Source organism: Taurulus bubalis (assembly GCF_910589615.1).
Source record: "Taurulus bubalis genome assembly, chromosome: 10".
NCBI classification, from domain to species: Eukaryota; Metazoa; Chordata; class Actinopteri; order Perciformes; family Cottidae; genus Taurulus; species Taurulus bubalis.
The window spans coordinates 19,732,877-19,850,186 of record NC_136598.1 but is presented as its reverse complement, the minus strand read 5'-3'; the positions used below and the strand labels follow the sequence as shown (position 1 = coordinate 19,850,186).

Here is a 117,310-nt window from a genome sequence, read left to right as displayed (position 1 = left end):
AGTCAAACTAGAAGACTCTATGCTATTGAATCTGTAAGGTTGTACATAAACGCTGCAGTGCGTTGCGCTAAATACCAACGTTGCATGCGATCATGCTCAGAATGACAATGCTAACATGCGGGTGTTAAGCAGAAGCTCCAGGAGGCCAACTCTTTCCTTCGTAAAGTACCCTGCAACGTAAATGCTCTACTCTGGACACACTGCAGGGCTACACTTTTGGTTGTTCCGCGTTGTCGAAATGCCAATATACAGTAAAAGATAGTTTTAAGACAATAGACAATAGCTGGCAGATACTTGCTCATAGTCAGCCATTTCGCTGGCAGCTTGTGCACACTGACAATTGTGTTTAGTTTTAACAGGTGTCTGACATTTAATAATTATATTGCACTTATGCAATCCTTGCATTTTGTGTTTGTCCAGTTTTAAAATAAACTTCTATATAGGTGTGCTCAGCGCTGGAATAATTGCCCCGTTTCCTTATGAAAACACCTATAGGTGCATGTATAAGCACATAAATCAACACACTTAAGGGTCCCGGTTTGGGGGGGTTGAAAATATGGTCACCCTCTCCTGAGGGGGACCTGGGTTAGGAATGTCTGTACCGGATCTAATTCCACTGTAAACCATCAATGTCAACCTGATGATGGCACTAGCGGAGAAGTCAGGGGATCAACAAAGTCAGAGGGATTCATGCCCTCGGACAGATGTAGGTCAGCTCTACGTGTAGGGGGGGAGGCACAGAGACAGAAAAAAGTACAAACAGTGGTAACCTGAACCGATGGGAAAGGCAATGTTATGGCTACATGTAGCTAACAGGGTTACAGCTGTAGGACAAAGTGAGACCAAAGACAATGTGCTTGTCTATCACACAAGTTAAGAGTAATACCACTGTCTGCATTTTTTTTTAATATATCAAATATTGGATTCTATATATTTAACCAAAAGCAAACACATTTGATATCAAAGAACTGACGATGCTTCCACCGGTGGGAAGACACACACCACACATGTGGATCCACATAACAATCAAATCAGACATCACACATAATAATTGGTTTGTCTGGCTCAGGCAGTTCAGAGCTTAACGGAATGGAAAGACACGTCACGAGGAGTTTTGTTTCGAAACAAGGTTTTGAACTGAGCCAAGCTGACTTTTTTCAGAATGAAACGGATCACTTTTGTCGACATAAGGGAGTTATAGTGCTCCAAAAAAAGCACTGCCACATGCTGGGACTTTTCAGGTGGAAAGTTGTAATGAAGAAAAACTTGAGCTCAAATGTTATCAGTCAGGTGCTCACTTGCACTTCATCCAATCTCACAGCTCAAACACAAGATGACAAAACACACAAGTGTTTCATTTCTAACATTTGGAAAGAGTTTGTTGTAAAATGATGGAGATTGCTGCATGTCTCAAACCCTTTCACTGAATTGTCAGTCGAAATTAAATCAATACGACTGAACTAGCAGAGTTTCTAAATCCACAAGGAAACCACAAATGTACTTCAATGTTTTCTTAAAAGTGTGTTGAGCAACAGTTGAGCTGACACTGCTCCTTGTAAAACATGGAGTGAATTTCTCTGGTTGTCTCTTGCCAAAAATAACTCAGTCCATGCAGAATCCAGATATATGAAATATGACCATTGTAATAACTCTTCGGGGGCTCGCTTCATAAGCCAATTACTTGAGCAGAAAATAGGGTCGAAATGTTTTCTTCAAACAAGGTACTCTCATTTGTTGGAGGAAACATGTCAGATTTCTAAATAACTCCACTTGAGCAGTCGTCTGCTGACTTTGAGGAAACAAAAGTTGTTTGTAAAATTACAGTATGAATATGAAATGCAATAAAAACAAAACACATTGTACAAATGATTTGGGTCAACTGTGTACATCCATATTCCACAAGTCAACATGTAAATTAAAAGAATAGTTCCACATTTTGAGAGATACATTTGTCCGTACAGTAAATATGAAGCTAGCAAGCTGATTAGCTTAGCTTAGCATGGACCCTAGAAACGGAGAAGACTTTAGCCTGGCTCTGTCTATAAAAAAGTTGTGATTTTACAGGGAGTTTTGCGGGACTATTTCTTGGATGGGAGCAGCAACTTCCTTAAGATTTTACACCACCATGAAGTTGCCAGCTAACAACGTGAGAATCCAGGAAGTCGCTGCTCTTGGCCAAGAAATAATCCTGCACATAGCCCCCTTAAAACAAATACAAAAGTTTTACTTTACAGATTAAAGAAGCAAAATTTGTTGTTGAGTAGTACGCTTTAAAGGTAATTAGATTCAGAGGGATTTTGTTCCCTTTGAACAGAGCCACGCTAGCTGTTTGCCCCTGTGTCCAGCCTTTATGCTAAGCTAAGCTAACTGTTGTCTGGCTGTAGATTCATATTTAGTGTACAGACATGAGAGACATGAGAGTTAGACCAAGTCGTCTAACTCTTGGAAAGACAGTGAACTTGAAGTGAAGTTGAACTATTCCTTTAGGCTACGTCATACTCTCTCTCCTTCATACAGACACACACACACACACACACACACACACACACACACACACACACACACACACACACACACACACACACACACACACACAGATGAAGACATTAATCCAGTATTTAGTGCCCTTTCCAACTGCTGTCCATTAGGCTCATTCCTGCTTTCAAGAACAACTCTTCAGTTTCATTATTGCTTCAAGTCCTAATAAGGTCTTTGCTTCTATGAAGTCTTTATTGCTAAATACTACTCTGGCCTCAAATACATCTCAATCATCACGCATCATTAAACTCACAAATCCCAGGTTTCCACAGATGCTGATTTAGTTTGGTTGCTGAAGCTCGCAGTAGTGTTTGGTCTCAAGCCGAGGAAGTTGAAATGTCCTTACTGTGTGATCCAGTCAGGTTAAGATCATGTGCAACTTCAAACTTTAACATTTATGAACTGTAACATTAATTTATGATGGTCCACAGCTGTAAATGCGTCAGTGAGTCCATGTCTAACAGTGAGGGACAGTAACACCCTCCATTCTGGTTGGATACACATCATTGCTGGTTAATATAACATTTTATTTCTTTAAAAGTACTGCATAAAAAGTTTGTTTGATTGTTTTTTGAATATTGGAGGATACCACCAATCACAGATACAAAGTTATGGTCTTGGCAGTGTATGTTTTTGTCTACAGCAAAACACAATATTACTGTGTAGGTATGTCTGTGTGTGTATTAATTTGTATTATCAACAGTCATGTATTGTATGTGTCCTCATCAGTAAACGGTGTTGCTGTTGCTCTCACAGGTAGGTGGTAGCCTCTCTGTTCTCCCTCTCTTTGGCCTGAGCCACGGCCACGTTGATGCACTGCAGCCACTCCTCAGCATGCTTCTCATCCTGAGCTTTCAGCACATACGTCTTACTGTCTGTGAAGATCTCAAAGGCCCGGGGCAGGCCTCGGTCACGGCGCTTCCTGGCTACCACCTATGAAGAAAAAAGAAGCAGACGACAAACTCACACTGAAACATCTGTCTTCTGGGAGGGTCGTCGCTGTCATTCTTTTTAGATGGATGTGATTTGGCTTTATATAGCCTCCTTCTTTCTGACTTTACAGTAATTCATGTATTTGTTGTATAGCTACATTAGTATTTGGGGATGTGATCTTCCTTCATACATCATATAAACTCTGATTGGGAAGGATGTAGATTGGGATCCAGCCACACAGTACATTATACCATAATCAGATGACATCAAACTAATGTAACCTCCTTTCAAAATCAAAAGTATAAAAAAAAGACAACCTTTAGACCACTTAAACTGCTAATAATGCAAAAAAGATGTGATCAGTAGTGAAGATCAAAAGATTTTGGGAGCAGGTTTTTTAGGGATGATCACAATATAACTCCTCACCTTGACACTTTGCACTTTGCTCAGCTCAATAGGGATGTCATCCAGCTCATCTTTCTGCAGGGTAGGCAAAACATGAGAGTCGTTAAAAAGTCTTAATTTTCCGACAGCTGTACATCCTGTAGATTAATGCAGGTTTAAGAAAAGAGATCTCCATCATAAAGAAAATAGTTTTGTGCATTTGAGATTGGTGAAGGATGTCTTCAAATCTTTTCTTTTAATAGAAATAGCACCACCATTCTATAAAATCCTGGGCTAGGACCTGGCCCTAAAGTTTGATTTTACGAACTACCAATTACCAACATAATTGTCTGGCACTTGGAAATATTTCAAATAGAGATATCAATGGCATGTTTGGTTGGTGAGTGGCAAAATAAAAATAAAAACAACAGTAGAAGGTGACAGATATGTACATGCACAGATAGATACATATTATACTCCACAAATAGAATGCTCCTACATTCCCTAATGTGACCAGTGAGAGATTGACCGTCGCCATTGTTAAAATACTTTCAGCATCACAACTGAGCAGCGGCCATGTCACTCATGCTCAGGCCCGTTGTGTTGCCTGACTTCCATCAACGCACTGACTGGGCCACAACACGCTAGAGTAGATTTTCTCCCCATGGTCAGGAGCCCATGCGCCCATCTAGCTGAGGTCAACAAATGAACACGAACCACGACGCAAACCCTCAGTGAAGCAATATCGGTCTGGCTCGACTGGTAATGAATGACCACAAAACCAGAGCTAGCTGCTCTAGGCAACCACCCACATCCTTTCTGTGGGGTGTGTGTGTGTGTGTGTGTGTGTGTGTGTGCGTGTTTGTACTGGTTTACCTCCCGGCTGGCTGTGCTGAGGGTCTGATGATTCCCACAGCAGATTTGTGTCGGTGGACTCATGCAGTTATTTAAATGAACATTTCATACTGTTTTGCCATATGGGGGAAAGTCCATTATATTGTCTCATAATGCTTAAACTAATCGCACCTCACTAATGCATTCTTGCTAGTATTTTGTGCCTTTGTGTGTAACTTATTTATTCTTTCATATTTCTCGACAGCTTGCATTTCATGAGACAATGATGCTTAAATTAAGCCAAAGACTTGAACATCCTTTGGATACTCAAGGTGTCCAGGGAGATGAGTGTATTTTATCTATATTGTTACACAATCATATGGTATCAATATTCATATGTGTCCTTTGTGTTGAGATGTTAGTTAGTGTTTTTTTCTTTTTCTTAATCCTTAAATGTGGAGTAAACAATACATTTTATCGCTCTTAATCTCACTCCCTTTTTGGTTAAATGTCTTTCACAACAGAATAAAGACTCAAACCCTCTCTAACGTGGCTGCTGCAAAGAGAGAGGAGTGCAATACCATCTGGAAAGGAGCACAACGACTATTGTTAGGAGTTTAGGAAAAGAGAGCTCAAATCTACTTCTGCATTTCAGCCTCCAGAGAATATCCCACTGCTTCCAGATATTCCTCTTTGATATCGTGCCTCCCTCTACTTTCTGGGAGCTGATTGTATAAACATGTCTCAAGATCCAAAAGGACACCCAATCTCCTGTCGGCTGTGAGAATTATTTCAATTATAAGTAATTGTTTCACTCCTGTAGATCACCGCCGTAAACATGGACATAATCACGAATACGCAGAAGTGTCGTAAAATTTCCCAAAAAATCTGATTTTCTCATGATCCGAGCTGACTGAAAAATGTTTTCTTCTGTCAGCTGGATAAAATCAAACTTGACCTTATTTTCCAGCAAACCTTGTCAGACGCCTGACCTTCACAACGTTTTGACCGTGTTGCTTTTGCTTAATGTTCTGATTAAACACGTTTTTTTTCTTCGCACAAAAATTCTCAGATCTGTGACCTCAGCCTTTGTTCGACCTTCCAGTAAGTCACCAGCAATCAAATGGAAGTTGGAGGAAACAATGTGTTGGTACAACCCGTAGGGACATCTATTTATCTTTGCTTCAATGAAACTGTGGGAGGCAGTACCTCCTGCTGTGTGTTTGCTACTTGTGCGTAATGATATTTGCTTTGAGTCATAGTGCGTGAGAGTGACTCTGGTTGTTGCAGAATCAAGCTGTTGGCCATGGGAGTCCCCCAAGAGTCCTCACCAGGGCCACGGTTTGTTACAGTCGGATTCCCCAGATGCTCCTGAGGGATAATGAGCTCATCTCGAGACGAGATTTCCACTGTTTCATACGGAGTTTCATCATGATTCAAATGACACGGAACTAGGAAACATTAATAACGATCTTCTAAATGAGAGGCCAGGGACAGTGTACATGTGTGAGGAGGCTTGATTTTCATTGATTACGTACTGATTTGCCTCTCCGGAAGAGGAGCTGGTTTCCTGCCAGGGTGAAGTAACGGGTTTTCCAGCGCTTGATGAACTTCCAGCGGACCTGCTTCTCCTTTAGCTTCCCCTCGATCAGAGGCTGGCCCTCCTGGTTCACAACTAGAGGGCCCCACAAACACAGACAGAGAGGGAGAAAGAAACAAAAGGGAGAAATTAAAGAAAAAGATGAACGACAAGACATAAATAAAATATAGTGCTTTTTAAAATGTTTTTTGTCCATTTACTTGACATTATATCTGACCATCAATGGATTGATCTGAAAGGTTTGCCCATATGATGCATTCATGAGCTGGTGGGAGGGTCCGACATCTGAGATTTACTGTGGTTATGAGCTACTTGAAAATATAGCTTGAAAGGTGAAATCAAATATGTGGAATGTTTTGCAACCAAACAATAACCAGCACATGTTTATAGCGTAGGGCAGGCCAGCCAAGAGCAGCTCACGGGACAATTTCATAACCCCCTACATGGTTAGAATGTATTATTACATCTGGCTCACACATTTATATTTTTCCCTATTTGGATTTCCCCCCAGTCTTTTAAGTTTACAGTAATACTTTACTTTTTAAGCAAGACTGTAACACCAGAGCATGAAAGGCCTTCTATTTCATACAAAATGTATGTTTTTGAACCAGAAAGAAAAGTTGATCTGGACATAAAATACATGTAACTGTCTAAATGTACAGTAACAAAAAAGCAGAGGTATGGAATATTTAGGCCAAAAAGACCCTGAACACGTAACAACCATTGTAAATGCAGATCTTTATCTCAAGAAAGTGTTAGCATTTAAAGCACAGCAGAGCCACCCTGCTGATCTGAGACTTACACCATTAGGTCTGTTCTGTTCTCAATTTCCTTCATTTATATTTCATCCTGTTTTTTAAGTTCATAGTTGTAATGTTGTATAACCCTGAAGCACTTTAAAATGTAATTGATGAAATTCTAGGATACAAACAAACTTGAACCTATCCACTGCCAGTCAACATTAATGAGTTGTTCAGTTCAGTTAAGTTTCAGGAAATGCATTTTGTCTTACTCGTGTGTGTGTGTGTGTGTGTGTGTGTGTGTGTGTGTGTGTGTGTGTGTGTATCTATAGTTGCATGCATCTATTTTGTTGATCAAAGCGATCACAGACCAGACCACAGAGGATTTGGCTGGTTTGGGTTTGGTGCCAGTAAACCAGGACCTCAGATGGCGACCACAAAAACAGAGCAACTCTTTGTATCCATGACGATGAGTAAAGCAGTCAAGAGAGTACTGCAATCTGATCATAGTGTGTGTGTGTGTGTGTGTGTGTGTGTGTGTGTGTGTGCGTGTGTGTGTGGGCAGGCTGGAAAGAGGATTTACAGAGGTGGCTGTGGCCAAACATGACTTCAACTGTTTTACATAATTGTAGATCCAATATCTTTCAGCCTTTAGACAGAAGGAGCTTCATGAAGATATCATTTCAGGGTCTGCAAACCTTTTATGGGCCTCTAATTGTATGATTTGAGATTTATAGACGAAAATGAAAAAAACCTGCATTTTAATCAATATTTATAATAATAATGATGATGATAATCCTAAACTGCAGCCTTCAACATTACACAACACGACATAATAGAGAACTACATCCTTTGCAGGGCTGTAACAGAAACATTGATTCCTTCATCATCCTTAATATATATTTTGGGGCGGGGCCATTCAAAGAGTTCGGTTGAAACTTTAGTGCATCCAGCAGCAAAAGTGTATTAATAGTAATACAGAAATGCACCCGCCAAGTGTAAAGTAAATCGGAGGAACGGTACATTGGTACAGACGGGCGAAGGACACATCTTTAAATATCACTACCGGTCAGTGACATTTTCTATTTTTATTTGAGTGAACTAGCCCATTAGTTTTAGAGACAACAGCAGTGCATTCATATATTTTACAGTAATAATAGCAGTTAAATGTATGTCTGTGAGTATGACTGGATGAAGGGTAAGTGTTTTGTATTTGCTTTTCACATTTTACTGATGATTTACTCGAGTGCCAATCATATGAGTAAAACATTTACATTCCTTCCAAATTGCGTGCGTGCATGCGTGCGTGCGTGTGTGTGTGTGTGTGTGTGTGTGTCTCCTCTGCACATTGACTTCCTGTCAGACTGTTTCGACAGACACATCTCATATATACAGTTGGACACACTCCCATCATTAAGGTGTGCCGGCTTCTCTGCATCATCTAACACATATTTTTATAAGTCGTCTGGGGCATAAATCATTGGGCCTCGTCTCGTATCGCCGCTTTGATGCAGACACCTGGAAAGTGATCCCTGGATTTATTGTCAGCCTCCGACGAGTACTGTAACTCACACCACCTCGTTTGAGGACACAAAACACACACACACACACCAAGTCACAACAAATGTTGGTTTCTGCTGCATTTAGGCTTCTATTTAGATCCGTCCACATGTGGTCACATGACCCAGAACACTTTGTTATTTGTGAATCTGAACCTGGCTTCTCTACCAGTGCTACGTTTTGAGCTTCATGGGCGAGAGTCCAGAGTCGGACCCAAACAGAAACAGCTGTCCTTCCAAACAAGCCCAATTACACTCATGTTTGTATGTGTCAAGCTGTTTGGCTTTTGTAATGTAGGAGTGCATTTGTGGATAAATGTGTGTGGTTTGGTGTTTGTAGTTGTTGGCTGCAGTACGACAACATGAGGGTGAACAGTGAGATGTGTGAGGCAAGAAAACTACGGGCTGAACCCTCAGTTCACTGACTCACCCGGTTAACGATCACCATTAGGAAAACATGTGGCTGTAAACAAGGTACCAGCCCTCCAACTGTGCTAACAGAGCTAACTGCTCAACTTTTCCCTTTTTGAGTGATGGAAGTCATAACAAAGAGAGAAACAGTGCTTCTTGTAACATGTGTATTATGGCTTTGCAAAAACATGCTTCAGAAGTGAAAAAACAACAGCTAAGGGAACGCCAACAGTCTTATTTGGATTGTTTTGACTGTAAAGAGAATATATACAGCACACACACACACACACACACACACACACACACACACACAAATTCCATTGTTTTTTGGTCGAGGGAACCAGTGCGATCATGTTAACCTTTATTCATGCTGAAATAAAAATCTAAAATGTTATGCCCTCAATGTCAATTTGTACCCTGGTATCACCAATGCTATTGAATATTGATATATTTTTGTAAATATTGGTCGAAGTTCCAGACCGGATCAGGCGAAACGTTAGGAACAAATGTTTTATTTCTCAGTTGGAGAGTTTTAGTGGATATAATGATTCATTGACGCCTCCAGTAACATTGTTCTCCCGCGATGCTGGACCAACTAAAAAAAATGTTATCCCCATTAGTCCCTTGGATACAAAATAATGGGAAAATATGAAGAAAAGAACAGAAGTTACCCTTTAAGTCATTACTAGATGGCCTACTGTAATTACGATTTAAATGAGAGAAGAGATGGAAAATGGAAGCTTTGACTGTCAAGCTTTATTGGCCAATATCCTGAAACTATTATCCCTTCTTGTCAATAACAAGGTATTAGCTAACATGTGTACTTATGGCCACAGCGCTGCCAGAGGATAACAACACAATATCTAACAGCCGCTTGAGAAATGCTGTCTAAAATCATTTGAACACAGTTTCAAAACTCCATCTGTAATGATGACACTCACTCATAAACTTTGGCACAGCGTGATGGACGTCTCTCCTTAGCCAAGGAATCTCCTGAATTTGCAACATAATTCCTGGAAGTGGGACTTTCTGTCCATCGTGTCTTCACTGATTGATGGTGAAATGATGGAAAGTCTTCCTTGGGGTTTTTTTCTTTCTTTTTTTGTGCGCAAATGGGATCAGTCTTCCAGACATGAGTGATTGTGTATTCAAACCCACATGTAGAGGCATGAGGGAGTGAGGCTATCTACCTTAAAGTGAGTGTATGTGTGTGAAGAAAGTGTTAAAAGTCCACTCAAGGCAACTACAATCATCCTTTCTCTCGTTTCCAGTTACCAGTTATCTCTGTGCTACTTTTGGTGATAACACAATAAGCACGTTGTATCCATCCACCTTAAAAAACAAGAACTAAATAATGCCAGAAAGAAACGGAAGTGAACGCGAGAGCGAACATGTTGTACCTGCGTATCTTTTTCTGGCATGTACACACATACAGTACATTCACAAACACACACACACACACACACACACACACACACACACACACACACACACACACACACACACACACACACACACACAACTGTGCTCGTTATCACTCACTTCAAAGGCATTCCAGTAGTTAAACTCAACAGAATATCGTAAAGCATCACGGAGCTGCAGTAACGACTTGCCTTCACAGCGGAGGACACTTCACCTTTCTCTAGTTTCTCTTTTACCATCAGAAACACGAGACCAGCTCCTTGCTTGTGTGTGTAGCATCTGTAGTAATTACACTGAGCCACTCGGGCGAAGCCAGCCGGCATTTCAAAGTAAAATGTCGTCGAGTGGCGAACATTATGCATACATGGCAAATAAGTGAAGTGGTACGTGCTGCATTTATGATGAAAATGCAAAAGTGGGTCACCTAAAAGTTGTTACATTTGTTTCAGTGAGATGAGTCATTGCTGTGAATTAGTGTAACTTGGCCTCATATGCTGGCTGTAGCTGGACAGCTTTCTGTTGGACTGCAAGTGTACGTTTCCAGTGGACATTTTTTTTGTTTTCTGGCTACGACTACATATTGTGAGCTTGTTTTATGGACATTTTCATTTTGGTAAAAGACCTGTTCATACGTTTCACATCTTCATATGCAATTTGAATTGAGGTTCATGCGCACACACAAAAATTGATGGCACGGCCCTGTGATAGGATCTATCTATTTGGTCTAAAGTGAAAACATCTTTCCTGAAGAATAAAGGTCAAAATGTTCTGTCAACATGTTTTGCATAAAATGTAACGTAGCCTCTTTTACTCAAAGTTATGTAGCTGACTGTCAACAGCTGACTAATGGTCACGTTGGTTCAGGGAAGCCACTGAGTTCATGTGACTGACACAAACCTGTCAGGCCTCAGGTCGTAAAGGTCACAGAGGGTTGTGCTTGTGATTACATGGATAACATACAAAATCATTTCATGGAATATCTACGAATTACAGTGTGTTATTTTTCATTGGTAAAGCTACAAAGCCTGTACTATGAGGGGGAAGCGAGAAAATAAACTGTGTTTTTCTTTTGTCACATGGGTGAACTAACCCTTTTATTGTACACCAGTCAGACATGCGGAGCAGTTGGCCCTCCAAGGCCACAAATGCTTTAGTAAACACATGTATCCATGCACACACGCTTCCAATTACAGCATCCCAAAGGGAAAAGACTATTATTCCTTTTCTCAATCCTGTAATGTAGAGAGACTGGCATGGATCTAGAAGGTAATCATCCGTTCCTTGCAGTCATTCAGCTGGCTCAGGGACTACAATGGTTTGTTCTCAGCAGCAGAGCTGGAAGAATGGCTTTCATTTGGCTTTTGTTCTGTTTGGATCGGGCAGTGACGTGTGTGTTTGTGTGTGTGTGTTTACTTCTGTGCATGTGTGTGTTTGTGTATTTAAAGAAATGGATGAAAAATGAAAATGAAAAGCTGTGAACACAACTTTATGACAGCTTCAATAATATAAATGAACCAAATGAACATTCATCACTCACTAAATCGTCTTATAACTTGAATGCAGAACCACTTCCAAGTGAATTAGTGTTATTCCAAGTGCTTAATGTGCTTTCAGATGACTTTTACTTTCTAACTGTTTTCTAAGCTGTAAGTTAGCGTCATATTGTTGTTTTTCCATGCACACCATTACTGTGGGGGAAAGGCTGTTGGTTGCTTTTTGGACTATTATCCCATTAGCATTGAATTGGCAGCGCAAAAGAACACTGAAGTGAGACAATGAGCTTTAATCATACTTAAACCATGTGTATTTCTGCTTACATTTTCACACTTTCTGTATATTTCACTGATCGACAGTTGGTGGCTGAAAACCTGCAAGAAAATGTAGCAATGCAGAAAATAAGTCTGACTGACAGCTCCCAAACATGGATGTAAACCATGCTGGATTCATTATATTTAAAAAGAAATTGTCTTTTCAAGTGTTTTTAGAGGAAGGAAATGCACACAATGTTTTTTTTCACTTAGAAACTGTAAATATAAAGTTGCTTTCTCACACACACACACACACACACACACACACACACACACACACACACACACACACACACACACACACACACACACACACACACACACACACACACACACTAAACTTTGACCTGCTATCCGCCTGTTTCCTTCCACTGAAACAACTTCCTGTCTCTGTCTTTATATTTCTGGCTGCCTTCCTACCTGCTGCTATCAAACAGTAGAGCCTGAACCCACCATGTGGCAGTCTGCCACAAAGGTTTAAGATTAAGATTAGTTAGATTTCTCAGAAGCCAGTCCCTCTCGTTCTTACATTATTTCTTCAGCACACAGCATTTGCCACAAATTGCACTTTTCTACCTCCTCTTATACAACTAATAACTGCTTCTATGAAAGACTGACAGAGAGATAGATTCAACACACATTTCATTAGAAGGCTAAACTGTCATTCATCAATTTATAGACTCTGTAAATTCACTGTTTCATCCCTCAATTACACACTTTATTTGTGCTTTCTTTGTTTCTCACAGTGTAAATAAGATAAGATGATCTATTATTAGTCCCACAGCGGAGACATATGCGTCTAACAGAAGCAAAGACAGTGCTATACATCACATTATGGATAAGTAAGTAAATAGTATAGATATAAATAGTAAACAGTAGGAAAATATATATAATATTAGACAGGCTGAATGGTTGAATTCACATCATTGCACATATGCAAACCAAAGAAAGAAAGTCTGAATAGTGAGTAGCCACTGTTGTGTGAGATAGGTGTAGAAAAGAGTTTGTTTTGTTTTTGTTTTGACTTTTAAATGTGCTCAATACACATTTGAAATATGTTGCTCACATTATATACAGCTGTACGTCTCGAGTGTGTAGAGTTGAACAGCAGACATACAGAAAACACAAACACAGCTATATGGAAGTCTGACTTCATCAGGACAAAGTGAAGGAGGTCGCCGGTCCAAAGTAAACTAATCAGCAGTGAGTCATGATGGCACTGACTGACTGATTACAGGGCTCCTTCAAATCAGACTGGCAGCTATTAAATAAGAGACATTTCTCTTAACTGTTCAGGGAAAAGAGCATTCCCCTTGATGGCATTTAGAGTGAAACCATCCTGTTGAGCTCAGCTCTGCGGTGGTTTTACCATCAGACCTGAGCTGGGTGCCCAGGAAAGCTTATGACATGATTGAAATGAGGAGAAAAAAACTTAAAACCCCACTTTGGTTGTTCGTTGCTCTGTTTAGAGAGGACAACAAGGAGCAGGAGCACTTTAGGAGAAACCCACGGGGGGTTTAGTGCGTCAAAGTGAGTAATGTGATGGTAATATATGAGAGAATACATGAGGCGCAGAAGGACAGTTTCTCCACATCAATTATTCCTGTCTATTTGTCTTTGTTTGGTTCCTCTCGACCTCACCCTCTTTATACTTTTTTTTTTTCCGGTTGTGAAGTCATTGATTTTATTTGCTTATTTCATTCTTCAACTCAATTCATCCTTATTAATTCCCTACATATTCATTGCCCTGTTAAATGCAATGTTTATGGAACAAAAGGTAATGTCCCAGTATCGGATAACTGATTCTCTCAGAGCACTTATTGGTCTCCAGGGGGCGTCAAATTTTGTGTGCTAGCCTATGAAAATCACCTATATTCCTAATCCCTGACTGTTTTCTGAACATTCTGATATAAATATCTTAAACTTAAAATGAGTTGCAATGATAATGTACTTTTTTTTACAAACTTCTCTGTTTGTATGAAGCCAACTTGGTTATGCGCATACAGTAAACTATGTGTACTCTGATCATGGTATAATGTGGCCTGTTTGTGTGTGTGTGTGTGTGTGTGTGTGTGTGTGTGTGTGTGTGTGTGTGTGTGTGTGTACCTGTAGCTTTCTCAGGATTGTTACACATGAAGCAGAGCCAACCCTCCTCTTCCTCACTGTAGCCAAACAGGTCAAAGAAACGCACCTCCTCCAGCTGAATCTGGAGACTGTCCAGGTCCTGAAGACAGACGGAAAGAAAAAAGAAAATCTATTAAATATCCTGGAACTATATTTTAATTAGTTGGTATCTATTTATTAATATTGACAAAATATGTTTTTGACAGAATACAATTGGACATGTCATAGTAGGAAAAGCACAAATGTAACTAATACAATTATTGATTTCCTAGTACTGTGCATGTTAGTTCACTATGACAGCTTACTGGGAAAATACTGCATCTGATCCATCCAATCATATCTTTGTTTATTTTATCCTGCATATTACATCTGCACCGTGCCCACACAGCCTACACAGTATAACTGAATTATCAGGACATTTGAACAGCTGGGTATTATTAAATTAAAGACTGCATCATCAATTTTCTTTTATGGTTTCTTGATATTTGATCCAGTGTCCTTCAGTGCTTTCTATGATATATGAGTGTACACACAGCTATTCCTCATATTCATCTTGAACAAAAAAAACGTACGTTCAAATGTAGTTTGTAACCAACATCCCCACTACAAGTGTGATGGATAGATGCTTTTGTACATTGTATGCATTGTTTCTATGAGCTAATACTGATGCATCATCCCTGATTCTGATCCCATGGAGCGGCTCAAAGTCACACCTTCCTCTCCCTTTTCTCCCTAGTTTCTAAAACACAAAATACTATAAAGACAGAGAAGAAATAAGAAAACTAAATGAGAATTTATAGGAGAGGTGTAACCAGCCCGCATCAATCTGTTGAAGCGTGTTAAAGCTGCTGTATATGAAGACACACACATATATTAAATCACAAGCATAATGCACACAGATGGTAAGTGGCCCTCAACGCATAGAGGTACTTAAAACCTTGACATTACAGTCATGGACTGTGCAACTGTACACCAGTGTGTGTGTGTGTGTGTGTGTGTGTGTGTGTGTGTGTGTGTGTGTGTGTGTGTGTGTGTGTGTGTGTTTCAGAATATAAAGTAATGGAAACCAATACAAATCCCTAAAGATCCCCTGCACATGGTAAGAGTTATACTTCACTTTGAATACACACAAACACACTCCAATGACAGTTAAACCCATGAGATAATATATATTTATCTTAGGCTGGCTTGGCAAAAAAACAGGAATATTCAAGGAGATGATGCATCACTCTTCATGTGTGTGCTCATACTATACCTGCGGATGTTTACCCACCGGGTTCCTTTGTGTAGGTGTCTTCATATTGTAATTACAGTTTAAACTCATCTCTCTGTACTGAACTCACAGTTTAAATACCCTGACCACCAACGGGGCAGAATACTCCGCTTCATCATGTCTCTGAACTCTCAAGTCCTTTCACATTTTTCTGATGATCCATTTAAGAACGAGTGTAGTATTTCTCACCACGGACAAGGAACTCGCCCAGAGGGAGCTGGATTTTAAGGAGGATAAGAAAAACAGGCAGCTGTAATGACCGAGCTACTAGTGTGCTTGACCTTTCGAACCGTGCCGCTTTCAGTCAGTCCTTGATGTTAAGGAGCGAGGATGTAAATGTGAAAGCTTTTTCTTAGGTGTGTATTCCCATTTGGACCCCTGAAAACCCAGGTTACACACACACACACACACACACACACACACACACACACACACACACACACACACACACACACACACACACACATCTGTACATCCCTACATCAGAGCCATACTTTGTGTTGTAATTGAGGTGAAAGGGCTTTGCCTGCAGTTTCATACAGACCAGGACCATGTGTGGCTGAGAGAGATCTGTGGCTTTATGCACACTTTATTATTCTGATATGATTTAGCGGACTGAGTGGTCTTCAGGTGACGCATGTATGCAAATGTGAGAAATCCTGATTTGGATTACTGAAGAGTCAGTGTGAGAGGCTGGAAGGTGGATGAGGAGGTGAAAGAAAGGACAAGTAGATAAAGAAGATAAAGAAAACTTCCACAAATGGTTTCAGAGGTGAGTACAGTACGAGTACAGTACTTGAGTACAATGTTTAGCTCCTACTAAAAAGGTGATTGGATGAACCATCTGATGAACGATCGCCTCCGTGTCATGTGATCTTGTGATATTGAGAGAATCCAGCTGCTGTACAACGTAATCTGGTGAGGAAAGTTTTCTGAGGAAAAAAAACTCCAATGATGCCATCAAGGTTATCTCTGTTTCATCTCAAGACTAAATTACAAAGCATATATCAATTATTATTAATTTGTCTTGTTTCTGACCACCTGATGAATTCCAGTCCAACATTCCCTCTTTTAGCTTAGTTCTACCAACTCCCGAGGGAAATATCGGACTCCTTAGAGCTAAATGCTCCACTTTGTTCACCAATTAGTGCCAACTGTGTCTTTGAGGCTGGCAGGAAGTACGCAGTGGGTTTTTGGAGCCTTTTCACAGAAAACATTGGACAACAAAGCTCTGTAAAGCCGAGAACAGCAGCAGATCCAGGTGATATATTTTTTTTGTCGCTTCATCACTAAGAACAACCACAATGTCACATTGTTTTCACATTTGATACATTGCTATTTGTTAGACATTAATCATAGCTATTTTAAGTACAGGATGTGGATACTTCCTCCAATCCAAAATACTCATTCAAGGAAATAATGCCACACAGATGAAAGCTGAAAGAACCTCCACTCGAGGCTGACAAACAGGAATTGCTCATTGCAATTACTTTGAATAAATTGAATAATTTAAGCCTGTACACAGTAATCTTCATTCCAATGAGAGTTGACTCACAGAAGAGACAATAAAAATAGTCTTGACTAAACCAATTTGTGCCTACACAAATGCCAAGGTAGTTCAAATAGCTCTAACATTGTTTACCGGTGACAAAGCAAAGCTGATCTGAATCATCCATTCTTTAAAGTTTAGAAAGCAGCAAAGGAAAGACAGAAGTGGAACGACGATGAGAGACAAGCCTGTGAGTCACAATGAGTAACAAAGCATGAGAAACACTAAATCAAGAAACACATGGCTTAGATCTACTGCATAGCAGAACCAGAAGCGAATCAATAACTTAAATGAGTAAAAGTATTTGTCCATAATACTCCATAATACACAGAGTAACTGATTTGCATGTGGTTTGAATGAGTCTTTGGGAGGAAGTCGCTGTGTTTAGAGCGACAAACATGCAGCTGGACAACAGACGGATGAGGACAAACACAAACACAATGTTGATCCATCAGGGCCAGAGAGGTGGATCCAATAAAGAGATGAAGAAACAATGGCTGAGTCTGAATATAATCTATCCTCATGTAACCCCCTCTAACCCTTCAGTACAACCCCTCTCTCCTTCTGCACGTCACTCTCCTCCCTTTCATTATTATCATTTGATCACAATGAAAGATTTTAACTGCACATGACTGATTACAGCTGCAGGCAGACACAGTGACGATGGAGAGCTCTACTGAATCTGCACAATTCTCTCACCGCTTTCGTTGTAGTCTCATCTACTGTTGTATTTCTTTAAGTATGTAGCCCTTTAAGCCCTAACCCCTAATCCTATGTATTGTTTGAGCTGTGTTTAGAGGTTGTACATGGGGATTACATATTATTGTAGCCCTGATTTTTATGTTTGATCTGATACCTAACATGTTTTTGGGGGGATTTATACCATGGTTTTCTTGATTTGTACCTTGTGACCTGATATAAAAGGGCTCAAAGAGTTAGGACTCCATCGGTTTAACACATCAAAGTCTGTTTACAGGTCTTGGGGAGGTCTACATAGCTGTATAAAGCCTTTTATGGCTCCAGAGGGGGCCTTTAAGTCTGATAAATTGAAGAATGGATCAAATGAGAGGAGACTTGAACTAATGAGACGAGACGAGACGGGACAGGTTTAGATGAAAGGAGAGGCCAGTGGAGAAGACGTGAGGACAGAGAAGCTTTTTGGCGGTTTCCTGAATAAACTTAACCAGAGAGAGTGAGAGTGAGGACAGTGGGAGGTGGAGGCAGGAAGAGGAGTAGAGAGGGGAGTGTGAGTCAGGAGAGAGGCGAGTGGATGAGAAGTGGGAGTGTCGGAAAGGGGAGTGGACGAAGCCAATAAACACGGCAAAGGCTTTATTTACGCATCTCTTGAACATTTCTAACGATGTCTGGTCATAAATGCACGATGTCCTGATATTACAAGCCAGTTCAAGCAGGCGCAGACACACAACTCTCACATGTAAACCACATCCTGTGAGTCTCTGATCAGTCTCCCCATCCTGTCTTTTTTTTTTTTGTCTTTCCTTCCCCAAATATCTTTATCTAATCTCAGGCTTTAGCTTTACTCTATCTTGGTATTCAGCCTTTCTCCTTCATCCTCATCCTCCACCAAACTTTATCTCCACCTAAAGTTGAATCAACAAACACTTTCACTCCGGGCTAAAGGCAGGAGGTGAAATAATACTCGTCAAATATCTCCCTGCTCAGGCTTCCACGTTGCTGCAGTCATATTTCGTGTCTTCCCTCTTTTCCTCTTTCTCTTGCCACATCCTCTCCACTATTCTTTTATTGTATCCTATGTCTTTACAATCTTTCCCTCTCAGACTTTTTCAGTCTCAATCTTCACATCTCCCTCCTTCATCAGTGTTTAACCACTCCACATTTAACATTTTTTGGTCCTTTCCTCTCCTTGACTCTCCTTTTGTTTTACTCGTAGCTCTCTTTCACCTTCATTCACCCTTTTATTCCTCTACCCTCTGAAAGGTTCGACACTTCTTTTTTCATGCTTTATCTTAATCATTCAGTGTCTGGATGTTTTTTGCCCATCATGTCCTTTTCCTTCATCCTTCATTCTCCACTTCGCTCTCTCGTACTGATCTATGTCTTGTGTGATTAACGCAATGATGGTGCCGCTCCCTAAATTAGTGGGTCATTTAAGTTTAATCCTCGAATAATCGTTATCTCTTGACCCAGGACCGACTCTTCAAGTCTTTTATACTGATTCCATTCTTTAAAGCATTATCTTTTTTATTGTTATTGCATCTTTCTCAACCTCTCTTCCTGAGTATCTCACATCCATCCTTTTCTGCTTATCCATGAAGCTCTTAATTCCCTTGAACCCTTTCATTTGTGCTCACAGCAGCTTTTTGTCATCTCCGTCATAAAACTACTAACATAAGTGGCCAGAGGCTGCACATAACTCCTCATTATATCTTTGCAGCCCCGTGAAGCCCTATAGTATCTTTTTAAACCTCCCTGTCAGATCAGACACAATCGATAACCTTTTCTGTCTCATATATGTAACAGCTTTCCTTCCTCTCGCATCTCTTCTCTCCTCGTCTTCCACTACATGTGTTTCTTATTGGCTGACAGTGAGTGAAGCTGTCGGACTAATAGAGTGGTAAGGAAAGCAAAGAGGAAATGCAAAGCATATGGATGGAGGGAAAGGTCGTGGCCTTCTTCTTCCGTCTCTGCTGTTATTTCTCATCTACTCTTTTTGGTGATTTTTCTTGTCGCTACCTGACAAATGAAAATCCATTTTAGAGAACACTGTGTACTTGGCAGGTTTGTTGGGTCGCTACCGGTTGGCCATCTTATTAATGGCAGCTCTATTCATCACAGCAAAGCAGCTCCACACTGCATCTCAGGTCTGCTGATGGCCCTCCTCTCTACCTCCTTCTGCTGACATGGATCGTGGTACATGCCAACTACTCATTATATGAATAATTTCTGTCATATTCATTGAAAGTGCTGTAACTCTGTTACGTTGTTCATCCTGTACACATGACATCTATTGCTTCTGTCCATCCGGGGAGAGGGATCCTCCTCTGTTGCTCTCCCGAAGGTTTCTTCCTTTTTTTCCTGTAAAAGGTTTATTTTTATTTTTTGGGGGAGTTTTTCCTGATCCGATATGAGGTCCTAGGATGTGTACAGATTGTAAAGCCCTCCGAGGCAAATTTGTATTTGTGATTTGGGGCTATACAAAATAAACTGAACTGAAAATTGGATTGTATCTGTTCGAAACACCTGGAGCACAGGTCTGCGACCTGAAAAGCATTCTGGTGAAAAAAAGGTTTTGGAGGCTCAGCTAGTTTTTTGTTATCTTTGGATAAAGCCAAGCAAGCTGTTTCCCCATGTGTCCCGTCCTATGCTAAGCTACGCTGACTGACTTTTCCCACCGACATTAACGTGGTATTGATCTTCTCATTTAACTCAAAAGAAAGCAAATGAGTCAACCTATTCCTTTCAGGTACGAGTGATCCAGTTGGGGCCAGTTAAGAACTGCACAAAGCATATTTTACTGGTGGCTAAGCACGTAAATCAGACGCTTTACTGGAGACTGATACAGGAGAAACCGTAAAAACAGAAGTTTACAACCACGTTTGAACCGCTGAGCGTCTCACAGCGTGAGTCGTCCTGCCCTGCAGTGATAGAATGCAACTAAGTGCATTTTAGTAAAATATTTGAGGTACTTATACTCAACATGGGTCTTTTCTTTTCTACTTCCACTTCTACTCATAGTTCAAAGGGAAATGTTGTACGTTTTACTTCCCTATAACTTTAGACAGCTTTAGTTACTTGTTTAACAAATTAACAACCAAACAGGTAATACAAACACAACTGAAAAGTCCTTTTTCATGGAATTTTTTTTTTTTTTTGATATTTAGAATTTATGCTTAATCATTTTGAGGTCTGGACTGTTTGTTGGACAAAGCAAACTTTATGATGATGTCACTTTGGCCTCTGGGACAGCATTTCTCACAATTTAATGATTTCTTTTCTTACCCATCAATTTAACCAATCAATCATTTGATCCATTAGCTGCAGTTCTATTCAAATTACTACAACAGTAACATCCTGATTAGTCAGGTCTACATTAATGCACGAGTAACAATAATCTGATGATATAATATAGAACAGTATGATAGTCACAGGGACTCTTTTTTTTCTGTCTTTTCATTGTAATACTTTACTACGTTTACCTGATTATACTTAAACATTTTTACTTTGGTAAAGGAGTATTTTTTGTTTGGAATTTGTACTTTTACTTAAGTAACGTATCTGAATACTAACTCCTCCACTGTTGCCCCGTGTATAGTGTATAGTGTGTGTGTGTGTGTGTGTGTGTGTGTGTGTGTGTGTGTGTGTTTATGAATAACTGGTACGTTCATGCTCCATGTGGTAACCATAGCTGGTCCATCTGATAGAAGCCACAACACAAGTTTAGTGAAAGACAAACCACAGCTGTATTTTCTTTATGAGTCTAATTATTTCCTAGCAACCACTTAGCGTGTCACATTATGAATGGGCAGGATGAGGAACACCACCCACTTACAAAAACAGACATTGAAATGAGCACACACACACACACACACACACACACACACACACACACACACACACACACACACACACACACACACATGATAAAGAAGGGGCGTGGGGGTGAGTAGAGGCCTTGTATACAGAACTGTCCATTTAGTGCATTCCATATTTAAACAAAGTGTATGTTGAACTTTGACACTTTCCTATGTTGGAGTTTAGTCTTTTTTGTTTCAGTACCGATGACTTCATTCCCTCTGCTCGAGACAGATAGGGGGAAACAGCATGCACACATACACAGACACACACAGACACACAGACACACAGACACACACACACACACACACACACACACACACACACACACACACACACGTACACACCTTCCTGTGTGGAGTGGTGTTCTGTGTCATAGCCATGGGGAAGCTGTGAGCTCCTTTTAGCTGCGTCTTCTCCCAAAGAGTGGCGAGCCTCTGGACACACTCATCCTTGGAGCACAGGGCGACACTGGACTTATTCTGGTCAAAAGAGAGAAAAGAAACCCGCAGGGAAACAAAGTAAAAATATAAAACAGAGATATGGTTAGGATCGAGATGGGGAAAAAATATTGGCAAAAATGAGAAAAAAGTTGAGAAAACAAAGCTACTCTTTTTTTTTGCCATTTTAGATTTGAACAGATGCAACCACACCCTTCATTCCCGGATAATCCTCAATATACATACAGTATATTCCCAAAATGACATGGGGACTTTCAGAATCAATCGTTAATTTAAAGTTTGTAATATTGATTTATTGCGACATGTTTTCCTACTGCAATGTAAACCAGAACCACTTTGTCTGAGCACCTGCAGATGGAGCAGCATGATGTGAATCCAAAGGTGAGGCTGTCGGCTGGTCAGGTTGAAGCAGGACTTGGCGTACAGACAGTAGTGGCCCTTCAGAGGACAGGAGAAGGACAGCTTGGCCACACATCCTCGATTTGAATCTAACACACACACAAAGACAAACAAAATGCATATTTAGCAGATGCTCAAGTTGTCCAGGCTGAACTAGTGTCAGTTAGCTCTCTTTCTTGGTGTGCTCCTCTCCGGCCCTTGAGCATATGGATGTATGTAACTTTGGGAACATATTTACAGAGTGACATCTGAAGATAAGATGAGATAACATAATCCTGTAATAGTCACACAATGGGGAAATTGCAGACGACTCTTCTTTTCTCTCCTCCCACGGACTCCCGTCTCTCAGCCGGCGACAAGAAGCCAGTGACGGTTTCACGTTTCTGTGCTTGATGTGGAAATCATCGAGATCAGAATGGTAATCAAAAGATGTTTAGTTTTTTTGTATTTTGGAGTGCCTCATTTTAGTATTTTATTTGTATTTTATGCAATGAAGACAGATAGTTGTTTCTGATTTAGCGAGTTAAGAGGGTCAGGAGTTCTTCTGTTTAGAGCAATAATTACACAACATTTTGTGAATAAGTTAAGAAACGTATTTAACAAAATGTTGTGTAATTCTGTGGTGGAAAACTTTGTGGTAGAAAGTTAAGAAGAGAGGATTGATACCGACAGCTGCAGCATAAAAGACAGCAAACAAAAGAAAAGCAGAGGTTGTCCGCAGGGTGATATTTACACGCTCCCAAAATTTGAATTGATGCCACGTTTTCATCTATAAGGGCTTTATAGGCGATTCATATGAACAAGAAGCAGGCTATAAAAACAGACAAAATCTCCCATACAATGGCATATAGTTGTTTTTTGTACGGATTAAACAAAATCTGTTTTTAAGTGCCGGTAGGCAGTTACCTATATTTAGAATAAGGTTAGCTATTTCCCCCTGTTTGCTTTCTTTTTGCTGAGCTAAGCCAACTGGCTGCTGGCTGTAGACTTACAGTATATCAGAGAGAAAACATGAGAGTGGCATCAATCTTCTCATCTAACTCTGAAAGAAAACAAATAAGAGCCTTTCACAAAGATGGTTAAAGGAATCAAACATCTTCTAGTTCTAGTCAGAAATTTGTAGAAACTCTAAAGCTTTGCTGGATAACTCATATACAGGTTTTAATAACAAAGTGAAACTACTGTGCTACAGGTTTGGAAAGAAGGGGTTCAAAGTAATATACAGCCAAACCCAATCTTCATTTTTCTATTCAGCACTCAAATTGTGCCTTAAAAATGCACAAAACAAAAATCATAGGAGACACCATGATAGAGAATTTAAAACTACATGTGTATGAACTACATGTATGTTTGTGCTGCCTCACTCTTTGGCACAGGTATGTTTCTAAGAGCGGTTGTTTGTACCTGATAGTCGATGACGCTGTATTTTTGTGTGTGTGTGTGTGTGTGTGTGTGTGTGTGTGTGTGTGTGTGTGTGTGCGTGTGTGTAGAAACCTCAACCCCTGAGATAGAGGGGTCGGCAGCTCATGAGTCAACCAGCAGCATGATGACATCATCCAGCTGAGACCACCTGTGACATCATTTCTATTAAGAGACTCAATACTAAGAGAGCAAATGCAAAGTGTATGTCTCTGTGTGTGTATGTGTTTCACATTTGTATATTGAAATTTGTTTTATCAGATTTAATCAGTTAACCAGAGGCCAAATGAGGAGTTTGTCATTTTTCAGTCCTGTTTCTTGTTTTACACGTGTGCATACATGTGTGTATGTGTGTCGATGAGTGTGTGTTCGAGTGTATGTGTGTGAGTGTGACTCTTGGCTGCCTCTGAGTTTAAATGACATTAAGGCCAAAGGCGGCGCAGTAACATCCCCACCTGTCAATCAAAATATCATCACCTCTCATGTCGTGTTTGAGTCTAGTGCTGTGTGTGTATGTGTGTGTGTGTGAGTTTGGCTGTTCTTAATATGTTCAAAAGACTGAAGCTGTGTCCCCATGGGTGGGGCTCACTGCTGCAGATGACTCAGACTGGGGAAGAGAGAAAGGACTTGACCGTCCTATTGCATACTCATGGAAGTATTTCTATGTTGTAAAGTGTGAACTAATGTATATTGTTGAATTTGTGCACACACACACACACACACACACACACACACACACACACACACACACACACACACTAACAGGGGCGTAAGGTTGGCCAGCACAATGTTTTTCATGTCTAAAATATGTTTTATCTCTTGTATCAAATGTTGGCGTCCCATTTAGCGAGGATGTATCATTACAGCATAAACAAAAGAAGGTGAACAGGCGTTGCAACAGTACAAGATGACATGGAAGTCTGAATTCAAGTGAAGCAAATCAAATTGAAAAATGGAAAATAAGCAGAAATCATAAGGCATGAATGAAAATATATCAAATATCAAATTGCTGAATATGAGAAGAATTAGAGGGGAAATGTGAAAATGGATTACAACGCTTAAGTAAGTAGATTAGATTAGTCTGGAGATGGAAGAAGTTTCTCATTTCATTGTTTTTTCACATGAACTGCTTGACCTCTGTTTCTAGTCACTATGCACTGCTAGAACTAAGGTATGAAAGCAGAGGCATACACACGCACACACACAAACACACACACACATGTACTTCATGCATACTACCCGTATGCATGACACTCATCTGTTTCTACTTAAACCTGATTACGTTGTATAGATGTAACAGAATCTGATAACCGTGCCCATTTCAAAATAATTCTCTGCATCTATACCTTGATTAATTTTTCCATTAACAAATTATCTCAGTGACATTTACCCTATAGAGTTCGGTTCATAGGTTTTATATAAGAGGACATTATTTCCTTCCAGATTATCAACAAGTACAAGTTGACTGGAGTCTGCAGCTGAATAAAAGGTCTGGCAACACTGTGCCACTCCTCTGAAAACAGTAAAACCATCAAGAAATGTATCACACTGACCTCTTTAAGAGGATACCATTTTAAATCTGCAAAGTGCAAAGATTAGATATCAACTAAATGTTCTCACACATTAGTTGTTTTGCATGTTTATAATGTAAAACTGTGCATGAGGTCAATGGGGAACAAAGACAATAAAGTAAACGTTATCAGTCAATGTCAAATCAAAGACCCGATCTAAAGCTGAATTTGGACAAATAGTCTAGGGGTGCTACTTTTTTTTAAAACATTTTTTTAAATATTTGCTTTGCTTCTCAGTAACTAAACTGCCACTGCCAAATTGTTGGAGTTCAGAGCAGAGATATATGCTACAGGATCCTCTTAATGCTGCATAGAAAAAGATACAATATAAGGTGTCCAGTCAGGACATGAATCACAGAAGAACAGTAATTCATTCTGGGGTAGAAGGAAAAGATGAATCACACTCATATGTCCTCTGGATGGGAGTAAAATTGCTGATGAGCACATGCAATATTAAAACAAAACTATTCCCCCTCCAGAAATAAATCCCTGTCCGATTGGGGCTCAATGTGTGTGTGTATTTGAGCTTAAGAATGATAGAGGAGAAGGAGAGGAGGAGAGAAGAGGAGGTGTATCATTAATCATCCCCAGCCTTATGAATCTAATCTCATTCAGGTTCAGCAAGTTACTCAAACCCTCCCTCTGCCTCTCTCTTTACAGGACTTTTCTTCTCCACCTACTAAATAAACCAATAACACTGTCATCACAGCACTTAACTCAAAGGAAGCATGCCGTTCATCATGTTCACATCACCTTCTATTGCACACTGCTCTGGGATGGGGATCTGCTGCACCATGTCCCGGCAGAACTCTCCGATGGTCTCCATATTGTCTCTCAAATGGATGAAGAGTCTGTCCGCCTCCTCGTGCTGCTCCTTCCCTCTGCTTTGACCTCCCTCAGCCTCTTGGACCGCTCCGTCCAGGGCGGCTGTGACGGGCACCGGGGCGTCGCCCTTCAGTTTCCTCTCGACAGGCGGTCCTTCCTGGTTCTGCAAAATCGGCAATGTGCTGGAGAAGGTGTTGTCCGGGCTCGGCTCCGAGCCCTCGCCGTCCTCCCCGGTGTCCGAGTTGATGGAGCGTGAGCGCGCGGCGTGGAGGGCCAGGCTCTTTGACCTACGAGGGACCAGACAATAGAAACAGTCAAAGTGGTGCAAAACCATGAGTCAGAAGGGATTCTGTTCTTTCTGCTGTCTGTTTTTGACAACATGCTGGAGAAAAAAGAGAAAACGTTCCAAATTAAAGGTGAATATCATCATTTCTTTTCAAATACTGCCTCATTATCTCAAGCCTCCCTGTTCTGTGCTCTCAGCACAACTTTTTATTACTTCAATAAACAGTATCTCTGTATCTTCGGATGGTGTGTCTTTCTTTAATAAACAGAAATAGAGTCTTCTTGGCTCAAGGAATCTCTTGTTAATACGACTGGAGATCATAAAGATCATAAACTGTTACTGTCCGGCCAGATCTAAGCAGATACTCAGCAGGGCCGTTTCACGTTGCGTGCAAACAGACCTGTTGAATCGCATTTCTCGTCTCTCCTCCCTGACGGCTTGGCTCAGGCTGTAGCGTCGTTGGGGTCCAGGAGAGTCCTCCTCCCCCTCCTCTCCCCTCATCTCCCCCATCTTCTCCTCAAAGGCCTGGATCTTCACCTGCAGCCGCTGCTCTGACCCCCGACTTCCCCCTGGAAGAGATGCACGAGGAGACGGCGGGCACGCCTCATCCGCCCTGTAAAAACACACACACACACACACACAAACAGGCCAAAGGGTTGGATTGCATGTGGAGGGCACGTGAGATGAAGCTGGACAGACACATTTGGCCTCACTCTTCCCTCCCTCCCTCCCTCCTTCACTCTCCTGGCTAGCCTTTCTGTAATTCTTCCTTTCTCACGATGACTGGCTCTATTTCTGTGTCTCTCCCTCATGTGTCCCCCTCTCTCCCTCTCTCTTTGGCTTTGTTTTTATTTGTCCCTTACCATGGTGCCTTTCTCAATCTCTTTTGCTCTTTAACCAAACTAATTATTCCCTCCATCTCTCACTCTTTCTTTCTTTCGGTCCCTATTGTTGCCCCACAAGTGGCCATTATAACTTCATTAAACAGTCCACTTGTTTGCTGAAAGAGGACATCCAACTGCCTCGTTGTTGTTTTTCCTCTGTCTTCCCTCCCCGGCTCTTTCACTAATAAACCATCCTGTCCCTCTCAATCCCTCGTCTTTCTTCCAGAAGACCCCAAACAAAGTCTTTGGGAAGCTCCCAATCCTCCACATGATGTTCTTGTTTCGGAAAGAGCTGTGCGTGTCACTCCCACACTGCAGCCAGATGAAACCCAATTTATGCACATTAACATGTACACACACACACACACACACACACACACACACACACACACACACACACACACACACACACAGTCCTCATATGTTGTGCGTGCATACTGCATAATAAAGCAGTTTTTAATCCTATAAAGTAAATTAAGCAATTATATGAAAGAAGTCATAGGAGGACAAGCTTTGAAATAAAGAATCACAAATAATATTATTATAATATTATATGTTGTTACAAAACCAGATTTGTTTACATTTTAGGAACACAAATGTATTGAATGTTTGGCCATGTGTATCCTCCAAGTTCCTGATTACTCTCTGTAAAGACAATTACCCTGTGGTTTAAATTAATTTATTAATACTGATTAAATTATCAGATTTGCTGGTGTCCCCCATAGTTTGTAATTTATCAACACCGTTCAAAGCCCCTAAGAGTAAATTGGCAACAACCAAAGTTTAGTTTTTCAAAATGTTCTTCATCAGATGAAGATTGATCAGATTAAAAAACAACAACACACAACTATTATAAGAGTGCATTCATGCATTGTTCCATGCCGATTGGTGAAGTGAAGTACATGACATCATCTTTAAACCAGTGACGAGACCACAAAAACCTCCCCCCGAAAAAAAACAAGTAAACACATCAGTCTGAATAAGATGACGAAGCAAATGGGTTGTCAGTTCCTTTCCATGATGGGTTCACTTTCGTTACACCAGTTGGATAAGAAGATGAATAGGTGACACACACACATATATATATATATATATATATATATATATATATATATATATATATATATCCACAGGTAAAAACAAATGCCGGTGCTCTAACCTGCAGAGCGAGGCCGTGCTCTCCTCCAGCCGTCTCCCCAGCAGCCGGGCTATAGCGGTGAAGGAGTTGCTCATCCTGTAGATGTCTTTGCCGCAGCCTCCCAGTAAAGACGGGTAGCGGTCGGTGAGAGCTCTGATCTCCAGCAGCAGTGTGTGGTGAAAGCTGTGCTCCATGCTGCCCAGACAGGACACCAGGTAGACCAGCATGCTGCGAGCATGAGTCTGGAGAAAGGAGGCCGACACAGAGAGAAAGATGTGAACATTTGAACATCTGTTGTTGTGATCCACATTGGTTTTATTGTACAAAAAAAATTAGGTTTAATGGTTATTTCTAAAGTTGTGGTTGTTTCTGAGTACAATTAAAATGACAGATAATGGCACCAGTGTTGCGTTAAGGGACGGCTTGAAAGTATTGTTTCACTACGTGTGTGTTGGGGAGTGCATTTCATCTAATACGACACACATTGGTTCTACACTTCCAAGAAGTTTGTGGGGGGTTTGGTGGAACTTCTTTTGTTTCTAAATCACAACAAACAATACTAAACACAAACATATGCTCTCTGCAAACTCTGCATTACTTTCCACTCGTAGCAACACGCGTTTTGTCATTCTCAGTGGACTCTTCTGTATCCAGAGCATACACAACCGGCTCACCTCTGACACACAATAACAAGGTTTAACCCTCTGTTATGCATATTTGATTCCAAGCAAGGTTCATATTTCTTTTGTATATGTATAACGTCCTAAGATATTCAACATCAACTTTCAGTTCATCACTTTTCGAACTGCCCTTTTTGGATCCAGACAACTTTTAAAGTACGCCTCGTAACAAGCAGAGAAGAATGCAGGTACTGCACAGTTTGGGTATGTTTCACAAGCACTCTCTGCAGGACGCTATATTTATACAGGCATGTCAAAACTACCAGAAAAGGTAGAACTTGACTTTATACTGTAACATACCGTAGCATACCATGGTAGGTATTTAGGAGTTCATGAGCCCGGAGTGCAGGCTGCCAGTATAAAGACTTTACTAGGATGTGAGCTACTTCTTTACACACTTCAAGCTTTTACTGTTGGGATGTTCTACTTGTTAAAGACTCACAATACTACTTCCAGACATTACAGCATAAGCAGAACTTGCATCATTTTCGACGTATAAGCGTAATGCTATTAAAAGCCTGGCAGGTCAAATGAAGCACTCCTTCATCATTAAACGACACAGGTCGTGTTTAATTGTCTGGAAAAAGCACTTGGCCTTAATTTGATGTCTTAAACACATCACTGGTTTAACTCATGACTACATTCTTCTGTCAAATCATGCAATGAGCACAATAACAGGAAGTAATACAAACTGTTTTTATACATTTCATTATAACTTTTAATGTTCACCAAAAAAATGATAGGAATCTGGAGAAATAAGTCATCTCTTTCTGCATCACGTGTGCCCAAACTGAAAGACACAACTTAGCTCCATCGTCTTCATCACCCCGTTATCATGATTCCAACAACACTGGGAGTCCGTCTCCTCTGGCGGTAGAACATGTGTTTGTGTGCAGGAGATATCCGTTTCAAACTTCATTTAAATATTGAATGAATCAGAGTTTACAAAAAAAAACAGAAAGGAAACCACTGTATCTGTCCAGCTACAAGCCAAATCCAAGCTCGGCTCACTAACTGGTTGTTTTTTTATTTCCCCCCTGTGTTTTCTCGGTCGCTTAGTTTCTCCTGATTGTCCATCAGCACACTGATCTCTCTGCTCCCTTTGGAGCTGCAGTCTGGCACACCAACAAGCCCCATGGAGATCCTCCTGTGTGCATGACTGTGTCCTTTGTTTCCCACAGCACATTAATCACTTGCGACAATGACTGTGTATATATCAAAGGAGGGATGATTTAACCTTTGAAATCCGAAAAATGTCTATCTGAGCAGAGTAACTGTGAAGAATTTCAGCAAAGTGCAAAAACATCAAATTTAAGTTACATTTAATAAGTTACACTTCCCTTTTGTTTTTGCGCTAAATGTTTTTCCACCATGAGTCATGATTGTGCTCAACACCGGTTGCGTTAAGCTTCTTAAATCACTCATAGGTGTCTTGCCAGTAGTTATCAAACTCTTTGGCTTGTAACTTGCAACCCCTTGTCAGGTTCTATATTTTTAGGAGTTTCTTTTTACCTTCTCAAATTGTTATTATAAATAGGTTATACAGGCCCTGAGGTAAAACATAGTCGTTCACATCTTGCGACGCCTTGGAGGTGTAGCAATATAAAGATAGTGCACAATGTTAACAATTAAGCAGTGCAGTCGTACAATCTTAATTTTGGCTCGTAAAATAATATTTTTTGGGAAAGTATGATATAGTATATAGAGTGTCTAGTAAAACAGCAACACTTGAATGACGCTGTCTTCTATAAACAGTTCACATTTTGTGGAGACAATACTTCATTGTTATGTTATCGAGGCTGTACTACTTTTGGACTGCATTATATCCAAAGATATTTCTGATGTTTTGTCAACCTAATCAACACTTAAAGGAGAAACATAACTAAACATTTTAAAAAAGAACCAATATAATGCAAAGCAACACCACAAACTATAACCTTAAGAACACAATTCTGAAACATTATGAACACCAAAACATATCTTGGCTTTGGAAAACTAGGATTCATAACAGAACTGTTGGGCTGGACAGCGTTAAAGCAATGTACGTTGATAAATACATAACACAATATAGACCAACTCTCTTCAGGAGGCAAGGCAAGCCTGAAAGAGTGGTGTGCAATCATGTTACAAGTAAATTCACCCCAGTGAAAAAGTGTGTGTGTGTGTGTGTGTGTGTGTGTGGCACAAACACAAACGCACAGGAGGTATTCTCCCCTGCCATCACCAGGAGGCCTCTGCTGAGGCATTTCCCAGAAAAACATGGGTTATTTTCCAAATGGTTCCAATGTGAAGAAAGACAGGACACTGAGGCCTGACCAACTGCGTGCGTGCATGTGTGTGTGTGCGTGCGTGCGTGCGTGCGTGCGTGCGTGTGTGTGTGTGTGTGTGTGTGAGTGTGTACTTGTGTCTGTGCTGAAGCTGGGTTGGCAGCTTTTTTCGACAAGAAGATTGAGGAGGAAAGGTTGCCCTGAAGTAATATAAAACTGCATTATGGTTTCCAGCTCCATAATCTGTGCTTGTGTGTGTGTGTGTGTGTGTGTGTGTGTGTGTGTGTGGGAGTCATGCCATATTTCCCCCTTTCATTAATTACCCCAAATTGTTGTTAAACTGCGTTCAATGGACCCAGAGGAAAAGAGAGAGGGGGAGGCTGTCCTGCTGTCACCTTCATCTCTGTGCACACACACACACACACACACACACACACACACACACACACACACACACACACACACACCTACAATATCCTTACACAGTGTGACATATATTACTTGCTACGTCTGCAAGATTCACGTTGATATAAGTATCTGAGTCACTCACTGTATAGTCGTACGTCAGGCGAGCCCCATATGTGAGAACAGCACTCCCTCCACTCATATAAACACATTTGTATTATTATCCAGCAGAGGTTTGCATCTTCCAAGGTATTTTGAGACGGGTGCTTACTGTCTGCCTGCGATGAGAACATCTTTGCCCGGGGTTCCTAGTATTTCCACAAACTGTGCTTATTCTTCAGAAACAAAAACTACAAACATTTCCTAATTCATGTTGTCTCTTATTGGCACCAACTTTCAACAAACATATTTTTGGGGTGAGCGAAATTGACTGTGCATTTACTGTGTTGCAATCTATCACTGTAGGGTTTTTCAAGCCTGGTCAACAGAAGCATCCAAGCTACTCTGAACCACTTTCAGATGGGAAGAAAATATCCTCTAAATAGAAGAATTAGAAGTGTTGATTCAAACCATCAGATGAAGAGGCTGCAGCCACATTACTGTACCATCCTCAAAGTCATGCCACTGTCTGGAAATGAAGCTGGGCTCTATTCTTTTTCTTCTCCTCAAAGGGTCAAGCAACTGCAAAGACATCCCTTAATGACGAGTGCACGTGTGTGTCTGAGACAGCTCAGCCGACATGCCCACCCCCTCTCCAGCCCATCACCCAGCAGAGATGGCGCTTTGCAGTTTTGCTCGGCTAATTAACCTTTAATCAGCCGCTCAAGTGTTTTTGCAGAGACCAATCACATGGTTTAATGGCTGAAACACCACTTTCTACGTCAAAACGAGTGCCATTAGAGACCAATAAGCAAATGTATGTGGGGCAGCCAAGTGTTTAACTCATGGGTTGGCCACAATGAGGCTCATGGGACAAAGCTCACCTACTCCAAACTTTTGTGAGTCTTTTGTGAGATTTTGTGAGTCTTCCAAAAGAGTACATTATTAGTAGCAGTATTTATAGTTTTAGTAGTAGTATTTTTTTTGAAAAACGAATACCAGCTACGTCAAATTGTTGCTACATGATATCAGAAGGCTCTGCCACACAAGTGCAGTTAAATTGAGGTCGTCACTTTTTGGGGAACACGCTTTCTTGCGGTTAATATTCCCTTAAATTCTGTCGTTCTTGCATCGTGAGGCTGACAGAGCTGCTCTTTAACTGTTCCTTCAAATTAGATATTTTTCTCTCCCCCTGGCAGGACAGCAGTTTGTTGTGTTTCTTGTTCTCTATTCAGCCGTGGGGGAGACGGAACTCTCCGGAGGAGCCGGCGTGTGCTTGTTTTGGAGAACACGGATGTGTGGGGTGTCAGACTGCAGTTCAAATCTCCGGATGTGCCCGCTCTGTCCGGCGGGTTGGTGGAGGCTTTACACTTGGCAGGACAACAGAGAACAAGTCATGTGAGAGTGCAGCCAGTTCCTCCCTACTCATTGGAATAATCACTACTGCCTGTTTCAGAGTGTGTGTGTGTGTGCGTGTGTGTGTGTGTGTGTGTGGGGGGAATACACACTGCTGGACAAACATGGGGTGTATTAATAGCATTATTCCCAAGCCATTTTGAAAGGAATTTGAGTATTTTTGTAGCGTGATCCTGTTTACCACAAACAGACACAAACAGTGAAAAACACTGACAATACAGACAAATGCTGCAGCAGCTATCAACACACAAAGTGAAGAGCAAGACTAACTTCAAGGACCTTCAGTTGCTTCTTATTTACTTCTTTGTCTCTCTTCATGTACCTTGATGTAATAATTTGTGAATCTTTCTTTCTAGAAATAGTTCTACATTTTTGTATTGCAGCGAGTTAAATGAGAAGATTGATACGACTATCATGTCTTTAAAGTAAATACCGTAAAAGTCGGGTTATACGCCGCTACTATCTCTGGTCAGTGTCCCGCTGTAGCAAGCTAAGAGCAGCGCAAGCTAGGAGCAGCGCTAGCTAGCGCTGCTACTAGCTCCCCGCTCCTGCTGCTAGCTCCCCGCTGCTGCTGCTACTGGCCGCTGCTGCTACTGTCCGAGTCCCCTCTGCCCAAGTCGGGTGTAGAGCCGGGGCTCGTCCCTACCTTTGGTGGTTGTCGGGGAGCTAGCGGAAGTTAGCGCGGAACTAGCATGAGTGCCAGCTGGCTACAGCGGGGTGCAAATGGGGACAATGACCGAAGGTAGTAGCGGCGTATAACCCGACTTTTACGGTATGTAGCTAACAGTTAGCCTGAGCCTGGCTCTGTCCAAAGGTCAGAAAATCCTTCTCCCAGCACCTCTAAAGCTCCCAGATGAACACACGGTATATCTTGTTTGTGTAATCTGTACAAAACTAAAAGTGTATAAAGAACATTATTATTATTCTTTCTTGGCCCGGATTAGTACATTCTTAGAGTCTCCCAGAGTCTTCTGAAAGATATGCATCCACCTTCTGTATCGTGCTACACACGAACATGACCTTGGGTAATTTGCGTGTGTTTTGACTGCGGTGTTTGTACCTCGCTGATGATGCCCACGGCACCATGGATCTTGGCCACGTGACCCAGGAAAGCGGGGCATTGTTGTCCCACAATCCTCAGCGTTGGCAGAAAGCTGACCAGTGAAGAAGGGCTGGCCTGTGACACGTCCACGAGCGCGCCCAGCAGGGCCTCGGTTAGGGATTGGTCTCCTAAGTAGCTGACGAGTGCGGGCACCTGAGGGCTCAACATCTATTCGGGTGAGGAGAAAGAAAGTGTTATTCATTGCTTTTGATTATAGCCGTAATCCTGTCACTGTTTGGGCACTATCACTCAACACCAAGCAGAAGTTCAATGTGCCTTTAACGAAGGCTTGAGGTGGGAGGAGTAACCTTGGAGCGTGATAAAAAGACTGGTGACTATTAATCCACATTATCTAGACTGGTCACACTGGAATGCACTAGACTGTACTGGAACAGGCGAACAATGCCCACCATTACCGGCCCTCCTGCTGCCAGTTTATGAGTCACTCGTTCTGAATAATCATGTTTGTATCATGCACTGTCTGTTCTCCAGGCAGAAGATGCTCCAGATACGTGGCTTCAAAGTTCCATATCGTTGTCACGGCTCATCGTTTCAATAATGCGTCACTTCCAGTATGTGGATATTAGGAGGCAGAAGATTTGGGAACTTTTGTAATGAATACAGCTACAGTCACAACAGAAATATTTTGTATTTTGATGGAGATTAGAATAACTCCAGATGGCTGGTTTAGTTTTGTGAGGAGTGAGATTATTCATGTTTTACCACCATGTCCTCTGTCAGGGAGTTCCAACAGAGAAATGTGCACTCCACATGCACTGCTCCATTTTCTCACTCCTAACTACGTTCCAGTGGCTTTTTCTATATTTCGACATGAGCTCATTACAGGATATTACGAAGTTAAAATAGTAAAAATTCGGATTAAGCTTGAGTTATTGGCAGAAATGTTACACAAAAGCCACACATGTACATCATTGTAAGCCAAACCCAAGGTAAATGTAAAATGAAGCCATGGCCACAGAGACTCAGTTCTGATTAAGTTTAATGGTGCTTTATTTTCAAATATCACCACAGTCTGATGTATTGTAACCACCTAATTATCAATTAAATATTAGTATCCAATACAGCTGGAATGGTACTTGTTTCAGGTATTACTCGGCCTCTTGAAACAGTTACTCCAAGGCTGACAAAAGGATTTTTGTAAAGATATGACGAAATATAATTCTTATTTCGATCAGTGACAGTGGAATAAGTAGGGTGATTCCCTTCGACCCATGCAGGAATAAAAAAAAAAAAGCGAATAGATTGACTTACCCACAGTGCATTGTGGTTAATTTCTAGTCAAACTACACAACAAACAACACAAATACTCACCAGTGGATGTTGCTCCGCAACAATTTGAATGAGTCTGATGAGGTGTTGTTGCTCTGGGGAGTCCAGCTGTGACATCATTGCAGTGAGGTTGCCTAGGTGACAGTGGATGGTATCTGGTTGTCTGGGGTAGACCGAGGGCAACACTCGTAACAGCATGTGGTTACCTGCCAGAGAGAGAGAGAGACAGAGTGGCTTTCAGTCATATAAATATACATTTGGTGACCACCATTTTGACGATAAAAAAGGTCAACATTTAAAAAAAATGTTTGACCAGTGTTACCAGTAGAAGTGGGAGACATAAATTCACTCCATTGTCTTACAAAATGCCCAAAATACAAGAAATTACATTTTCCCAAAAAGAAACCCCCAAAATCTACTCCATCAGACTACTTATCTGTAACCAGATATTGATGTTGCCACATTCCCAGATCTCAACAATTAACTTGGGCAATATAATTACAGTATATTACCACCAAGAAAACTGAAGGCCACAAATGTGAAACAGACCCAAGTTGCAAGATCCCAAATTATCCTTTCAGCTGTTCGTGGGGTACAGTAACATCATATTTGCCGCAAATGTAATTTTTCTCAGAAAACACGCAAGATCCCCCGTCATGACACAACATCTGTGTTCAGTAAATAAACCTTTCTGCATTTGCTGTCAATATTTCCTCAATGATGTTGATGCAGAAAAAGTCAATGCTGACGCACGACTGGCCATGAAGGCATTTTTAAATCAGCACGCAGCCCAAAACCCCCCCCAGCATTACCCAACAGCCTTTGACTCACGTATGAAACATCTTTAAATGATTCGCTGAACAAAGACTCTTGTTTTCAAGTGGAAGATTCGTTATTGGTGACATTTCAAGATTTCAAACAATGGCTTCTGTGACAGACGGATATTGTAAATTAAATATTTCACCACAGTGACATTTTGCAGTCTAATATAAAAGTTGTACAGAATAAAGGTTTATGTTAAAGATCCTGCAGGGTTTAAACCATGGACAAATGATAAGTGGTGTTCTTAATTGGGGATTTACTCTAATAATCTTTCAAATCTACAGGACACATTGGAAGTGAAGAAAGACGGTCCAACAAGGGTAGAATTATAGAACAATAGATTGCTGTTTAGTGAGAAGTAATGAATGGAGAGTGGTGATGTAGGAGACCCCGGGGAAGACCCAGGACGCGCTGGAGGGATTATATCTCCCAGTTTGCCTGGGAACGCCTCGGGATCCCCCAGAATGAGCTGGAAAATGTTGCGGGTGAGAGGGAAGCCTGGGTCGGCCTGCTGGTCCTGCTGCCACCGTGACCCGACCCCGGATAAGCGGATTAAAATGAATGAATGGATGGATGGATAATCAGATGTTCAATCAATAACAAGAACAAAGCAAAAACAAGAAGGGCTGTCCTGAACCCAAAAGGCAAAACTTCACCTGAATTTCAAGAAGGAACATAAACACTGCAACACTTGTAAACCCTGAACATTTCCAGGTTGAGATCCAAATTATGACATTTAATCATATAAGATTAACTTTAACTATTCATGTTGGACTGTTTACATGTGCTACAAAAAGAAACAAATGCAGAGTATGGTAGAATAAGTGGGTATATTGCTGGTATTAATAACATTTGACCCAAAAGGCAAAATTGCCATTAACAAACTACATGTTCCAAATTGACCTTATTCCATTCATTTTTTCTTTTCTTTTCAATCTTTATTGTATTACACATTTTGTACACCAAATAAATATTTCATTGGCAATGGACAATCCATCCAGTAGTTTAGACATTTAACTCAAAACCACAAACGCAAATCTAAAGTTGCCGCTTGAAGAAAAGTCAGGAGATCCCCAGTGATTGTACACAAATATCCCAGCAGTCCACCCAATAAATGCTGATATATTTTAATCTGGACTGAAATAGTGAACCCATCGACGTTGCGGTCCCAGGAGCCATACATTTCAATTCAAGTAGTAACTGCAGAATTACCTCTTCAATAACGTCTTGAAGCGAAATTACAGTATTTATGGTCATTAATCATAGTTTTATTCATCATGAACATCTGGCCCATAATATTTCAAACAGCCAGTAGCTCTGATGGTGAACCTTTGTCATATTTCATAAACGCTTAAACATAGCAACCTAAATAAATGGTTTCAAACAGGTGATTCACAGCTATAAATCTCTCTAACCACAGGTTTTGCCCTGTAACAGATGACTGGTACTGATCGACTGAGAGGACGGCTTGTTCTGTACTGTTCTGTGCAGAGACAGAGGAGGGAAGAAAAGCACATGTCAATGTTTAGAAGATGGTCCCTTTCGCTTCCTGTAATCATAGATTATACCTTATAAAACATCACACACACCCATCTCTGCACTTACGACACAAATCACCGTAAAAAGGGACAGGTACAGTACATGAAGCGAAGGGGAGTGCTGGAAACCATCATAAAGTTGTGGTCGCAGCATTTACTGGTCTGTTCAGAGGAATGTTAAAAGACAAGAGGAGACGAGAGTCTGCAAGTAAACACGGTGAGGAGGATTTATAGAGGGTACCTGTGAGAGCACACGCAAATACACAGACATGCGAGACATGAAGATGTTTTTTTGATTATTGATTAAATATACATAATGTCTCTTTTATTTTCCCTCTGTGCGTGTGTGGTTGTGTGTGTGTGTGTGTGTGTGTGCGTGTGTGTGTATGTCTGTGTGTGTGTGTGTGTGTTCAGTTTCTGACCTTCATACCTTCATTCCAGCATACACCCAACCCATCATCATGACTTACACATCTCAATAAAATATCCTGTAATGACCTTTGGTTCTGCGGCACACAAAGGCGACATTTTTGAAAGGGCGATAAAACATTTTGCAAGAGGAATGAGAATTATAGATGATCTGTCAGAACTATTGTGAACTTCATGTGCAGAGGCAGGAGAGGACACGGTGGCTTTCTTTTGCTGTGCTCTTTTCCAAATGTCACACTAGAATCCCAAGGTGAGTCACAAAAAGACATTTTCCAACTCTGGAGAGACACTTAACTTTGAATAAAAAATACATTAATACAGCTATTGGCTTCGTTTTTTTTTAGAGGAAACTAAAACTGAATCATGGGGAAAATGATTTTCAGTGTCTTTGCTGTGATATTTTTGCTCTGGGCTGTAAAAAGTAATTGCATCCCACAGCAACGATAAAACCATAAAGTGAAGGTATCATTAACAGTGCTGGGACCAGTGCATCTAAATCAAAAGAACTTTTTGAGATATGGATATATTTCATATTACTACATTTTACATGTTAAGCAACATTTTAACCCCCAGTGTCGGTTAGACCAAACCCCAAGTGGTTCAAGATACTTTTAAACTGAGATTAGGGAGAGAACACACATGACGGATGAGCAAAAACAAGGCGTTTCACAGTGCAGTAAAACCAAGGCCTATTTAAGTATAAAAATGGCTATATAAAGTCAAAAATAAATATTTTTCAAAAAGGCTAAGTTGTTAGTTGTTTTATCTGGCAGGGTACACATACTAAATAAGTCTCTGGTGTCATCTTAGTTCTGCGTGTTGGTATGGTAACATTAGCACTAAATGTTTAGTACATGACATCAGTTTTGCAGGGAATTTGGTGATAGATTAAAAATATTGGACAAATTACACTTATTGACAAGATGGTGGATGAAAAGTCAGGGATCACCAACGTGATTAGGATTCCTCATGTGGGAACCATGATTGTCCTCGATATACTTGAGATATTCCAGTCTGGACCAACTTTACCATGAAAGCCATGGCGCCGCGTTAGCGCCATGAAGCTAAAAACCCAACGATTCCCGTTTACTGTCATTGAAGAGTAAGACAAATAGAATACATTTTACTAGTAATTTTGCCATTTTTTTCTGGAAAAAATGCTCCAACAATTAATTTTCAAAATTGCCGCAGCCTAATTTTCTGTCTGTTGACTAATCAATTAATTAACTAATTAAGTTGCAGATATTTTTGACAAATATGGGAACATTGCATTAAAAACCGCATGATGCACAAAACTTGGCAAAAGACAATGAACTCCTATGCACTGGACATTATTGTACAGGACAAAAATGCAGAGATCAGCACAAATGATATCCAGAGGGATGTATTTGGATGACTTTACAGCTTACACATGTTTCCCAACACTCATTGTGTGTACCTTTGTCCCAAAAGTATATCGCACAGCTCGAATAACCTCTGGTGGAAGAGGGTGGGATAAACTATCAAATAAAAAAAGAGACAGAACTGAAACATCTCCCAGAAAATATATATATTCTCCGGGATTCTGTGCATTTTTGTTGCATGAGTAGATCCTCCCCCCCCACAAAGCACATTAAACTACTTTAAAGTATTCAGCACCACATGGAAGGATTCTTCTCACGTGTCCACAAGACTCAGAATGTTTCATGCATAAAAATATTTTATATGCATACCATTAAGTGAAAACCATAACAGCAGACCAGATGTGCAATTCAGCAGACCGGTGTAATTCACACTCACACAGACACACACACACATACACATACACACACACACACACACACACACACACACACACACACACACACACACACACACACACACACACACACACACACACACACACACACAAAAGAGTGGCTCTTGCAAAGTTTAAACTCAATGACCATCCTCCCCTCTCACCGAGATAACCTCACCCGTGCAGACTCTCACTGTTTGTGTGTGAAACAAAATGTCCTGTGCCTCCTGACTTGACATTTCGTGGTGATAAAATCCAATTAATTTCACTGGTGAATCATGCATAAAGGTTTAGAGTCCTGCAAGGTAACTTATACATCTGATCTTAACCATAAATCACGTCTATCCGTATCTAGCTTCCCATGACGCGGACGCAATGCTAAAAATATGAATGTGCATAATGCACATGCACACACGCTGAAGGGAATTCTTTACTGGTGTGTCAGAGAAACATGTATGATGCATTTCCAGCTTGATCCCACCTCAAGTAGGCGGATGGTAAAACATGGACAGATTTACTCCTCACTTATATTAAGCATATCATATCCCTCTACCTCTATACATGACAAGGCATCGTTTTATACCTTCAATCTAACATACTGGCAGCATTGACCGACTGTAGACTCTACGGTGCATTTGATTGATGAAGGTCGAGCAAAATAATGTTGAAACCAATGTATGTTTGCATGTTGGACAGTGTGGGAGTTTTGTTTCTGTCTCTTCCCTCTCACACACGCCTGTCTCGTGAGATGGATGTGCGTCTTCTGATATAATTACAGACACTACCACTCTGTTTTATTGCCCTTTTAAATTGTATTCAATTAAATCTTGCAGCTAAAAATTCCTTTAATCCCAATTCACTTCAGCATTTGTTCAGCATAAATGCAGTTTTAAGTGTAGTTCATCATTTCCCCACAATGTCTCTCAGTTTTTTGTCTCTGATTTTTTTTAAGTCATACAGTGTCAAATATAGCAGTGATTATACAAAGTTGTTACATACAGATATCTCACATTCTGTTGATAATATTCATTTTTATTTGTTTTAAAATAAAATTATGGCCACATCTTACACATTGCACCTTCAACGTCACCTTCGTCAGTGAATGGATTAAACAATTATTGTGTTCCACCAAGTGGTACTAGAGAACTAAATAAAGTAACTTTTGCCACTTCACACAACTCCCTCTCTGTCTGTGCATCTGTGTGAATGAAAAGGCTGTTCCATGCAGATAACAAGTGACCAAGTGTGTGTTTCATGTATTTGAGAAAGAGAAAACAGACACAATGAGAGAGAAACACAAGCAGACAGAGAGATGGAGGGAGGGGGAGCGAGATACGATCTCATCAGGAAGTCATTATTTCCATCCCCTTGAAAACACACACACACACACACACACACACAAGAATATTTACTGACACACACCGTATAAATTCACATACATATATACACAGAAATACGTACAAACCCACATGGTGAGGCTGACAAATAAATAAATAAACAAACAGAGCGAAGCAGGAGAACAATAAACCCATTTAGAAACCCCTAATGTCTGGGTTCTATTCACACACACACACACACACACACACACACACACACACACACACACACACACACACACACACACACACACACACACACACACACACATACACACACATACACACACACACCTCTGCATGGGGCAGAAATCAGGAAAGTTTGTGTTTTCTGTTTCCTCCCCCTTCCATTACTTCTTGCCCTCTCTCTCCTTCTCTGGGTGAGTTACAGGGGCTGCGGTTATATCTGATTACAACATACAGGCTACCTCCAACGACGCATTACTCACCGCCTCGCTTGCAGGTTTGAGTGCCGCTTTCACATTCTGTACTTGCGAGAAACAAATGTTTTCACAAGGATGGAGAAGTTTTTGAACGTTTACTACATTACTCACAGGATACTCACATGTGTTTGCACAATTTTGTGGAATACAAGCATTTAAGGCGAAACTTGTAATTAGGATTAGGATGGATCAAAAACAGCTCGGGTTTAGAGTTCAGGTTTGTAGAAGGATTAGTTTTGGGGTTGAGGTATTATTACAAGTTGGATCGTATTTTTGTCGGCAAGGTTTTTGTCTTTTTTTGGTTTCAATAATGTACTCAAAGTAAATGTTGAGATCTGGGGCCCTTTTCAAAAAGCAGTCATGTCAGCGTCAAGTTAAACAAAATCACTAGACTTTAAGGCCAAATATGTTGTTTTTTTTTATCAGAAACTCATATTCGCTAAACTGATGTGGATGAGAGACCGAAGTCAAATGATGAAATCGTTCAACTTTGACTGACTATGTTTCCAGTTGTGCGCCAACCAAAAGTTTTGCTGTGTAGTCAGGGATAACTAACATTTTGGATGCACAGTTTGGGTTTATCGGAGAGATCAATGGTCTTGATAGTCTGGCTAAGATGTTGCTGGCCTTAATACAACCTATTTGATCGCCTCAGCGCTTGTGTTTCTTGCCCTGTCAGACTTTGCTGAAGCGATGTCATCATGTTACCAACTTTTATTGTGATGAGTTGAGCCAAATGTATCTATTTAATTAAGAGTAAGTACGCAGGGCTGAGGGTTCAAATATGCAGGATAAGTTTATAGATAAATGCAGTAAATCAACAGAAAGTAGTGAACTGTAATATAAATGTGTGAATGTGTGTGTGTGTGTGTGTGTGTGTGTAGCGCACGTAGCCCCTCTTTGGTTGAAGTACTCTACACTGCCAGGCTTCCTGCCAAAGGATTGCTCAGCATTTAACGAGAGAGAGAGAGAGAGAGAGAGAGAGAGAGAGAGAGAGAGAGAGAGAGAGAGAGAGAGGGAGGTGGGGAGTCATTAGGGAGGAGGGACACATATTGTATGAGAGAGTGAGGGGTTGAAAAAGAGAGCGGTGGACCTGCAGCTCTGTATAAAGTGAGACAGACCGGGAGAAGCAGCAGAGATAAACAACAAAAACAAACACGGACCTAATCGCACACACACAGGCACAGACACACACAGACAAGCCGGTCGGCCGAGGAGCGGACCTGAAACTTAGCAGACACACTCTTCAAACACTCTCACTCTCCCTCACACACACTCAGTCGGCAGCAGCAGCATGTTCGGGTGGAGGCTCCCCCAGGCAGTGTGTGCGCTGTCGGCGTGCGTGTGTCTGATTCTGGCATACGAGGATGATATTGAGGTCAACTACGCTGACACCTACTACAATGAAATCACAGATGGAGAGACACCAGAACGTAAGTGTTAAACTGTGTGTGCATTGGGGCTGATTTATCTGATTACGATTCTCAGATGGACATGTTGCAATTTAATTTAATCCTGGGAGCGTGTAATTGATTTCTTGCAGGATTAATGCATGGGGTTGTGTGGAGGGTGAGCTCAGGACTTTATGATTCGTCATCTCGTTATGTTCAGTGTCAATACTGAGACGAGTTAGAAATATGCTTTACGAACCAAACTTTAAAACTAACAACAACAAAAAAGTGCTGGACTTTGGTTAGCGTTTTGATTTAAAAAATGTAGCAATAGAGGGGAAAAAAGGAACTGGGGTCCAGTTGCACAATAGCCACTCCACAGGTTGCAGAAGAAGACAGAACAATACAGTTAAGGCGGTTTGTTGTTTTGGATTGGTGGGTTTATCATTTATGTCCGGAGGCAGCTTAACATACGGAGATAGAGGAAAAGACAGGGAGAAGAGGTCACAGTACGTAGAGTACACAGACTGTCGGCAGGCACAGAGTTTGTATGAGACGAGCAGCGTCAAAGAAAGTGCTGAGCCAGAAAAAAACTGCTTTTTTTTCAACCAACACATATTACAGCATGAATGACTGGACAGCAATCGCAGAACCACAACAGCACTATGTATCTTCACGAAACTCTTCTCTCTCAGCTGTTCTCGATGAGAACGTGCGAGCGCATGCGTCTGTGTGCGTGCAATCAATTCCCTCGAAGTTTGAATTTGGCATTTGTTTGTCGTTTTTTTTTTTAAACTGGCAGGAAGTATTAATCGCAGAGCCAACAGCTAACAGGCAGGACACTTTTCTCTGGGCACAGCCTGCGATGTGATTGCAGCAAGAGAAAAGGTGGGAGCAGTAAGGTTGAAGAAACACAATGATTCCAAATAGGCTGGCTGGACTAAAGAGAAAAAAGTGAAATCACGTGAGTTTTGTCTGCAGGTGTGTGAGAAAGGGGAGAGGGGCAGAGAGAGAGAGGCCCGTAGGAAGACACAGATCAGTGCTTCTGACCTGCTTGTAGCTCTCAAACGCTGGAGGGGGTGGAATTTAAAATCAACAAAGGCTACGTGAGAGAGGTCATGACACAGCTCATTTCTAAATGAATGGCAGGCTAAGACATGTACAGGTCATAGTACTTCTACTCTATTATCAGTCATTTTACTTCTGTCTGTTTTCTACCCAATGCTGGATGTACAGGTAGGTGTGTGTGCACGTGTGTCGATTCATTCCTCCAATTGTGACTTCAAATCCTTTGAAAAATGTAATTTGGGAATAGTTTAACAAATGAAACTAAGCAGGCAGTAATGATAGTAAAATGCTAGAAGGCTAAAGGACACTACTCACAACTCATTTGCAGATCTATCCTCCTTAAACCTCTGACAGTACTTTTAGTTTAGTAAGTCAGTGTCAGCAGAGTGCATGGACCTTCCGTCTAACTCCCTTTGAACCTTGGGGAAGGACAGATAAAACACATCCTGCAGTCCTGTGATAAAACCCTCTAATAGGTCTGCAGGTAAACAGAGTTTGAGAAGCTCAAATGTTAATCAGAACAGTGTGTCTGACACATTCTCACTCCCCTGGCTTTGCTTTATCTCTCTCCTACTTTCAGCAGCTCTTTCCTTTTCATTGTAAACAAAACCTTCCTTTTCCTTCTTTTTTTTCTCCTCATTCACGCAGGGAGCCAGATGATCTTTCCGGAAAAGCAAAGTGGTTTATGAGTCAATTGTACGGTTTCTTTCTCGCGCTCTCTTATCGCTCCCCTAACGACCTCATTTCCTCTTTTGTCCCCATCTTTACTCTTCATTCTACCTGCTTTTCAGCTATCTATGTTTCTGTCTTTCTCCTTGCAATCAGTCCAATCTGAACACACGGAAAATAATACAAGCGTATAAACACTTTCGGAGGATATCATTTTCTCCAATGTTTATCGCAAATAAAGATCTAAAAGCTTCTCACTACTCCCACTCCTCATTACTTCAGAACTTGCCTGATATCATCACGTTTTTAAGTTTCCATCACTGTCAAAGTAATCCAATGATAGTTATCTGTGAATCCATTAGTGCATTGCAAACAGGAACTCCTTATTTGGCAGATTTGTAATGGTGCCCATTTACCAAAATGCAAACAAATACAAGCTACAAAGTTGGAAACTAGTTGTATCTCCCAAACCATTATGGAAATTGAAGTTTCAAAAATAACAATGTGGGCTCTTCTCTACATGCATGCTGTAGAAACCCCAACAACGTCATCTTCTGTTTAATCTTGAGCTTAACTTTCCTCTATCCAGCCACACCGAGTCAAGCACCCTGCAGTTCTGGAGACCTGTCCAAATGGGACAAAATCTTTTCAATGCTGGAAAACAGTCAGATGAGAGAGAACATGCTGATTCACTATGCAGATGACATCATCAAGGTGGAGATGGCCTCACTGCGTGGAGAACTGCTCAGGTTTGTTGAACAAAGGGATCGGAAGTACAGCAACTAGTGATTATTGTCATTATTGAAAAGGTTAAAATATTTTTCATTGGTCCCTTTGGTAAGGTTTGGAGCCCAGTATGGTACCTCCTGCGAGGTTGCATTGGAGTCAGCAGGAAGGAAGATGGTCTCGCATATGGACGGCCGCATCAGAGAAACCATGGAGCGACTCAAACCCAGAGATCAGACTTCTGCTGCTGCTGGTGGGAATTCTGTCTGGAATTCTAACCACCTGGAGGCGACGCTGCAGCAGCTCCTCTCCGCAGCGCGAACGCAAGCTTCCCGACTCGCCAAGCTGGAGACCAGCTGCTTCAGCAGCCCAGGAGCGGGGATGGGGTTGAATGCAAAGCCACGATCCCAGCTTCCAGACGCTGGGGGGGCGGGGCTCGGGGAGCAAGAGGTCACATCGCAAGCCGTGGCTTTGGACGGGCTGCTGGCTGCAGTGCAAGAGATGAGCGGGCAACTGGGGGAGGTGCTGAGGTCATCGAGGCAAAGATTAATACCCGCAGGTGAGATATCCATCTTAACGTCAGCCATCTCTCTGTCTGTCATTACCTGTTGCTTTCTTTGTATTTGTCTTCACCTTTCACAACAACGCCAGCAAAACAACCTTCCACCTTCAAATGTATTTCTCCGCGTTGACACTTTCAGGTCACACGTCAGGTAAAAGAATGAGAACCATTTGCTTGTGAACGCTCAACAACTAATCATGCAGCGTGTGGTTGTCCAAAGTAGCTATTCTGTATGTCTTCAGGCGTGTTGTCCTCCTCAAGTAGCAACCTATACTTTTCCCTTCACAATTAGTCTAAGTCGAAATGGACGAGTCAAACATCAAGAAGACGGGCCAGTGGATGGTCTGGGGTCAGTTGTCTAATGTTCACTTATTGCCTCTTTTTAATGTTTGTTTGACATTTATTGGAAAGACATTTTAGAGAGTCATCACAAAACAACAACAAAACTCAAACTCTCAGCTCAGGTGGAGTGGGACTTCATTCATCAAGCTAAACCTTTGCCTTAAGTTATTTTCTTTGATTTACATAATTATTTAAAGATACTTTTACATGTTTAGGGATCATAATGGAAGCCAATAAAAGCAGGAACGAATAAGAATAACGCAGAACACTTGCTGGACTGACTGTGAACACAAACTAAATCTTCTCAGATTCAAGACGGCTCCACATATGGTTTTCATTATGAGAGCTTCTACTCCGGTTTATCATCCTTGAAAGAACGCTGACTAATACCAATGTACTTCAGAGATTAAGCGACTAAGTGTGAGTAGGTATAGACCTGGACCACAAAGGCACCACTCGTGTCAGTAAGACAACTTAATTTCCAAGAATTAATCAAGTAGAAAGTGCAAAAAAAGGATGTGTTATATTACTCATCCATGCACACACACACCTTTACAGTCCAGAAATATAAATCTGGCCTACATAAAGACCAGAGGGGGATGTAATCATTAGCCGGTCGCCACACAAACCACACCAAAGCACCCTGGTAAAGCAGAACCAGATGGAAACACACACACACACACACACACACACACACACACACACACACACACACACACACACACACACACACACACACACACACACACACACAGCATGTTCACCATTATTTTCTGAGTGGCAGAAACCTGAGACAAATCAAACAATGATCTGATACCCAAGAGAGACGAAGAGAGAGAAAAGGAGAGAAAGAGACTAATGGAGGTGAAAAATGATGACGAGAACACAATAGAAAGAGTGAAGAAGTTAAATGTAAATAAAAGATGCAAAGTGGGACAAAAAACAGTAGCTTTCCAGAAGGATAAATTGCCCGGAAAGACCTTGCTCCACGCCAGACATCAAACACAATTTCTCTCTAATTTGTAAAACAGATTGTAAAAGTAGGTTTTACAATGCAGTGAGTTGAAAAGAGAGAGGAGCAGGGGAAATGATAAATGAAGCAGAACAGACCAATGAACCAGATAATCCAGAGAGAGAGACGTGTGCGCCTGTGTGTGTGTGTGTGTGTGTGTGTGTGTGTGTGTGTGTGTGTGTGTGTGTGTGTGTGTGTGTGTGTGTGTGTGTGTGTGTGTGTGTGTGTGTGTGTGCATGTGTTGGTGGGGCCAGACAAAAAACTTGCATGGTGTATGACCTCATCACCTAAACTTGAAGTGAACTTTGACTGACTTCCATATTTACTGTAATACCGCCACATATAAGTACCTTTATAAGCCTTTCAAATCCATTTTACACAGAGACATTTATCCATATCATTCAACATCCTATGCCACTAAAATCCCACAAGGTTCAATTGCGGGCCCATTTCTTAACTTTATTTACAGTATATGCTACCACCAGGAAGTATCATAATCAAAAATACTGAATATTGCTTCACAATCAACTTTACCTCTGTTTAAACAAACCCAATCTAAAATGGAAACAACAACCTCGAGGACATTAAATGTTGTCTGGCTTATACTTTCTCCGGTTGAATAACAATGATTTTAGAATCATATGAAATCCTGCAGATAAAACCCCACCTTATGAAATCAGACATGGCACATTATCTTTTTCTGCAAAGCCATATATTGACGTCTGATCCAGCACTGATGTTTATAGACAATGTCAATCAACTTTTTGTCCATTTTTACTTTGGTTCCCCTCAGAAGTTTAGAATTGTGCCATTTTCTCACAAACAGTAAGATTTGTTGTTGTTATGGAGTGCATGGCTTTTTTTCAGTTTTAGTTCATGCTTTATATTACATATTGTCCCTTTCTTTGTAAGGAGAGTTTGGATCAACTTGGCTGTCTTTAAGGTGCCATATACATACATTGCTTGATTGAAATACCTTAAACCATAGTAACACTAAACATGTCTTCTTGTTCAGGTTGTGAGATGGCGCTCCTCTTCCCGATGCGTTCCCGTCGAATCTACACCTCCATCATACCAGACGTCCCTCTCTCCATCTCCGCCTTCACCGTCTGCATGTGGGTGAAGCCGACCTCCGTGTCCAACAGAACCGTGCTGTTCTCCTACGGGAACCGTCGCAACCCATATGAAATCCAGCTGCTGCTGGGTCAAACCTCTGCGCTCTTCACCGTCGGAGGAGAGAAACACCTGGTGGAGGCCCGGGATGTGGTGAAACCAAGTGGCCCGTCGAAGTGGATCCACCTGTGCGGTGCTTGGTCATCCAAGCAGGGTCTGGCGTCTCTCTGGGCGGACGGGAAAAAGGTGGCCTCCACACCCGGAGTGGCGGAGGGACACGTCTTACCCGACGGAGGCTCGCTCCAGCTGGGGCAAGAAAGAAACGGATGCTGCCCTCTGTCCCCGAGCAGCGGGAGCGGGGTGACAGGGTTCGACGGAGGGTTCGATCCAAAGATGGCGTTCACGGGGAAGATGACAGGAGTGAACATGTGGGACAAGGTGCTGTCAGAGGAAGAGATTTCCCAGCTGGCTTTGCGGGACGGCCAGGGCTGCAATCCGACGGGGAACATGGTGGCGTGGGGAGTGACGGAGATGGTGCCACATGGAGGCGCTCAGTTCATCAACTGAAAGGTTCCTCGTGGTGGAGCTCTTCATCAACATCTTCATCATCATTGTAAATACCAGCAACATCGTAAAAAGCTTTCATGATGCAACTGAAGAGAGCAATTTGCAACCGTCAATTTACAATTTATCATCGTTGTCCCTGTAGTTAAAATATTTTAATTGTTATCTTACTTTTTTCTTCATCATCATCATCATCATCATCGACATCATCATCCTCATCGCTATTATCATGAACAATAATGCTGCAATGAACTTTACTGGACGTGTTCAAACGAGAGAAAGCAAATGTTGCGAGTGAGAGAGATTTATTTTTGTAACAAAATTGAACTGTGGTCATAACACACACACACACACACACACACACACACACACACACACACACAGATGTAAATTCAGCTTAGAAAACTTGTATTATAGCAGAAGAAGTGCTGCATTTACCAAATTAGACTATAAGAAAGAGTCTATTATTAAAGTGAACTGGTTCTGAGCCAGTAAACAGAGTAATCAGCAGACAGAGGACAATAAAAGGTCACAGACAGTTACAAGAGTGTACCGATGGTCTTTTATCTCTTTTTTTTATCTTGATTTGTGCAGTTATTCAATTATCCATTTTGAAACATGTTAAGCATTAATATAACACAATATTTTGTTTTCTACTTTTGTCTTGTAGGTACAATTATTAGATGTTCGAGATTGACTGTCATCTATCCCAGTTCCAATTGAAAGCAATTGAAATAGAGGCACCATCAATGTGTTGTCATGTGCAACATATAATGTATAAAACACCTGACCCGACTGAAAAACTGCGACCAACAACTGCAGAAACAGCTTAAGATTTTTTTTACCAACTTATTAATTCACTCTCATAATTTTCTTGAATTTGTTAAAGCTTTTAAAGCATTTTTAAGACCTTACATTTCCAAACGTGTACTCATTAAAGTGTTCACATTCATATGAGTTATATATAATTCCAGTTCCAGTTGTTTTTGTTTGCAATTACATTTTAGAGTTATAATGTATTTGTGTGTTCTTTTTTAAAACTATAATATTTGTAATGTGAAATTGACATTGTTTTTATGTAATTGTTAAAAGAAACTGAGAACAATGTTTACACACTAATCGTTCATGAACGGAGTTGTCTTGTATTATAATGTAAATTGCTTTTAAAGTTCTTGTGAAAAGGTGAAAATGAATGTATTTTGTACATAAATATATTTTGAATAGAATGGCTGGATGAATGGAGAGTGAGATATGAATAAACATTTCAAGTTATAATATATTCTCTTGCTGGATCAGCAGTGTCAGTGTTTTTCGGTCATCTAAAAATCTGATCAAGTCTGCTTATGGCTTATAGGCACAATACAGAAAGTTTGAGTGTGTGTGAGAATGAATGAAAGTCAAACAGAAAGTTGGCAGACGAGCCACAATGCAGGGCTCTGGCCTGCTCATTGGGAACAATCTGGGGTCCTGTAACTGGCTCTAAGACACCAAACCTACAGTTAGCAGACAACCAGTGTGTACTGTGTGTACACAGGCATCCACCCGGAGTCCATCTTTTCATGTGTGTCCTTTACTGATCAGAGGAGACCTTTGCTGTGTTCATAGAGTTAGGTTTTAGCTTTTTTTCAAGGCACTTCAGCTAAGGAAAAAGTAAAACTGCAAAAAATGCCATTAAACCTACACTGTTGAAATATGAATTGAATTTGAAGAAGACAATACATTTGCATGTGAATTATATGAGGGCGAAGATTTAAACTCTCCCCATAAAGCTCACAGTTAAGCTGAGTTTAACATTGTCTGTTGATCAAAAAAGCTTGCAAGTCAATCTAAGTGTATTCGTACAGCATCTTCTGTCTGTCTGTCTGTCTGTCCTTTTCTCGTCAACAGTTCATCCAATCGACTTCACACTCTGTTGGTGAATTGCTGAGGCGCCAAGGAAGTGCAATGTCGAAATACAAGCTCTTCCCATGTACGGGACATATTGATTAGTCGTGTGTTATGTGCACACTGTCTAGTGTATTGAGACCCCTGTTAACTGTTACACCGCCAGTGTTACGAAAGGCCTGCTGGGTAAAGCTTGATCTCCGTTGATGTTCGTGTGAGCTTGTGCACGCAAATGACTGGTATATTCTAGCATTGCTAGAGGAAGCAACTCTGTCAGATCCTAAACAACAGACCTGCCGAGACTTAAATGTAAAGACCTTTCATCGACTAAAACGTTTTAAATTGCCGTCGACTAAATAGCTGAAGGATAAAAATGACTAATTTGTAACAACAACTAATAAGCATTCTTATCAAGAATAAATCGGAAATAGCTGTTGAAATTAGCACTGACCCAAGGGGCTCATTGTAGAGTGTGAGGTTGTTTCAATGAGCGAGACTGAGAATCGGCCCATTCCGAACAGGCACGTTTTTTTTTAATTCAAACTGCTTTACACAATGAAAAGACATGCTTTCTTTTTTAAATGCTAAGCATAGCATTTAAAAAAGCAACATTCGAAACACAATGAGCTCTCCCTTGCTACGTAACCATCTTGTATTCAAAAATAATTGTTTTTGCAACACAAGCTTTTACATTTATAATAAAATAAATGAATTCATAAATGTAAGGTTTTGGGAGTGAAATTACTAGAATACATTTGTCCCCATAAATAATGCAACAAGAAAAAATGAAAACACTCAAAAGCGCCGTTCTCCAAAGTTTGAATGACACAGATAATAATATCCAGTATAAGCAAAACAAATTCAAGACACAGCCATGAAAACCCTTTCATACAATGTACATAATCTCCTGTCGATTACATTTTATCTTACGATGACACATGAAAATACATCTGCAACTGCAGACTATTAGCAAGCAAGTTGTTTTGCAGCTCACACATGCTCACAGTTTACTGAGGCCCATCCTGCTTACTTGCTCATTAGTGAAATATAACAGGTTTCTCCTGCAGCAAAACCTCTGGATAGTCTCCAACTGTTCCTGTAACTGTGACCTGCTATGAAATGGAAAGTCACCTTTCACACCGGCTCCCATCCAACCCACCCTCCCGAACTTACAAGACGGAGTACAGTAAGTACACATGTTTCGCAGCAGGGGAGCCTGGAAAGACGTATAACTCTGACAGATGACACATTCCAAACTTCAGTGTTACCTTAAGATCGGGTTTTACTTTGAGAAGGAAGGAACTTTTAGCTCTAAAATCCTTATGGGGCCAAAGCAATGCCATATGTTTCTGTGTGCAGGTTTTGTTGTGTGTGTGTGTGTGTGTGTGTGTGTGTGTGTGTGTGTGTGTGTGTGTGTGTGTGTGTGTGTGTGTGTGTGTGTGTGCGTGACATCTGATAATGGCCGAGTTTACTAAAGCAAGCTATAAAACCTTCACGCTATATCCTGCTTCTGGCTTCCTGTAACTTGTGAACACGCACACACATCCTCATAAAGTTTGCTTTCCATGGAACTCCAACATTTATATAAAAAAATACAACAAAGAACAAAATGTAGCCAACACATTGCCTTTTCACAGAACACAGACAAATGGGTGAAATGAGTAGAATAACCTGCGTGTGGCGACCTCAGGCTTTGGTAACAAACTAAAAGTGTAAACACACACACACACATGCACAGTCCATCTTGCTAGCTCGTGTGACCAACTCATCACACCCCCCCCATAATCAACGTTACCCGAACCCCATTACATCAGCTCACATCCTGAACAGAGGGGCTGCTGGGAAAAAGAGAGGTCATCTGTTTTTACTTCTGCAAGCTTTGTGCATGTGGGTGTGTGTGTGTGTGTGTGTGTGTGTGTGTGTGTGTGTGTGTGTGTGTGTGTGTGTGTGTGTGTGTGTGTGTGTGTGCACAGTTTGGCATGTGTATAGTATTGTGTTTATGTTGTGTTGTGTTTATGTTGCGCTTTGAGAGGAGAGGGGAGGAGAGAAGTAGAGGCGAGCTTCAAGAGGCTTCATGAGGTTGAAATGTTCAGCGTCTCAGCAGTGGGGGTAAAAATGTGAAACTGCCGAGTCTGCAATAAAAACTGCCCAAGGAAACGTAAATATGAACTTACTTTAATAAAGCCTTCAAGCAAGCCTTGTTCCCTTTCATCCTTTCTCTCATTGTGTGTGTGTGTGTGTGTGTGTGTGTGTGTGTGTGTGTGTGTGTGTGTGTGTTATTCCAGCTCTCATGGGACCCACCATCAGTTCCTCATCCCCTGTCAAGCCGGATCACAGCCACTGGAAGCTTTTTAGTGTCTATTTGCATGTAACTTTCTGTCCCTCCACTCTTTTTGTGTTTCTCTCTAAGCTCACAAAGAAAGGGCCAATGTTTCACTGATTGCTGGTGTAACACAAGTGTGATATTATGTGATGACTTTGGGGAGGTCATAAATCTATTGGAAAGAAATGCGCAGGTCAAAGTTCCATCACAAACATTATGACTGCATCTCCCCCGAGCGGCTGACCAACAGGAATTTGATGCGTGCGTGTGGATAACAAACTGTATTGATATGACACACTGACACGCGTGTGGGACTTTATTTGCATCTCTTTTCGATCAAATTATCGGAGTTTGACTTTGGCCCAACACCGAGCGCATAGCTCATTAGATTACTCAGATGGAGCATAAAAGTTGGAGAGGTGGAACAAACAATATCAGAAGCTACCACAGTTCAGTGCAATAAGTTTGTTAATTAATTCAATTTAACTTAACATATTCCCTTTGAAATTTTAATAATTTCTGAAAGAGTGTCCTGTGGAGTTTTACTGTAAATAAATAATTAAACTATGTTTATATTCAATGCTTCTCTCCAAACATAATTGTCTGTATACTTGAGATGTTTCTTTCCTCGTAAAAACCTTTCAATATTTTAAATTGTGTATTATTTACATTCATTTTTTAAAGCTTGTCGTCTTATTACTCTCCAACTTTGCTGGCGCATTGCACCGCTTCTTCGCCAACACTGCCTTCCAAAGTTGATCAGCATGTGCATCCTAATCTTCGTGCAGAAAACTAAACTGACGCAAAAAAACATTGTGTCATCGTGTCATGAAGTTGAAGACTTAACCATTGTTGGAGTACCTCAAATAGAGCCGATTATTTTTTTAAAGCTGCCAAAATTCCCCAAAAAAGAAATAGCTTTAGCTGATTTGATTTGGGTTTTTTCCCCGAAAGAAGCTGTGGTGTTTCTTTCTTCAGAGTAAACTGTATCTTAGTGCACTTCTGACTTCAACAGTAAGCCATGTTGACAGGCATAGGTTTCCAACACAGTGCCCGAATGAAAAACTAATCTTATTAGTCTCATCTAGCAACTCTAATCAGAAAAAGACCTGATTTCAGTTTCCCCATTGGCAGGGCACTGGGTATCTCTATTTTCAGCCACAGTTTTATGACTAAAGGTGTAAAGTGTCTTTCAACTATTTAACGCTCTAAGCCCAAACCCTGGCTCAACTTCACTTATAATAAACCAGACAGCAGAGACCTATAAGCTGTTTCATGTGCTGAGCTGCTGGCAGAACATGTGCTCGGTGGGAGCATCACTGTGGTGCTGCATGAGGTGATAAGCACCATGCAATAGTGTGTGTGTGTGTGTGTGTGTGTGTGTGTGTGTGTGTGTGTGTGTGTGTGTGTGTGTGTGTGTGTGTGTGTGTGTGGTGATAGCTCAGCATGTTGCCAAAAGCAAGAAAAGCACATCCGTACATGTAAATGTACACAGAATCATGTTCACATAATGAGACCTAAATTATTTCTCGACCAAGAAAACTGTTCTCTATTAACTGAACCGCTGCATGGCAACCCCCTCGTATTAATGGAGCATGTGTGTGTGTGTGTGTGTGTGTGTGTGTGTGTGTACAACCCTGAGTTGTAAACACATCTCCATCAGGCAGTGCTAACTATGGTTCTTTAGACACCTATACCACACTAATGAGCTTGAAAATAACCTGTTAAGAAGGCAGAAAAAATGGAATCCCTTTCTTTAACCACTGACCAGAGGTCAGTTCAGTTTCCCTCTCTGCCTTCACCGTTAAGAGGGGAAGTGGAATAAAGTACTGATTAGATCAATGCCTGAGGACAAGTCCACCTGAAGAGGATATGTGCCTCAGCTAGATTCATATTATTTGGTCATGGGAAAAAAACATTTAATTTTCTACAGTTGTTTGGAATTTAATTCTTTGTGGGGCAAATCAAGCAATGAACCTTTTGAATTAAACAGTAAAGTAAAACTAAGTTGAACAAGAATATCAACGTATCACACAGACCAAAAGAAGAAAATGCACAACACAAAACATCGGTTGTCCTTTTCTCCATACAATAAACTACGTCTTACGTATGAATTTCCACGCTGCATTAAAGGGCCATCAGGGAAAAGATGATTTTCAGCAGCTGTAATTTACCATCACTATTATCCCCGGGGAGTTGGGAATCATTGTAAAAGCGCTCACTACAGCTCATGATAGGATAAGACTGTGGTTTGCTACTACGTTGACTGCAGATTACAACAGTAATTCAGTTTTCCACTCCAGTAAACCAGCTAATCCCATTGTTGCAGCCCTCCCAGAAGAGCATAGGAGCACCACTTCTACAAGCCCAACCCATACGTCAACCATCAACAGCTAAATAAACACAACAACGCCTATAATAAAACACTTTATAGTGTTAATTCTTAAGCAGCGCTCTTGTACAAAGCTCTTTTTGTGACTCTTCCTCTCTTTATAGTCCCTACAAAAGGCACACACCCTAACTCCCCAACACACACACACACACACACACACACACACACACACACACACACACACACACACACACACACACACACACACACACACACACACACACACACACACACACATTCTCCTGTAAGAACGTCTGTATCTATCTGAACCCGAAACTAAAGAAAAGGAGAAGAACTGCAATGCATTGCATGGAATTTGAAAGGGTAAAACTCACTCACTTTACCCCTTTGTTAACAGCAACATCTAAAATATGCATGTTAGTTTATGTGAGTGAGTACTGCATCATCTTCTGCGTATACAAACATGTGTGTGCGCGTCCTACCTCCCAGCACACTGAGTGCGATGGCCTCCGTGTGCTCAGCCAGCAGATCAGCCTTGGCGATAGCAGCCAGGGAGAGATAACTGGACATGTTCCTGCTCAGCTCCCTGTTCCCGCTCTGCAGGAACCGCACCGCCACCGGGACGGCCAGCACCATGACCGAGGGACAGCTGTAGTTCTGAGGGGGAAACAGAAGAGAGGAGGTTGAGAGGGATGGCAATCATCATACATGCATTCAAGGGAAAGGAAGGACAAATATTTTTATATAAACAATAACTGTTGTTCTAGCTCTCTCTAGTCTGGGTTTACATATTGGCAATACTGAGAAGCAGGGCTGGGCGGTATGGCAAAAAATTCATATCACGGTATTTTGTAAGATTCTGGCAGCTTCACGGTATATATATTTTTTTAACGAGTAAACACATTGATTCCATTAACAGCACAGGCAGCAACATTTCTTTTTTATAGTTTAATACTGGGAGCGCAGTGGAGCTACTTACCTGTCAGGTTAACTTGCTTCAGTCATTGTTCACACTTGTTATAAAATTACAGCGCCGAATTGCATGCTGGGTAGAGTTCGCGCACAAAAAAACAGGAAGAGACCGACCGGAAGACACGGTACACAAACAGCTGTTCGCCGCCCAGCTTCCCAGCATGCAATTTGGCCGTGTCATTTTGAACCATGAGTGAAGCAAGTTACCCTGACAGCTAAGTAGCTCCACTGCGCTCCCAGTATTAAACTGTACAAAAATAAATGTTGCTTTTCTTGTGGATATGCATATATATGAAAAATCCATACCGTATGGAAATCTGAAACCTACTGAGAAGGAATGTCCTGCATTAACATTTTTGTTTTTTTTACATCTACACTAGTCCAGAAGCACAGCTGCCTGATCTGTGGAGGCACCGAGCGTGTCAAGTCAAAAACATGAAACAGTGTGACTTGAAAACACCCTCACCCCTGCGAGTTATGCATCAAATAGATTTTTCAGACAAAAAGCGGAAGCTACGAGCATCACCTTCCTCAAGCAGTGCAATAAGTGTCAGAAAGATTCAAAACAGGTTTTAAGACACGTGAAAAATCGCTCACATTCACCATGTGATTCAAGTGTGTAGCAGAGGGAGAGAACATGTGTTGTGTTTGAGGATGCCAACACGTGCAGAGGTTTGTGAAGGAGGGAGAATGAAGAAAAGAGATTTGAAATGCACTGGCACCCTCAACAGGACAGACTGATAGCAAGTCTGTGTGTTTGTGAGTGAGTTTGTGCGTCTGTGACAAGGACACATTAAGATGGAAAAGAGAACCACCCCCTCTTTAACTGCGCAGGTCTGATAGTGAAAGTAGACATGTTTTAGATTTACATTTCTGAGACCCTCAGCAGTAATTACATAAATAAATATGATTCATGCAAGGTTAACTGCACCCCGTGGACATCAAGACACTTCTTTCAAACTCAACCTTCCTCATCTACGCCTACTTCAGAATACCCAGAATGCCTTTCAACCTGATGTTCACACTTGTTTTTGCAAGAGGGAACATTTGTCGACTTTCCCTCTCTTTGTCACATCTCTATTCAGCCACTAGATGGCAGTGTAGACAAAGTATCACCGACCACGTTATTCAGTCAGGGTGATCCATCAAACAATCTATCAACCTACATTCAATTGCATTCATTTAATACAAACATACATTATATTTTTATCCAGGCTCCTTGTGTATGGATTTATTGATCTGTCCCGTCTCTCTCTTTAATCATATCAGGGAGAGTCACTTTAATACCAATATAAAACATTTTTAAAAACCGCTGTAGATGCATTCATAAGCCGGAAATCTGCAGGCATATACGTGTGTGTGTGTGTGTGTGTGTATGTGTGTGTGTGTGTGTGTGTGTGTGTGTGTGTGTGTTGCGCACAAGCAGTGAGCTAATGACAATCTTTCTTCCTGCACTTTTTGCTCCTCTCTGTGGGAGTCTCAGAGGAAGGTTGAGAAGAATGTTAGTGCATCGGTAGATTCAAAATGACAGGAAGACAAAAAGAGTAGAAGAGATCATAGAAGAGATAAAGATAGTCAGAGGGTAAGAGAAGGTAAGAATGAAAGAAAGAAAGAAAGAAAGAAAGCGGGAGGGAGAAGGGGAAAATAGGTAGAATGAAATCAAGAGGAAAAAAGACTGAGAACGAAAGAGAGTGAAGAGAGAGAAGTGCTTTCCTGTTTAGAGTTCAGACATCAGAGCCTGGAGTTGCTGTCAGAGCTGTCAGAACTTTTAGTCTCACCGCTGCGTGTGTGTGTGTGTGTGTGTGTGTGTGTGTGTGTGTGTGTGTGTGTGTGTGTGTGTGTGTGTATGTGCCTTTCCCTCAAGAAACGGTCTCATTAAGATGGAATTAAGCACATTCCCGAATGGGGGAGTGAGAGTCCCTTTGCTTTTAAGCCTTTCAGCTGCAGAGGTCTGATGGGGGAAGTAGGCAACATTTAGATTTTACATTTTAAAATACCCTCAGCAGTGATTACATAGTTTTAAAAAAACACCTTTGAATATGTTGCAAGATGGATGGATGTTCTAATTCCACTTGTAGAGCCACCTTACCTCAACCTTCCTCATCTACTTTTACTTCCAAATACCCAACATGCCGTTCAGCCTGATGTCTGCTGTCTACAGTGGATAGTTGTAGCTTATGATTCACCTGTTAGCTGCAGCATTAAGTTAAAAAAAATGTCACCCGACAATAAAATTAAGTATATTTGAGTGTTGGTTCTCGAGCTGGGAGGATGAATAATGGGACAGACAAGAACACAAATTATGTTTTGCAGCTTAAATTTGGTTTATTTCGACATCATTTCCCCAATCTTTTTTTTCTATCGGAGATTTAGGGCAGCAAGAAGATTGGCATATATAATATTGTAATAGATTATACGTGAAAGTATATAAAATAGTAAAGATCTTCTCCACCTCAACCTCCACTACAATAGAAACATGTATTACACACATTAATGCATCAGTAATAATAGTCCAACAATACCATAAATAACAGCCAGTAATACTCAAAAGGGCTGTTTATCTGTATTATTACCATTAGTAGTATTATCATTATTATATTATGAGTACATTTTGCAAATAAACCTTTTCAAAGAAGGGCTTTTACTTGAAATATAGTTTATTTACATACTGCAATATTGCAATGTTTAATTAAGGAAAAGATCTGAATACTCTATCCAGGTGATGTCCGTCTCATCGTCTTCTAGATTTGACTGTTTTCAGGATCATCAGTCAGACAGACAGACATTTGTGTCCATTTGTTAACCTTTAACAAAGGTCAACAATGGAGTTATCTGTGCCCGATTAGCTAGCTTGCTCTGCAAGATGTCCACGGACACATATCGGTGGTCATGTTTATGTTGGTGCACAGTAAGCCCTCCTGTCCTGAGGTGGGTATAAACCCTAAATCTGCTTCTATGTGCCACTGTTTTTTTTTTTTTATACGGACCAAACCCTGTCTGGCAAATCCAGTGCTGAAGTATCACATTATACAGAGTCATTGTTCAAAGTGTCAACAGATATGTGCAGAGGTATGTACTACTGAATGTGGCGTTTGCGCGTCAAACAAAAAAGAAATGTGTGTGTGTGCGCGTGCCTGTGTGTGTACCTGCAGGATACAGCTGGTGATGTCCGAGGCGATCTTGGTATGCGGCGTGTCCTCTGTGTTTTCACCTTGCGGGGTGAGGTTGTGTTCGAGACACGACTCCCACAGCCCCACCAGCGCCGTGCTGTGCCGCTCGATGGAGCCCGTCTCCCTGATGGCCGTGGTGATGCGCGTTATGCAAATCTCCACCACCGCCTGGTCGTTGTCATTGGTCAAGTAGTCCTGTCAGCCGGCAGACGGTGAGAGGATACATAACATTAGCGATACAGTGATAAATGAAGGCAAAAAGATGAATTATGGATAAGCACATGAGTAATTTCTCAAACTGACAGCTGCCCTTGTAGTATGTGTGATTGGTTCTGCTCACTGACCTGTGAGCAGGAGATGGCCTTGATCTGGTTCAGAGCCTGAGACAGACAGGCTTCGATCTCTGTGTCCTCCAGAGAAAACAGGTCCCCTGCTCTGGACAGATCCCTCTGGCCCAGCACCTGGCTGAACAGCTGGTGCATCCTGGTCCTGGTTTCAGACCAGTATGGGACTGGTGCTGCCCAGTTTAAGAAGCCTTAATTGCGAATGTATATATATACATCCCCGACATAATGATCAAGGAAAAGCCAACTTTTGAATGAAGTTTTCCTCCTGGTTTTCGGGGGATCATTTAGAGAGAACACAAAGTCCTTTGCATTGTGATCCCTAAAGAGTAGAAACTTCTAATGATTAATTGTGTGAATTTGGGTTAAAATCCTCGTCAATACGATCCAGGACCAGGTAGGTTGGACGAGAGTGGATGTTTTCCTGGGTCTGCCTGAGGTCTGTTACCATGGAGACAAGGCATATTCTGAAGAGGGTTTTCTACAGCAGAGCCCTGAAGGAGAGAAGGAAGGAAGCGAGAGGGAGAGAAGAATACATTAGCTAAATGCTGTGATAGTAATCTTGTATGCAAATATGAATAATCTGGCGAGCAAAAAATTGAGCCGCTGAGAATGAGAACATTTGATTTGAGCTGGTAAGAGAAGCTGTCGAGGTTTCAGATGGGATTTTTTTCCAGTGACTATAGGAAAACTTTGACAACCAAGAAACAGTCAAACGGAAGAGGATGCAAGTCGATATTAAAAGAAAAGTAGTACTGAACCTCCCAAGAAGGTTGCCGCGCCGCTCTTCTATCAGCTTCACTAAGCAGGCAAACTGGACACGGTGGGAAACAACTAGCCTGGCTCTGTCCGAAGGTATCGGTCACTGAAAAGTCACCGCTCTCAGCCAAGAAATAGTCCGGCACACAATCCCATGTAAATCCACATCATGCACATTTCGTTTTTTTTGCACACATTCAACAAATGAGATATAATGCGTTAATTAGTGAGCCTCAGGTGAATGTTGTTTCCAGTCTTCAGGCTAAGCTCAGCTGACATGCTGCTGGCAGGAGCTTCATACTAGACAGATAATCATGTATACAAAGGAACTATTGCTGGTTTCTCGCTTTCAAGCAGACTTCATGTGAAAATGATGTTCAACAACAACGTTTCAAGTCTCTTAACAGTATCTGCTCAAGCCCTCCTCCTACTGTCCTCCTTCCTTATCCGTGCCTCCTTCAGCTTCCTCTCCTTGTCCTTTTTCTGCAGGTGCACCAAGTGTAAGCTAACGTGAATGATCTCTTTTGATCGGGATGAGATTTTGGCATCGGAAGCGCTTTGTTTTTTTTCGTTTATAGTCTGAGTAGTATGGACCAATCACGTTGAAGCAGGCTTTGCTTGAATTCAGGTCCACAGTCCGCGTGGAGACCAAAGAGTGAGAACGCATTGGGCAAAATGAAATCTCAGAATCCACTGGCTGTCGTCTTTTTAAAATTAGTGACTCAACTCTCGCATCGGAAGCTGCTAATCGGACTGTAAACAAGGAGCAGCGCACGGCAAAGGAAATCCAGGAGCTAAATTATTCTCTGGCTCCACCAGAACCAACGACCCTTGACCCCAGAGGATCACGTGCTGTCAGACCGATAGCCGATGGGTTCAGAGATCGATGTGTGAAGGATGTGAATGAGATGATCTCATGGTAATGTGTGATATATCAGCTACAGAATCATACATACTTACCATCGTGTGAACACACAGACACACACAGACACACACACACAGACACACATGCATGCATGCACTCTGGGAATGTGTGACTACAGTTTCCACTTCACAGAGGTGTTTGCTTAAACTATGCAGCCTCGGTGGCATTTCGGGTGACTGTCTGCGTGTCCAGTGCACATTCCACTGTGCTGGGCTCAAATAAAAGTATGTCGCATAAAAGGCTAAACCAGTATTTGCATAAAACATCTTAAAAAGGTTTAACATATTAAAATCTATCATTTGATTTGTTATTTTGCTAATATGTCGTTCAGTATTAATTTCAGTCCTAGTTATTAAGTCATAATGACAGAAATCGTCCAGTGAGAATAAAGAGTCGTCTGCCTTAAAGTCTTATGAATGGAGGCAGAGTTGTGGGAATTCAAAAGCACTACGTTAACCATTATTACTCTTCATGGGAGCCTCAATTACACATTAAACACTATGAGGGGCAAGCAGAGGGGCGGAGGAAAGATGTACACACACACACACACACACACACACACACACACACACACACACAATCTATGCACGCTTGTTTCAAAAAGTGTGTTTCAATCAACGCAAATCATATATGTCCACCTATATAACAAAAAAAATGCACACACACACATTTTTGCAAGTAGGAAACACACACATTATTCAAAGCAGCCTGTTTGTCTGCTGCCTCCTTTGTAGAGGATGAGCAGCTAAGCATATGTATCTGTGTCATTGTCTTGCTGCACTCGCTTTTCTCCACAATCAGACGGCATCGCACCGTTTCTCTGAAAGTCACATTGGAGCGAGCCCAAGCTCCAACCAAAAGGAAGGCACAAAGCAGAGCAGTCGGGAGACCTCTGTCTCTCCTGCCAAGTCGGCTATTGCCAGGATACCACATCATTGGTCCGAGCCAGGCCGCTGGGGCCAAAACAACAAAAATGACCATAAACAACAGAGCGAAGCGATATATCCGTCACACACACAGGCAGACACACACACACACTTCAGAGAGGAATTCAGTATGAAATTCAGAAAGAAAACAGAGGCAGGGGAGATAGATAGATGATCTGAGAGAGACAACAGAAAAAGAAGAAAAAGAAGACAAGAGCAGAGGCACCAGGAGAGAAGGAGGAATGAGAGTCGGACACAATCAGAGTGAAAGAGAACAGCAGCAGAGCAACAGAGGAGCTGACAGAGAACCAGAGAGAGAACGAGCCAGAGGTGGATAATGTTTCTGTGTCCTGAATTCCCTGTGCAGACAACTTGCATACTGAGCTTCCATTATTCTACCTGAATGCCTCACAATAACTCTCATATACACCCACAAACACACACACACACACACACACACACACACACACACACACACACACACACACACACACACACACACACACACACACACACACACACAGTACACATGCATCCTCTCTCTCCTGTTGTGTATATTTACTTATCCTTTCCTGCTCTCACTATGTCGCAGCCTGTCTGAGGGACTGAGCGCCAGTGTGACTGTGACTGTTTCTTTGCATGTGTGTGTGGTGTGTGAGTGTGTGCGTGTGTAAAAGCAAAGGAAAAAAATGAGGAATTTCAGTCCTTAAACAATCAGCTAGTTACTATTAATCACCCGGCTACAGCTCAGTAAGCTCAGGAATGCTGCCTTTAAACACACGTACACAGTAAAAGAGTTGCAGTAGCTAGTTCCCACCTGTATTTTCTGATACATTCTTGACTTCAAATACTTTACAATTAACCAAACAGCACATTTGAGGTGCGTGGTTTTACTTTTTTCGTTATGTCGTACTTCTACAAACACAAAAATAGTTCCAATGAAATCCAAGTGAACGTGAAGCTCAGGCACCCACATGTTGCGGTAGAGCTGTGTACAGGCCACTGGGTGAGGGGTGATGGGGGGGTGACAGGGCGAGGGGCTATGTGAGGACAATGTGACTGAAGCGCCTCTCTCTCTCGCTCTCTCTCTCTCTCTCTCTCTCTCTCTCTCTGATAGAGTGAGAGAGAAAACACTGGCTCTTTTGTATGACCTGTAAGACAGACCTCCCTCCCCCATCTCTCCCGTCTCTCCCTCTCTCTGCTCAGTGGGCCCTATCCCTCTGTGTGCACCTGCTCGGCCTGCAAGACATCTCTCTCTCACACACACACACACACACACACACACACACACACACACACACACACACACACACTCGCACAAATACTTTAGAAAGGAGCTGAGTGAAAAGGAGAGACTGAAGAAAAAAAGCCCAGCATTCCACTGTTTTCTCTACATTACTGCTTCATATCTGTCTGACTATCTTTCTTTCAGTTTTTATTTATGCACAACATTTTTAAGAAGGGGTTTACAGTAGAAGCTGCCTGAACACTGTTGGAAAGCCGTTTTTTTAAACATTTGAAATTCCTCATCTCACACCATTGAGACAGAGATAAAGATGCCCAGCTGGCCTTCATTCTGCAGCCAGGATCCATTTGACAAAACATCCCCTGGACTTTCACCGATAATGTTTGCTCTTATTGGAGCTACAGGGTTTGATAACGTAAGCATTTACTCTCAAGATATCATATCAACTTTGTCATAGCGAATCAAGTGTTTGCTTTGTTCATTTCTGCCAATATGCAAACAGGAAGCATGTGTTTTAAAAGTGCACCAAAATAAGCTTTCTTTGTGTGAATGCATGAACTAAATGCAGAAGTATGTTAGCTCAAATTGCAGAGCTACAAGTCAAACATGTACGGCCCTTGTTGCTGGGTGTTGGGGAAAGCTGGAGGGTATCCTGAGAAATGAGGCCTGCTAAGTGAATTTAAAAGGTTTGCGCCAGCATGTGTAGTAAATATAGCATTTGCTCCTCCATTAAAAGGGTGCATATACATAAAAAGTGCTCACAAAATAGCCTCAGTGAGACCTAAATATGTACAAGCTCATTAAATCTGATGATTATTTTCACCATTGATTACTCCGCCTGCTATTTCCTCAATGAATCGATGACTCGTTGAGGCTCAAGCATGTCAGAAAATTGTGAAAATTAGCCTTTATAAATTCCTCAGACTCAGAGTTACGTTTAGTTTTGTTCAACCAAAAGTCCAAACCACAAAGCTTGAAGCCGACTGGAATAATCGTTAATCGGCTCTACTCCGATGAACCTTCTGGTGTTTGAGTGCATCAGAATCATTCCAGGACTCTTTAATAAACGATCAGGTCCCAAAATGAATGTCTGCGTGACAACAACTGAAAAGTTTTTATCTCATCAAACAGGCAAACTATGCCACAGTGTGTCTCCGGTCATATCTTCCTGTCACACCCTGAGCAGAAATCCACTGTCCATACTAAAAGGTATGATTAAAGGCTCGTTTCATTGCTAGTTATTCCCTATAACGGGGCCAATCAGTTATGTAACTGATGCCATGAATTTCATGAATAAGTAAGAGGACGAAGTCACTATGAAGAGATTCCCCAAGGACTTCTCTGGAAATAGGTCCGCCGCAGAGAACTCTTCTTGAAACATAGACCGCCGAAGTTTGGCATCGGAGCATAATGTATGAGTGTATTGTATTATATGTGCATGTGTGTGTGTGTGTGTGTGAGACAAAAGGGAAAGTTCTCAATTATGTATGCCCTGCAGTTATGCAGCTGCGGAGCAACGATTGGGAATTACAGTATGACAGGAGCCGGAGAAAATAGCTACTGTAAAGACACACTGAAGCCACTGAGACATAAAGCAAGGCAGAATTGGAAATGTGGAGAGAAAACAGAGACTGAGAATGAGGGTCACTGTGGACACGATAAGAGAAAGCAGAACGAGACCACAGGAACACTTAGTGTGTCACTTATGGATGCCACACTGCCTGCATGCAGATGTGTTATGAATACCAAAGAGTAAGGTAAGAACGGTTCAATGTATCCTTCGTGGCCTTTTATCCTGTTGATGGACTAATCAATGGATCATTACTGAGCACTTCTACTGAAACGCTACAGTATCAGGCATAAACTATAAAGGGTTTCTTTATAAACCCACAGATGAAGAAGAAATCCCACATGGTGGATTCCAAGGTGAAATTAATTTGAGTCCCAGACAGGGAAAAAATAGAACAAAAAGAAGATCCCGTAGACTGATTTGAACTGGTTTCCCTATGCGTATGTGTGTGTGTGTGTGTGTGTGTGTGTGTGTGTGTGTGTGTGTGTGTGTGTGAGAGAGTCTCTGTCGGCATAACTGTGTCAAATAGCATTGAATCCAACCAAAAGTGTGATGGCGGGGGATCCTCTTTGCTCTCAAGTTTGGCTCTGCTGCGCTGTGAGACTCTCGACCGCTGAGAGGATTTCCATCGCAGAAAGGAGAAGTGCTGGTTGGAGAAGTGCATTACCGCCACACTCGGCCAACTAACATACTCACACATGTTCTAAAGCATGCATTATTCATTCGTCCCCCCCTCTGCCTTCAGCAGCCCAAAGTCAGAGGGCTGAACGGAAGCATGTTCTGGTTTCAGCATATACGGGTCTGACCCAGGAGTGCAGGCTTAAAGGAATACATTCAGTGCATCAATCATTAGGACCTCATTATGTGAGCTGCGTTCAAATATCCTCAATACATGTTTAATATGCTTCCAAGTTTAGAAATCTTTTCACAACTTGCCTTCTCCACATTATTTAGATTTCCCGCCTCGTGTGTGAGTATATTAAAGAGGCGATGGAGCCTATTATGTATTAGAGTGCAGATCCTGGAAAACATGTATACATCAAGTTGTTCCCCTACAAATTACATATACACATACATAACCTAATTTGACCTGTCGCTGAAATTCACCTAAATGCCGTAAGAATAATAACTGGGAGATGACGCCACATAAACCCAGTTCAGCCATCCAAGAATTAGAAGAGCGGGTGTGTCATCATTCCAATATAAAAATGGAGTTTTTTGTGAAACCAAGTCAAACGGTGAATGAAATTAAAGACTAGCAGACTAGCAGTCAGACTACATGAATGCATGTGTTCTAAATGACACAATAAAATGCAATGACATTGTATTTGGTCTTTGTGGTCTGGAGAGAAGCAAGTGAGCGACTATGGGCTCGGGTGTGTGTCCATGCGTCTGCCTTGCCTTGGGATAAACTGGCTGCCACCACGTGACGGATTTGGCAGGAAAAGGAATAATGAATGAAAACATGAATGAATGGATTGCAAGCTGCTGTTTGAATGGCGTGTCCAACAGTTTTCTATATAAAGTAAATTCCTTTCGGCCAAAAGAGAATTTCAATATCCGTTCAAATAATGAATGAAAATAATCAGGACAGTCTCCTCCTTTCCTGGGATATCAAGATATGTTGGCCTCAGAAGTCTGTGACCTTGAGGAGTCCCTCCTCTCTCTGTAGCCACACAGAGAGAGACACCCACCCATACACACACACACACACACACACACACACACACACACACACACACACACACACACTCTGAGAGAAGGAATGGAAAGTCTAAATGTGAGTAATGCGACTGAACTTGCCTTTCAAGCTCCAAAAGCACATTCCTCTGTATTTACACTGAAACACAGAGAGAGAGAGAGAGAGAGAGAGAGAGAGAGAGAAGAGAGAGAGAGAGAGAGAGAGAGAGAATGGAAGCAAAACAGGTGTAAAATAACTAGCATACCTCAATGTTTCCAGGCAAACCTAAAACTTTGCACTATAAAGTGCCATATATGTACTCGTAATCTTACCCCTGTATCGTATATGAAGGCAATGTGTGTAGTCAGCATATGCAATAATTAACAAGTATATTGCATTCAGTACCTTTGGCGACAACCCACGAAAACACCTCTCCGATCCACCTGCGTGCTCGCCCTGTGTATTCCTATTCAGATTTCACTAGTAAAATGCATTTGATGCACGACGAGGAGAGACCGTGGCACATCGCCGCTTCGACGCACGATTCCACCTCATCCAGTCAACTTTCGCGACATCAGGGAATGTGGGTGGCATTCATGCCTTAAGCCAGGCAACGCGGTTTTGTCTCTATAAACAGAATGCTATGCAAGAAGAATTTAAAAAAAGAAAGAAGAAACCTGATTCAATTCCTAAGACCTACAGAGTCGGATAGCTTACCTGCTCCGTGCAGGACGAGGACGCGCGGACACTGGATGGCTGAGCGTCGTTCGGTAAGTCCAAACCTCGGTCCGAAGCGGGACATATCAACACAAATTACCCCTGCACAGCTTCAAGTTCTCCCACAGAGCGAGCCTTTTATTCATCCTCGTCTCATCGTCCACAATTGGAAAGCGCGCCATCGTGCGGCCGACGAGCGCGCGTGGCCCAACAGGTGGATGGAGGTGGCGACAGGTTGAGGTGCTGCCTTCAAGTGCCCTCTGGAAATATAGAAAGTAGCTGATAGATTTTCCTACGCTGGTTACACACCGATGAGGCTATCAATTAACAGGCGTTCCGGTAATTTTAGGTCATGGCTTTAAGTTGTAGGGTTTTATTAAATATACTGTATTACTATATTCAAAGTCAGCACCGATTGACGGTTTCTTCCATCTGCAGGTGACTTAAATACACATGATTTTGATTTACACGTTTTTAGTTTCGGTAACTCCCCTATTCCGGCAATTATGTATCAACTGTAATTCAATTCAACTTTTTGTTACAGGCTAGACTTTGCATTTGTTTTTGCAAATATATACTCTAAATTACGATGTCTCTGAGTTAACAAGGAGCTGTTTAAAGCAGCATGGTTCCACAGTGAGGATAGAGAGAGAGAGAGAGAGAGAGAGAGAGAGAGAGAGAGAGAGAGAGAGAGAGAGAGAGAGAGGGGGGGGGGGGGGGGGGGGGGGGGGCTAAATGAGGCCTAATGACTTCATGGCTGCATTCCAAATCAAAGTTATCCCTAATCTCTTTTCCCAGCTCAGACATACTGTTTAATGTTTGCTTGAGTGCCAAAATGAGACTACTGGCAGGGACGATATATCTATGGGGTGCAGAGGAAAAGGTAAAGGCCATATTACATTTGTCAGCTTAAAGCCCAGACACAAGTCCATTCGTATCATTAGTGGTGGTAGTTATAGTTGCAGTAGTAGAGGTAGCAGCAGTACGATTGTTTAAATCAATTATTCCAATAGGCTAATACATACATATATAATGAAGCCTAGTACAAGTTTATTTAGCTATTACATTAACAATATATTTATATTTACTCTCTTAATATTGCACTAATGAAAGGTCTATGTGATTAGTAGGTGGTGGCAGAGCCGTATGAAGAGATAATTGAGACGGCTCTGGGTGGAGGTATTTCCCCATGGCATCCTCCATCGGAAGTTTCCGGCGTGACAAAGCAATGTAAGTCATATAAGCACTTTTGCTTTCAAAATAAAAGCGCAGGATTTGTCTCCTTTAATACTGGCGCGAGGCTGGTACAGACAGAGAGGGCACGTTATCAAAAGAAAACAACCTATTTTGAAATTTCGGAATTATCGAAATGATCAGAATTATCAAATTCAAAAATTAATTTGTAAAATAGTTACCATACTTTTACATTAGATTAGGCAAAACTATTCGTTGTAGCGGTCCTGCATGGAATCACATTGTATTTATACAGTGCCATATGCACTTAGAGAGCCTATGCTTAAATGAGCCAGTGTACAATAAAGCATAATTAATTAGAAACAAATCATGATACATGCTCCTTATTATCAATTTGCACCTCGGTATAGAAATAACGGTCTGCCGGGATATTATTCTGAAAATCCTCAACGGATGTTGTGATGTCATTCAGGATGTCTTGTCACTTAGAGACCACCAGCGATGGATAACATTAAGCTAGGAGCTAATGTAAAATGTTCTTCAAAGGCCAGACACACTGCTCACGGAAATGTGCGAGGATGTGGGGGAAATCTACGCAGACCCATTCACACTCTGCAGTATAACGGAGTCCATTTCATCTGTTGAGCGGTAACCGGAAGCTGATTGTTATCCCATCTTTACGCGTTAGCGTCTCACCCTCAAGTCTATGTAAATTAGCCTTAATGGCAGCGTCTAAACGGAATGCAAATTAAGCTCAAATTAACAACAAATGAGCAATCATCACAAAATGAGGAGGAGTTTCCTGAATTAAAGGCGTAATTACTGATTCGGGGTAACCTCTAAAGCAGTTGTAACACTTTCTCACTTGTTCAGTTTTTTTTTTGTTTTTTTTACCTGATGCAGTTGTTGTTTTTATTATTGTTTCTCTTCCAGACTCGTCAAATGACAGAACAAGTCTTCACACATCTATTTCACGAGATAGGTGTGTCGGACCTGTTTACATTGGGGTTGTGTGTCAGAATACATTCACACCTACTCACATATTGGAAGCCGCGGCAGGGGGAGGAGGGGGAGGAGGAGGACCGAGCCTGCAACTGGTGTAACAGGTCCCGTCATAAACACCATGGCCACCGCGCGTTTCCCCGGGAAGAGTGCGGACGTGGCTGCCAACTGGACGGCCCCGGCGCTGGGCCGGCCGGTGTGCGTCAACGGGACCCCGTGGATCCTCTACCTGTTGGAGGAGTGTGTGGAGAACGCGTGGGAGTACTGCAGCGTGGTGGTCGGTCTCGTGTCCATGTTCTGCTTCCTGCTGTCCACTCTGCCGTATGTAACGTGATGTTTGCCATGTTCATAAAGTGTTACTTTGTTTGAAGTGCAACCCAGTAATATGGTTAAAGTGATGGAGATCTGTGGTTATGAACTTCTATCTATCTATCTATCTATCTATCTATCTATCTATCTATCTATCTATCTATCTATCTATCCACCCATCAATCCATCTATCCACCCATCTGTCTCTTTCTATCCATCCATCCATCTATAGGCAGTTCTATGAGGCCTATCGGAACGGTAAAGTGGAAGAGGCCATGTCTTTCGGCTTTCTCTTCTTCCTCTTCAGTGGAGATTTGACCAGCTTTGCAGGCTGCTACCTCACCAGTCAGCTGCCCATTCAGGTAAACACAAACGTGCTCTCTCGTCTTCGGTGTGTATACGTGTCTGTACTGTGAACCCCATCCACCCTCATGTTGTTGGTCCCTGGCAGATCTCAGTTGTGAATGTATTTCATTTCCTTTCGGTAAGTTATTACATCTCAGATCAAGCTGTGTTCAGGCCTTCTTTTCGCTGAAGGTTTTTATTTGTTTGCAAATACTGCGCTTGAAACTGTCAAAAAAAAACATGTGGTGCTATAACTTTGACCATTTTGTCGGCATCTTTTAGATGGAAACACATTTCAAAGGCACAAGGTTTCTGTGGTTTTGTCTTTTGAAGACCTGAATTGTGTGGGGACTCATCATTGTGCCCACCTTTTTACTATTCTCATAGCTCTGTCTCTATAGAGGGAATTAATGCACAGTATGAACTCATCTACTCATAACCAAATAATGTTGCGAAAGTTGCAAAATCATTTATTTATTTTTCCATGTCCCTTTCTCAGGTAGTCACGGTGGTGTTCTACATCTTCACTGACCTGATTCTCATCTCCCAGTTTCTCTACTATAAGATCAAGAACAGCTCCAGCAGAAGTAAGCCCTAACATTGAGTTAAAAGTAAAGAAGTATTTCCTGCTGTTGACTCAATCATTTGTATTTATCTTTTGGATTGTATGACAGCTAGACACCTGCTAACTTCAGAGATGACAGATGCCGTTGCAAACATTATCTGCTTATGATAAGTGGTTACCACTGAAGCCACGAGTGCATGACTGCCTGATGACTCATGCTGAGATTTATACAAGACTGCACACAGCCCGGCATATATACGTATGATAGTTTTGTTTAATGTAATCTTTGCTGCCGTCTACTTGTAATGCCGGTAGTACAGCGGAGATCAATACGATTCATATGTGTTACACTCAGTATAACACAATAGGTACAGACATTATAGGAGTGTTAGCTCATGCTGGGCAGTATTTACATGTCTTCACTGTCAGTTCTTTGTTTTGTGTTTGTGTGAGTGCTCTAGAAAGCCCTGTGTTGAAGTGGCTGTGCTTCATGTGGTGTGGCGCTGCTACGTTAGTTCTCCTGGCTTTACCCAAACTCATCGTAGACAATAGTGCAACTTTAGACCCCCAGGTAGGTAGATTGTGTGCCGTGTATATTTGCATCCATATGTACAGGTTTCAGATTAAGGTGCTTGCAAATTCAATTTGGGTCGTCTTTTTTTCCAGATTTTATCAGGGTTGATTGGACACATGAATTCACTTTTGACTAAAGATTGTGGTCGTACTGTTTCTTTCACCTCTCTCACCCTCTCTGTGTGTCCTCGTCCCTGCCAGAGTCCAGCTACCTCTAAATCGGTGGAAATCACCGGCTACATATGTGGATACCTGGCATCTATATTCTACCTCAGCTCCCGTTTCCCCCAGCTCTATAAAAATGTAAGTGGCAAATCGTTTGGGCGCGGTCTCCGTTGCAATGTGACGTTTATTCGTTTTTGAATGCGGGAGATCTTGGAAAGCTTTCTCAGGTGAAACTGCACTCATTATATGTCACTTAGTTGTCAACGGGGACCGTGGACCGTGTGTTTTGAAGCGGGAGGTGGGATGTGTGTGCGTTCCCGGATGACCGTATGTGTGTCAAAATAAGAACCAGCCGTCGGAAGACAATGGTGCCGTTGTGTTTTAAGAAACATCCTGGCTCGACTGCAGATATTATCACCAGAGGGGATCGTCTCAGTGTGCTGCGAGTGCCAGATAAACTTCTGGGCGCACACACGCACACTCAACCTGAGTATTGTAAATCATTGAAGACGGATTTGCCCCGCGGAAGTTCCAACATGTTGAAACAGGCTTGTTTTCTCAGCAGAAAGCCCCAAATGTTTTCTCAACATCATCCGTAGTGACAAGTTAGTGTCATCCAGTTATTGAAACAAAAACAAATAAACATGAATAGATATGTATGTTATTGTTGATTACCTTTAGTGCTACTTTGGCAAACACTAGCTGGTTGTCAGCCCATTTAATAATAAACTGGTAACTAGCATAGTCACGGTTACAGTGGTTAATATGTTTACTTGCTTTCGCAATCTTGGACGGATGCTCTCAGAAGGGACATCCTTCCTGCTGTCTGTGCTGAATGACAGTTGGTAGTTCCAACATTTAGAATAAACTAAAAAATCACTATGTCCAGTGCCATGCCACAGACAGCACAGTGTGTGCTAGTAGAATGATTTCATTAGTTGTTTATCACCCATTTGTTGATTAAAAAAGATAAAATGACGACTGTTTGGAGCACAAGTACACAGAAAGCAAATCCCTTGTTGTGAGTGAAACAGAAACCTGGCTAGTGGTTAACTTATAGGACCAAACCTTTTTCCTTTTTCTCTGATTGTGTATTTTTGTGTGTTATTTTTCACATAAGTACGGTAGGAGATGATGCTACAGTAACAGTACAGTACGAAAGTAAATAAGGGAACAACAGCTACAAGTCCAATACTGTGGTCCAATACTGTAACCTCCATTCATTCCAGTTCCAGCGACAGTCTACGGAGGGCACCTCTTACCTGCTGTTTGCCCTGGCCATGATGGGCAATGGGACGTATGGGTTTAGCGTCATCGTGGTCCTGCCTGCACTGAAGGGCTCCAAACAGACCTTCATCATCAAACATCTGGCCTGGCTCATCGGCAGCCTGGGAGTCCTCATACTTGACTTCTTTGTATCCTTTAACTCACAAGTTGAGCCACGAGATGACTGTGTCTTATCTGTCATGTCTTCTGATAATCTGTGTGACAACTTGAACCAGTTTACTCCGCTAAATTGTCTAAGAGACGATAACATTGCTCTACTCTTTGTGTTTCTGTTTGAGCCTTGACCTGGTCAGGTGACCGCCCAGTTCATCGTGTACAGGAAGAACACCTCTGCCAAAGGCAGCGCGCTACTTAGCGTCCCGGAGGTGGAGCCCCTGCTGTGTGAGGAGGTGGAGCTGTCAGTGTTGTAGGACACTGTATGGACACCAGCATGTTCCATGCACGTCAGGAAAAGACTGCTCAGTCCTCGATTTGTTTTAGATCATTCTGTGGCGATTGATTCACTCATTCCACAGTCAGAGAACGGAGGAGACGTTGCAGAAGCATTGTTCCAGCAGCCATCTTGTGGTACCAGCAGGCAATTCCAGCGCGCCTTTATAGTCCTAATTGTATGCCGTTAAGATGATCAACTATTGTGTGCTTTACTGTGGTAGCAGGACAGGAAACGTCTGTTTCTCTCGAGGCAGGCGAGTTAGCATCAGGGAAATATTTTCCCAGTTATGAATACGGGCATTTCTGATACATTTCCCCCACTGGTATTACTTGATTTTTTTTTGTTTTGGATGGAATAACCACATTTTTTATTGGCCATTGGGGACCTATCACGGCCAGAGGAGGTGCCAGGCATCTCTTCACAAACGCAAGCTTTATGGAAGAATCAAGTGCCTGTTATATTCAGGTAAATATTGCTGTGGAGAATTGCAATATTATGCAAGGATGCATGGTTAGTTTCTTACCTGATTGGGTATTCGAGTGCCATAAAATACAGAGTTTGTGTGAGCACAGTACTGGAGGAACCAACAGTAATGTGTTTCTGTGATCCTGACAGATTGTGGATTTTTTTTCTCCCTGGTTGTCCTGGATGGTCAACTGTCTAGTTTGTCGGACATGTCTTTAGCCAGATGTGTTCGTAGTAGCAGGGGGCCATCCCTCCACCTGAAAAACACTTATCTACTAGTGGATAATTACCTAATTTCTATTTTAAGGGATTTTGTAATTTAATGCTTTCTTGGTCCAATCTTTCTTTTTTTCCCTGGAGAAACACATTTGTGCCTTTAAAAAAATAAAATAAAAAGTAATACAGACTTAATAGAAATGTTATATATATATTCAGGAAAAAATATATTTTAGAATTGAATTTAAGTTAGAATTTTTAAATATTGACAGTGATTTTTTTTAAGCCACTGTTTTTTTTCTGTTTTTTTTTCTTTTTCCAAAATGCAGTGAAACCTGCTTTCTCTTTTTACCCTCTCTTATTCCTAAAATAAGGTCTGCCTCTGTAATTGTTATGATCAGCACTAACTGTTTTCTGGTTATAGCGTCCTCTTTACTTTTGTAACATCTTCAAAACATTCAACACACATTCTTTGATCAAGGCGTGACTCTCTGATGACATATTTTCAGTTGGTTCTAAGAATAGGAACATTAATCAGACGCTATTGAAGACTTGTTGAAGCAATGAGGCTCAAAATGTGTTTTCACATTTAAGGTGTGTTTCTATCCTGTCACGTCTGCAATCAGAGAAGACAAAAAAAACTATTTTTAATAGACTTTTTTTTCTATTCTTGTAAGCTTCATTGCGATCGTTCAAAGAGCAACACAAAACAAATAGACAACAAAGTAGAGCAAAAATAAAACCGAACAAATAGGCTTATTGATGACGAGCACTTCAAGCTATTGGACGTGCGTTTTAGATCATTAGCGAAGCAGCTCATCGATGCCGGGCCAAATGTTACACAGTGAGTGTGTGTGGTGCTGCATCACTGCAGGACTTTACTCGCAGAGATCTGCACATTTCTCTACCTCATTGTAGTGTGGACATGATTTGTTTCCCTCAGTGTACATGAAGAGCCGGCTCGCACAACGTTGCATTTAGGAAAATGTGAAATATACAATTATTTTTGTCACATCCAAACGACAATGATTTTAGAAAATGATAGTTAAGTTAAGTATATGTTGTTCATGATCACAATAGCATGTCTGGCTGTTTTTCTCTTTTCTTCTTCTTTTATAAGACAGTCAGCTGATGCAATAATGTGGACATCTGTTGACTTTGGGGGATTTCTTCTGACTTATTTACAAATATATGCAGCGAAGAGTCAATAATAAAAAAAAAGAATTATGTTTTTCTAAATTAGTTTTGTATTGCACGATTCATACTTTGATCCCTTTTCAATTCCTTTAATATAAGTATATGATATAGTTTTTCAATCTAGCACAAATAATTACGTATTTATTGTATATATTATTACTGTAAATTGTAGAACATGTTGTAGTTTTTACTTATTGGTCAGTGTTTTGCTCTTATGTATTTATTTTCTTAAAGCATTCAACGTCCATTTTTTTGTTTCAGGTAAGTTGCAGTTATATTGTAATTCAAAGCTCCGTACCAGGGTATGTGTACTGACAATGTCTTCTGATATTACTGTAAAACCTTGGTATGTATGATGATAACTGTATATATATATATATGTGTATGTATTGTACAAAACTTTAATAAACTGCAATATAAAGTATATCCCCACTCAAGATATGTTGTTTTGATGAGATGAAACTGCCAAGTAATTTCTAATGTTTTACACCTGCACATATATAGGTGTGTATATAGGTGTGTTTCGCTCATGGATATTATAGCTGATTGTTTTGCACATTCATGCATCCAAGGTTAAAGTTTAAAACAAAATGGTGTTGGCATTTTTACTTTTTAATACATGCAAGTACGTTACAAATACAAGGAATTTGACTTGGTGAAAGGTGCATAACAATAAACAAAAACAATCAGACATAATTTAAAAATATTGTACAAATAAAATATGCCATGAGTATTTTATTACAACATAATTTCCACAGCAATAATTGGAACAATCATGTACAGTATTAAACTTCTCATGTCTCTAACATTCCTGGTATTTTGTAGCTATTAAAACAAACCATTTGCGCGTTACTTACGATGTTATAACATCAAGTCTCCGTATTTATGGAAACCACAAGGTCTAAACTTCTCTAAACCCTCCACCCTCACGGGGCTGCTTTTTGATCGAGCTTTCTGTCGACCAATTGATCAAATCTATTTCTCAGAGGGCGGGAATAGGGAAATTTATGTTTTTTTTTTTCTTTTTTCGGAGGAGGGACTTCCTTCAGAGTTGTACTTGGATGGCAGGCAGCTGCTGGGTTGACACGTAACTGGAGTTAAAGGTGCTACGGAGGCCGGGACTTTTCACTCCCCCCCCCAAAAAAAGCCTCTTTGAATTGCGTCGGAAAAAGTTCACGTCTGCAAAAGGGAAACGTGGATGCGCGCGCGGGAGCCGTCAGCCTCGGTTTGTCCCGTAAGAGCAACGAGTTTCACGTGAAGTGAAGCGGCTACTTTGAAGTCGCAGGGGGAGAGAGCGAGAGAGAGAGAGCGAGAGAGAGGGAGAGAAAGCGAGAGAGAGAGAGAGAGAGAGACAGAGAGAGAGAGAGAGACAGAGCGAGAGAGAGCCTCGGGTGGATGTGGCGACCGTGCGAAAACAATGTATCCATCGGCGGACATTCGCGTTTGACTCGTGTTTTTCTGCTCGGAAATGTTCGGGGAGTGAGGGGAGGAGGGTTTCTTCACGTCTTCACCAGGAGGTAAAAATAAAAAAAAAGTTGTGTCGGAAGTTTTCCAGCCGCGAAAGAGGGGTGGGGAGGGGGGTGCGGGTCCAACATGGGAAGCGGGGTGTGCTCCCGGAGGCAGCGGAGGATCTTCCAGTGTCTCCTGCTGGTCACCGTGGTCTGCGGGATGATGTACGGCGGCATGATATCCTATGAGATGCACAACCAGCTCAAGAGGACCGAGGTGATGGCGTTGAAGTACCAGCAGCACCAGGAGTCGCTCTCGGCTCAGCTCCAAGGTAAACACCGACTGGCGGCGACGTGATTGAAGGTTTTTGTTTCAGGTGACGGGAGCTGAAGTGAGCGTGAGAAGTCGCTTGCTCTTCCGTGTCACGCCAGACTCCACTCACAAAACGTCCATTTTATTGTTGTCTCGCTTGCTGTCAAACGCACGCGCCTCTCAATACAAACGTAAGGATTGAATACGGTGTATTACTAACCGCCCCTCAGTTCGGCATCCCGTGACCACCTTGAAACGTCACAATTGAGTCCATTTTAACCAGAATATACAGTGGGTGGTTGTATCATGCACAGCTGACCGTTTCCACTGTATCGAAGCTTGTTTGTGTTACATGCAAGAATGACTCCACTGAAACTTTCTGTTTCTAACTGCCCTTTAACTGTACTGTATAGCCAAGCAGTCTGTGACCTCTGACCTTGAGTAACCTAATCCTGTTATAAACCCGTTTAAGGTCTGAGCACATTGGGCTGGAGAGTTCACTTGGCTGGACGGGTCTGCCTTTTGCAGACTGATATCAGACCCCCCCCCACACACACACACACACACACACACACACACACACACACACACACACACACACACACACACACACACACACACACCTGGTTGTAGTCCCTGTGTCCCAGGGCTAACCTCAACCAAATACAGATGAGTATACCTTAAAGTCATGAGGTCAGCCAGAACAGCTGCTTATGTCAGCTGGGGCTGCAGGAACAGATGAGGAAAAGAGGGCCCCCTCACTTTGGTTTCAAAGAAACGTACAGTATTGGCTTATTTTTAAACCCATTTTAGGGTTAAGCCATCTGGGTGCTGCACCATCCCTAATATTGTGTGTTTCCGCATACTGAAGACGGTAACACTTTGAATTTTGATATAGCCATTTCGTTGTCTTTTCTTAGCTCTCTGTCAACACGTATGTTTGAGTCTCATGTTTACATACGGCATTGATGTAAACAAACCTATTATTGCGGACTAAAACATGAATAAGATAGAATCTTTTCAACTCTAGTTCCAGTCCTGTGCATTTGAAGGAGGGGGAGGCCGAGAACCAGTCAGTAGTTATTTAGCTACACTCATGAACTAACATTTAAAAACTACAACATTCACATTTTAAAATGTGATAATAATGGAATAATAGGTTTGCTTTAGTGCCATGTTTGTAAAATAGTGACACACGTTCACATCAGTTGACCTCTGTTAAAAACCTTTTAGCTGCTCGCGTGCTCCTACTCTACAAAAGCATATTAAACAGGACGGTCCCACAGGAACCTCTCAGATGTACTCCCTCCATATAAACACACTTAAACACAGTCGCTATGCTGACAGGATGTGAGGTTTTGTGTCATGCTATTATGCCATGAGTTTAAAATTACCAGCTGGGGCGGAGAGCTCGCCCCTACATGGCTTCATCTATTCAGAACACGCATTGTGCCCACATCAGGGAGTCAAATACTGTGTCAGGGTTTAAGGCCAGACTCCGGACCTGTTAATTTAGTGCAGCCTTTGATCCCCCTAACCAGTAGTCATGAAGTTGCAACCTATCACTTTTGTCAAATGATATGTACACATGCACACAGGCATCCTGTTTGTTTTGTTTCCGTGTGAAGCGCTCTGTAACAAATCACATTGTTACAGTAGATCTGCCTCCATAGATTTTTGCTGTTTGTGGTTCGGGCCTCCAGGTGTGCAGCCTTATATTAGAAATGTGTTATTTTAACCATGCTTTATCATGCTTATTATTGTGTTCATTTGTAGGACAAAGATAGTTGGGCGAGGGAGGCGTCAGATGTCCCACATTTACCGAGATAAAAGCACAACCTACCTCGAGTACGGCATTGTACAAATCAATTGAATATCTGTTTCCCTCGGGCAAAGCTGTGTCTTTAAGTCAGTTTCAGGCCGACGTTATACAAATGGCTCCTATTTCATTATTTCTTTTTTTAAAGCTGCAACAAAGCTGATGTATCCGGAAACGGAGAGTATGACTGTATAACGTGACACTTTGAATGAATTGGATTTTGCTCAACTGCATTTGCCTCTCTCAACTGCACCACACCCTTACTTTCATCTCGACGCGATGGACCGCTCAGTCAATCACAAGGTCCGGGCCACTTGATATCCATGGCTGACTGTTGATTGCCGTTTTTTGTGTCCTATATTTAGAGGTGGGCCATAGCTTGGGGGCCTGTGAGCCAGCTGTATTGATTCACTCTTGCCCACAGTTGTCATTTAAAAGGATTAACTGGCACTTTGTGGTTTTGCATAGACTCTGACAAATGTGTCCCCGTGATTTAACACCCATTCAACCTCCACCTCCCACACACACAGACGCGTTATTGTTTATGTCATTCGCAAAACATTCATCAAATGGAATAATTGCAACTGTCTCTGAATAAGTGTTCCAATCATTTTGTACACCACCAGCACTGTTGTCGTCACCGGTTTATTAAAATGAGTGCTCTTCTCGGAATCGGTTGTTTTTTTTATCCATGAGATAAAACAAATACCATTTGTTCTTTGAGTTACAGATCTCCTTGGAATTAACAGACCAGATTTTAGTTTTGCAACCAAAAGGAAAAGTTTAAAAAAAGTTTTGCTGTCTACGCTTAGAATATAAACCACTCATTTGAATACTACAACTAAATCACTTCTTTCTTTTTAGAATTTGTTCCTGGGACTTTAGTTAGATGTTGGGTCTCGGTTTTAAAATGTCCAAGTCCAAATGGAAGTCTATTATCTGGCTGTCCCAAATCACCAATGATGGTCTAGTTTTATGGAAGTATGGGTTTACTGGGTATAAACATACCTGTCTGGGTTATATTTACTGGTAGGAGGAGGAAAAAAAAAGCCACAGGAATTACCATGAGAGAGGAAATTTGAAAGCCACATTATGTTTAGTTTGGCAGCTTTCCGCAACTTTGCTGTGGCTGCTTCTGTGAGAGAGCTAAAAATAAACCCGTTCGAACCATTATATATATATTACAGTCATTTATACACTATGTGCTGTATATTGTTCGAGCTGTAGTGCAATGAAAGCTGTGAGGTAAACTTACAGAAACACACTCGGCAAAAGATCCGCAGTTTAAATACACCTTTCACTTCTGTGACCTGACATGTGATCCTGGATCAGCTTGTGTGAGTCAGATCACCTGTTGAAGACAGCGGTCATTACCGTGGACACAGCTCAGGTGATCTGTGACCTCTTTGATCACCCGAACCTTTCACACATCACTGTGCGCATTATTGGATTCTGTATTGAGTGCACTACACAACGGTGGGACAGCGCTGCCGAAAAACAATCTTACAACCCATTTCCTAGTGTTATTGATAGTATTTCCCAGTGCATACCAACTTTGCCAAATCTAACCAAACCGGGCTTCTCCACTTCTAAACCAGTAGGCCAGTAAAGGTCACCACCATAGAGAGCTCCCTTGTTCCCGCTCTGCCGATGCACTTTCACCGCTCCTTCTGGGAAATGCTTCACCGGTCCGAGGGGAAACCCTCAAAAAAAAGAAATGTTCATTCCCATGCTCGTTGAGGTTTAAACAAGATAAGGGTTGATGAAAAGTCAATTGCCGTGTGTTTGGAAGCTCGTATTTGGAAGCTCGGGGGAATGTTGTAGCTGGTTTTCGGGAATAGTCGCCTGTACTTCATTACGAATTTGACTGTGGGAACTTTCTATAAGCACCAGCAGGTGGTGATGCAGATCTTTGCAGCTGAATAGTTGTTGAAATATTTGTAATACCGAGTTAAGCTGTGGCAAAGAGTTTGATTGAATAAGGTCATTTTGAGGTTGTAGTTTGTGATTTTGTAATATTGCTTTAAAATACAAAGACGCCCAAACAAGAAATGTAGAAAAACAAAATACCTTACCTTATATATTTTGGACACATTTTTTATTTACTCTCCTTTCTTGATATGTTTTCTAAAAAGTTGTTTTGGTGTGGCACATTGAGTTTCTGCATGAACGGTCCCATGTAAATTATTATGACTTGGTGGATTTTAATAATTCAAATGCACATTCAAATGACCTTTTTTAGACTGTGGCCTCTTTGTGGCTGTTGCCCTGCTTGTCCATGTCGTCCCCCAGAGAGAGGGTGTGTGCGGAGTGGCCTGAACGAAGCTGAGCTAAGAACAACATGGCCTCATCTTTGGCACTTCCCGCTGCTGAGAGGGTACAGAGCCTCTAATAAGTAGAATAAAACCTCCCTGTTCTCCTGTGTCTGGACATCCTTCTGATCAAGCTTAGAAAGGTTTAAAGAAAGTCGTGCAGTCAGTTCATATCAAAAGAAATCCTTTGGAATCCTTTGGAATTTTGCTTGTTTGAAGTTTGTTGGATTTAGCCATTTTAACAATTATTAAACTATGTGTAACATGTTACTTCTGAAACAATCGTATCCTAAAGTCTTGTAGAATGTTGGATTGTTTACAGTAAAAACTGGGCAGATTCTGTTGATGGCTTACTGATTATGGTATAAAGGTCATAGTGACAAAACATTTTTATTTTTGTTTCGATAGCACTTTTCAAACCAATGTTGCAAAGTGCTTTACAGAAAACACATAATGTAAATACATATACAAGAATGCAATCAACAGGACAGAACATACATGTTTGATGAAAGAAAGGGGACTTGCCAAGCTTGCTGAAAATTGAGTCCAGAAAAAATACACTTAGCTTTTTTTAGCTCAGCCTTGATGTTGTTAGTCATGACACCAATATATTTCTGGATCTGCGCATGCAGGATTTCGGATACAATGACAAGAATACAAAAAAATGTAATAGGAGAAACTTTAAAGACACATCATGTTACATCTGCTAGAATTATAACTGGAGACGTTTTTGACTTTATTTGGAGTTAAATCTCAGTAGCATCTGCATAATGATGACATGTGACACTATGTCTGCGTATGATGTGGCACAAGGGAAGCATATACAAGGAAAATATGACTTTTCCTAAAATTGAACCCTGGTGCACTCCGCATGTTGTCGGGGCTGACCAGTAGATACTTCCACCATTTAACAACAAAACAAAAAAACATAACATACAATTGGACAAATATGCTGAAAACCACTGCAAGGCTGTATTCAATATGCCAACCCACTGCTGAAATCTGTTTATCAAAATGCCATGATCCACTTACTGTATCAAGTCTCTAGGCTGCACTTAAGTCAGGTAAAATGAGAACGGAGTGATCTCTAGCATCTGCATTTATTAAAAGGTCATATGTGACCCTGAGAAGGGCGGTTCCTGTGCTATGATTTTTGAAAAACCTGTAAACAGATGTTTGGAAACCGGTCTGTGGAGAACTCTTCTATGAAGGGATTAAGGCCAGATTTTTCTTGAGAAGAGGCTGGACACAGGTCGTCTTGAAATAGTTCCAGCCGGTAGAAAGTTAAGTGGTCACCACATTGAGCAGATGAGGCAACCACATTCCAAACTTCTAATAACAACTGTGAGGCCATTACATCAGCTGGACTCAAAGAAGGTGTCAAACGAAGCACAGTGTCCACTAGTGTGTCAACAGACACGGCAGAAAAACAACGGGAACACGAAGGAAACACACAAGTGGAAATCTTGGACCTGATACCTTTATTTAGTCGCTACAGAAGTTAAGCTATATAAAAAAAAATCAGTTTGTCCTTAATTAGTTTTAGGTAACCCTAAGCTACCTTATTACCAAGTGTGTGTCACATTCTCTCTTTCACACTGTGTGTGTGTGTTTCCTTGACTGTCTCTTTCCCTTCAGTCTCTTCCGGTTTGTCTATTTACCTTAACCCTATGTGTGCCGGTCCCATCTGTGTCAGCTTTTCTCTGCTTCCCTCTCTCATTTCTTTCTTTTTATCTTTTCACTGTTCCCACATTTTCTTCTCTCTTGCACTCTTTCACCCTCCTCCTTCATAGTTTTGTCATCCTCATGGAATTATTACAAACGCGATTGTGTGTCTACCAGTTTATCCTGAAAGCTGTTGAGTTGGCACTCAGAAGGAAGAACAGCCACATCATCAGTTAGACTGCCCAGCCCCCTCCCCCTCCCAACCCAAGGCTAGAGGCTAGAGAGTCAGGGAGAACATGTAAGAAACTGCAAGAAGAGATTTTCTTTTTCAGATGATTGAGTCAGATGATGTTTACTTCTCAAGCGTTGATGGGAGTAACTATTATTGTCACATGTCGAGGTTACAGAATGCGTCACCTAAAACAATTTTAACACTGAGAATACTGTTCATGATGGCTAACAAATGTCTGTTTAAACGTGCAAAAAATACAACTAGCTTTTTAGAACAACGGTAAACTTGCAAGCGGAGAAGGCATTAAAATAAAGCACTATTACCTACTGAATGCATGTATTATTCTGTAATGAATGAGGCAAATTATAAATGTATAAATTAACTAAAAGTCTCTGTATTATTTCTGCAACATGCATGTGTACAAGAATGCATCGATAGTTGGTCACAGGTGCTTGAGCACGACGGAGCCGGGACTTAAGGCTTCGCAGACCAGGGACAGAGTAGAAAACATAATTGATTAGCATGAGCGCTAAGATGCAGTGTTTGGAGAGACGACTGGCCTCAATACGACTTACGAAAACTGAGTTTAAATCAGCATACTTAGACGCCATCCACCAGACCCTGAAGCAGCCTGGAACCAGACTGGTAGTATTTGTAAATACCTTTGGACTGACAGGTTTGTGAGGAATACCACAGCTTTGTGCCGATGGAGGAGCTGTCATGTCCTGAGATCACAGTGTGGTTGAATAAATATCACACCTGGCTCTCATTTTAAAGCATACAATGCTCATCCGTCATCTGTCCGCCTCTCTAGACGTAACGTTTCAGCGTTTGTGAGTGCATATAAAACAGATAAATATGTGCAGTGCACATATTTAAAGCTCTGTTTAAGTTGTTCAAACTCACCAAACCCTTTTGTGTTTTCTTTCTCCATCTCCCCTCCCGCTTCCTCTATTTTTATATGTTCAGTGGTGTACGAGCATCGCTCCAGGTTAGAGAAGTCTCTTCAGAAGGAGAGGTTGGAGCACAAAAAGGCCAAAGAAGGTGAGAATAATAACGTCTACGTTCAATTCCGGCTCTTGTGGTTTATCTCCATCGAAAGGAGCTTTGGAAAATCCATCTCTCATTCTGAGACCGCCACGAATATTAGATAACAGTTCAGTATAATATGGTACATATGATCTCTGATGAGATTATTATTATTAAATGTCAAGGAGTCTGCTAAATAAATGTAGTATGCAAATTAATTGGAAGGTAATGTAATACAAGTTATTTAACAAATGTAAGGGTCATTCTAACTGAATTACCCTCTGTAAACATTTCATAAAAACACCATCTGCAGCAGCTGAGGTGTGTAGAAGTATAACAGAATGTTTTTTTTAACAATATAATGCTGAGTACTGTAAGAGGACCTCTGATTCAGGGACGGTGTGTCATGTTTGTGAATGGATAGAAGTATTAAAGAAATTAAGTGAGTTGAGTTATTTGGGAGTGTCAAAAGGATATGATGCTTCATCAGAATGAAGCATCATATTGTCATATCTTTTTTTTTCTCCATCAAAAGCATTTATCAAGTTAACGCACAATTTAAAAAACAAAGATAAGATTAACCTGAGCTGTTTCTGTTTTCTAGATTATCTGGTTTATAAACTTGATGCACAACAGTCACTGAACAAGGAGAAGGTATGTTTCCACACACGTATAACTTCTGCTATGACGCAGCATCATCAAATATCTTTGAACTTTCTTTTGCAGACTTTTTATATTGTGTGTCTTGTCCCCCGTCTTCTGTGGTTTTACGTCTTCTTGCATTGGTTTGTTAAATACTGCCAATGCAACTGCCACTATCGGCTATAATTCCCCTCTTTGCCATTGTCTGTTGAGACAGTTCCAGCAAGCCTGACCTACAAAGTCACTACTTTAATTTTTCTCAATAACTATTAAAGCAAGAAGGTTTTTCATAACCTTTGATTTTTTTGCTCAAACAGCAAGACTCCAGCAGCAGATTCGGTTCTCTACAAGTTCAACATCAGATGTTAAAGGTATACATCATTACAACCCCCTGATACGCAATCACATTCTCACATTGTAGATTTCTTAATTCTTGACATCCTCGTCTTTTTAACCTTCTTTCTATCTGTCGTCTTTGGTACACACTCTCTCTCTCTGGCCTTACCACACTATATCCTTCCTCTCTTTGGAGTTTCACTTCTGCTTTGATGAATGTATTCTTTATATATTATCATATGATGACAGTAGTCTTCTTCCTCCTCTGTTAGAACCAGCACGAGGACCTGAAGAAGCAGTTTTACGATCTGCAGGAGGAGCACCAGGTCCAAAGCGAGGACCACAACCGGCTGCTCGATGAACACAAAGAGCACTACGAGAAAGTGCAGGAGGTCAAAGAGTCGGAAATCTCTCACCTCAAAGGTACAGATGGTCACAGAAATGCTGCCGTATGCTAACGCCACTCAGTTACACACAATAGTAGCAATGCAGTGTCGCTTTTTGTAGTAGTGTCATCATTAACCAGTTAGACTTTTTAAAATACTGCATGTTTAAAGTAGTATAAGCGCTTTATTTGCAGACTTTTAGATCTACACTGGAAAAAAGGGTTTCGTAGTATTAAAACATTTCAGTGGGAATTAACATCTTCTGGTGTTACTTCCGGGGTGCTTGTACATTTTAGTTTAGTTTCCTCACAGAGAGAGAGAGAGAGAGAGAGATATGAACACTACATACATATATTGTATGTAGGTAACTGCTAATATTAGCAGGAATATTAACTGACAAAAAAAAACAGGGTCATAAGAATAAAAAAGAAACAAGTGGTCCTTATTACTTATGGAAATGTTTTGAAGTACAATATAATTATTGTTTTTCCCTGACTGTGTTTTCTGTGATGGCAGATAACGTATATAACCTGAGAGAGGAAAATAAACAGCTGCGGAAAGCGCACCATGACATTCACACACAGTTACAGGATGCACAGGTAAGACTAAACCTGTTATATTATATTGATTATATCTGTCATATATATATATCACACAATGTGTGCTTTTTGTGCTCTGAAATTGAAGAAATAAAGTTGTCAGTCACTCATTAATATGTGCTGAAACTTGACTTTGAAGCAGATATTTTGGTGAATACAATGAAACCCGTACATAAAGATAAATGGTTGGTTCATGCTTTTGGTTCACTTGTTTATCCAGGTTCAGCATCAGAACCTGAAGTCGTCCCACGACAATCTCGCACTGACACTGGAAGACCACAAGAGTGCGCTGTCTGCAGCTCAGGTAGGCCAGTAGCGGTTGAGATGCAGTCTCATTGCTTATTCCAGTCACTGAATACAACAGCTGATTGATGCGGAATTGCTGCCTCGCATATATTTTGGTCACGTATTGTTCTCCCCATCAAGTGTTGCAAATGTTATTGCCTGGTGTAATCAAATGCTCTCCGTGAGATTTTGACATACAGGAAGGCGGCAGAGTGGCATTTTCATTTTGTCATGTGGATGGGTGTGTGTGTGTGTGTGTATGTGTGTGTGTGTGTGTGTGTGTTTAGCATGTTAGCAGCAACGCTCCAGAGACACGGGCGGTGTTAATGGGGTGAAACAGCCAGGTGAGGGGGAGCCTCTGGCACTGCTGTACAGCTTGTCAATAATCCGCATGAGCTGATGAAAGACACGGTGGTTCTTGAAAACTGAAGAGCAAGTCCTGCTCTGTATTCCTCTCAGCCTTACTTTAACCTTTTACTTTGACCTTCTTAATAAAGCATCAAAATGTTTATTGTGGCGGACTGTGTAATCAGCGGAGAAGGAAAAAAAAAGATGCTTGGTTTTTGGGTAATTAGATCAGATGTTAGCTGTTTCTCCCCAAGACTGACCTTTGAAATGCCTGAATGGTTTATTGGATGTACGGGGCTCTGCTCATTTGTTTGAAATGCTTTCCTCCTTTCTGTCTGCATTAATGGATGCTCACTCACTGTCTTCTCTTTTCCTCTCTCTCTCGCTTTCTGTCTGTCTGCATTTGCTAATTTATATTAAAGCCTGTCCTGTTTTCCATCAGTGCGTCTGGTTGGACAGGCACACATACACGCACACACATGCACACACACACACACACACACACACACACACACACACACACACACACACACACACACACACACACACACACACACACACACACACACTTTCTATCACTCCAGGGGGTTTGGTTTAGTCAGGGCTGTCAGAGCAGTACATCTAAAGCATGTTCAAGCCAATCAGCCAGAAAGATATAATGGAGGGAGTGGAGCAGGATAAAGAGAGAGGGGAGGAATTCAGATTTTTTTTTTCTCCAAATTTAACCCTCTGGCCTGGTTAGAAAGTATGTGTGTATGGCGCCTTTTTAATGGAATGATGGTCTGAACTGAAAGAAATGTCTGCATCACCACAGAGAATCAAGTTAAAATGTATAAAACAAAATTCTAGATGCAGGTATGTAGGTAGCTAAATAATATTAGTTTCTGAATAATGATGTTATTAAAGCTGTAATAGATGAATGCTCTTCCAAAATGAGGAAAAGACCTCTTTCCTTTCTGTCCTTCTTACTTATCTTACTTTGCTTTACATGTCCCCTCTTCCTACCACTCTTTAAGTCCTCACCTACATGTGTAATAGTGTTCTATGCTTTCCATACATTAGATGACTTTTCATTTGACCCATTCACATTTAACAGCATACAGTATGTGTATCTGTTTTCCGGGCTGGGTATCAAACCTCAGTACTGTTTTGGTACTGATTGAATTGTACAGCACTTCTTGGAAAGCTTTTTGGATCTTTATCCTTTGGCTAACTGAAACCTGTCTGTTACAAATAGGATTTAAAATAGTTAAGTTTTAAATCCAGTGAAGACCCAAAAGCTGGCATTTAAGAAATAGTCAGATTAATAGTCTTGTTTTGCTTCAATAAGATATTTATGGTTTGTATCTTTATAATTTTGCTAATTGGATATTGTAAGATTCTAAATCTTCAGACAGCTTGTGCTAAACTAACATTGACAATTTCACAACTCTGCGTCTTTTTAAAATGGGAAGCAAAAGGATTGTAGAAAAGCATGTTTAACGGTACCATAACTTGTATAAAGTGTGTGTATATATAACGTCCCACAGGTTCACACATGGGACTTTTTTTAATGCTGAAAATCAAAGCAGCATCACACCATTTTCCCATGATTGTCCCTCTAAGCCCACCTGTGCATCTTGTTCCCTTTAGGCGCAGGTGGATGAATACAAGCAGCTGAGGGAGTCCCTGAACAGGGTGCCAAACCCGAGACAGCCAGTACAAAACCCTGCACCCCAGCAGCAGCAGGCAGCTGCCATCGCACCAGAGTCCCATATTCATGAAGCCCAACAGGCCACAATACTGGAACCGCCACAGAAAGAGGAGCATGCCCACGAGGACGATCGCCAGGTTCACCAGGACACTGAGTCCAGGGTAACGTGGGATTCTTTGGGATCAAGTTAATATCAACAAGATGCACTGCAATTATAAAAACACACAAATCTGATCCCCATTTCTCGTGTTGCTTTGTCCTCAGTTGAACGGTCAAGAGGAGGAGAGGCATGCACAGTCCGAGGTCAAGTCCCACCCCACCGTATCCCAGCACACGTTGTCAGACAAAGAGGAGGATGGAGAGGGAGAGGCTGAGAGGAGGAGGGAGCTGGCAGAGGAGGAGATGGCTCAAGCAGGGCAGCCTCAAAAGCTGGAGGATGATCCGGACCAACCACAGGATGAGCAGCAGGGCGAAGAGGAGGAGCCAGAACAGGAACAGCCGGATGAGAACGCCTTGGACCGACAGAGACGGCAACCACAACCGGTTAGAACTGGTGCAGACTACACAGTTTGATCTAAATGGGGTTAAAAAAACTTAAATTGGCTTAAATTGACTCTATCTCAGTTGCTAATTTAAAGTGACTTAAAACTTCTCAAAGAAGCTTATTAGAGCTACATAACAAACCTTGTAATCATAAATTAGTCACATGTGTCCTTGTCATATCAGGGACACTGCTACTGCTAAAAGTGAAGTGCTTATCATTTATCTTAAATCCCAGAGGAACTGGAATGAATTACAAGCGTTCCTCAGACTTTACGCCTTTGATTAATGACAGCTTGCTCATTATGTGTTGTGTTCATCGCTTTACGCTGTCATTTTCATCTATTAAACTTTCCCAAAGGATGAATTATACCGCGCCTCCACATTTATGTCTCAAATTAGCAACAGCTCCGTGCGTTTGATCCGCTCTCATCTCCTCTCCTCGCTCTACATGTCGGTCCTTTCTGCATCTATCCGTCTTCTCATAAGGACCTCCATGCGCAGCAGCACGAGGCGCACGCCCAGGTGGAACGCGTGAAGTCGGCCTACGAGCAGCAGCAGGAGCAGCAGCGGCTGGAGGCTCAAAGGGCCGCGGAGCGCCGGCAGATCCAGACGCGACAGGAGGCCCTGAAGGTCCAGAGAGACAATGTGCTGAAGGAGAGGGAGCAGAGGCTGAAGCAAGAACTGGAGAGAGAGCAGCGGCAGCACAAGGAGGCCGACATGCGGGAGCAGCTGCTGAGAGAGGAGCACAAAAGGTCAGATTTAAAATCAGAGCGGGAATCAATTAAGAACGGGGCAGAAGGAACTTTCATACTTAAAACTCAGAGGCATCAAGCAAAGCAGATTCCAGTTGTATGTGTCCAGGTTTTAGGATATCTACCTCCTGACATTTATTTTTGCTAAGCCAGTATAAAGGAGGTAAATGCAATTTCATTTGTCCTCTTTAAATCGTTTTAAAATGTGTTTTTTTTTCTCGCTTTTCAAGTGTTAATTTGAAAAGAAGAAAGTGAAATGAACTGAACCAAACCGGTGTGTGTGTTTTATCTTCAGTCTTACTGCTACATCAGCTCAAAAGCCGCACGGAGATATAAAATCAGAAGCTCAGACGTGGCTGTCGGACATTTTTGTAATTAACTTTTTCTAAAAAAGAAAAACTTGTCAAAAGGATAACTTAATGAGAATAGCATTGCATTGATTAACCTGAGCAATAATACAAAAACATCTCCCTCTGGCAAACTGGTTTGCCACTCGCCAAATTAATTATCCTCTGATGCTGACGGTAACACAAAACATGCACAATCAAGGAGGAAACATTTGATGCTCTGATTGCATCTTTACAAAGACGAAAGGGAAACTCTCTTCTGACCGCCACTGTACTGTCTTTGCTGTCATTAGGAAACGGACCGACTATGAGAATATGGACAATGATATAATTCAAGGAGAAGAGGACCGTCACACTGATGATGAAGAAGGTGAGGCAGGAAAGGCAAAAAAACACTTTAGACTGTTTATCATTACTGTTCATCATGTTCGCAAAATAACATTGCATAATTTCTGAATGAATGTTTCGCACTGTCTGCTGGTATGAGAGTTCACAGTGGGTACGTTTGTGTTCGTTAACAGACACTCACATGATACACGACGAGGAGGAGGAGGAAGAGGAGAATCAAGAGGCGGATCACAGAGTGCCATCACATAAGCAGGTGACTGTCTACCCATCCATCCCACTCGCTGCCATCTGTTATCGCATATGTCCACATCATCTGACTATCCTTTCAGCTCCTTTCCGTCACTCAGCATTCACACCACGATATCATGTGTCATACGTCCATTCAGCCATCCATCCATCCGCAAATCAATTATTTCATCCGCCCTGCTGGCATGTTCATCTCCCCTCTATCCATCTTCCACTTGTCAGTCTACCCAGTCATCTGTTCCAGCTTCTGAATACCAACAAGGCAATTAATGCGTCATTAGAGTGCACTAACTGCCACAATCAGTTTTTATCTGCCAACATATTCAGTTATAAATCCTCCACACTACTATTTCATTGCATGCATTATAGCATAACTCTTCCAGCATCTCATGCAAAAATAACCCACTATTACCAATGTTATTCTACCTCTTCTGTACTTAAATTCTGTGTGGTTTTACTCTCCTTTTTCTGCAGGGTGCACTTGGTGAGCTGGACCCTGAGGACGACCCCAACAACCAGGGAGAGGACGAGTTTGAGGAGGCCGAGGACGACCGGCCGGAGCACAGGGTTGCACAAGAGGACGAGGAGGTGGTGGTGGAGGAGGAGGAAGAGGAGCCGGTAGCGCCAGCCAAGCACAAAGACAAACGCTCAGGCCCCGAACAACCTGCTGTGGAGGAGGAACTGGTGGTGAGTAAGGGGCCGGAGGAGAAACGAGGCAACGGTCAAATGCACAGAGGTGCTGACATTCACAGCCACAAGCGGAACATGTGCACACACACAAACACTACTCATGGTGGCATGATGAAATGGACCGGGAGAGTGTGAGATGTGGAGGCAGCGGGGAAACCATAGCATCTAGGAAACAAAATGATCTTTAAGTAGGGTTTAAACTTGCGTGCATGTGATTTGTGTGTGTGTGTGTGTGTGTGTGTGTGTGTGTTCAGATGGCTGGAAACCCAGATCAACAGGAAGACACGCTGGATGACCAGTACCAGGAGGGAGCAGAGGACGATGTATGTGACACTCTATGTACATATTGAGTAAAGTAATGCAGGAGATATGAGGGAGCAAAAGGAAACGCAGGAACACACTTGCCCTCATGCCTTTTTGTGTCATTCTTTCTTCTCGTTGTTGGTGTCCTGAAGGCCCAGGAGGACATAGCTGGTGGACAGAAGAGAGAGGACGAGGTGGAGGAGGAAGGAGAGGGTCCATATAACGAGGAGAACATAGAACAGGTGGGTTATTCTTCGGGGGAACCAGAAGACACAACACATAGTACCTGCATCGTAATGCATTTTGAAAGTTTCAAATCTCAGCCATGATCCACTTGTTGAGACAGTGTTGCCAATGATAATTCATTAATTCATTATTTTCCCCAGCATAACTAGGTAATCTGTAATTATTCTCTGGGACTTTTCATCAGTTCCTGATTAACAATTAAAGCAGAAAGCACCTTCTGTACACAGTAAAATGTTTCGGTACCACATAAGGGAAGTAATATTTACAATGGTGACATATTAACTGCAGTGGCTGCATGGGGATGAGGATGCGTGTGCATTGCCCATGTGATGTTCCTGTAACTTGAAGCTTGGCTGTGCACATCCTGGTAAGTGAGGGAGATCAGGTGTCTGTCGGGGTGTCGTGTCACCACCTTTGTTTATTCAATTCTTCCTAAGAAGAAATCTGCTTCAATAAAGAAGCTCACACACATCTCATGACTCTGAAACAATGCGTTCATATCATGTGTTTACTTGTTTACACAACAAACGAGTGTACGCTGGGTTATTTTCGGAGAAATCATTTCAAGAGGTGATAGGATTTTCATTTTTGAATAATACAGTAGTTTTTAGCCAGGAACACTGTCCCCTCGGTCCGCTCGCTTCTTTAAGAGATTGGTGTTTCATACTCGTCAGTACTTATGTTTCTCTGTAACGTGAGCTCAGTCGAGCTTTCGCTTCATTCAGCGTCATTCATCCACTGAGTGAAGCGTCAGTGGACCCTCTGTCAGACAGTTGGTCTGACAGATGTGTGTCTCTTGAACCTTTGCACAAGACTCACTGCCTCCATTTATTTAGAATCCAAATCATCAATACCCGAAATGATCATCTTTAGTGGAAAACGATATCCGACATTGGATGCTCACAACATTTGCATATGATGGCCGTTAAAATCGTTTTGTTGTGTGCTTGTGATTTGCTCCAGGATGACGTAAAAACCCAGGAGGGACCAAGGCAGGAGGGGGATCACAGAAAAGAGGCCGAGAATAACGAGGAAGAGAATTACGAAGAGGAAGATGAGGAAGTGGAGGAGGACAGGGCTGGTCGAGACAAGGGAACCAATCGGAGGGCAGAGATGTGAGACGGACGCAGTGCCTTCTCGGCTGCCCTTCTTAGAGCCTGTGGGGTCTTTCTTTCCCTTATCTCCCAAAGGAATAAAACCAGCCATCCATTCAGAATTCCAATTAGGAAAATTGGGATATTATGCCTGGAAGATGGAATGCCATTGCAAACTCTGTGGGTGGATGGAACTGAGCATCTTTCTCTGTGGAAATGGACAGAACTTGCCAGGCGGGAAATCGGATGCGTACTGTGTATTTTTGTATTTGTTTTTATTCACTTGCTTTTCTGTCTGCCTGATTGCCTGCCTGGTTCTGTTTTTTAAGAGCAGACAGGCAGAGAATGTATTTCTACAATGTGCTGTCTTTGAGTATGTATAAAGAAAGCAAAGATAAATTATGTTATTCTGAGGTCTTCACGTTCAGGCCTTTTATATGTATGTTTTATGCAAACGGCTGTATACTTTATAGAGCTCAAATTTTAATCTTACATTCCAATCGATCAAGTCGTTTTCTGTTATTTATTGTTGATTGTAACAATTCTGACAATCGTTTAAAAAAAGAAGAAAAAAAACTTTTTTATTTCCCCCGACTGAACTAGTTTGTGTCATAATAGCTTTTACCGACTAAAGCGGATACACAGGAGTATTTTCACTGGATACTGCCAGTCAAAAAGACATTTCTGGTGACGCCGCCGTGCACTGAAAGTGTCACACTGACATGTGCCTTTCCATTCTTGGAAACCCACTCTAAGGTCTTGGTCATTTTAAATCTGAACACATTTCAATAGGACAGGAGAGATAAGGGTGCCTTAAACGGATGGCTATTTCATGTCGACTGCTGTTGTGGATTCAATTCACAAACCTACTGCAATTACCTGTAAAATCTTTATTCTACTGTACAATGTATAGTAACACAAATGCTGACCATTTGTACATTTTCCCACCAGTTATATTTGATACAAAAAGTGGGATTTTGATTGTACGGAACCATTTGTGCCACCAGACTGGTGTGTGTGGAATAAAGATGTCAAAGGATTGTTGTCTATGTTGTTTATAAAGTTGACAGTAATCCGTCTCCGGTGGAGGCTGGAGGAGGAAACCACCTGGAGATACTAGCACACAAGATTAATACTAATATAGCACAGCATTATGGAGGTGGAATTCAAACCCTAAAATTCCTTTTAGGATGTTAGCTCCCATTAAGTCTCTTTGAATGTTTGTGTAGCAAACAGTGTGGTCTATTTTTACCCAGAGACCTTATCGTTTTGACCTGTCCATGCTGCCGGTGGGGGGATAAAAAAAAAGACTTGTCAGGGATGAGCAACATAATGTGACACTTTTCAGCACAAAGAGAGCACAGGGCTGCAGAGCAACACTGGAGGCAGGATGAGTAAGGCGGTATATATGTGAAAATATATTTAGTTTCTAAAATGAATAGCAAGTTGGACCAATGGCGTTGGTGGCTGTTTGCTTTCATGCCATAAAGCACCCTGTATTTTGTTAATAAATGCTCTTAAATTTAAGATGTATTATTATCATTTAGTGTCAGCCTTGATGAAATAATTCCTACAAAGTCTCTACAAATGTGATCTGCCTTGTAAAGAAATTGAGATTCTGCAGTCCTGGCAATACTCACTCCAGCTAAATTCAAATGTAGGAATCGGGTGTTTCTGCAGAGTATTGAAATGTGTAAAAAGCACAGTAACGGTTTCCGCTGTGGTACTTCTGGTGATTTCTCTATCAAATCTTTTCTTACTTTTTAAAAGAAAATCAAGAAAAAGGACATAATTTAAGGAAAAATGACATCATTTAAATACCATTTAAAAAATACCATTTGCTTTCCAATTACAATTCTGTCCTTCAAATGTACAAATATTTACTATAATTGTACCCTGAGGCAAAGTTGGTTTGCAGTAGACGAGGCATCCATTTGAAAACACATTTTTACAAACAACACAGACAACAGACCGACAAAATAAAAGCGCTCAAGGCTCCAATAATCACTTGTGGCGAAAGCATGCCCAACTAAATTCATCTTTTTGTCGACTCGGGCTAAGACTATATCGCCATAACAATATTCTTGAGATCCACAAAGGATCCAGAGGAAATTGTTAGGATGCTCCACTGCTGTTGTTGGCCAGTAGCCTGAAATCACTAATACAATTGACAGATGAGCTGTGTGCAATTCCGCCGTTAACTTTGTCATCAAACAGAAGCAAGATGATCATAAATATGTATCAAGCAGAAGCGAGGGGGAGAAAAAGACATGATGAATATTCATTGTTGAGTTTACATGTCACGGTGGCAGGATGCACTGCAGGCCTGTTCTTTACCCTCTGTGGCTCGAGAGGATAGCGAGGTGAGAAGATTGTGTGTGAACTCACTCACAGGGGAAATGAACCGACAAAATCCGGATGAAATGAAAATGGGGGCTTGACTCGGGGAGACAATTACCTCTAATAAACAGCATTTGTCCCTGGCGCCACGCACACAGTCTGAATCAAATCATCCCTTCTCCTCTCCATTCCTGCTCTGCCTCTCACTTCCTGTCCATCGCACCTGTGCTTCTCTCTTCCGTTTCCTCCCCCCTCTCTGCGTCTTTTCTCTTCCTCTTTTCCCTTGCTGTCGTCATCCCTCTGCTATTGTGAGATTGTTGCACAAGAGCAACAGGTGTCTCATTACTGTGCTAACAGCAGGCCACACTGAGATGCAAGCGCCCTTTTTTTTTCTTCATTTTTTTTTTACAGTGACAAGAGAGATAACTCCTCCACATTCCTTCATATTCCTCTCAAGTCGTCACTTCGCGGGTGAATTACCGGGCATGAGTAATTTGAACGTGTCGATGCCTACACAGCCGGAGTCTATCTTGAGACTTCTGCCCACACGACTGCCACCAATTTCTCACATCTTTCTGTTTAACACCATGTGCAAGATTGACTTGAAAGCTAAAAAAGCTCTGAGCTATAAAAAGATGTTGTTTTTGTTGTTGGGGAAAACCAACCCAAACTCCTCTCCTATGTTTTACTGCCAAATACCGGGAGCGTCAAAATGGGCAGCAAAGATAATCGATGACATCTTGAAATCCCTTCAGCTGAAGGCCGGCTTCTCTTTTTAAAACCCGGATGCACGAGGATCCAGCGAGCTCATTACGCCGTCTCTCTGCAGCAGTAATGATCTCTCACACATCAGCTGCAGACTTTAAGTTCTCTCTCTTTCTCCACACACACACGCACACGCACACACACATGACACGCGTTTGCACAAACAATCTTCCACACTTAAACGAATCCCAATGAGGCATGTAACTGGCAGTTTGTGCCTAGCTGTGTGCTTGTTAGAGAGATATCGGCTGCTTAAATTGTGTTTTCTCCGCATTACTGTGAGAGAGGAGAATGCCAGAGCAGCGTGTATGTGTGTGTGTGTGTGTTTGCATGCCCCCCAGTTCATACTTGAGACGTCTGTGTGTGTGTGTGCACGGATGCTCCCTTGAGGGAACGTGCAGCAGTCGTCATACTCATGTTCTGCGGTATCAGATAACAAAGTGTGTTTATGTTTCAGGTGCAGGCTGGAGAGGAAATCATTATTAAAAGAATACGCTGCTGCAAATGTATGAAAAAATCAGCTCCAGCCGACAGGGAGGGCGATGTGCGTAACCCTTGCTTTATGTATGACAGTATGGATGTCGTCGTTCTTATTTTATGAAAAAGCACTTTACAGGAGTAAGACGACACACACGTTCAGTGGGAATTAAGTCGTGTCAATTTGAGTGCTCTGCAAAGCTACCGAGGTTTATTCTGTGTACATTTTGTATGTGTGTGTGTGTGTGTGTGTGTGTGTGTGTGTGTGTGTGTGTGTGTGTGTGTGTGTGTGTGTGTGTGTGTGTGTGTGTGTGTGTGTGACCTGCTGCATGGGCTCACGGGTCATTACCCAGTCAGTCAGAGGACACAAGAGGCCATTATCCCAGGAAGTCTGGTCACTAAATGTTTGATAAGCCTCAATAGCGGATGTCCTGTACTCCTCTCATATATTACAGATGTACACTGAGGGACACAACTACCGCTTATAAACTCATAAATCTGTAAAATAATCGACATTATTGTTCACAGTGATGCGTTTCTGCTCGGCAAGACACATCGTATATCTGGACGCAAAAAAAAAAACCACTTCCTTTATATGTTTGGTGCAGTGTGCAGCAGATAGAGGAGTGAGAATGTGTTGGCTCAGCAAAGTCCTGAGAGACGTGGAGCTGGTGGAGTTGAGTCATGTAGCAATCATGTAGCAATCTGATTGTGCCTCCATCACACAGCTCAAAAGTATTTTGTCTTTATTATCAAAACATGTCGATAGGATATATATATACTATTTACAAAGATATTAATAATGAGAAGAAGATATATACAATTGGTACTGCGTATAAAAAGTATTTTCGCATGGCCTTGGAGCATTGTACCGTTACATTTCCTGTGACTGCATTGTCAGTGTGTTTTCGGCAACTTGTGTAAATACATTGAACAGTTCTACGAAACTTTTAGTGCAACTTTAAAGTACTTTGTCAGCGCTTCAAGTGTTGTAGGATCGGGACAACGGACTCCATGCATGGAGAGGATGTCATAGAATGTTGCACATCCTGGTGGTTTCTGGGAACTGCTGAGAGTCTTCTGGCAGCTTTGGGATTCCATCCAGGATCTCCAGCTTTGGCAAACAGAGGAAAACCCTGCACAAAGACAAAAGCAGAATGAGAGAACACGACACGACACGGAAGGACGAGAACGTTGTTTACTGTCCCTGTCCCTTGCACTCTCCGTGTCTCCTCACCGTGCACGGTAGTCCTGAGTGAAGGTCACTGGGTTGCGGGTCAGGTTGAGGCAGCGGAGCGGGCCGGTCCCCAGAGCACCCAGGCCTCCCAGGGAGCCGATGGCGTTCTCAGACAGACAAAGGTGCTCCACCGCTGGGAGCTTTGGCAGCTGACGCAGACACACCAGGTGGTTACGGTGCAGGTTTAGCATTCTGCACCTGGCCAAAGGAAACACTCAATTTTATTGGATGAAAGAACAGCTCTCACATCCGACTACAGGAGTGACGTAGAGGCGTAGCAAGCTGTGGATTGTGAGGGAGCGGCGGTGCAGCCTGGGTAGTGTGGTTCAAACCTTGGCAGACGTACAGAACTCAGGTTGGTGAGGGAGTTGTCAACCAGTTGTAGTTTCTCCACGCGGATCAACCGGCGGAGGATCCGCAGGAAATTCTCCTGCTGAAAGGGGTCACCCAAGTCCTGGTAGGACAGATTTAACTCCTGAGAAGAGACAGGTGGTGAAACCGTGAGCGTCTTCATTTCTCTGTCACAACTCCAGCCAACTCCCAGCATTCATTCTGTTGTCTTGCTCTGTTACACTCTGCCATATGTCAACTCTCCCTGTCGTTTCCAGATCCAGCCATGCCCTAATGTTACCTCCATCACCTGACCTTCACCGCCCACAAACTCAACTGCTTCCCATTTAAGACGACCAGTACACTTACTGGCCACTCATTTCCCGGCCTAATGGTCTGGTTTGCATTTGTTTTTAGCTTTCCAGCTCTTCGTTTCTGTCCCCCTCACCGTTTACCAGAGATAGTTGATTCCCAGTTTGCATGTTGTTGGCCCTCAGAAAACCAGGGCTTTTCAGAGCCATCACAGTCGTCCTCTTTCTCTCCTTATTGCTCCTTCCCTTCCTCTCTCTCTCCCTCTCTAGTCTCTAGTTTCCTCCTGTACAGTATAACGTGACCATGATGGACACACAATGCTTGCTGACTTACCAGACAGTTTTCCCAGTTCTCTTGCAGTCGATCCTCCCATCTTTGTCCTTCCTCCTCTCTCCTCCTCCTCCTCCCTCTCTCCAAACAGATGCCACCCCCCTCTCTTTGAAACAGCTCCTCTTCTGATGGCCCTTTCATGATGACAAAAAAAAAGTCTGTAACAATGTTCATGTCATTATTCTGCTTGTTTTCTGCACGTTTTCACAGTTATCGTCATTATCTACTCAATTAAATTACGTGAAATTAAAGCAAAACAAAATGGAAATGATTCATGAGCTTGAATTGCTTCTTTTTTGTATGCTCAAATCATTTTAAATGTAAGTGGAAGTTCATTAACTTCCACTTAAAGAAGTTAATTAACTTAATTCAGGTCACTGCAGCATAAAACAAAATCCCACGATCCAATTAATGGTTCTTTTTACTCCCACAAAAAAAGAGTACATTCTCTAAAGAAATACTCTCAAACGAAGAAGCCACACTGCAGCAGTGCCTGAGTTAGAAAACATGGTACTCTCTTCTTTTATATCACAGGAAGCTCTTATATCACATCTCCCTTCCTTCTGTTTCGTTTAATCCAAACCTACTGCAGCAGACAGCGCACAAAGAGGGACTTCTACTGTGGCTGTGTGTATTTTTGGAATATCAAAGTTCAAAGGTCACAGTTGTGATCCAGACCTTCTCTGACCCTGGGGCAGGTCAGCTGGTCCCCCGTGACATCACACTGCTCCAGCCGATGCCACGACACAAACCTGAACTGTCTGGATGGGAGCTGAAGGAAAAAGAAGAAGCAGAGAGCCAAATGAACGACGTGAACGCTCACTCAGGACGGACGACAACAACGTCTATTGATCTATGAACGTGGCGCCTGATGCATGTACACACAGAGACCTTTGGACCGTTCAGCGTCACGCTGAGGACGCCGGCGATCAGGAGAAAAGGACAGTCAAACTTAATCTACCACAGCTTCCCATTAGTGCAATATAAACTGTCTTCCCTCTGTGTGCAGTTAGTATGTCGCCATTTACAGATACGCATGTTAATAAGGGGCAAGTGTTCAGATATTACTCCTTCCTGGCCGATGCTTGACGAGAACCACTCACGTTTTATCATCAGATGATGGCAGCCTCCTCTCCTCTCACCTATAATCTCGTCCCTCGTCTCTCTTTCCTTTATATTCCATATGTCACACATATTTGTGCCATCACAGATCTTTCCACCACACGGCACGATCAAAAAGCAGATGTATCTGTTTGTGGTTGTCATGTTAAACATTCAAACATGTTTCTTTACAGATGCAATAGCTTTTTAATACATTTCTCAACTTAACATGCAAGTTCACTTGTCTTTGTCGCTCCAGTGTGATGAAGTATTGGACTAAACTCTTAGTTTACCTTAGTGACCTTTTGAACCCCTTTACACTCATCTCGTTCACCCTTGCTTGGTCTGTGTAACTCAACACCTTCCTCTGATACTCTAGACACTGGAATGACCCTGCTCCCCTCTGACCACCTCTCCTCATTGACTGGACACTCACTAAACAGCCCCAGGTCACCTGCTACACCTTTGAAAAGCACAGGAGAAAAAAAATGAGTCTAGACATACAGATGAAATCAGGTGTGGTGCTGCAAATAATTGGAATAGAAAAATGTGGATGTGGTCTACTATACAGATACTTGTATAATTGGAAAGGTATAAAATAAGATGCTATATTTAACATTTAATAGGGGAAAAAAATGCTGCCTGGTGGTTTAAACCAGCTCACCCGTTTATCATTTATTCAACACCTGGTGACACGATGCACAGGTTCAGTTCTAAAACTGAATCATCCATTATGAACGCAAGCAATAAAAATAAAATAAAAAATAACCCAAATCCCCCAAAAAGTCATGAGGGTACATAGAGTCTTTTTTTTTTTACTACAGGTAAAGAACTCAAGCATAGAACAGGGAGGGTTCGGTAAGAAGCCATTTTTCATCTCTCATTATTCAAATAGTCAAGAGGGCGACACATCATTCTGCAGAGCAATCTAGGCGAGAGGCCGTAACCTCAGGGTGAAATAGAGAGAGAGAGAGAGAGAGAGAGAGAGAGAGAGAGAGAGCAAAGAATGAGTATATTCGGTTCAGAGAGGAGAGGACACAGGGGAGAGGGAGGATGGCTGAAATGGAAGGATTGGAAGATGAAAGGGTGAGGAGAAAAGGAGGAGAACACAGGAGATGAAAGAGGCCGAGCTGCAGGCGTGAAGGGAGGGGCACAAATGACTTGAGGACAGCAGCAATGGACGCTTACTGGGCTATTGTGTGTGTGTGTGTGTGTGTGTGTGTGTGTGTGTGTGTGTGTGTGTGTGTGTGTGTGTGTGTGTGTGTGTGAGTGTGAGAGAGAGAGAGAGAGCGAGAGAGAGAGAGAGAGACACACTCACAGGTGTAGATACAAGTCCAGAATCAGGACTCTGGTCCACAGAGAGAGGTGTGCGTGCAACCCCGAGGTCAGAGTACTGGGATGAGTGGGATTTGGGGAAACTGCCGCTGAGAGTGTTCACACCTGAGGAACTGAGAGAGAGAGAGAGAGAGAGAGAGAGAGAGAGAGAGAGAAAGAAAGGAGGACAGGGTGATTCAGGGACATTTAACGCATCTTTGGGCAGCTGTCTTTTCGTAACGTAAGCCCTGGTGTGTCCTGAAACCCTGACCACCGGCCGAGTGGCTAGAGTTACGGGGAACTGGGCCTGACAATGCAGATTAGGGCCCGTTGCCATGGCAGCAGCGGACACCTGAGCAGGTGCTATTAGCTAGCTTATAATAGCCGCTGTATGCGGGGGGGGGGGGGGGGGGGGTTCTAGACAAATTCAAACACACACGCGCCTCTATACTTGATGCTGCTTTTAAAGTGTGTCACTTATATAATATATATATATATATATATATATATATATATATATATATATATATATATATATATATATATATATATAAACATCTCTCGAGCCTGATAACGCAATATTAAAATGGTCAAACGCCACGCTGTCACTGGACATGACGTCACACGGGCTTACCTTTCTGACATGTCCCAATCGTCTCCTGATAGCGTCACCTGGCCGTCTTTACTGCATCATGAGCGTCTCGGCTTAGACTGCAGCTGTTCCCCATGGAGCCCACTAGTTGTTGTTGTTGTTGTTGTTGTTGTTGTTTGTTGTATTTACCAGGAGAAAGTGTCACCGTCCTGTCTGCTGTGGCTCGGGAGACTGAGTCTGGCGTGGACCCGCTGCTGCTGCTGCAGGTGAGACTGATCGCTGAAGCTGCCGGTTGCCTGGCAACAGTGTTCAGGTGTATCGTCCCAAAGAGGAAAAGAACGACACTGTCGCTCGAGCCCCGAACAACGAAGTGAAAATGTAGCTTTTGAATGAACTCTGTCATCCCCAGGACAATTCCCTACCGGTCACTCCCCTGCACAGCTCTTCATACTTCATATTTAAATACACTTGCCACATTCACATTGCACTTTTACATACACCTACAGTACACTTGTTTATAGTACTGTTGTATGTTTGTCTGTGCACTTTATTTTATATTCTATTGTAAATGACATTTAATATTTATATTTCTTGCACTGTGTTGATTGTTGTTGTTTGTCTAATGTATGCATCACCCACCAAGACAAATTCCTCGTATACATACCTGACAAAGAAATGGTTCTGATTCTGATTTTGAACTGTGACAGCTCAATTATGTTAAACAAAAGAACTGACTTCTTGTGCTCCACAAAAAAAGTGTTGAAATTTGTTGTGATATTTTTGTCTTTCTTTAATTGTGTAGCAGTTATTTAAGAGCAAATCTGACCAAGTGGCACACAATAATGTTATAATACGCTGTTATTTTCCTCGATTTATCAGAGATATTGACAGTGTCGCGTCTGACTTACAGTCTCCTTCTCCATCCTCTCCTGTTTTTAGTTGTTGGCCTTCTTCTTCCCAACACCATTGCCTTTGGAGTTTGATTTATTCCATGACATTTTGTAAAATGCTACACTGACTTTCAAAGAACAAATGCGGGAAGGAGTGGATCAGTGGTGGGGAAATATGGAAGTAATACCACAATGTTCTCTTCAAAGTCCTGAACTCAAATTGTATAAGAAAAGTACAGAGGTGCAAAATGCTCTTACCAAAAGTGAGAAATGGTCTCACTTTAGAATAAATTAGTGATACATTGATGCACTGCAGTAGTTTTGTTTATGTTTTTTGTGTTGTAGTTTCTCTTTCTGCATGTTTTCGCTGGGAGGAAGAAGGATGATCTTGATTCAGATTTCCAGTGGCACACAAAGAAGCCGTAAAGCCGCAGCTTTGCCAGCTATATGAAAGTAATTTAGATCATAACTTCCTCCACCCGTGGGCTGTCGTTCCTCACCAATGCAGCTCGTTGTGTTATAAGATATTGCAGCACTGAACTCACACTGTGCGCACCGAGGAGATGAAAAAGCTATTAGATATTTCACAGAAGTAAATGAAAACCCCCGGTACTACAGGGGACCGTGGAAATGATTCCCTCCGACACTGCACTAACTCGTGTTAAGCAGCGCTGCTGCCTGTGCCAGTTATTTGAAGACTGTGTTATCATTTGCGGTAAGCTGTGAGTGTATATCTGCGTTTGCTCTTCATTGTTGAAATAATTTCACTTGTTTTGCTCTCTCACGATCTGTTTCATCTTGTGTGACAGTCATGTCAAACATAATTGGGGTTCTTTAAACAACCGACTGTAGATAAGGATGACGACTCTCACAAAGCATCACATTGAATTCATCAAAGCATCTTTTTGTGGTTTTTTGTTGTTGTGGTATTCGTGTTTATCACACAGCATAAACTCTCATATAATGGCAGGCAGGGAACAGCTGTTATGGGTGTAATTATCAAGGCTTATTTCCTCATGTATTGCTATTACAGTGGCAGTGTCACGCAGACGGCAATAGGTGTGTCGGTTGTGACTCAGTCTTTAATGTTATGGATTTACATAATTAATATATATGTATATACACAATTAACCAATATAGTCTCAATACACTTGATAGCACAGGCAGTTATTAAAAGTAAATTGTGTTACTACAAAATATACATTGTATGGCCTAATTTTATATTTTTTCCCGTATTTGGAATGTACTTTTTCTTGTATATAGTACTCCATTTTATTGCTCAGTATCTGGAATATTAAACTACCTTATATGTTCTTCGTGATGCTTGTATTTATGATGCTTGTATGAGATGCGTCAAGACAGAAAACTACTTTAATAGAAGACATTTTTTTATAAATGTTCAAACACTATGAACAAACTGACTCTTATTTTCTTTGACATTTATCACAATTAATATGCATGTCTCATTCGTCCTTGGTCATAGTCTATCTTTGCCTGGCCTCGTGATATCATCGGTTTCCGTGTGTGTGTGTGTGTGTGTGTGTAAACAACCTCCATGCAGAGAGAGAGGACACAGTCTTTGTTTAATGGAACACATTCATGTTTTTATTGAGTAAAAGACTGAATACAGCTGGTGTTACGGTTTCTCCCTGTATGTACATCCAAAACAGTTTCGCAGATCTTTTTCAACGCACCTGCATGCTCCAGGCCGTCGCTATAGCAACCCACCTTAGTTACGCAGTCTCCTCTGCTCACCTGTGAGATGCCCAGCTGGGCCTTAATCAAACCCCTCAGATATGATAAGGCATATTAGTTCATCAGTAGTTTAGCCATGTGCCTACAATGTAAAAAAAAAAAATGACTAGAATACCATCTGGAACAGATACATTACTAAGATTCATTGTATTGGGACAAAATGTTTGCAAATGTTTCTGCAATAAATACGGAGTATATATATGTATATTTTATATAGAACACAATGTCAAATATACAGGTATATAAGTAAAGTGTGAAACCTACAGTGTGCACATACTGTATCTGGAGTAAGAAAGCGTAAAGTAGAGAGAAAACAGTTGTTGTGCACCGTGTGTGTGTGTGTGTGGGCGTAAGGCTGCTGAACTTAAAGGGGTTGTGCGTGGATTACATATCATGTGTTCTTCTTCTTCTTCTCCTCCTCGTCTTTTCTCATATACAAACCATACACCAGAGAATATGTACAACTTCCTTGTCCTGCATGTCTGTATCCAGGAGTTTAAAGCTTCCAGTATCAAAACACATCATATGTCGTACGTCTTATCTCAATATATAATATATCGTATAATATTCAGTTTGTATATATTTTTTTCCCCAAGAGTATAAAACACAGCTGAAGGTGGCAATAGAGGATAGGTAGCGTTTATGACGTCAGGATCCTCGAGGGAGCTCACGCGGCGGTTACATGGAGTCAAAGTCATGGTCGTTGGGCTCGATGACCTCAGGGGTCATGACCCTGCCCATGAAGAGGATGGACCCTGAGGAAGAGGAGGGAACGGGGAGAAAGTCAGGCTACGGCGCGCACACACACACACACACACACACACACACACACACACACACACACCGAACATCAGAGGCACATTTACATGCACGGAGACGCACGTACCCGTCCTTCGGTTTCTGATGACAAAGAAGAACGGGTGATCGGCCATGACCTGTGGATACAGCACCAGAGTCCTGGTCAGAGCGATCATACCTGAGAGAGAGAGAGAGAGAGAGAGAGAGAGAGAGAGAGAGAGAGAGAGAGAGAGAGAGAGAGAGGGGGAAACAAACGACACAGTTAATTTTTGACAGATGGGGGCAGTGTTTAGTGATCCTGATGTTGCCGAAGAGAAACATTCCTACTAAGCAAATTAATAAGATGATGAAGTCTACCTGACCCGACGGCTCCTTCTGCCCCCTCCTCTGTCACATCCAGGTACGCCTTCTGCACGGCCTTCCCAATGTACAGGTCCTTACCATCTGTTACATACACACAGATTATCACTTTAGAATACGATCAGGCAGTGTGAGATGGAGAAATGGTCGGTGCATCAGCAAACTTTTAAAGCTGTGGGTGCAGAATAGCACACCTACATATTAGTCAAAACACCACATGTATACATACACACACACACACCAGAGCATCAAATCGTTCAAAATGTTCTTGATTAAGAACATTTTAAATACGCTCTCTTATCTACCTACCTTCCAGATATAAATCATGTCCTCTGAGTACATGTTGAACTAGTACAAGATGTTCCAGGAAGTCCAGGATAGCGTGCAGATTGTATTACACAAAATAATTCTAGCATTCTTACCTGACCAGTAAGAACAAGAGGTATATTGAGTCCAGTTGTTCTCTATAAGGCTAGAGCGTGTGCAGCTTACCTTTATTTTAATTAATATTGTTACGTCAGATAAAATATGTCTCCCTGCCTCTGCAGCATGTATACGTCTGTCTCTCTCTCTCTTGATCTATTTTTAACAGGATGATGTGACAGCTCTGACCTGCCCACTCGGTGCCAGTTACCTTGGTTACCTGAGAAAGTACCTGAGGCAACTTCACTGCAGCCGAGAAGCAGAAATTGAATCAACTTCTCATGCTGAACCCTTCGAGGAGTTTATTTCTCCTTCCATTTGTTTCTCTACGTGTTTTATATAATAATCTAGGGGTACGTGTCACATATTTCGTTGTGGCGGTACTGATTCTCCAGATCCAAAATCCAAATCTCTTGTGTTTTTACAATAAACGCCTCTTCAATAATAATAAAAAATGCCTCTTCAATACTAAGGAACTGTGTATAAAGAAGGTTGAAATGAAAGTAAAGCAAAGGAAAGCCTGAAGGCGTTATCACAAACACGATGATCCGCCCTGATGAGAGTAACCCAGTGAGAATGTGTTTTTGAAGAATCACTCCAGCTGAGTTTCAAATGTTTAAAGTCATCCTTCATCTGAAAAGTTTGCAAACGGAGGGAGGGTCAGAATGCCCTTGAGAGCTCAGCCCTCCACCTCTCTTCAGAAAGAGCGTTGTCATATCCTGATTGGTTAAGAGAGGAAACGCACCAAACTGATCTTAATTCAGAATTAGGAGCCAGTCCCCACACCAGGTGTTCTCAATAACCCTTTAATTAACTCAGGGGGATAATCACATTCAGCTCAAATTAAGTGAGAAAAAAAAAGGGAAATAACAAGTATCAAAGAAAGGAGGACTGCAGCGGAGCGTTACCTGTCATGGCCGAGAGATCAGCATCGTTGGTGAAGATGCTCTTTATTCCCAGCTCCTGCAGAGTGCTCCTCAGGTCCACCTTCTGCTCCACTTTGAACCTAAACAGAGGTTTGAAGAATCAGATTAATTTAAGAAAGTCAGATACAGATTAAGTAGGTAGATATAAAGCCATTGTGTGCATTTTCTTGTATTTTGCCACAGTTAAATATTAAAAAGTTGTCATCACATTGCATGCGTGACTATCTATCACTGTTTTAAAGGAAAAAGTGACAGGAAGACATGGTCCATTACTGGTGGTTATTCAATATAACTTCTACATATGTACTGGAACTAGCCAAATACATGTTGTCTTCCTCACATATTTGCAGTGCAGGTGCGTGTGAGTTTAATAGCTCCAAAACAGTAACTCCATCTTAAATGTTTGTACCCTTGAACGAAAAAAATCAGTTTAAAAAACTTTTGTCAACATTAATAAAGCAATCATAGAGTTCCAATGATGGAGGATGCAATTTAATAGGAAAAAAAATAATATTGCGACCGTTATTATGGCTCCTTCCTTTGACTAAATTGAAAACAGCAATTACTGCAGGGACATTCTCTATGAGAAATGTAATGCATCAACCACAACAACAAGATGTCATTGTGTATAGGTAATTGATGCACAGCAGCGAGTGTTTGAGTGCGTCATCTCGCACCTGGGGAGGTAGACTTCCACCTTCTGCCGTTTGACATTGTTAGCCCACTCCTCCAGCAGTGTTGCTTTGATGATGGGCTCCAGGGAAGCCAGTGGCACCTCCTGCCGAGGCAGAACGATCATCATGGACATGTCCTCCCCCTCGTACGGCATCTCCAACACCTGGTACACGCCGCCGGCTTCCTGGGAGCCGTCACTGAACTCGCCTGGTGGGGAGGAAACACAGTTGAAATGACGCCACGGACCAAAGTGTTTGTACCTCGTGCACTGGGCTCGCTGAGGAGGAGCATACAGCACATTGATCCACTGTATTGATCACATCGCGTGTGGTCATTTCCCTGATGCACTAATTAAAAACCACTGACGCTTCAATTAAAAGGCTTAACTTACACTTGGTGTGAAAATGTATTGTACACTTACTCTGTGTAGAAAGCAGGAAAAGAATCTTGTGTTTTTTTTTGTTGTGCAACGCACATTTTACACAAACATGCCGATATCTTCATGCAATATGCTACTGAGGCTGAGAAAGATCATTACATCTTTAGTCTTGAGGCGGATAATTAGGAGACTTGTCCCTCGCATCTAATGAAACAAAACCCATCAAAAAGAATCTCATCAAGATAAGCCAACAAACTGTTTCTTCATCAAGATGAGATAATCCTTTTACATTCAAAACAAGTCCAGTTAGATCTTAACTCTGAATATAAGCTTATCTCACTAATTTATGTATTTACAGTGCGAGATGGAGATTATAGAGCAATTAACACTGCCAGACTTCATATCAATTTTGGCGCATTCTTTTTCTTTTGAAAGTGCTTTAAAAAGAGAAAATGACAACACAAAGACTTAGCCTCTTTCATCATCCAATATGTAGCGTTCTGTGAAGCGGCTGCTGATGCAGAGAGAGGCATCGTTGCAGCAGAGCTTCCCAAAACATTTGACTTAACCAACATGATAGTGCTTCAAAATGAGAATGCAAAATCCGACTTCTCCCCGAGGACCTGTCCTTGTTCTGCAACACACACACACACCTCCTTGATCCTGGGTGTGTGAGTATGACTGTGTGTGCACCCTATGAACGTAGCTGTATGCAAGTGCAATCTCTCTCACACACATACAGACTGCACCAAAATAACTCAAACGCGCCAACTTTAGTAGCAGTGCAGTAAGAAGCTGATGTAACCGTCGTTGGCAGTACGTCAAACAAAAAAATTGTCTAGATGCAGAGAAGACAGACTGGAATCGTTCAGATGTAACAACATTATAGCCAACCTGCAGGACGCCAGTACACAGTCTTACACCTCACAGTGCTGGCACAACTAAAATACACAAAAGTCTGCCAAGTTTAAAAGTGCTCCCAACTCAAAGCAGCCAGATTATGCCTTTGATTACAGATCCTTGAAAGTGTTTGAGATGTAGCAAACGATTTTTAACCCGTTTTAAATAATTTATTTAGCCAAAATTGCAAATATTCCAGCATAAAAAATGTGAGGATGTTCTGCTTTTTATAATAGAGAAAACAATTATTTAGTTAGTTGCAGCCCTATGTAAAATAATACACTATGTTATTGTTTCAGTCCTTTGACCGATTGAAAGAAGGTTTTTCTTTCATTGGGTTTGTAGAAAACTGAATGATCAAATATTAAAATAAGCAAAAGATTTTTTCAGAAAGATTAGGAAAGTCACAGTGACTTGACTCGTCTAAAATTACTCAAAATGATTAAAGATCGGCACAACATTGGCTAACATTGAATCAGAAGCAGGTGTGTGTGAAGGGGCAGAATACAAAATGAAACAGAGTTGTTTGAGTAGATTTAGCAAATCCTAATGTATCACTACATACGTTGCCACAGACTGTCACAGACCGCTAATACTGTGTGACATTAACAAAATAGCTTTCAAAATGTTCGACTAAATCAAACAGATCTACCAGGAGGAGTTTGTGCCAGTGAAGATTTCAACTGCAGAGCTCACTGCGCAAAAAAGAGGAGTCTTTCCTGGGAATAACGCTCAAAATATGAATATTTCAGATCTAAGATTAACATTTTAAATAACCTCAGGAAGTATGAGTTGAAATTCAAGGGCTTCAGAAAAAGCACCGCAAGTGCAATTCTAAACACACACACACACACACACACACACACACACACACACACACACACACACACACACACAGCTCATCCCTACCATAGGAGAAGTCTCCCAGTTGGTACATCATGAGCGTCTGCACTTCAGAGCCATCATCTCTGCTGAAGGAGAAGGTTCTGGTGTTCTCTGGCCGGAATTGGTTTCTCCAAGAGCCTCTGAAGTAGACGGCGTTCACCAGGGTCAGGCGGGTCACGCTGCTGAAGTCTTCGGCTGACAGCAGCTCGCGGATCTTACCTGGGAGGAAGGGTGATTTGCACAGATTTGTACATTTGTTCTGGTCTATATTAGTTTTTTTTTCTGCCTAAAGACGGGGTCCGCTGTGATGCAGCTAATGAAGTCACACACACAAGGATAAAGATAGAGATCTGTGCAACTGACGGTTGGAAATGTGTTTTCTACATTTGTATTCAATGATGTGATCAAACAGGCCATGGTGTAACTCCATGTCGCTTTACAGCAATGCAGGGATTGTCAAGGTTATTATGCATCTGTTTTATCGCCTTCCTTTCCTTCTCATCTTTCATCTGTATCGCTCCCTTTTCTTCCTCCCTCCCCAACTCACTCTCAGTATGGTTTTCCACCCAGTTGTTGATCTGCTCGGCCACGGCCGCCGATTCGCTGAAGTCCACCGTGTCCACATCGGCCCGGAAGTACTTCCGCATCAGATGCAGAAACTCAGGGTTAAAGGTGGCGCCTTCCTGCAGGAAAAGGCTGTTGGCAAATCTGATTACGTAGTGAGTGTCATCTTCGGACAGCGCCGCTGTCAGGTTCTGGAGCAAAGAGAACTCCATGCCTGGAGAACAGAGGGAGGCACACATTCAGAATGTAGCTGTATATAAAGAGTAGAGCGCTGTGGGAAAGAGTGTTTTTGTTCAATACTGAGACAGCAATAGAAACTAAAATCTTATCTTATGCATTGGAAATACAAATAAATGAGAAACGAAGCACAAGCTCAATTTCATATTAAAACATCTAAACTTGCAGTACTTCTTTCAAAGTGGGAATTGAATTGAGTGGACTGCATTTACAATTGTATTCAGGTGTCGTCTTACTGGCGTATTTATTCACATTTCACAGAGCACCTTTTTCGTGTCATTCACCTCTGTATCTGTTTTCAAGGGCGAAGGGAACTCATTGTCATTTAAACAATGTAAAACATGTTCAATATGTAGCAAAGCTTGCAAATTAGTAATAGGCAAAATAGAGCAAAAATAAAATCCCTACACCTTTAACGATGGAAATGAGACCTGGCTGTTGCTGCTTGGTCATATACATTGCTAACTGCTCTCTTTTTTCTTTTCTGAAAATGAAACTTGTCTGGGATGCAACAGTGTCTATTAATGTGTGGGCCATGCACATGTTTGTGTGCATGTTGAATTAGATAGATAGACACAATGAGTCAAGCGTCTAAAACACTTGATCCCATATTTACCAAAAAGCAACTTTTTCATAAGACCCCCCCCCTCCCCAACCCGAGTAAACAAGTGAGTAAACTAAACTCATGTGCCTTTAATCAAATATGCAACATCAAATATGATTTAGATCATATATCATTTAGATCAGATCCTGATTCTGGTGAACAAAACCTCACAGAACCCCAACAGAACCTTGACATATGAACGAGTGGTCTCACCTGGCAGCAGGTGGCTGAATCCCACAGCCTGCCGTATCTCCTCCAGTGAAGCCCCCCTGGCTCCCAGCTCCACCATCCCCAGCGCCATAGCCACGCTCAGCGGGGAGAAAATGATGTTCTCCTGGTCCCCCGCCGCCTGCAGCCGGTGGTACAGTCTGACCGAGAACTCTGCTGTAGTGTCCTCCGGAATGTCCGCCGCCCGGCAACCATAGCGCGGCAACAGGATGGAGAGGAGGAGGAGCGGTGAGAAAACTTCCAGTATCAACATCGCAGCGCGGGACCTGGGATAGCTGAGTCAAGAGGGATGTATGGAGCGGAAGGAGTTGGATGAAAAGAAACCGATGAGAAATTGAATGTGATGATGGAGAGAAAAAAAAGACTCAAAATGAGTGATTGGGGAGAAGGATTAGCAGCCAGAAAGGTGATAGAAGGACGGGAAACAGAGGAGGATGGAGGGAAGACCAGATGAAAGAGAGAAAATGATTTGAGCAGGGACGGAGCCAGACGTGGGGAGAGGAGGATTGCAGAGAGAATAGAGAGGGGAAGGTAGAGAGAAGAGGATTGCAGAAAGGAGGGGGAGGGAGAGAGAGAGAGAAAGAGACACGTAGAGAAGATTATTGTGTGAGGGAGAAAATGAGATGAAGGACAAGAGGATTTTAGAAGGGAGGGAGAGATGAAAGTAGAGAGCAGGGATGTGGGGTAAAAAAAAAAGAGGGAGAGAGAGACAAGAAACATCTGTCAGTCAAACATTCTGCCAATTTACATAGTGAGCTCTAAAGAGGAATGCATTCATGAAAAAAAAACAAAAAAAACATGCCTGCACAGTTTATCTGTTCGCGCAGGTGAACTTACAAGTACAGAGAGGACTCTATTTGTCATAAAGGCGGTGCTAAATACTGGGAAACTGCTATGATAGTGCTGAAAAAAGGAAAGAGTTGGGTTAAAACGGGAGAGATTAGATAGAAAAAGAAAACCGTTACGGATTAAAAATGAATTTAGATGAAAGGGCAGTGGTTCAGGGAAGAGATAGAGCAAAGGACGGAGGAAAGGACAGAAAAATAATGGAAAAAAACAGAAGCAGTTGTGCACAGAAATAACAGACAGGAGAGAGAGAGAGAGGCTGTGAGTTTATCAACAACAAGAATGTGCAGTAACTACAAGTGTGTCAGCATCGCTGCTCAGACTACATCTGCTAAATGAGAGCATACATATTTTATGGCCATTCTTATCATCGGGAGTTAAATAAGCTTCTTTCCTTCAAAAACTGCTCCCGCTCTTTGAATGTGAATGGACGAGTTCCCGTCTACACAGAATGACTGATGAGGAGGCGGCCTTTACCGCCCTTCCTCCATCCTCCCATCCTCCATCCTCCCCCTCGTCTTCCCATGCGGTCGCACCCCTCGCCTTCTTCTTCCTGTCCCTTTCATCCGTATGTTATCTACCGTCACCAACTTCCTCCCACCATCTCGTTGCTCTACTTTCCTACCTTTTCGGTCTCTTTAACACTCCCCGTGCTTTACACACGTAACATGACAAGGGATGCACACACACACACACACACACACACACACACACACACACACACACACACACACACACACACACACACACACACACACACACACACACACACACACACACACACACACACACACACACACACACACACACACACACACCATCTCTATGGTGCTGCTGTTGCCAGGCAACATTGTTTGCTGCTGCCCAAATGAAGAAAAAGTCAGTCAATAATATGTATAGCAGAGAGAGAGAGAGAGAGAGAGAGAGAGAGAGAGAGAGAGAGAGAGAGAGAGAGCGCTCTAAGTGTGAAATAACACATTTGTTGTGTTGTTTGTCTCTGCTGTGCTGTTGTCATTATACAGTTTGTATAAAGGATTCAATTGGGCCAGAATCTGCTGGCTGCTGCTGTATGTGCATGAGGGCAGGTGACTGTGGTCACAATGTACCAACAACAGTGTCAACAACAACAAAGGGCCGCAGCCAGAGAATTAGTGACCCGTCCTGTTGTGTGCACCGTCCTTTCCATCTCTGTGCTTATGGCATGTGACAAACAGCGCTCACCTCCGAAACGAAGCTACAAACGATTTTGTACTCATTGTCAACTAATTCCAGGAACAAAACCAAACCAAACAATTAATTGATCCTATTATTTTGTGTCCAAAGCTTATTTGGTAAACATAAACCAGCCTCCTGTTGTACTCACGACTATACGACTCCAGCAGCCAATCTGTGCACTTATTGTTTTACCGGTTTGAGTAATTGTAACGGAGTAGATGAGAACTCACCCCTTGTCCCCATATTTATTTATTTATTCAGTGTGGCATTTCATTTCTTTATCATATCTTTTGTTTCTTACCATACCCAACATGTGCTTCACAGTCTAAAAGAGGCACCCAGCCAATTCCTCTATTTTATGGTGTCAGCTGTGGCATCATGGGATTAGTCAAAGTAAGGAGGGGTAGGTTGATTATGTAAAAGTATGTATTTAGGTTGATTCGGATTTGTTATGCATGTTTGAAAGGTATACCATATGTTAGGAGAATTTAAAAGTGTTTCTTTGAAGGTTGAAAGTGAAGGTTTAAAGTATAGCTTTTGTAACTTAGCATGTGTAAAGAAGTACATGGCTTCACCTGCACTCATGGTGCAAACCAGATCTTGCTGATTGAAGGCTGTATTTAAACAGATGCCTTTGGATGTTACCGAAAGGAAGACCTTTACAGTGTAGCTGTGTGCACGTGAGGTTATGTTAAGTCAATCTAAGTTACATTAACACTGAGTAGCGATTTATTCAGTTCAGTTAGCTGATTTTGTTTCTTTTAATTGTTTATATATGTTTGTATACCCGTGTAGCATAGCTACTAATGGCAATTGCCTTCGGGTTTCTGGACTAAGTATCGTGTGTCTGCCTCCTACCACTTTCTAAGCCACTCAGGTCGGGCTTCACCACAGTAATGTTTGCTAAAACTACAGTTTTAAACTATTTAAATACAGATTCATGAGCCATCTTCAAAAGAACCAGAGGGGCTTTGGTTTTGTCAGCGTTGGTTCTGGGTTTCTGTGATTAGTTAGCAATAACACAACTACAGACGTCCTGAAAGCAACATCTACTGGCTTCGTTTTAAAAGGACCTGCATGTAGGTCGTACGGTTTGAGGTTCCATCCCTCATTCTCTTGCAAAACACACACATCGACACACGTCACTTCCACTTCATGTCCTCCTGAACTGACAGTCAACATTTCATCTTGTTTGCTCTCCGTCTATCAGTATTCTGACAAACTGCTTTTGACAAGAATGGCATCGACCAAACTGCCAGCTGGATTTGCATCCCCTCGAGTCAGCAAATGGAAATCCATTTCGGTTTACAGAGGGGTTTTTTTCTGCACGTGGAATGGAGTCACATGATACTTATGGAGTTTTGCGCCATTCTGTATACATATAATATGGTGGCCCCTGACATATTAAAACAAGATGAAGCTGGTTATCTTGTTGTCGAAACACTTCTAAAAATAGTCCAACAAATCCACTATTTAAACTGGTTTGAGTAATGTTTGCTGAAAATCACAATGTCCAGCTGGTTTAGGAAATGGTTACACATCAAAACAACAACAGCAGCAATACATTTGCGAGCTGTTAAAATGTTACAGCTTCAGTCGGTTGAAATGGGCTTGGCCCAGAGAGCTAGAGACAGCGTGGGCTGAGAGGTGGACTGATGCATTATTGATTTTGGCTCTTTTTAATGGGATTTGTTGACAGAAACAAAAATATATAGAGAGTAATACCTGCCTAATTGTCCAAAGTGTCCATTCATTGTGCAAAAAAAAAGAAGAGAATTAGAGTCGGACAAATTGGATTAAGTCCAAAGATAGAAATACTGTATGATATTTAATTTGATCATATATTAAGATACGAGTCACTCCACAGCAGCATGCAGATGCTGTGGTTAACGTCTTGGGAATATCCTTGATCCATTAACGCTGCATAAAAATAAAATGACACCTAGAGGCACAAACCTAGTGTTTGACAAGCAGTTGATCGACTGTTAGGGACTCACGTGTGTTCACCTGCTCTCACATGTCGTGCGTCACTGAAGACATGAGCGAGAGAGAGCGAGAGCGATCCAGAGAGCGAGCGAGAAAGGCTGAGGGAAAGGAGGGGGAGGCTGGCACAGATGTAAATGGAGGTAATGTTCCTGACCTTCCGAGCTGTGGGAGCTGAACTTTTCTCAGACAGACAGCCCTGCTTTCTGTAAGGAAAGACCCAGCCATGCAGGTAAGCCAGGGAAAGTAGTGCGTAGCGTCATTGTGTGTGAAACTGTGTGTGTGTGAAACTGTGTGTGTGTGTGTGTGTGGATAATAACACTATGGGCGGCTGGCTATTACTTGTAACGGTGACACCATTCTGACCTTTTGAGTTGTGGCACGTCGTCTGCAAGAGGATCCCACACTTTGGCAGTTTGGCCATTGAGGACTATGAGCCCTATACTTTGGCTCCAATCTGCTCAGGTGGGGTTCCCAGCATGCTTCCCACGTAAGCGGGGAAACCCAGCACCCAGTTATAAAGCGCTCTCTCGTGACTAAAAGAACCGAATACGTCAGAAAATCTTCCATGGTTTAAGTTTCAAGAGTTTAATCCGGAAATTGATTCATTCCGTGCAATTAAACTCACTGGCCTTTAAAAGCAGCCTCTAATCTCTCTGTGTAATCCTAATTCTCAGACAGAATAGATCGGCAGTTGACATTTCCACAATTAAAATGTGACGTCAGCACAAACCCACAGTGTGT

At 41.8% G+C, this 117,310-nt stretch overlaps 5 protein-coding genes across 7 annotated transcripts; 3 read left to right on the top strand and 2 right to left on the bottom strand.

Moving 5' to 3' along the window:
• Nucleotides 1-3,288: 3,288 nt before the first annotated feature.
• Nucleotides 3,289-60,987, bottom strand: veph1 (ventricular zone expressed PH domain-containing 1; the record flags this gene model as incomplete). Of its 3 annotated transcripts, none has more annotated exons than XM_079225365.1 (14): nucleotides 3,289-3,471; nucleotides 3,898-3,951; nucleotides 6,228-6,364; nucleotides 14,336-14,453; nucleotides 22,077-22,211; nucleotides 22,539-22,678; nucleotides 26,333-26,691; nucleotides 27,091-27,259; nucleotides 28,720-28,954; nucleotides 34,640-34,849; nucleotides 36,014-36,177; nucleotides 56,846-57,020; nucleotides 60,482-60,700; nucleotides 60,850-60,987. In XM_079225365.1, the coding sequence occupies 14 exons, from the start codon at nucleotides 60,985-60,987 to the stop codon at nucleotides 3,289-3,291; spliced, it is 2,436 nt and encodes an 811-aa protein (XP_079081491.1). The 3 variants fall into 3 exon arrangements, with proteins under 3 accessions (XP_079081491.1, XP_079081489.1, XP_079081490.1); XM_079225363.1 differs by having other exon boundaries at nucleotides 27,091-27,303; nucleotides 28,722-28,954; XM_079225364.1 differs by having other exon boundaries at nucleotides 27,091-27,303; nucleotides 28,734-28,954.
• ptx3a (pentraxin 3, long a) lies at nucleotides 43,515-51,072 on the top strand. The gene is made up of 4 exons (XM_079225366.1): nucleotides 43,515-43,789; nucleotides 46,074-46,233; nucleotides 46,327-46,769; nucleotides 49,142-51,072. Exons 1-4 carry the CDS (start codon nucleotides 43,651-43,653, stop codon nucleotides 49,804-49,806), a joined length of 1,407 nt encoding a protein of 468 aa, XP_079081492.1. The 5' UTR covers nucleotides 43,515-43,650; the 3' UTR covers nucleotides 49,807-51,072.
• A 10,003-nt stretch (nucleotides 60,988-70,990) lies between the features above and the next one.
• LOC306742900 (lysosomal amino acid transporter 1 homolog) lies at nucleotides 70,991-74,711 on the top strand (the record flags this gene model as incomplete). Its single annotated transcript, XM_079225352.1, has 7 exons — nucleotides 70,991-71,194; nucleotides 71,415-71,540; nucleotides 72,023-72,110; nucleotides 72,550-72,659; nucleotides 72,863-72,964; nucleotides 74,056-74,241; nucleotides 74,407-74,711. 7 exons carry the CDS (start codon nucleotides 70,991-70,993, stop codon nucleotides 74,521-74,523), a joined length of 933 nt encoding a protein of 310 aa, XP_079081478.1. The 3' UTR covers nucleotides 74,524-74,711.
• Nucleotides 74,712-78,008: 3,297 nt separating this feature from the next.
• golim4a (golgi integral membrane protein 4a) lies at nucleotides 78,009-95,131 on the top strand. Its single transcript, XM_079225223.1, has 16 exons — nucleotides 78,009-78,204; nucleotides 85,183-85,257; nucleotides 85,847-85,896; nucleotides 86,202-86,255; nucleotides 86,493-86,643; nucleotides 87,123-87,205; nucleotides 87,426-87,509; nucleotides 89,471-89,692; nucleotides 89,796-90,074; nucleotides 90,561-90,826; nucleotides 91,467-91,543; nucleotides 91,695-91,774; nucleotides 92,242-92,454; nucleotides 92,712-92,780; nucleotides 92,913-93,002; nucleotides 93,970-95,131. Exons 1-16 carry the CDS (start codon nucleotides 78,018-78,020, stop codon nucleotides 94,123-94,125), a joined length of 2,136 nt encoding a protein of 711 aa, XP_079081349.1. The 5' UTR covers nucleotides 78,009-78,017; the 3' UTR covers nucleotides 94,126-95,131.
• Nucleotides 95,132-106,221: 11,090 nt separating this feature from the next.
• Nucleotides 106,222-112,775, bottom strand: serpini1 (serpin peptidase inhibitor, clade I (neuroserpin), member 1; the record flags this gene model as incomplete). Its single annotated transcript, XM_079224777.1, has 8 exons — nucleotides 106,222-106,298; nucleotides 106,430-106,519; nucleotides 106,699-106,785; nucleotides 108,033-108,130; nucleotides 108,728-108,932; nucleotides 110,914-111,108; nucleotides 111,437-111,667; nucleotides 112,508-112,775. The coding sequence occupies 8 exons, from the start codon at nucleotides 112,773-112,775 to the stop codon at nucleotides 106,222-106,224; spliced, it is 1,251 nt and encodes a 416-aa protein (XP_079080903.1).
• Nucleotides 112,776-117,310: the final 4,535 nt, after the last annotated feature.

Coding starts and splice junctions, on each gene's coding strand:
- ptx3a (XM_079225366.1), top strand. CDS start 43,651: ATGTTCGGGTGGAGGCTCCCCCAGGCAGTGTGTGCGCTGTCGGCGTGC. Junction 43,790..46,073: donor AGATGGAGAGACACCAGAAC/GTAAGTGTTAAA, acceptor TCCTCTATCCAG/CCACACCGAGTCAAGCACCC. Junction 46,770..49,141: donor GCAAAGATTAATACCCGCAG/GTGAGATATCCA, acceptor CTTCTTGTTCAG/GTTGTGAGATGGCGCTCCTC.
- golim4a (XM_079225223.1), top strand. CDS start 78,018: ATGGGAAGCGGGGTGTGCTCCCGGAGGCAGCGGAGGATCTTCCAGTGT. Junction 87,206..87,425: donor CACAGTTACAGGATGCACAG/GTAAGACTAAAC, acceptor TTGTTTATCCAG/GTTCAGCATCAGAACCTGAA. Junction 90,827..91,466: donor CTGAGAGAGGAGCACAAAAG/GTCAGATTTAAA, acceptor TGCTGTCATTAG/GAAACGGACCGACTATGAGA.